At 29.8% G+C, this 141,095-nt stretch overlaps 18 protein-coding genes across 24 annotated transcripts in view; 9 read left to right on the top strand and 9 right to left on the bottom strand.

Annotated features, from left to right (window-relative positions):
* Window positions 1-939, top strand: part of LOC134828660 (annulin) — a 5,017-nt gene extending 4,078 nt beyond the window's left edge. Inside the window, exons 3-4 of the mRNA XM_063841642.1 lie at window positions 1-617; window positions 676-939. The exon at window positions 1-617 is cut by the window's left edge and continues 852 nt beyond it. Coding sequence (XP_063697712.1) covers window positions 1-617; window positions 676-888 — 830 coding nt within the window. The 3' untranslated portion in view covers window positions 889-939. The remainder of the gene's footprint in view (window positions 618-675) is intronic.
* A 16-nt stretch (window positions 940-955) lies between these two features.
* LOC134828659 (uncharacterized) lies at window positions 956-4,236 on the bottom strand. Its single transcript, XM_063841641.1, has 7 exons — window positions 4,185-4,236; window positions 3,888-4,119; window positions 3,639-3,832; window positions 2,979-3,584; window positions 1,883-2,054; window positions 1,626-1,819; window positions 956-1,572 (listed from the first exon to the last, which is right to left on the bottom strand). The coding sequence occupies exons 1-7, from the start codon at window positions 4,234-4,236 to the stop codon at window positions 956-958; spliced, it is 2,067 nt and encodes a 688-aa protein (XP_063697711.1).
* A 1,522-nt stretch (window positions 4,237-5,758) lies between these two features.
* On the bottom strand, window positions 5,759-7,808 carry LOC134828658 (phospholipase A1). Its single transcript, XM_063841640.1, has 4 exons — window positions 7,403-7,808; window positions 7,049-7,341; window positions 6,389-6,470; window positions 5,759-6,327 (listed from the first exon to the last, which is right to left on the bottom strand). Exons 1-4 carry the CDS (start codon window positions 7,806-7,808, stop codon window positions 5,759-5,761), a joined length of 1,350 nt encoding a protein of 449 aa, XP_063697710.1.
* Window positions 7,809-10,295: 2,487 nt separating this feature from the next.
* On the top strand, window positions 10,296-11,525 carry LOC134828657 (inactive pancreatic lipase-related protein 1-like). The gene is made up of 3 exons (XM_063841639.1): window positions 10,296-11,043; window positions 11,098-11,305; window positions 11,369-11,525. Exons 1-3 carry the CDS (start codon window positions 10,296-10,298, stop codon window positions 11,523-11,525), a joined length of 1,113 nt encoding a protein of 370 aa, XP_063697709.1.
* A 245-nt stretch (window positions 11,526-11,770) lies between these two features.
* Window positions 11,771-14,795, bottom strand: LOC134828656 (pancreatic lipase-related protein 2-like). The gene is made up of 4 exons (XM_063841638.1): window positions 14,735-14,795; window positions 14,505-14,677; window positions 12,154-12,706; window positions 11,771-12,093 (listed from the first exon to the last, which is right to left on the bottom strand). Exons 1-4 carry the CDS (start codon window positions 14,793-14,795, stop codon window positions 11,771-11,773), a joined length of 1,110 nt encoding a protein of 369 aa, XP_063697708.1.
* Window positions 14,796-15,305: 510 nt separating this feature from the next.
* LOC134828655 (phospholipase A1 VesT1.02-like) lies at window positions 15,306-18,691 on the bottom strand. The gene is made up of 4 exons (XM_063841637.1): window positions 18,382-18,691; window positions 18,081-18,323; window positions 15,427-15,829; window positions 15,306-15,363 (listed from the first exon to the last, which is right to left on the bottom strand). Exons 1-4 carry the CDS (start codon window positions 18,689-18,691, stop codon window positions 15,306-15,308), a joined length of 1,014 nt encoding a protein of 337 aa, XP_063697707.1.
* A 5,587-nt stretch (window positions 18,692-24,278) lies between these two features.
* Window positions 24,279-24,819, top strand: LOC134831844 (uncharacterized). The gene has a single exon (XM_063845667.1). It carries the CDS (start codon window positions 24,352-24,354, stop codon window positions 24,817-24,819), a length of 468 nt encoding a protein of 155 aa, XP_063701737.1. The 5' UTR covers window positions 24,279-24,351.
* A 305-nt stretch (window positions 24,820-25,124) lies between these two features.
* Window positions 25,125-34,042, bottom strand: LOC134829274 (phospholipase A1). Of its 5 annotated transcripts, none has more exons than XM_063842293.1 (6): window positions 31,580-31,910; window positions 28,365-28,462; window positions 27,846-27,912; window positions 26,461-27,089; window positions 25,881-26,097; window positions 25,125-25,260 (listed from the first exon to the last, which is right to left on the bottom strand). In XM_063842293.1, exons 2-6 carry the CDS (start codon window positions 28,384-28,386, stop codon window positions 25,170-25,172), a joined length of 1,026 nt encoding a protein of 341 aa, XP_063698363.1. In that variant the 5' UTR covers window positions 28,387-28,462; window positions 31,580-31,910; the 3' UTR covers window positions 25,125-25,169. The 5 variants fall into 5 exon arrangements, with proteins under 5 accessions (XP_063698363.1, XP_063698365.1, XP_063698361.1 ...); XM_063842295.1 differs by having other exon boundaries at window positions 28,365-28,470; window positions 31,587-31,910; XM_063842291.1 differs by lacking the exons at window positions 28,365-28,462; window positions 31,580-31,910 and adding an exon at window positions 33,893-34,042.
* A 628-nt stretch (window positions 34,043-34,670) lies between these two features.
* Window positions 34,671-37,649, bottom strand: LOC134829866 (serine/threonine-protein phosphatase PP2A 65 kDa regulatory subunit). Its single transcript, XM_063843154.1, has 4 exons — window positions 37,289-37,649; window positions 36,748-36,901; window positions 35,149-36,678; window positions 34,671-35,091 (listed from the first exon to the last, which is right to left on the bottom strand). Exons 1-4 carry the CDS (start codon window positions 37,373-37,375, stop codon window positions 35,084-35,086), a joined length of 1,779 nt encoding a protein of 592 aa, XP_063699224.1. The 5' UTR covers window positions 37,376-37,649; the 3' UTR covers window positions 34,671-35,083.
* Window positions 37,650-39,073: 1,424 nt separating this feature from the next.
* Window positions 39,074-42,331, top strand: LOC134830259 (mitochondrial basic amino acids transporter). 2 transcript variants are annotated; one of them, XM_063843678.1, is made up of 4 exons: window positions 39,074-39,641; window positions 40,513-40,613; window positions 40,737-41,198; window positions 41,259-42,331. In XM_063843678.1, exons 2-4 carry the CDS (start codon window positions 40,580-40,582, stop codon window positions 41,924-41,926), a joined length of 1,164 nt encoding a protein of 387 aa, XP_063699748.1. In that variant the 5' UTR covers window positions 39,074-39,641; window positions 40,513-40,579; the 3' UTR covers window positions 41,927-42,331. The 2 variants fall into 2 exon arrangements, with proteins under 2 accessions (XP_063699748.1, XP_063699750.1); XM_063843680.1 differs by lacking the exon at window positions 39,074-39,641 and having other exon boundaries at window positions 40,492-40,613.
* An 808-nt stretch (window positions 42,332-43,139) lies between these two features.
* LOC134830747 (CKLF-like MARVEL transmembrane domain-containing protein 4) lies at window positions 43,140-45,383 on the top strand. The gene is made up of 3 exons (XM_063844319.1): window positions 43,140-43,343; window positions 44,438-44,504; window positions 44,568-45,383. The coding sequence occupies exons 2-3, from the start codon at window positions 44,471-44,473 to the stop codon at window positions 45,092-45,094; spliced, it is 561 nt and encodes a 186-aa protein (XP_063700389.1). The 5' UTR covers window positions 43,140-43,343; window positions 44,438-44,470; the 3' UTR covers window positions 45,095-45,383.
* Window positions 45,384-47,219: 1,836 nt separating this feature from the next.
* On the top strand, window positions 47,220-49,008 carry LOC134831737 (collagen alpha-4(IV) chain-like). The gene is made up of 4 exons (XM_063845543.1): window positions 47,220-47,362; window positions 47,524-47,906; window positions 47,964-48,592; window positions 48,646-49,008. The coding sequence occupies exons 1-4, from the start codon at window positions 47,346-47,348 to the stop codon at window positions 48,937-48,939; spliced, it is 1,323 nt and encodes a 440-aa protein (XP_063701613.1). The 5' UTR covers window positions 47,220-47,345; the 3' UTR covers window positions 48,940-49,008.
* Window positions 49,009-49,603: 595 nt separating this feature from the next.
* LOC134829477 (acetylcholinesterase) lies at window positions 49,604-56,979 on the bottom strand. 2 transcript variants are annotated; one of them, XM_063842554.1, is made up of 7 exons: window positions 56,853-56,979; window positions 53,758-54,390; window positions 52,948-53,083; window positions 51,577-52,747; window positions 51,329-51,516; window positions 50,667-51,271; window positions 49,604-50,540 (listed from the first exon to the last, which is right to left on the bottom strand). In XM_063842554.1, the coding sequence occupies exons 2-7, from the start codon at window positions 54,018-54,020 to the stop codon at window positions 50,000-50,002; spliced, it is 2,904 nt and encodes a 967-aa protein (XP_063698624.1). In that variant the 5' UTR covers window positions 54,021-54,390; window positions 56,853-56,979; the 3' UTR covers window positions 49,604-49,999. The 2 variants fall into 2 exon arrangements, with proteins under 2 accessions (XP_063698624.1, XP_063698625.1); XM_063842555.1 differs by lacking the exon at window positions 56,853-56,979 and adding an exon at window positions 56,202-56,238.
* Window positions 56,980-60,391: 3,412 nt separating this feature from the next.
* Window positions 60,392-79,524, top strand: LOC134832028 (neurogenic protein big brain). The gene is made up of 7 exons (XM_063845915.1): window positions 60,392-60,561; window positions 61,083-61,166; window positions 61,231-61,313; window positions 62,006-62,132; window positions 76,022-76,229; window positions 77,694-78,454; window positions 79,113-79,524. Exons 1-7 carry the CDS (start codon window positions 60,392-60,394, stop codon window positions 79,522-79,524), a joined length of 1,845 nt encoding a protein of 614 aa, XP_063701985.1.
* On the bottom strand, window positions 78,961-84,672 carry LOC134832026 (solute carrier organic anion transporter family member 2B1-like). Its single transcript, XM_063845912.1, has 7 exons — window positions 84,514-84,672; window positions 84,271-84,459; window positions 84,056-84,212; window positions 83,243-83,980; window positions 81,247-81,302; window positions 80,694-81,188; window positions 78,961-80,628 (listed from the first exon to the last, which is right to left on the bottom strand). The coding sequence occupies exons 1-7, from the start codon at window positions 84,605-84,607 to the stop codon at window positions 79,835-79,837; spliced, it is 2,523 nt and encodes an 840-aa protein (XP_063701982.1). The 5' UTR covers window positions 84,608-84,672; the 3' UTR covers window positions 78,961-79,834.
* A 4,426-nt stretch (window positions 84,673-89,098) lies between these two features.
* On the top strand, window positions 89,099-91,392 carry LOC134832027 (solute carrier organic anion transporter family member 74D-like). Its single transcript, XM_063845914.1, is given in 5 exon segments — window positions 89,099-89,155; window positions 89,431-90,001; window positions 90,060-90,911; window positions 90,969-91,174; window positions 91,226-91,392. Coding segments are annotated over 5 exon segments (1,812 nt in total). The 5' UTR covers window positions 89,099-89,109; the 3' UTR covers window positions 91,363-91,392.
* LOC134832025 (leucine--tRNA ligase, cytoplasmic) lies at window positions 91,339-96,100 on the bottom strand. Its single transcript, XM_063845911.1, has 6 exons — window positions 95,992-96,100; window positions 95,751-95,837; window positions 92,890-95,688; window positions 92,038-92,262; window positions 91,748-91,979; window positions 91,339-91,689 (listed from the first exon to the last, which is right to left on the bottom strand). Exons 1-6 carry the CDS (start codon window positions 95,992-95,994, stop codon window positions 91,484-91,486), a joined length of 3,552 nt encoding a protein of 1,183 aa, XP_063701981.1. The 5' UTR covers window positions 95,995-96,100; the 3' UTR covers window positions 91,339-91,483.
* Window positions 96,101-96,241: 141 nt separating this feature from the next.
* On the top strand, window positions 96,242-97,417 carry LOC134830419 (KRR1 small subunit processome component homolog). Its single transcript, XM_063843898.1, has 2 exons — window positions 96,242-96,458; window positions 96,520-97,417. Exons 1-2 carry the CDS (start codon window positions 96,331-96,333, stop codon window positions 97,373-97,375), a joined length of 984 nt encoding a protein of 327 aa, XP_063699968.1. The 5' UTR covers window positions 96,242-96,330; the 3' UTR covers window positions 97,376-97,417.
* Window positions 97,418-141,095: the final 43,678 nt, after the last annotated feature.

Here is a 141,095-nt window from a genome sequence, read left to right as displayed (position 1 = left end):
AAGACATCACCAACTCTTACAAATACTCGGAAAAATCAAGTGAGGAGCGAGATGTCTTCCTAAAAGCACTTCGAAAGACTTCCCATCAATTCTCTCGATATTATTTGAACGAAGAATTCAACGAAATATCGTTCGACTTTGAATTACGAGACGATATCAAGATCGGAGAACCATTTTCCGTAATTTTACGCATCAAAAATCGCTCTGATACCGAAACTCACGAAGTTTCCGGCGGGCTTGTGTGCGAAACGGTCACTTATACCGGAAAAATGAACGATCGCGTTAAGGCTCTGAAGTTTTTAGAAGAAATTGAACCGAGATCGACGAAACTTATCAAGCTAGATGTCACTTTTGACGAATATTATCACAAATTACTACCACAATCCGCCTTTGAAATTTCTTGTTTCGCCAAAGTACGAGGCACAGACTTCAATTATGTCGCTACCGATGACTTTAGAGTGCGAAAACCTGATATAAAGATCAGTTTGGAAGGTAATCCGGTGTCGAGAGAGGCTGTTACGGTAGTTGTGAGGTTGCTAAATCCACTTCCGCTGCCTTTGAACAAAGGAGTGTTCGTTATTGAGGCGCCAGGATTCGAAAAACCGCTCGTTTTGAAGGTAAATTTTGCGAAATTTTAAAATTTTTATGAGAAATTAATGAAAAATCGTTCAACAGATGCCAGTTATACCAATTAAAGCAATGGCGGAGGGTAAATTCGATGTAATTCCGCCATGGTCGGGTCGTCACACGATCGTCGCCAAGTTCGATTCAAAGGAATTAGATGACGTTGATGGCTTTTTGAACTTTGAAGCTGCGCCCCAGCCGGAAGATGTGCTAATGAACGATGATACACACGAAATTATCGCACGAGTTGACGTTGTACCATAAAAGAAGCTTTTTAATGTTCAATTTTTTTTTTAAGGAAACACAAATAAATCAAATCACACACTGCCTCTTACATCGCGTAAGGACTTTTCGAGTTCGTTCGAAGGTAATAATTCCCTTTTGCGGTTGTTGGCGTCGGATTTCCCATAAAAGTTGGATTTTCGGTACATTTTCCTCGCAAAAATTCAAAATAATTCGAACACGGATAAGCAACAAATGGTTTCAATTGTGGATTTATCGACTCTGCGTAGTAAATATAAGACCTTTCATGACTACACGACCCAATATTATTGCATCCAGGTTGAATATCTGTGCCGCCATTGGGCCAAAAATCCGCTGTGCCAAGTACCATGTCAGATCCTGCGAGTCCCGCACTCGAATGAATTACATCCACGAATTGCCCGTCGGTTGGATCCAAATGCGTATCGGGATCGGGATTCATAAATAACGGTTTTGCGGGATCTAAGCCAGTTATTCGGCCAACTTTACCGGATTTTGTGTTCATTCCAGCGAAACCAGCGGTTTGGGCACCTAAACTATGACCGATGATATGAATTTTATTGAAGTCCATTTGACGTTCGGTGACCAAATAATCCACTAAAAGAGCCGTGTCGTTACCAACTTTGCGAGTTGCGTATGCCGAGCTAACGTAAAGGGGGTCGAATGACATGCTGGACCAATCGACAACTGAAAAAAATATTTTTTAGTAATTTTTTATGAAAAATTTTAAAGTTTTTTACCAATAACGTTATAATCAAAGAACTCAAGGTAAGCATTTTTGATCATTTGACCCACGGGACTCGTATAATTGTTTCTCCAACCATGAATTACAATTTTTGTGTCTTTCGCGGGATCGAAATTTTCATTATTCTCCAAAATATTTTTATGAGAATCGTCTTTCATGTTGAAAACTTTCGGATTATTTATGGTTTTTCTATGAAAAAAATGAATTTTTAAATAATTTTTTGCTTAAAAACTTTTAAAAGGTAATTTTTACTGTGTGTAGAGATAATAAAGAATCTCTTTGTTTCCCCAAAAAGCTTTTGTGTGCATCTCTTCGTTGTTATTTGGATATACCAAGTACGCTACTTGCATATTGCCGTCTCCATCAGGAAAATAAGTCCATGTTACGCCATAATTGGGATCCGTTTGCAGAAAATTGTAATTTTCTACGGGATTTGAGGAAATTTCAAGAGCAAAAAAGGTGACAAAAATTAGAGAAGTTACGAAAAACTGCATTTTCTAAGCAATTTTCACGCTTGAATGACTTGAAAGTCAAGTTTTCATGCGAAATTTAAATAAAAAAAATAATTAATTCAAATAAAAAAAATTATGAGCCCTAATCAAAAAGAATTTTCTATTAAAAAAAAATATTTTACAAGTTCAAAAATGAATTGTATGGTAATATGTAGTTAGAAATTAATTGCTTTAAAATGGGGACGTTTTTTTATTGCTAAAAATAAATCATTTTTATCAAATTTCTAATAAATTTTATTTTAATTTTTTTAATTAAATAATTTTTAAAAAATTTTAAAAAAAAATAAAATTAATTTATAAATTTAACAATTAAATGAATTTTCAAATTTTAAATTTTTTTTTATTTTAAGTTTTTAAAGTGAATTTTTTCAAATTTTAAAAATTTGAATTTTACTATACATTAATTATTTATTTATTAATTTTAATAAAAATAAAAAAAAACAAAATTTATATAAAATTTTGAAAAAAATAAACATTTTAATTTAATTTTAATGTTTAAAAATTTAAGTTTTTAATTTAATATTGAAAAAATTATAAGACTTACCGTAAATTATTCGAAAAATGTCATAAACTGATGAAAATGTCTATATTCCTTTTTATGCAATTTAGCTTTGATAAGAAAAAATATTTTATATAACAGTCGAGGGCAGTATAAAAATTCATTCTGTGGAAAACTTCAACGAACGAAGACAGTTTTTTGTTGAACGAGCTTTAATAACAAACTTATTTAAATTTAAATCTAAAAAATAAGGAACAAAAATCACACACATCTAATTTTTTTTAAAGAAAATAGCAAATTATCAACTAAAAAAGTCACCAAATAAGTGCAAAAGGACTTTGATCTCTCGTCATCAAATAATAATTCCCCTTTGCCGTTTTTGGAACATTATCTCCCATCGTAACTGGATTCGACAAGCATCGTCCCTTCCGAAACTCCGTAAAATCTGAACATGGATACGCCTGAAAAGGCGCTTTTTTCGGATTAATCGATTCCGCGAAAAATTCATACGATCGCCCATGACTACAAGCACCTGAAAAGTCCATCAAGCATCCCGGTTGACTCATCGATCCGCCATTTGGCCAAAAATCCGCCGTGCCAAGCGAATCTTCGGAGCCCAAAACGCCCGCGCACGAATGCACAACATCCACATATTTCGCATCTGTCGAATCAAGTCGCGTATTTGGATCTTTATCCGTGAATAAGGGCTTTGCGGGATCCAATCCTGTTATTCTTCCAACTTTTCCCGATTTGACATTCATTCCCGTGAATCCAGCAGTTTGTGCTCCCAAACTATGACCGATAATGTGAACGTTGTCGAGTTTCGTACTGCGTTCTGTCACCAAATAATCCACTAAATTAGCAGTTGTGAAGCCAACTTTGCGCGTGGATTGCGCCGAACCAACGTAAAAATTGTCTTCTGCCATGCTGGACCAATCGACCACTGAAAAGGCAAGTTTTAGATGAAAAATCTAGATAAAGAAATTTAATTTCTTACCAATTACGTTATAATCACTTTTCGCAAGATACGAATTTTTTACCATTTGACCCACGTTGCTCTTATAAGTGTTTTTCCAGCCATGAATGACGATTTTTGTGTCTTTTGAAGGATCGTAATTCTTATCATCAGCTAAGACACTTTTGTATGAACCATCATTCATCTTGAACATTTTTGGTTTATTCACGAAATTTCTGTGAAAAAATAATTTTCAATTGAATTTCATGAAAAAATTTAAAAAAAACTCACTTTCGGTAAAGAAAATAATAAATTTCTCCATTTCCACCTTCCGCATCAGATTTCATGCCCATTCCATCTCTGCCCATGTACTTTCCCTTATCACTACTGGTCGTATTGGGATACTTCAGATAAGCAATTTGCGGGTTTCCCTCTCCATCGGGAAAGAACATCCAAGTTTCGCCGTATTCGGGATCCAGTTGCTTCAGTGTTTCCAAGTCTTCGTTGGTTTTTTGAGTTAAAACTGAAATTTTGTTGATTTTTTAAAAAGTAATAAAAATTTTCACATAAAAAAAATATCAAATGAACCTTTATGAGCCACAACACTGAATAATACTAAAATAACTGTCAAATAATGCATTTTATTTCAGTTTTTTTACGATTTTCCTCTTTTTAAAAAATTAATTTGAAGAACCCGGCGTCTCCACACCGTTTTTCTGTCTTTTTAGTTTGAACGCTTAATTAATACTGGAAACTTTTTACGAGCGCACGACAAATTTTATTTGAAAATGACGAAAACACACATAATTTTATGCGTCTTTAGTACTTTAAAGTCAATTCTTATCTAAGCGCTGAGTTGTTTTTGCCGCAATATGTGCACGTTCATAAAAGTCAAACATAATTTGTACATTTCCATAGATACGATGAAAAGTAGGAAGAAAAAAAGTGAAATTTTATCATAAAGAAAATAATTATTATTATATTGTAATGAATGTTTGTATGGTAATTACCTGAGAATCGCCTGAGAACGCTATAAATAATTGCTTTTGTCAGACTTTGTGACGTTAGAAAGAAATAATTGATTTCTATTGTGTGCTTGGAGTGGCGATAGGAGCAACTTATGACGATCGTTTTACGGAAAAAGCTTAGAAATTCCAAGTTAATTGAATTAAAGTAATTTTTCTTACTGAGAATATATTTTAATTTTAATTAAATATGAGAAAAATTTACATTAAATTATGACTTAAAAAAAATCTAATTAAATTAATTTAATTTAAAAAAATAGACAAAATAAAAAAACAAATAATTTAAAAAAAAATAATTAAAAATAAAAATAAATAAAATTCAGATTTTCAAAAAAATTAAAATAAAAAAAAAATAAAATTAATTTATTCTTAATTAAATTAATTTTCATCTTTTTACCGCATTTCGAAGAAAAAATGCGGTATTATGATGGAGATGTCGTACGTCATGTGTGGCCTAATTGGAATGCACCCGGAATGCACCCGGAATGAATATCGGAAAAAATTAGAAAATTTGTGATTTAAAGTCCCTAATTTTTAATTAAAAAATTATTTAAAAATTAATTAAATTAATTTAATTTAAAAAAAAAATGATTGACAAAATAAAAAAACAAATAATTTAAAAAAAAATAATTAAAAATAAAAATTAATTTAATTAAAAAATTAATTAAAAAATTAATTTAATCAAAAAAAAATAATTAAAATTAATTTATTCTTAATTAAATTAATTTTTTTTATCTTTTTTTAAATTTTAATCAATTAAATTTTTGACGAAATATTGAATAAAAAGTTCAAATTTAATTGATTTTTAAGGAAAAATCCTTCATTAAAATGCTTACCTTTTAAAAAAATGTCGAATAAAAATCGAAAGTCAATTACCTTCGAAGAAAACTTGTCAAAATTGACATTGCTCTTCAAAAACGAATTTCGAGTTACACAAAAAAAGCATTGTTCCGATAACACAACTTTTTGTGTAATGCATTTTTGTTCAAATATTTAGAGTTTTATCTAGTTTAGTAGTTTAGATAAACAAAAGTCGACATTGAAAACTAAAAATATTTGACAAAGTAGGGTGTCGCGTCATCTTATCTCTCAAAATAACTTAATTTATTCTTAAAATGATTAAATTTAATGACTTTTTCAGCTGATATGTGGCACTTGAAACACTTGGTGCGGATGAACGCCTCTCGTGATGTTCCTTTTATACTCTTGCATGAAATTTTCTCTCACATTCACAACTTTTTTCGTTGAGTTTTCTTCTTTTCTCATTGTATCTAGCGTAAAATTATGTCCTTTTACGGGTTTTGGTTTGATATATTTGATCCAATTATCCATCAACGGATCTCTCTCGAAATGGCTCGACGGAATGTCATTAAATTCGTACTCGAGTTTGCCCCATTGGTCGATCTCCAAGTCGAACGGGTTGCGATTCCTCAGTGGTTTCGGGATTTCTGGTATTTGTGAGTCTTGAGATAAATCCTGCCACTTTCCAAGAGCGAAGGGGTTGGCAGCGTTTGTTGTTATGAAAAACATTCCTTTGGTATCGGGACGACAATCTTCGCCAGCCATGATGAGGGGATTTTTGGGCGGGCAGTATCCGAGCAAGTAGTAGATGTAACTTTCGCAAGACCATCCCCAAAAACCGGCAAAACTGCGAATGGATTCCATGTAGTAATCGGGAGCGCGATGATGACTGCAAGCAAAGGGATCTAAAAAAAGTTTTTTTTTTGTTGGAATTTTTTTTAATGAATTTAAAAAAGAAGTTTTTACTTGTTCCCATTGCCATGCAACCTGGTTGAATTATTCCTCCGTTCATGTAGAAGTCGACATGACCACAGCGCTCCATTTTTCCCTGTTTTGAATAAATATTTAAGGAATTAATCTTAAATTTTCAATAATTTTCAATCAAAATCTTAATCTTAACTACTTTTATCAAAATTATTTTAATTTTTCATAAAAATTCTTAAAATAAGAAAATATCTTTGACTTTTTTTACTTTTTTTTGTACAAAATTTTACATGATTTCAATGAAAATTAAAATAAAATTCGTTAAATTTTTATACGATTATAGGATTTTCTATAAAATTATAAGATTTCTGGAGAAAAAAAATTATTTGAACTGTTTTAGAAAATTTTCTTTGAGAATTTTTACTCCAAAAAATTAATAAAAATCGATTTGAATGAAAAATAATATAAAAATCAAAAAATTATTAAACGATCATGGAATTTTTCTATAAATTTTCTTAAAAAAAATAAAATTCTTGACAATAAAAACTTTTTTTGTATTTTTCAAAACTTTTTTTTTTCAAATTTTTACTATTTAAAGCCATTAAATTCGATTTGAATGAAAAGTAAATCAAAAATTTTCAATTTTTTCTCATAATTTGCAAAAACTTATCTGTTAAAAATACTAAAACACTAAAAACTCACCTGAACAAGTGCATTTGTGTGAATAACATCCACAAATTCCGCATCCGATGCATCCAACTTCTCATCGGGACTCGAAGTAATGAACAATGGCATCGCAGGATCTAATCCCGTTATCCTCGGAAGTCTATAAGGAGCCACAGCACGCGATGCATAATTCGTAACTTGCGCTCCCAAGCTAAATCCCACGAGATGAATGTTATCTGTGCCTGCATCCAGTATCCGATTCACCAATTGACCAACACAATCCCCAATATGCTTCACATTATGAACGGCAGACGGGTAACAAGGCCCCACTTTTAACGAAAAATCATTAAAAATTGCAATTTTTAATCAGATAAAAGGTAAGTAACTTACTTGCTAAAACACTCCAATCCACGTAAAATAAATTATACTCGCCTCGCAGCAAATATTCCTTCTTCATGTCGATCAACGGAGTGAGAAACATGTCAGCATTGTACCCGTGAATGATAATTTTCACCGGATTAAATGGATCAAAATAGGAATTTGTCAAGTTAGACTCTTCCAAGGTCTTGTCCACGTGAACGTATTGACGATCTTCGGGATTTTCTCGCGTAAACAAGTAAAATTTGACATCAGGATCGGGACATTCGCGATCGAGGACCCACACACATGGCCCGATATCGACACTACCACGAGCTCGATCAGCTTTTGCTGGATGTGACAAACTTCGGTCAATATTTTTTGTGAAAAAGGCAAGTATTAGAATCCAATAACAACAAGAGGAACAGGAAGTAGACATGATTATCGCGTTTTAAGGCACTTTTTTCGCATTTCACTTTATGTTTCTTCCTTTTTTAGGTGTAATTGCTGCGCGACATTTCCTAAAATTCTCGCCGGACCAACAAAAAGCGTCTTGTTTGTCGCCGCCAAAAATTAAACTGCTAAATAATTTCACATCGAATGCATTGAATACCTACTGACCGCAATAAAAATAATATTTGAAGCACATTTTTGCGCTAATCCAACGTCGTTGTGTTGGTGCTGTCGATTCTCACTCCAAATACGTAAAATTCGAAAGAGATCTATGCTTGCTTAACACATTTTTCTGTAACTTTGCTTTACACTTTCTTTCGAATCGTTTATTACTGCTACGAAGAAGTCGTCGATCGATCGTACTTTTGATGCATATTGAATATTGATGAATTTCTGGAACAAATTTAATGCCAAAAATTCCGTTTGATCACTTTGTTGTCCAACGAACGAATGAAGTACGGAACAAAAGAAATGTTTTTCCTTGCAGTCACGAATAAATCATTTTCCGTCGTGCTCTGTGTGACGAAGTGTGTGCAAATGCAGCCGATTTTTTCTCTGTACAACTAAATTTATTGATTTGTTTATTTAAAATATGTGTGCACAACAATCAAGTTCATGGTTATATGTTGAGTCACCTCGATATTCGTGTCTTTTCATGCAAAAGGGTGGCTAAATTTATGAAAATTTTTCAAAATTAATTTTATTTTTTTTGTAAATTTTTAAAAATCACAATTTTATGTAAATTTTTGGGTTTGAATTAGCAAAGAAGCGAATTTCAAATTTTCAACGGTCATTTTTTGAATTGACATTTACGAAATTTTTTATTTTAAAATATTTTTTAAAAGGATTTTGATCAATTTATTTAATGCAAACCACATTTTCATCGTTAAATTCCTGAAAATATGGATCAACTTCAATCTTTTTCTCGTTCAAAATCCTTAGGATACTTTTAGTTTCACTACAGGAAATGTAATTTTCAGCAAAATAAAACGTTTTGAGCTTAGTAGCTTTTGGCAGGATTCGTTTGACATCCAACGTGATTAATTTATTCCCAAACAAATATAATTCTTCCAAATTTTGAAGTCCGTTGAACGTTTCTGGCTTTAATTTTCTTAATTTATTTCTGTCCAAACTTAACTTTGACACTTTTTGACATGATTTGAATGTTTTTGGTTCAATTTCTTCAATTTCACTTGATGATGCGTCGATTTTCTCCAGATTAGGAAAATTTTCACAAATGCCAGGCGATAAAATTTGAATAGAATTTCCAGAAGCAAAGTTAAAAGATGTTACAATGTTCGGTTTTTCTGCATAAAATTTGAATTTGTGATTATTTTTTGTTAATTTCAGTCCTTTAATCTCACAAATTTTATGTGATTTTTCAAAGGAACAATCTTGTGGCGAACAAAAAGCTGTTGAAATCAGGAAAATGCTGATTAAAAATTTAAATTTTGACATTTTTATGCAAAATAATGCAAACTTGTTTCAATGAGAAGAGGTTTTGCACTGAGAAATTACTCAATTGACTCATTTTGACTTTTTCTACAAAGCAATAGTGATGTCGATTAAAAAATAAAACAAAACTCATTTAATTTAATTATTACTTGCATGGCAACTTGCATATCAGCTACTTACTTATTTACGTTAGAATTTCGCCAATGTCATGCCAATATTAAAGAATTTGTATTTTTAACGAAAAAATATTTTAAAAAATCGGAAAAAATTAAATTTTAGCAAAAATTTTATAAATTTAAAAAAAAATTGATTTAGCAAAAACACAAAATTTAAACATTTTTTAAAATATTTTTGAAATAAAATTTACAATTAAAAAAAAATTGAAAAATATATTTTTATAAAATTTAATTTTTTTTTTAAATATTTTTTTTTAATTTTATTTTTAAATAATTTTAATGAAATTTTAGGTACCTAATTTAAATGTTATTTAATTATTTTATTAATTTTTATTTAAATTTAAAAAAAAAGGCCATTTTAAATATTTATATTCCTATCAAAAATATTTTAAAAATTCAAATTTTAGTAAAAAGTTTAAAAATTTAAGTTAATGAATTAAAAAATTTTTAAAAACATAAAAAATTAAAAATAAAATTTTAGGTCACCCTCATAAAAATTGCCCCCATCACATGAGGCTTTCTATAGAAACAATTTTCTAAAGGAGGCATGCAACAAATGAACATAAATTGTGTTTTTGTACAATTTTGAGGTTTTTATCGATATTTCGTAGTTTGTTTGTTTTTTCAAAGTCCAACATAAAATTAAGAACTGACCTAGAATAAAATTTCGTATAATTCTTCTTGAGTTACCTTATTATTATTCCACTCTTCTTCGATTTATCGCAATTATTAATCCAACAATCGCACTCACGATTAAATAATTCCGTTCAGTGTTAATCGCAGTGCCATTCGTCAACATTCTTTTCGTTTTTCTTTCCTCTTCACTCGAAAAAAATATCAAAATGACGACACGTGTTCGTAATATTTTAACGGGTTTTCTTGCATTTCTCTCACTTTCTGCATCAAATTGTCACATTTTGGAGTTTGGACCGTGTTTGTTGCAATATTTGGAGCCCTGCACCAACAACACGATCCAATTTTATCTGTTCACGAGTGACAGACCGCGTGCTGCGCCCGTTTTAATGAGTAACGAAGACCCGGTAATGCCAAAAACGGTAAATGCGACGCATGATTTGAAGTTGATCGTACACGGTTACGCTGGAAATTTGGATTTTAATGCGACAAAAAGCATCAGAAACGCATATTTGGCGAAAAATGCAACAAATATCCTCATTGTCGACTGGGGGAAGCTCGCAAAGTATCCTTGTTATCCCACAGCGGCTTTTAATACACGTCAAGCTGGCGAATGTATCGCAAAATTCCTTACGGGACTCCAAAAGAACAGTCAAGAGTTCAATATTTCGCATGTGCATGCAATTGGATTCAGCTTGGGAGCTCATGTCGTGGCTTTTACGAGCAATGTTTTGAAAAATTCTACAGGAAAAGGCCTTTCACGCATCACGGGACTGGATCCAGCATTGCCTTTCTTTGCAACTACCAATCCCGAATGGAAATTGGATGAAACTGACGCGGATTTTGTGGATGTGATTCATACAAATTCAGGACTTTTCGGAAAAATTGAGAGATGCGGACATGTTGACTTCTATATCAATGGCGGGCAATATCAACCACAATGCAGAAGAGCAAGAAGTAAGTTTTTTTCTTCAATTTTTCATCAAAATTCATGATTTTTTCGCATTTTAGACCGCCCCTTGTGCAGTCACATGCTCGCCACAGAATATTTCGCAGAATCAATTTGGAATTCCGACGGCTTTTGGGGTCTTCAGTGTTCGGGATACTTGCAATACCTGATAGGATGGTGCCAAAACACGAGTTCTGACGAGTATGAGGATGATGATGAAGATCCCAGTCCTGATCCCGTCGCTTTAATGGGAGAAAATACAAGTCTAAAGTAAGATTTTTACAATTTTTTGATGAATTTCTGAAAATTAATTTGAAAATTTACCGTTTTTAGGGCACGAGGCGTTTATTACATCGTCACTAACACAGTTTCCCCATATGCGAAAGGTCAAAAAGGGCTGCGAACGTTACTCAGACCTCTTATCGAGAACATTCCCGTGACTTACAACCAGGTCGACGAAACGCAAGAGCAACAAGAAATCCAAAAATGACGAAACCCGAAGATAAATTAATAAAAAGTACCGTTTTTAAGTGAAATTTCTATTCAAATCTCGTACAATTGTCACTCCATTACTGTTTAACTTACATTTTTCGTCATCTACGGAAGTGAAACGTGATGCAAATGACAATTCCATGACGCACAATCGTTACAAAACAATGCAAATGAGAATTTTTATTGTTTATTTTGATAATTCTATCGTTCCTAAAAGTAACTTAAAGCCAAAATTAGATGAATTTACAGTAACGGATCCCATTCGGGAGCTTCCATGCAACATCGTGAATCACCAATGCCGCCAGGTTTCTTCGGGCAGAATGGCGGTTTGTTGTCGCGGATGCAATACGAGCCACTGGCACCCAACGGAGTACTTTGTCCCATCGGAATTGTGTATCCCATGGCGAAACCTTTGCGAGCACGGGGCGCCCGAGCTTCCCGAATGGCATTCAGAGGCACATTTGTGGGACATTTTCGACTACAGGGCTCTGCGAGATTCGAGTCTGGGTTGAAAATGCTCTCAGCTAGGTAGCAAACGGACCAAATGTGACTGCATAAGTTGATGTCTGAAGGAAAAAAATAAATTTTATTTGAAATTCGTATGAAAACATGAAAATTGGACTTACTTGTGGTATTTGCGCAATACGGTTGTCTCCGTCCTCCATTGACACAAAAGTCAACATGACCAATTCTGCCGCTTTCGCCGTAAAATCCGGCATTTGTGTGCATAACTTGCACCGATTTCGCATCTCCGACATCCAATCTGTTCTTGCTGCCCGGTTTAATGAGTGGTCTAGCGGGATCTAAGGCAATAATTCGTTCGATACGGAAGTTTAGGTAATTTGCCATGATGCCACAGATATGGGCGCCCAACGAATGCCCAACACAAGTCGTCTTTTCGACATTCAAACCAGCGTTTCTCAACTGAATCAAGTGATTTGCCACACAATGAGCTGTTGAATGAAGATTATGAACGGCAGCGATGTAACACGGAGGTCTGGATAATGCCGCCCAATCTATTAAGAACACGTTATAACCGCCATGATTGAGATAAGCATCCCGCAAAACGACAATAGGAAGAGTATCATCACCGCCCGCATATCCATGGATCAAGACAATGTTCTCCTTCGACGCATTCCACTTGCTGTTCAAGAGCCAATCTTGCTCATTCGGGTCGAACTGACAAAGTAACGAAAAAAAACCGTAAGTTATCATTAGTCTGATCAATTACAATTCGTTTTTTTTTTCCTTTTAGACAGTTTCTAGTTCATGTACAACCACATTACGCAACTTTCATCAAACAACCATGATTTTAAAGCGCAAGAACAAGTTTTGCGAGCATTCACATTCAAGCGGCGCGCGAAAAACAGATTAGTTTTTGAAAATCAAGAGCAAATTGTTGCGTGCAACTTATTTTATTACAAAATCGATAAAAGTTCAATTGTTTCAAACCGAAACGGAAATGAAAAATTAAAAACTTTTTTTTTCGTCATTTCGTGAAGAATTTCTTTCGACACATCATCGTTTAACAATTTGCGGTATTTTTTATGTTAAAATTAAATTTATTGCATTTCTTTACGATTATGATCGTACTTTTGTTGCTCACTGATGGATGAAACGAGGTGTGTTTGTTTGAGTTGAGCAAAAATAAGTGATTTATATGCGTTGCTCGAGCATAACGGGGGAGATATAGATGAACAGGTGGATTGGAAATGGGGACAAAGGGAGACGAGTGGTTGTTTTTTAATGATAAAAAATGATTTTTGTGGAAATAGTTGATTTTTGAGTCAAAGTTTAAATAATTAATTTTAATTTAAATAAAATAAATTAATTAATTAATTAAATTAAATAAATTAAATTAATAAAATAAATAAATAATTAAATTAAAATTAAATAATAAATCAATAAATTAAATAAAAAATAAAATTCATAACAAAAATTATTTTTTATTTAACTTATTTATTTATTTTCTAATTTTTATTAATTTATTTTTATTTAATTTATAAAAATCAATAAATAAAAAAAAATTCACTTTAAATTACTTTAACACAAATTTATGAGGGGTAATTTGACTCGCAATCGCTTATAATTTTAACTGAGGATCTAAAACAATTTGAGCATTTTTTCCCAAAATATAAAAAATTATGAAATTTAAACTTTAACATTTAAAATTTAACATAATTTTTAACATCGAAATATTTTTTAAATTAATTTTTTTTTATATTTTATTTTTTTCTGACAAATTATTTAATTTATTAATTTAAGATTTTGTATTTTAATTTTTTTCAATTTGAAATTTTTAATTTTTTTGAATAATTTTTTTATGAAAAACTTTGACTGATTTTATGTCAAAATCTTTAAATAAAAAAATACAAAAATTGCAAAAATCTTAAAAAATAAAAATTATGAAAAATCAGATATTTCTTTTTCATAAAAAATCATAAATATTTTAAAAAATATAATAAAATACTTCAAATAAATTTTTAAAAAATCTTTAATTCCGCATTTTTGACTAAATTATTTAAAAAAATTAAAATTTTGCTCAACAAAAGTCAAGGTTTCTAAAAAATTTCAATTTCATGCAACAATTAATACTGAAAATCATTCAATCCAGTCCAAAAATTGGTCAACTTAAAAAAAATCAAGCAGGTTTTCAATTTTCAACTTGTTCGGACATTACTTCACCACATCTTCAATCATCGCCACTAACATTGAACTCAGTAACGCCATCAAAATTGACCATAAAACCACTTCTTGCTTCAATAAAGACATTTTTAATCCACAAGCACACAACTCTTGCACATGTTAATTACATCTTTAATCGAGACACACTTTTTTCCATGCACTTAATTTATCTTTTTGCACGACAGTCACTGCACTTGTGATAATATTTTTCGCATGAAATTCCTTGTTCGCTTGTCTTGTCATGCCGGTTATTTCGCCATTTAGCACTTAATTACTCTAAATTATCGCTCACCAATGATTTGTAGATGTAATCGTCGCTCGTGTAAAGAACAATGGAGATATTCGGATCGGGACATTCGTCCTTTTCGGGTCCGCGTTTCCAGATGCAATCGTCTTTGGTGGTGTTGAAAACAGCAGGAGCTCCGAGATAAAGAGCATTGTTGATGGCTACTTGTGCATTTGTGTCTGTGAAAAACCGAAATTGTGTCATTTTAAATTCTGTTGGTGAAATTTGACACTTACAAAGTAGAACGCCGCCATATAAAACGACAGTCCCAACAAGGATATTGAGAACAAATGCCATTGTTTAGATTTTCACTGGTTCCGATTTGTTTGAGAAATGAGCAATTTTGATTGATTTTGCGGTTTTATAAGCAACCCAGAATGATGAGGGCTCAAAATTTCACTTTTATGCAATTTATTGGAGAATTTCCCGTTTAGATAAAGTTTTTTTTTCAATTGATGAGCTAACCAGCATAAGTCTGAATCCGATGAGTGCAGTCAATAAACTGACTAGATCGCAGTGAATTTTCAAGTGTAAACCTTAAAAATTATTTTTTTTTGCTGTCGACGGTTTCTATGGTTAACAGCGATGTGCATACGTTCTATCTGGTTCGTGTTGGTCCAAAAAAGCGTAGAAGACTTGTATGGCGAGTTGTGAATAGAATGTTAATGTGCGACGCGGAGGTTTCACTGTCTTAATTATGTTTTTTTTTTTCAATTAAAAGATGATTTATTTTCTAAACATTTTTTTTTTTTTTGAATTAACATAACAAGTGAAATAAATAACTTAAAGATAAAATTTAAGAAATTTTTACTGGAATGGACAGTTTTTGGCATGATCGACTTTGATGCAGTAAATTCCCGTGTGGCTAAAAAATTTTTTAAAACAAATTTTCTTTCGTATTTCAGTAAAATTAAATTTTTTCACTCACTCATCCGGCGTATCTTGTCCTATTTTGTATTCCCTCGTCGGTATCTGCGCCACGCCTCTGTCATCGACGTCGTAGAATTTCGACAAGAAGAACGGAAAACGATTATTTGCGACACATCCTTTAGGACACGGCACTCCTACCCACTTTTTGTGCTTAAACATGGAGTTTGCCAAGAAACACACGCTCAAAAAGTGACTGCAACGCGCCCTTCGCAGCGGCAAGCCATGACAAAAGGGCTGATTTCGACCTCCGTTGATGCAAAAATCGATACTACCGGAGGCAGCTTCCTGTCCCAGCACTCCGGCATTTGTGTGGATAATTTGCACGACACGTGCATCATCTCGCGTGAGACGAAATCGGTGAGACAGGTGACGTTCGACAATCGGCGACGCTGGATCGAGTCCTAAATGACCGAAAAAGGGAAGCTCATTAAAAAAAAAAAAAACAAAAAATGACGAAAAAAATCGTGAGAAATATTTTTTTCTATGTCATGAATGAATATTTCCTCATATAAAAATAGAAAACTTGTGTTGCTTCCGAGACTGTGCTCGTCAAATGAAGCCCTTTAACGTGATCAAGAGAGATAAATCATCAACATCCGCTAATTCAGTTTCTATTTCGTTTTCTTCAGTAACATTTTTTGTGTCGTTGTTATTGTCTGGTAAACACAGTTTTTATAAACAATGTGAACCGCAAATGCAAATTGAAATGAATGAGAAGTCGATGAAAACACTTTATTTGTAAAATATCATGTGTGCAATCTTTTTAAAGGTTAATAAAATGCAAATGAAACGTAGTTTTTCTTGCATGCTGCACATAACATGATGTGAAGTCGTTATGAAATAACGTTTGAAGAATTGGCATGAATGGAGGAAAGAAGAGTTTATGCGACAATTTTAGGGGTTGGCAAGGAGTTTCGTCACGAATTTCGTAAAACTTGATGTCAAAATTCTTTTATGCCTTGAAATTTTTAACATGAAGGCGTTAAAATATGTTTAGAAAATTTTTGAGTAAATTCATAAGTAAAAATAATTTAAAACGTAGGTATACTCAAAATTTTTTTGACATTTTTCATAAATATTCCTCCTACCAAATGATTTTGCGTCTTTAATTTTTTTTTCTAAAATCTTCAGTTAAGCTTTGAAATACACAATGGGCCCATTCAGGAGACGTTTTTCCGCAAAATTTTCGATTGGCGCAAGCGGTTTGAGTCGTTTTGAGCCAACCTAGTTTTTTCATCTATTTTGAGCGGTTTAAGAGAGAAATGTAGTATGAGTGATTTTTATAAAAATTTTTAAGCTTTCGGTTGGCTCAAACTTCTTGCACCAATCGAAACTGAGAAAATTTTATGAATTTTCCTTCATGCATCACTTTTCTCCCAAACTCTTTTAATATGTAAAACTTGATGAAAAAACTTTGTTGGCTCAAAACGACTCAAACCGCTTGCGCCAATTGAAAATTTTATAATACACGAAACCGATCACTTTCTTCGATGCATCTTAATTTGACCATTTTCTTAAATTTTTCAATAGGAAAGTTTACGACCTCTTCTGTCAAATCATTGTACTCCGTTAATACAATGCCGAGGATAATTCGTTCAAGATAGCGTGATTCGGAGTCCTGATTTTTTCTTGTGTTGTAAATGTGTCGTTCTTGAACAAGAGTCAAGTTAATTTTCGTGAGTCTTTTAATCATTTTGTATACAGGTAGTCATTGTTCTTCGTATTTGAACAGTAGATCTAATGAAAGTAAATATTTTTATTTAAAATTTTTATAAATCTTCACTACTTTTGTTTTGCATATGATCCAATTTCAAAGAGAATGTTAAGATGATTACTTTGTATTTTTTAGTGATAGTACTGAGTCATGAAATATCAGCTGAATTTGGTTTCATTTTTTGTTTTTGCAATCTCTTTTTGTTTGTTTTGCTAAAGTTTCGATTTTTTACACTTTTAACTTAGGCTTGATTTTTTTATGCTAAATTAATTTCGTGCTTATTTTGATGGAATTTTTAGTATTTTCTTCTTATCACGAGTTTCTTGACCTTTAAGATCGTTATATAATCTGTTAACGATCCTTCATCCAATTTATCAACTTTTACGATTGAATTGTTGTTGAAAGGCTTGGTGACATTAACCTAACGATTGTTTAGCCATTTTAAAAGCAATTGCATGCTCTGTAAAGATTTTATGTGTATTTCGTGTGGCACATTACTCCATTTAATAACACATGTTTTGAAGGTATGTTGCAAAACGATTCTTTGTAATCACTTTACTTTGTACAACGTAACTGGAGAACGAAAGTGAAAACAAATCTACGATTTTGTTACATTTTTTTCTTCTTCTCCTTCATCGCAATAAAAAAATTGTTATGAGTTATAAATAAATTGAAAGTTTTCAATGTTACTGCTCCGAAGCATTTTAAATGTATGAGCAAATCAAATCAATAGTTATCCATATAATTATGGACATAATATGTTGCAGAAGTTGTTGCATCGCCTCGATATTTTCGAGTTTTATCATTGATCATATTAGCTCGTTGTTGTTATAATTAAGGAGTAATTAAGTTATTGTAGCAAAGCGTAACGAACGGTGCCGCAAATAGATTTTTACTTTCATCTAATCTGAATTTTTGTTTGTTTTCAGGGCACTTACCGATAATTTTGTATTGTTTCTTTGTCAGATGATTGCTGATCATGCCGCAAATGTGTGCACCTAAACTATGGCCAACGCACACAATGTTCTTGGGATTCGTTCCCAAATATGTCACAAAAGAGTAGAGTTGCGCCGAGCACTGTGCCACAAGTCGCGTATTCGAGAGTGACGACAAGTAACACGGGTATGCCGACACCGCTTCCCAGTCTATCGCAATGACGTTGAATTCGCGATGAATGTAAGCTAAAAATAATCATTTACTGTCGTGCCCTCCAGTTATCGCAAAAACCAAATAATTTACCATCAATTAGGTATCTAATGTGTTTACTGCGCTGCGTTCCATTGAAGCCGTGAACTAACAAACAAGTCTCGTGTTGCGGTATGAAGCCAGCTGCACGAAACGTCGAAGGGCGCATAATGTCAACTTCGATGCCATGACGCACTCGTGGCGTGTACAAATGGAATCGGACATCTTCATGCGGGCACTCGTAGGGTTGTCGTCGCCACATGCAACGCAGCGGATTGAGATCGAGTCCTCCCATGCCGAACATCAAGCCGAATGTCTCTGAGATCATGCACGAAACGCAAAACAGGTAATATAGAACATTCATTTTTATTTCTTTTTTGTTTTTTTTCGAGTTCAATACTGTTAAATTTGCTGCAAAATGCACTTTTTAAACACTTGTTTTCAACACCCAATCATCCAACTAACTATTCTTTGGATTTTTCTGTTCTTCGTCTCATTGTCACAATCACATATTTTTTTCGTTTTTATTATCCCTCCATATTTTTAATTATTTTTTGTCATTGTTATCACAAATTCTCACTTGTTAGTTTTGGCCATGAAATGGCAGCCTATTAAGACAAAAGATTAATTATTTTGCTTTATTCACACTTTTCCGCATAATGATTTTTGCTGTTGTCTCAGATTTGATTTCACATAAAAAAAAACTAAAAAGATTGTAATCATTTTATAAAATTCACTTTTCTTTGTAGCAAATATGTTTTTATCTACGCCAGTTCAGTTACATCTAATTTAAAAAGTAATTGCCTTATTTTTTTTCTTGATTTTTAAGACTTTTGTCTCGAGTATCAAACTTTATGTAAATTCACTGCGTTTTATTTTTGCGTAATCGTTTTTCTTTCTCATTTTCTTTGTAATCTTTTAGTTACTATTTAATAACTTTTGTTTTAATCGAGAAATGTTTCTTTTCACTTTTTAAGCAGGGTAATTACTCAATTACTGATGATTATGTTATTTTAATATATGTAATGACTCTTAATTTGAAGCTCATTGAATACATATGAGGTACTTATGATATTTGTTAATGAAATTTGGACAAGTACTTTTTATATAAACTTAGTTGATGATATTTTATTTTTTTCAGATCACACATAATTGCTGAAGAAGAAAAATTTACATCTAAGAGGAAACAAATTTTGTCCAGAGAAAATTATGATCCTTAATTTCTTAATAAGCTGTCATATTACAACCTATACTGCACCATATGAAGAAGGGAACTGTAATTATTTGATGCACAAATGATAAAAATGACTTTAACTTTTCAAACAGTGGATATTATCTTTAAACTATAAAGTACAAATAAGTTCAAAGAGTTTTTTGAAAAAAAATTTCTTGTCAAAACGAAAAAGGAAGGCGAATTGCGTCATTGTTAAAGATCATTGTGCTAAAAGAAGTGTTTGTCTCGATGCAAATGTGTTATTGTGTTTTATTTATGTATTTGTCAGACTAGGACACGAGTATAGGTGGACTGTATCAAGTCCAGAGATACCACAAAATTGTAACCCTCTCTCGACCGTCCTGCACATTATTGTAGGAAAAATTTGCACAAAATTTGAAAAGAATAAATGAAATGATTTGAAAAAAAAAATAACAAATAAAGCACAAAACAAGAAGGCATTATATCGGCTTTATGCCATAACTGAAAATTTAGAACAGAACGCTAAGGATACTGATGCATGATAAAAGGGTAATAATAGCAGCGTGAGTGAAGAGTTACAACAAACTGAATTATTCAAAACGCAAAATTTACTTCAAATGTTTTTGACAACCACCAATGAAAAAGAAGGCGATGTATAATGGAACAATTTAAGAAATACCGAAACCCTTAGATCAAAACAAGACATATCGTACAACGAGCAAAAATCAATGAGATATAAAGTCGTTAAAATATTTAATGAAATGTCAAAACTGTACGAAACTTACTGTGATAATGTATATGAATTCAAGAAACATGCCCTGATATACATGAAAATTGCAGAAAATGAATTCTAAGACTGAGAGTTCTTTGACTCTCAAAATAAATTAATTTGTCTAATTTTCTCTTTTGCGAAATTTAACAGTATTAAATTTTTGTTTGTATCATTGAACAATTACCCTGCCTCCAACATTTATCATGCATTGATTCAAAAATTGCAGCTTTAACTAAAAAAATTTTTGTTTGAATTTTTCCATAAACGATTTAAATCAAGCAATAAGTACTCGTCATTTAATTGACTTCAAGTGTCAATCACTCCGATTCGAATGACAACAATTGCAAAAAAAAATATTTATAAAAACTCGATAAATTTCCCTTTCATTACACTTTATTACAGCTACATTGTGTAATGGAATCATTGCAGTGATAAAACATTGACTAAACATTAAAAAATTTCTCTATTTCACAATAAATTTTCAATTCATTGATGCTTCTCATTTTTCATATTTTATTCATTATTTATCGGTAAACGTTTGCTAAGCAACCCTAACATCGTCTCGACATTACATTGATATTGAAATTAAAACCATGTTTTGTTTTGTTTTTCACATAGAGATGACGATTTTGCAGCAAAAAATGCATGAATGGCGAAAATTCCACAGTAAAAAGTGAGTTTATCACGACTTCGTACTTTGTCTTTAACAGAAAAACCAGTTCTAGTTAGTTACTTGACCTTTTCTACAAACATATATTGCTGTTTATCGGCTAATCTTGTCTCATACGAGCATTGTTTGTAAATTATAACCTTTTAATAAAAAAAAGGTATATGTTAAAGCAGTAAGCTATATGAGACTTTCTCTGAACCATCTAAGAAAGGTCGTAAATAAAACAAACATTAATTTTGTCATAAAACAATTTCAAAACTGCATTTTTGCTTGTTAGTTTAATCTCCGCCAAGTAATTGGGTCACAAATCCGATCCAGTCCAATGTTACATGTGTGCATTTATGTGTGTGTGAAAAAGCGGGTTACTAGAACTAGAATCACGTTATTTTCTTGTTTTTACGCAAGAGTAGAAAGAGGCAACATGCTAGATGATATGTTGCATTATTATTTATCACTTCTGGTTATTTATTTAGTTTTATTCCATAATATAATGATAATAATCATATAATCACTCCCGCGTACACCGATATAATGTAGAATGTTATTAAAGTTACATTTAGAGACAAGAACGATCAAGCGACTTTAAGAAAAGTAAGAAAAATCCGTCAAGATGCGATGCAAGCTGAAAATGAACTGAATTTGAGTTGGATACTTTTTTGCAATGCCAGTCAGTTTTCTTTTCTTTCTTTCTCTCCTCTCGTTACGTTGTTGTTAGATACGTACTTACGCTGCACGATTATGTTATTTATATAGCATTAAACGGTTTTTCATATTTTTTTTCTTTTACGATGATAAACTAACGATTTTGATTGTACCTGTGATGTGATGTGAGTGAACGTATGCGAAAAAAAAATAATTGAAATGTTGTTTATGATAAATGATACATGATTTGAAATAAGTTGTTAAGAATCGTCGTTGAAGTTTTCCTAATCAATTTTTTTTGGGTTAAACTATTAAAAGATATGCAAAAATTTATGAGTTGAACTTAAAAGAATTAAATTATATTTTTTTACAAAATTTATTTTTTTTTTTAATTTTGAATATAATTTTTTGGTTTTGTTTTTGAAAAAATAAATTAAAATTATTTTTAAAAACTTAAAAAAAAAATTAAAACCATAAAAAATTGAAAAAAAAATTTTTTTAACAAGATTCTATGCAAAATGACTGTTTAAACAAAAATTTAAAAAAATATGAATTTTTACTTGTGTTTTTATTTTACATGTGAAGATGACAGGTTTTTAGGTCAAACATGCTTTAAAATATTCATTTAATTATTTTTTAACTTGCCTATTTGTTTAGAAAGTAAAAACTTATGTATTTAACCTTCAAAATAGTCGCTCACATGTATTTTTAATTAGAGTAATGCAAAAAATAGAACCAAATAGAGCAACATTGTAAGTTTAGTAACCTAATAAATTTCCTGTCTAACCAACTAGTTTTTTTCTACTTCATGAATTTTTGATCGAAATTTAAATCTTACAGATAGCTTCTCTTCAAAACGAAAGTTCACTTGTTTTTTTTGCACTAATTCCGTGCTGACAGACATTTTTTCTAAAAAAAAAAAAATGAATTCATTAAAATTTTAATTTTATCTTAAATTCGGGTAAAAGGTTAGATTTTATGCTTTCACAACATTGTTAATTTTTTCAATTATTATTAACACGAATCATTTCTTTCTGTTTTTCTTCAATTATTACAGTCAATTGCAAGTTTTAGCTCAATTAACAAGTAACATGATCGAAAACAACTTCAACAACAAAAAAATAATAACAACATCAAGTTCACGATCATTTACAGACATAAACGTTTTTATGCATTAAATACAAAATTACGGTTACATCACATGGATAGCGAACGAGCAAAGTAGCAAGTAGTGAAAAGTCATGTAATCTGCCGTACGCGAATGGTGACGGCGGCGGCATGAGAAAGAAAGAAGCAAGACAAAAGAGAATATGAGTGGAAAAAGGCAATCAAGTGAAGAAAAATGCAGAAAGTGAAGAATATGAACTTTTATTTGTCTGGGCGGAACGACGTGAAGTACTTGGCACGCGAATTACTTGAGTGAGAAATTTATGCGAAAAGGTGCGTGAGTTTTTTTATGGGTCAAATTTAAATTTTTTAAATCTTATTTATGAATCTTTAAAAAATTAAAGAAGCAAAATAAAAAAAATGAAAAAAAAAAATCAAAAATCTTAATATGAATAATTTTCAACATTTTGATATATTTTAATTTTAAGTCATTTTTAATTCATTTAAATAGTTATTATTTTTAAATAATTTTTATAAAATTTATTTAAAGCAAAAATTTAAAAATTAAAAAAAAATCACAAAATAAAATTTTAAACAAAAGATTAAGAAATAATTTTAACTTTTGTTTTAATTTTTAAAGAAATAAATTTTTAAATAATAAATAAATAAAATAATTAATTAATTTAATTTATTTTTTTAAATTTTAAAATTATTTTTTTATTATTTCATTAAACAAAAAATTCTTTAAGAATTTTATTTATTTTATTTTTTTTTCAAAAATTTTGAATAAAAAAATCAGGTTTGATAAAAAATCTTTAATTTTATTTATTTTCATTCACAGCTAATGTTTTTTTTTCAACCGCATTTCTCCACGCAGCAACTTTTACCCTTAATTTCCATGTTAGGCGAACGGGTTAAGAATCTGAAAACAACATTTCCTCATTTAAAATTCTGAATCGACTTTTATGGCAATGGACTAGTGAATTAACGTGACGACGTGAGTATTTTGTGACCTTTATGATTCATTCAATTATTTTTCTACCTTATGGCATCACACAAAGGGACCGAAAATACCTTGGACTTGACTTTCATCATCATCATTGGAGTTCAAATTTCTCATGGAAAGCGATCGTCTGGTAGAACGAACTTTCTGAGATAAAAAATAAAATCAGGTATTTGTTTATTTTTACGCGCTGGAAGTAATTCAGTCATGATTTTGTCCGTATTTGGCTCGTCAATGTCGTCATATTGTTGTGTCATACAATAGGTCGTTTTTTGTGTCGATAGCTAGCTTGACTGCGGAGTTGAGTTTCTTCAGGGCAGCAGATGGTGACAAATTTTCAAGATTTTTCTTAAATTCTAAGGTAAGTTTTTTCTTTAAAATTAAGTTTTTCTAAAATTTTTTAATGAAAAATAATTTTTTTTAGATTTATTACAGAAATTAACTCCGTCACTGCGTTTAATTCGAATCGAATCATTCGTGTAGGAGTAACTACCGCATACAAAACAACTAAAATGAAACTTTTGCGAGACATTTTTGTGAGGCATTTCGTTACAAACCGCGATCCGATCACAACGCAGGTGAAAAATATCTCGGGAGTGATTAATCAATCATTTAAATTGTGAATTTAAATCAAAATGTCAGCTAACAACAACGAACGTGTCATCTACAAGGGCACCAAGGAGCACGAACTTCATTCCGATGGCGGTGCAATCCACGGATATTCTAATGAAACAACTGTCTTGCCAACAACTTGGGACGGAACTTTCCAAAAAGCGCCCGAACAACCCTTGCCCGAGCTGAAACCCGGTGAACGTTGGGTCAAAAAAGGCACAAAAGATCACGAATTACTCTCAAACTCGTCCAACTTTTACGGACATTGCAGCGAACCAACGAAACTTCCCGTTCAATGGGACGGCACGTTTGCACCGAGTGGCGAAACTTACACGAAACCCTCTCGCAACGCTTCGCAAGCGGATAATTTCCACGAACGCAAGAGCCATACGACAGTTTTGCCAACGCAATGGGACGGAACCTTCGCGAAGGGTGACGAAGTTTACAACAAACCATTGAGAAATCAATCCAATCCGAACAAATACTTCTGAATTGATGGACAATGGATCGATCATGGCGAAAATTAACGCTGAGTGATGAGCGAAATCCGATGCGCAGTTTACCATATAAAGGAATGAAAGCGATTTCTAACACAAAACAACCCACAAAATTTATTATTAAAAAAAAAACAAAAAAATTTCAGATCATTTTTGATGCTTTTATTTATTCACTACTTAATTATTTTTTAATTTACTGTCCATTTTTTCTGTTTATTTTTTCGTTCATATAAAAGATTGTCCTTTTAACGATTTACAATTTTTTTTTTTGTAACAAAACAATGTAATAATTATAATAAATAATGATAATAATTAAGACTAAAAAATAAAAAAATTGAAAAATGCTATTTAAGTTTTTCATATTTATACCCGGATTCGCCGCGAGAGAATGGCGTTTCTCCATTCGTTTGCAGGAAATAGTCACCGCGAGGAACGCTAAAAATAAATAAAATAAAATTAAATTAATTTTTTTTTAAATTAAATTTTTTAATTAGCTTTTTATAATTATTTTCGTTAAATTTAATTTTTTTAATGATCATTTTTTTAAATTAATTTCAAATAATTAATTGCATATTTTTATTCAAATAAATAAATCAATATTTAATTATTTTTAAATAAGTTATTAATTTATTTAATTAAATATTTCATTATTAATTAAAATTTTATTAATTCTGTAATTTTTTTAGTAAAAAATAATTTTAACTGATACAAAAATTAACAAATTTTTGAGAATTAATTTTAAATAATTTATTTAAATAAATTAATATTAATTATTTTTATTTAATTCTTTAAATTTGAATCAAAAGTTAAATTAAAAATTAAAATTAAATTAAATTAAATCAAAAATCGATTAAACAATTAATTGATTTATTTTTTTCCCAAAAATGTGTCATTTTTTTTATTTGTTTATTTTTGTCAAATCAATTTTTATTCATTTTTTTTTTCAAAGAAACATTAATACTATTTTTGGTAATATTTATTTTTTTTTACGAAAAAACTGAGACATTTTTAAAAACTATATTTGGAGCTTTGACAAAAATAAAGGTAAAACTTACTCCATTCGACAGTTAAGTCCCATTTGGACAACGCCAACTTTCTCGTCATAAACTCCCTCCTTGAATTGCTTCCAGGAATCACATTTGACGGAATGGAATGTCGGCTCCTTGTTTTTCACCGATTCTGCCCAGAAGAACCACGATCTCCTGTGACTGCACAAATCTGTTTCAAAAGTACGGTTCAATGACTTGTATAAGAGCTTAAGCATAACTTTGTCTAAAAAATGATGATTTATGTACAAAAAACACACAATTAGATGAGGTTCGAAGCTAAAAAAGATGGACTACCTCAAAAGGTCTAAAATTGCTGCCAAATCTAATATTTTTTTTTTAATTTTGAATTTTCAGGTAGCCGTGATTTTTACAAATGTGTGACCCACCTGATGTGTGGCAATGCAAGGCAATATTTACAAGGGAGATACCAACATGAAAATATTTACAAATAAAAAGGCACAAAAGTATGCAATATGTACAACAAACACATGGATGGTCATGCAAAAATAAAATAATAATCAGAAAAATGTGAGAAATTACGAAAAAAAAAACCTAAAAAAAAGCCAAGAAAATCCAGTTTTCTTACCAATATCTGATAAAAGTTTGTAATTCCGTCGTGGGCATCCCGGTTGCAATGTTTTTCCCGCATTTGGCCAGAAATCGATAGATCCCGTGCTCGTTGGCGTTCCATAAAGCCATGCATCTGTGTGAATAATATCTACAAATTCGGCGTCTTTGTAGCTCAAATGTGTCGCAGCGATGGCAGGATAGAAGCCCGGAAATGCGGGATCGAGAGCACTTATGCGAGGCACCTTCAATTTTCCGTCGGAATGTTGTATCACAGTGCGACCCACATATCCCGTCAGTTGTCCGCCCAACGAATGTCCGACCACGTGCAATTTGTGCAGCGGAAAGCCCTTGTTTAGCGTCATTTCGACGATTTTTTGCCCGATCGTTTTGCCAATTTTCTTCATGTTTGGCACGGCATCGAGTAAGTACGAGCCATCGGCCATTTCCTGCCAATTTACCATGATGAGATTGTGATCGTTGCGCGTTTGATAGGCATCTGCTATCACGTAGATGTGTTCGTCAGTCATTTTTTCCACGAAGCCATGGAAGTAGAGACATGTCGGTTTGGACGGATCGAATTTTACGTGTTCCGGAATTTTGTCGAATTCATCTAAACTGTAGTCGAGATGTTCCTCGAATTTTGTGCTGAAATAAAAAAAAATTAAATTATTTAAAAAAATAATAATAATACATTTATAGATAGCATGTCGAAAATTAAAAATCATATATTAAAAAAAAATCTACAGAATTATTAAAAATTTAAATAATTTTTGAATTTGATTAAAAATAATAGTTAAAAAATTAATTTAGAACTTTTGTAAATTTTTAGAATTTTGACTGATTTTCACAGAAAATATGATATGACTTTTTTAAAATTTTTTCTTTAATTTTAAGAGCAAAAAAAAAAATTGAATCGAAAATTTCTAAAAATTTGTACAAAAATATTAAAAGAAATTAATATTTTTATTTACATAATTGATCAATGTTCATAAAATTTTTGCAAAATTGCAATTTTGATTGATTTAGGATTTATTTTAATTGAAAAATACCGATCTCTGCAAAATTTTTTAAAATTACTTTTAAGCATGAATTTTCAATATTAAAAAATTTCAAAATTTGGCATGCTTAAATTAAAAAAAAATCAGAAATTTACTCAATGAGAATATTTATTGAAATTTTTATATTGAAAAAAATAATTAAATATTAAAATTTTTAATTTATTTTTTAATAATATTTTTTTTTAGAAATTTTTGAAACTGAAATTTTTAAATAAAATCCTATATTAAAAAAAATATTTTTAATTAATTATAAATTTTTTAATTGATTTGTTTTTATTTCAGATTTTCGATAAATCCATCCAAAGAATTTTTTCAAAAATTTTGTCGTTTATACAAAACTTACCCATAGAAGAAAAGAAGACGGACGGTATCGAGTGTAGCTCTGGTTGGTCGTCTTCCAACCCAGACTCCTGGAAGAAAAGCAAGAAAAATTAGAAAAAGAACGAGGAGCATCACTAAAGAAGGCACAATTGCAACTGATGTACAACTGCGGATTTTAATCACTTTATTTACTTGTAACAATGATTTCTTTATTATTCCGATACAAATTGCGATAAAATCGGAAAGAATCACGGAATCGATTGATAATTTGACGAAAGAAACGCAAAACTCTCATCATTTTACGAAAGAAATGTCGATTCTAACTCAAAGAAAAAACCACGGGCGACTAATTCTTGTAATTGAAATCAAATATTAACGACAATAAATCGTAAAAAAGGTCAACTTCATTAACCCGTTGAACAAAACCACATTTATTATTCCATTTTGCATTGAAAACTGACTTTTTTCCCTGCAGCATTGATGAGTAGTTTTAATTGTTAACACGGAAAGAAGTAATTTAGAGATAAAAAGCGATTCTTACTTGGATTACAGGCAGCTTTCATAATACTGTCGGAAGTTTAGTTTTGTGTTTATTTAAAAAATTGTTTCGCTTTCGGCCAAAATTTGTAATCAAATACACTTTTGGGCTGTAATTGGATTTTTTTTGTTGGTTAATTTCATGTTTAAATTTGAAATGAAAGTGAAATTGTGCAACATTGAAAGTTGTTTCTCATTTACATGTGCTTTAGATACAGAAGCTCTTTGATATGGAACGACATTTGCTACTTAATTATTGAAAAATGTGGTCTAGACAAATAATGTGCTTAGTTGATAAGTGATTTCGAAGTGTGATAAGAGCCGAACAATAGTCCATAAACAATTAACGATCGAAAAATGTGACTATCAACCGAAAATATCTTACATTATTAATGGTCAAGGGGTCAATTAACTATCGATTTATGAGTAAAATGTAGTTTTTTGTTGCAAAGTCAACATTTTTTGGTAGTTTTAGTTTCATTTTAACAAAAAAAAAACATTTTTGTGTTGCTAAGATCATCAAAATTGATTGGAATTTCCTCTAAGTGATAAAATTTTTGTAAGATTCTCACATTTTTATCAAGAAATCACGATACAAAGTTGAATAAACTGCATCTTAGTGATTGTAATTGCCCTTCGCGATTCGCACCAGACGTCATTAGTCCGAAGGACGTTCCCTTTCCATTTGTTTACTCTCCCATGGATCGCAATAACGTCATCGGCAATACTTTCCGGTAATTCTTTGCATTCCTCTCAACTGCGTACCTGCTGTATTTACGCATCGCAAACAGAATCTACAACAAAATTACCATTTTTTAACATCAAACACAAACAAAGCCACTTGACAAAACGCCTGTTTACTCAGAGCACATATAAATAACTTTTTTGGATTGAATTTTATCGATTTTACGTGTCAAATCTGTGTCAATAGTGTGTTTGTGAGACATTTTACTATCGGCAAGATATCAGCAACAGACAAGTACATTCAAGGACATCGCAGATAGGAGCGTCATAGAAAAGTCACATCTCTTGCGTAATTTGAATAATCGCGTGCCATCACGAAATTTCCATGCAAAATGACTTAAGCTGTGCACCGGAACGTGCTAATCTAGAAAAATTGCTGGCGATTTGTCTCTCATTTGTTGCTGCTGCTACGATAAGAAATTGCAGGTGTGAATTATTTTTGTATTTAATTTTATTGCAATTCATGTCACAATGACCTTTTGTAAGTGCATTTTTTTACATACGAAAAAATTGTTATTTAGGCGGAAGCAAAGTGACAAAATATTTTTACATGTGAGATAACGCGACAAGTTTAAGTTCAAGTTTATCACGATTTTTTGCCTTTAATGGATTTTGATGAAAAAACTACTTTGAAAATTATTTAAAATTAATTTAATTTTAAATTTAAAAATTATTTAAATTATTTTTTTAATAAATTTTAATTTTCTGTTAATTTAATTTAATTAATTGAAAATAATTCTAATTTATAAAATAATTCATTTTATTTATTAAACAATATGAACCTCTTAGAAATATTAATACTCTAAATATTAATAAAAAAATATAATTTTAATTAAATTAAATTAATTTTAATTAAAAAATTTTAATAAATAAATTAATGTTAGGTTAGGTTAGGTTCGAGGATGCATCACCGCGGTCCGAAGACCTATTGTAATCCTAATAATATTAATTAATTAATGAAAAAAAATATTTAAATTAATATTTATTGTTTAAAAATAACTTTATTTTTAAAATTTATTAAAAAATTTTAAAATTTTTAAATAATTTTATTATTTTATAAGATATTAATTATAAAAATATTAAATAAAAATTAAATTAAATTATATAATTAAAAAAAATAATAAAAATAAATTTTCAGCAGTAATAAATATAAATAAAAATTTGAATATATTTTCGAAAAAAATAATTTTTTTTACAGTTTTAATTTTTTTTAATACGTGACTCTTTCAAAAAATTGTAAAAATATTTTATTGAAAAAAAAATCAATAAATAAATAACTTCGATCAAATTAAATAAAATATAAAAAAATAAATAAATTTAAGAAGTATCTAATAAATTTAAATAAAAGAGAATGATTTTGCAAAAAAAAAGTAATGTAAAAGAATCTTTTAAATTTTATCATATACTTTCTTTAATTCCGCGACTCTCCCAAAAAAATGTTAAAAATATTTTGTTTATTATGTTAAATAATATAAAAAATCAAATTTCAGGAGTAATAAATGTAAATAAAGAAGTTGAATAAATTTATGAAAACAAATTAAAAAAAAAATCAAAAACTCTCCCAAAAAACTGTAAAAAATTTTAATTTATTGCATTTTAATTTATCTGTCAATGAACTAGTGAAACCGGTTTAAATGCATTTTAGTCATTTAAAATCTCACTGCATCGTGCATTAACCTCCAAAGTGACAAAAATTACGATCCTTTATGTAAACAAACAAACAAACAGCAACAAAAACAATTTCATAACTTCCTGTCACATTTTTTTTATAAATGTTCTATAGAAAAAAAATATAGAAGCAACTGGAAAATGATTCACGTCAAGTCCGTTTATGTGTTATTGAATTACAAATTGTCTCAATCCGTTATTGATATGCGCGTTACTTGATAGCGGAAAACACATTGCATTTTTATTTCCGTATCTCCCTTGTTTGAGTGCTGCTTGTCATCTGCATGTGTTTAATTAATTGCATAAAAAATAACATTTTCATTATTTTTTTTGTTTCCTTGCATTTTTTTAATTATTATTGTATTTCATTAAATAATTATGTCAATTTTTTTTTGTAGGTATTCACTTAATTGATGCATCATCAGCGTTATTTGGCGAACGAAAGTCTCGAACGACGACGGAAAGCACGTGAAATGTCATGAATGGACAGTTAACGAGAGATAAGAGTTATCTAGCAGCGATCATCAAATACAAGATATCGGAATAATTTGCAATGCAGCAGTTGAATAACCCCCCGAGAGATGCGAGAAAGTGATAACATCAGTTGGTCATGCTAAATTTAGACCGTTCTATTGTTGATACAATTTATCACTACAACAAAGCATGCCGTAAACATGGGTTTTTGTACACAATTTGCACTCTTCATTCGAAATCTATTAAATAAATTTTTGTTTTTCTAAATTTAGGCACATTGTAAATGCTATCGACAACTTTCATGAATACACAATTTCGAATTTGAGTTGGCACACGTTACATTTTTTTTTTGTTTTGTTTTGAATAATCTCTTTCCTCTTGTCGAGTTGAGCTTATCAGATGATATAAATATTTATTTCCAACTTTATCAACAAACACGACGAGTGAAATTTGATAAACTTCGTTGTTTTGTTATGATTTTGTGCAACACCAAATTTCTATATCAAAATTTTAATATAAAAATTTTTGCTTTAAACACTTTCTGAATTAAATTTTTCTTTTTTTTTTTGTTATTTATTTATCAAAAAGGCGTGCGTGCCACGTAAATTTTGCAGTATTTATTTTAAAATACGTGTTCACACATCAACCGACCGATTAATACTGAATTTTGTTTTATATTTTTACAAGTGTGTGGTGTCTAGGCAGTGCTGTGGAGAGACCATTGCAATGCTTGATGTACATATATTACACTTTATTTGATATGTACGTCTCGTCGTGTGGATTTTTTTTTTGTTCAAATGTTTCGTTTTTTTTTGTTTTTACTGTCTGTGATGATATTAAAAGTGCGTTGCGTTGCGGGAAAGTACGGAGAAAAGTACGCTTTTGTGGTAAGGAAGTGATGTCTTCGTCATCAGAAAATAATGGCAGTTAGGTAAGTACCTTTTTTGAAGGTTAAAAAAATTATTTGTAATTTAATAAAAGATTTTTTTTAAAAAATTTAATTAAAAAATGGGTAAGTAGATCTAAATAATTTTATATAAAATTTTATTTTATATTTATTTTTAAATAGTTTTTTTTTAAATTATTAAATAAAATAATAATAAATTTTAATTAAAATAATTATTAAATTTTATATAAAATTAGATAAATTAGATTAGGTACTTTTGTAAAAATTTTATGCTTTTTTTCTTCGAATTTTTTTATTTTTTTAATTTTAATATTTTATTTTTATTTATTTTTAATTTTTTTTATTTAATAATATTTTTAAAAATATTAAATATCTATACATTTTTTTTAAAAAAATTAATATTTAAAATATAATTATAAATCATTCAACAAATTTTTATAGCAAGTTTATTCAAATTTTGTTTTTTCACAAATTTTCAAATTATAATAGAATCTTTTGCGATGGTAAAATAAGACTTCTTTGCAAAATAATTAATGTCAATGTAAAAAAAAACAAAAGAACGTCTGTCTACAAATCAATCGATTCTCATGTAAATTTGGCTCAAAAATTCTTTTGTCATAAAAAATTCCAATTAAAAAAAATGGCTTAAAAAGTTCTTTTTAATAAAAAAAATTAAAATTCTTAAAACAAAACTTAAATATTTCATATAATTACCCTCGTGAAGAGGAGTTCTCTTGTGAGAGAAATTCATCAATTTTTTAGTAAAAAATTATTTTTTTTTAACTAAAAGTGACCAACGAAACAGGTGTGAACTAAGATAAGATTAATCATGATGACATGACAAAGATCAAATATTCATCGAAGTAGAAGAAATAACAACAAATAGCTATCAAATCGATCAATAACTAACCGACGATGATGAAAAAACTATCAACTGAAATTTCTCTCTGAAAAGTACCTTTTTACGTACAATTTAATCCTAATTAAACAAGAATCTCATGATCTGTCTCGAACTCGCTTAACTTTTATATGATAATTAACTAGATGCGGTTTTTTATAACTTCTATTAAACAAATAACAATAAATATTAATTTAATTAATTTATTGACGTGAGGAAACTTTTTTTTACATAATATTACTCATACACTGTTGCTTTAAAATTCCCCCGTAAATTTTTTTTTTGCTTAGAAAAAAATTTCAATAAAATTATTAAATGCACTTTTACATCTCAATCGACTACGATGACCTTTACTAATCACTTTTTGTTTCATTTTTCGTTACACACTTTCATTTGTACGGTTTAATGTAAAAGTTTTTCTACAACACTTTTACACTGGTTTGTGTGCAGTGAAGATAATTTGTGATTGTTGTTGTTCAAAACAAGAAATAACAAAACATAAAATAGGTGAGAGCTTTTGAATTGGAGATGAGAGAACTTTTTCAAGTGTGAACATTAATTGCACATTTCTCTTTTTATTTTTCTACATGGGCACTCTAGTAATGAATATTTCACAAAATCTTCGTTTCATAAATATTTTATTTGTTAAATATTTAATTTTACCAATATTGTCACTCATTCACTAAAAAAAATATTGATCAGTTGAAAAATTTAGGCCAATTCAATAAAAAAATTTTGCATTCCCGAACCAATTCCAAAGTTTACACTGATCAAAGGTCAATTGATTGAATTCCGCGTTTTTGATTAATTTAAATTACTTTAGCTTTGAAAAAAAACTCACCTATTATCAGTACAACAACTCCACAAAAAATTCCAATCTTTTTCTTCATTTTTCGTTTTTGTTAGTGAATGAACGCCGGTTATTTAAATAAATTATTATCACAACTATTTTCCTCTAATAATAAATTTAAACAGGCGCAAAACACACGACTGTTCGACACCGACTACTTCGTTTTTCGTACGGAGATAATTTTATGCGATATAATGGGCCACTTGTAATCTTCGTCTTCGTCACACGGTGCGACAGAAATACAAATACCGGTAAATTTTATGAGAGAAAGTGAATGAACTGCAAAATTCATTCATGGAAGGAAATGCAATTTTTTAAATAAAAATTAATTTGATTAAATTTAAAATTAATTTAATTTGAATTTAAATTTTTTAAATTACATAATTAAAAAAATTAAAAATAAATTTAAATTAAATTTTTTGATGATATTAAAATTTTAAACTTATTTAAAAAAAATAATAATTATTAAAAACATTTTTAAAAATAAATTAAAAATTTAAATATAAATTAAATTTAATTTAATTAATTAATTAACTTCATTTTATTTTATTTTATTTATTTAAAAAAAATTAAATAAAATTTGATTAAATAAATTAATTTAAAAATTTATTTTAATTAAATCATTTAAAATAATTAATAATTTTAATTAATTTAAATAAATTTTTAAAAAATTAATTCATTAATTAATTAATAAAATTAAATTTAAATATTGAAATTAAATACCTAAATTTTTAAAATAAAAAAAAATAATTTTTTTAGACATTTTTCTGTTTTATTTATCAATTAATATTATTATTACATACCTTAGTAATTTTTTTTTTGTTTATTATATCATTAATTTTATTTATTTTATAGCAAATTACTGATAAAATACAATACGAAATAATAATTGTTGCAACATAAATATAGTAAAGAGGTGTGAATTCCTTCCAATTAACATTAAATGTTCTTCAGAAGGCGCTTTCGGATAAAAAATAAGTAGCGTAACTAACAACTTTCCAGGATTTTCATTTTTTTTTGTGAGAGTAAAAACAAGGAATAAAATCCTTTCTAAAAAAAGAGGGATTTTTGGTTTAATTTCCTAAATGTAATAATTAAAAGTCGTCTAGAAAGATAAAGATAATAATTTGTTGATAATACGCAACTCAACTGCATTTACTTTTGTTTTTTTTTACTGATCATTTAAGCAGCTGCAAGTGAAAGACAAAGTTAGAGTTTGGCAGCATCGATAAGAGGGAATTTCTTACCAGCAATGCCTGCCATGGCTTCATTAGCGAAATGCTTGACATCGACATCCGTGTCTGTGTTCAGCTTCTCGAGAATGGGCTTAATTTCGCCATCGATTGTTGCTTGGTCCAAGAAAGGCGACAACTTTTGCAAGGTCTTCGCAACGTTAAATCTCACATTTGCCACCGGATCTGTGCTCAAAACTTTGATGGTGGGCAAGAACAAACGCTTAATCTGGTCTCCGCCGCAAACGTCAGCCAACGCATTGATGCAGAACAAGCAGGTCATGCGATGCAAGTAGTTGTTGTTTTTGTACATGACCAAAATTTGTGGGATGATATTCGTTTCGGCCCATGTCGTGCCGAACGTTTGAACGATTTTCTTCATGTTGAGGGTAGCGGCTTCGCGGATCGCGTATACGTGATCGTTGAGCCAGTTGAAACAGAGATCGCGCAACTTTTGATTGAAAAACTCCTGTCCCAATTGGCCGGCGAGCAACGGCATGTACTCGATAATGGCTAAACGCACGCGCCACTTGGAATCTTCGGCGAGCTCGACAATGGCGGGCAACAAAGATTGCGACAATTGTTGAATTCCAATGACATCGTTGATGCAATCGAGCGTGGAAATGATGTTGAGACGAACTTCGGGCCATTCATCCTTCAGTTGGATAAGGAAAAGTGGGAGCAAGTGCTCGATCGTGTTCTGACGACCCAAAATGGGACTCAAACCCATGATGACAGAAGCCAATGCGGATTTTACGTGTTGATTCGGATCCGAAACCAGCTCCTTGACACATGGCAAAATGTGCGTCATGATAATTTGTTCTTGACTCGCCTTATCCAAGTTGGCGCAGAACTCCTTGACTTTTGTCGCGGCAGATGTGCGAACTTCGGCTTCCGTGTCTTTCAGCAAAAATTGGAAAGCGGGCACCAAATCCGTCTTTGTGATCTCGGGACCGACAGCCTTTTGCAAATCGGTGAATTTTTCGGCAACCATGTAACGAACGCGCCACGAGGAGTCGCTCGCACATTGACGCAACGTTGGCATCACCAAATGCTCGACGTCGTCTTGTTGCAACAACTGCGCAATGCTGACACACGCTTCGACAGCCAACAAACGAACGGAATCCTGATCGTCTTGGGCGAGTTGAACGAACATCGGGATTAAATCCGATTTTAAATATTCGACTTCGACCACTTTTGCGAATTCGCCGAGTTTTCCGGCGGCAGCACGACGTACCATGGGGGTGTCATCTTGACACAACTGACGGAAGTTGCTTCGGAGATCAGCTTTGACTTCGGCAGAGACGCGTGGATAGCAAACGGAGAAGAGCCCGCATGCGGATGTGCGTGAAGTGAACCAATCGCCATGCACGAGACGTGCCAACATGGGAACAACGTGCAATTCCAAGTCGGCGGCACTGTGTTGGGATGCAACGGTGCGTAAGGATTCGACAGCTTTGTCACGAACGACAGTTTCCTCGATGTTTGCTAACGATTCGAGCGGAGCAATTAAGTACATGGCGAATTCTGGACCACCAACCAAACCTGAAAAATAATTTTTTAAAAAATTTTTAACGAAATTTTCTTAAAAATGATGAAAAAATTCAAACTTACTCGTAAAATTGCCCAATTGTTCAGCCAAAGCGAGTAAAACTTCGTCCTCATCGTAGATGCTTTCCGTCAAAAAGGGGATGAGCTCTGTGCGAGTTCGTTCCTCGCCCAAGGCCAAGGCGATCGTCGACAATTTCTTGATCGAGTTCAGACGGAGCTGCAAAACAATCGGAGGTTTATCAGGATCTGCATTCGCAAACATGCATTTTGACATTTTTCGCGGTGCTCGAAATGTTTGTGGACGGAAAAGAAATTTTCAAATAAAAATAGTTTTCGAACGCGAGACAAACACACAAGACAAAAACAATCACATAACTGAACAATAACGATATCGCAATCAATTGACGACGAAAATAATAATTATTCTCTCGGCATGCTCGCGAATCAATCTCACTCGAGCATTCAAGCAGGCAGCTACAATTTAATGAGATCATTGCTACCCTACAAATGTCAAGGCGAAAGATTCGATTTTTTTTTCGGCACACCTCCGTACGACCGACGTTTAGCGTGTGAATCACTCCACGGGTACAAAAATTCAATTTACCTGGATATCCTCGTTTTTCAGCTCGTCAATGAGCACGGCGATGGGATAAAGCGAGTCATCGGCTGCCCGATCGGTGCTTGCTGCCATTTTCTCGTCCTGCTTTTTGCTTTTTTTACTGTTTTACCGTGTACGAGCGTTGTGTGTAGGTAGAAATGCTGCGACCGAAAATTCACTTTTTCTCGCAGAATTAACACGCTTTTGCGGGGTTTTCGTCGTGAAAAGTACGCGCGGAATGTTCAACTGCAACGATATCGTGTTTTTGAGCAGTAGTTTTGCGGATTTTCTGCCTAAAATTAGCACAGAAAATTGGTAAAAAATGTTCTGAGGCGATTCAGTGGTATTTGCACTTTTTTGAACGCCTCGCAGCTCCAAAGACTCGTCGAATTAGCAAAAGTAATTTTTTAAACGCCATCTGCACAACAAAAATTGGAACTAAATTAATTTGAATTAGCAATGGCGAATTATTTTATCACTTTTATTCGTCTCAAAAAAGTGCGCGGGTTTTTCAAATTAAAGTCACGTGACCAATAACGGTATTTTTTAATTTTTTTATTAAACTTTTTAACAAAAAATTGTTTAAAAAAATAAAAAAATATATTTTTTAATTAAAAATAAATTTAAAATAAATTACGTAATAAATAACATGCGAAAATCCGTTTATAATATTATAACACGTCGTTCAAAAGATAACTTTCTGACCTTTGTGATGGTTTATTGACATCATAAAACTCCAATTTTTTTCTATAATTTTTTTTTTTTAGAAATTCAAAACATTACAATAATAATTTCGACAATAACAAACAATAATAACAAGACGCGAGGGAGAGAAAAAAATCAAAACAAACACGCGCCTTATCTATTCATGAACTAAAACTTGAAAAAATGTCTGATCTAACTCGTGCTGGTCTCGTGAAACGACGCATATTGCATTGATGTTCAAGGAAAACGAAAATATCACGCACTGATTTTTTTTTTTCAGAAAAATTGATAATGTCTGTTTGTGTGAAAGACATGCCCTCTTTTTTACTTTATTTTTATTTCTTTTTAATCGCCAATAAATTTTTATTTATTTATTTTTTTAATTTATAAAAAAAATGTCCTACGCAATATTTTTGCGAGCCTCTTTTTTTACGTGACGCAGAAAGTTGATTGGTTAGGAAATTTTTTATGACTATGACGACACAGAACGTTATCAACGGAAGTGAAGACGACACAAGTTTTTCGGAAGAAGAAATTTTTGTCTCCAATTTCTGGTATGATTTGGATTTTTTATTTACTATTTTTTTTTTGAAAAATCATGTGCGATGTTGGAATTGAGAGAGCGAAAAAATCCCAGTTTTGATTAAATTTTAGTTTAATGTGGATTGGTTTGGCAGATGATGATGAGAAGTACGGACAAAGAGGTCTTTCTTGATAACCTTTCGTCGCTTCGACGTCGAGTGAGACATTTAAGGGTTTGGCAAACTGGATTTCTCGAACTTCGAATGCTGTGAAATTTTTGAAAAAATATGAAAAATTTAAATTTTCAGGTAATTTATTTTTTTTTTAATTTTACCCGAAAACCCGAGATTTTTAAAAATTTCCCTTTTTAGGCCTGACTTGCTCACTAATTCTTATCAGCATTTTTTCTTTAACATTTGTATTAATAGGCAATCGAATCGAAGTCTTATCACTTGGGATGTGAATGAATAAAGGAAGATCCGATCGTGCCTGAAGAGAAGAGTAAAAGTATGCAAATTTTTGAAGATTCAAGTCAGTAACTGTTGATTCGTTTCTCGGAAAGGTTCTCAAAAAATTCTACTACTTGCTGATAACAAAAAATAAAATATTTGAAAATTTCTACATAAATAATAATCATTAACAATAATTAGTAGAAAATAATTATTATAGCTTATAATAAGCTAAGAGGAAACAAAATCAATAAACAAAAAGATTTTGGAGCGGAATCTCGAATTAAATAATCGGAACTTTTCATTAAAAAAAAATAAATAATGGAAAATAACTCGTGCTCTCAATAAATAAATACAAATTCTAAGAAACATAATTCAAAACAAGGTTAAATTGCCAATTTAGAAGAAAAGAAAACTTTTACAATGATAATTTTGTTGATCATCAAACAACAAAGTAAAGCTGAGCTGAAAATTGATACATCATAGTCTAATAATAAATTTTGCTGAATTATCAAAATATTTACAAATAAATACAATCTACTTTCTCGAAAATAATTAATATTTAATTTCATCATCGAACAAGAAGTACAAAACTAAAGATTAAATAAACTGTGGAGAAATTTGAATAGATTTCGATCAATATTTAATATTGAGTGACTTAAAATTTGTTGTGAAAAACAAAGGTGAGTTTTAAATAAATTTATTATTTTTTTTAATTAAATTTTTTTATATACATTTTTATTGAATTTTTAATTCCTTTTTAAAAATATATTAAAATTAAGATTAATTAATGCAAATTTAGAAAAAAGTTTTTGAATATTTTTTTTCAATAATTATTTTTTAATTAATAATATTTTTTTAAAAATTATTTCTTTAATTTTATTTTTTCAAATAATAATTTTTTATTACTTTAATTAATTTTATTATTTATTTGTTTCAAAATTTTTTTTCTACAAAAATTTCATAAAGTAAAAAAAAATATTTTAAATCAGATATCTTAGAAAAAAATGTTAAAAATTAATAAAATTAAAAAAATATATCTTTAGATAAAAGAAAAATTTTAGTTAAAAAAATAAATAATAAAAATAAATATTTTTTTAATAAAAAATTTAAATTCTTCATTAAATTAATTTACTTTAGAAATTTTAATTTTTTAATTTAATAAATAAAAAAAATTCTATAAAAATTAAAAATTTGAAAAAAAAAAAATCATGCCACATCCACTCTTCTTATCGATTAAAAATGCTTCAAATCATCAGGTCATTAATCGTAAAGACAAAATTAAAAATTTTATAACTCGAAATTTAAAACAATAAATTTTTCCTTTAAAAAAATTAACAATAATAAACCAATAAAATAATTTCACTGTTAAATTTTATTATTATTATTTTTTTCGTGATAACAGCATAATTTTTTGCGTTTTTGTTACATCAATTAATTACAACTTTTTTCTAGAATCGCAATTTTTATGATGAAGAATGGTCACTTGATATGATTTAACCTCATTTTAATATTTTTTTTAATTAAAAATCTTTTTTTTTCTTTTATTTTCAGCATTGAACAGTATTGTAAACTTAAACTTAATTTTATACATTAATTTATTATCAAAAACTGCTTAAGAATGGCGCTGGATTTCGTCGCAGGATGCATAGGAGGTAAGAATTTCATGAAAAAAAAAAAAATCAAAAATTAAGGTTAATTACCAAAAAAAAATTCGCGGTTATCTGACGTCTGATGAATTTTATGAGCAAATTTTTATGATTTTTTTTTGTTTTTAGGTTGCGCTGGCGTGCTCGTTGGTCATCCATTTGACACTGTTAAAGTCCATTTACAGACACAAGATCCCCGTAATCCGAGATACCGCGGGACTTTTGATTGTTTGAGGACAATTGTTGCAAAAGAATCGTTACGTGGCTTGTATAAAGGCATTGGGTCGCCGATTGCTGGCGTTGCGTTCGTTAATGGGATCGTTTTTGGCGTTTACGGGAACGTACAAAAGAATTACACAAACCCGGATTCACTAAATGCGCATTTTATGGCGGGATGTGCGGCAGGCGTTGCACAAAGTGTGGTCTGTTCGCCAATGGAACTCGTAAAAACGCGGTTACAGTTGCAGGACAACATCAAAGGCATTGAAAAGACAAAAGGACCGATTGATTGTATGATGCACATTTGGAAAAATAAGGGAACGAGAGGGATTTTCAAGGGTTTAGGCATTACAGCAGCGAGAGATTTGCCCGGTAAGGTTAATTTTTTGCATGAAATTCGTTGAAATTACTTAAATTTTTGTTTAATTTTAGGATTTTCGAGTTATTTTGTCGCTTACGAGCTCATGGTGCAAGAGAAACACGCCTCATCAGCCCATATTTTGATGGCTGGAGGTCTCGCGGGAGTTTTTTCATGGCTCGTGTCCTTCCCCATTGACGTTATCAAGACACGCATGCAAGTTGATGGCTTTAATGCGACAACGCAGTACAAAAGTTATTGGGATTGCTTGCAAAAAAGTTACAAATCTGAGGGATGGCGACTTTTTACGCGCGGTTTAGGCTCAACACTCATTCGGGCCTTCCCCATGAACGCTGTTTGCTTCCTCGTTGTCACCTGGATCATGAAATTGAACGTTAATATGAACACTGCGGTTGAAGTTGAAGCTCGTCATCATGTGCCGAACCACAAAGAAGAGTTAAAAATGACTGCAGGACGCCCTTCGAAGATTTTGCGACTGAAACGCGACGACGATCTCGATTACATCAGTCGGATCAAGTCAAATACGATAAGAGGCTTGACGCTAATGGGCGCTTTTCACGAAGATTCCATTCATAATGCGGAAATTGTGGAGATGGCACATCATTGGGACACGGGAAGCTTCTATGACACCGAAAACGTTTTGGATTTCGGTAAAATCCTCGCAGAGAAAAAAGACCACGACAGAAAATTTGAAGATGCCATTGTGCTACTTAGTGATTAGCGATATTTTTATATTAGAATATATTAAATTTTGTAAGGTGCCAAGCTTTAATTTTATTTTTATGATTTTTTTACTTGGTAAGATAAGACGGAAATAAAAATATCACGATCATCAGGGATGCAAATTCAGGTTTTTTTTCCATAAATTACAGGAAATGTTCCGCAAAGTCATCCTTCAACCCTTAACGTGATCGTTACCGTGCATAACATTCTTCAGAAAAGTCGACTCGCAATTAAAGCGGTCAAAGATCAGTTTGAAACGCGTCGATGATAAGGGAGGAAGAACAAGAAATTTTATGTCGCTTTTTCTATTTTCTCACTTTTTACGACTTGATGACTATCATAGTAGTCTCAAGGGCAGGCAAGTTCAAATTAGGTTGAAATTTTATGAAATTTAAGAAAAAAATTTATTAAAAGGAATTTGGAAATTTTTTTAGGCAAAATAATTTTAAATAATTCTAAATTAAAAAATAATTAATTTAATTTTTAATTTAAAAAATTTTTTAATTAATCAATAAAATTATATTTGATTAATTTTAAATATTTTTTTAAAAAAATAATTAATTAATTTTAATTAATTAAAATTTCAAACAAAAAAAAAAAATAATAAATTTAAAAATTCAAATTTTGAAGAAAAAAATTAATTAACGCTCAAAATTATTCTAATTTGATTAAAAATTTATTTTTTGAATTTACCAAAAATATTATTAAAATTGGCTCATTTTGTACAAAATGTATCAAACATTTTGTCGAAAAAATGTTTTTTTCATACTTTTTTTGTCACAAGGTTCTTGAACTCCATATCCTCATAGAAAATCACTTTATCGATAATTCTTTATTACATTTATTCTATTCAAAGCTTCCTTCTAATCGATTTTTATTGTCTTTTTACCTTTTTTATTGAATAATTTATCATTCAAGAGCCTTGTGAACATTTCCTGAACAAATAATCAATTCCGAAAACTTTCATTTTATCTTTTTTGTGACTTTTACATTCTTCCTTTCAATAAAAAAATCGAAAATTTTTATTAAATCTTTAAAAATCATCAAAAAACTAATAAATTTCTTCTAAATTTTACAAAAATAACGTCTTTTACCGTTACCAAGCTTCAAAATATGCAACAAAAGCGGCTCGCAACGAAATTTCTCCCTAACTAACACACATGCAGCACATATAATTACATACATCTATCACACATCACTTGACACGGCAGTTAAAACATAATTCCATTGAATAACAGCTCGCTCTCTCACATTTTGTACGGTAGTTTTAGTAGTAGTAGTCCGAGTCTCGATTTGTTTACTTGCATTTTGCGTCAATTTCGGAAGAAAATATTTTATATTTTCCGAAAAAGTCATCGAATCAACAAGTTTTCTGTGAAACTTTTCAACTTTTCATACAGCTATCTAGTCCAAAGGTAAGCAACCAGCTGGAGAAAATCACCGAGAACAACTTTTCACGTAGTAGAAAGTGACTTCATTCAAGTGCAATTCTATTTTTAACATAAAAAATAGACCATAGATGAAAATCTGTGACACCATTTTCACTTTTATTTCGGGAAACTACCATTTTTACGACCTGTTGGATTGCTAATCTGTAAAAAAATTTTATCAAAACCCGATAAAATGATGAAATGAGAATTTTTTTGAATTTATTACCTCTTGACCTTCGATAAAGTTGTCAAGCAAGCTCATTAAAAAATCTCACTGAGGCACTTCTCGCATGATTTCTACTCGAAAAGTGCTAATTGCTGGTTTTCGTAGCTGAATTGCAATAACAATACGGTGATTCACACTCATTCATACCTATTTTTGTATTTGATTGCGTTATCGTGTGTTACGAGAACGTCTTACACTTGTCTAGGCAGCCGACTTGATGATTTCAAATTTATTATTACATCGTTCGTGCATTCATGAAAAGAATCGGAAACACATGATTAACAATTTTTTTTTGTGTTTCTTGATTTAATGGTAATGGCATGTTGTCTGATAACTTTTTCATGTTAAATTTGGTCTTGAAAAAGTAGGCGCGAAATTCACAAAAGCGCTTTTTATTGATTTTCATGAAAAATTTTGCACCGAAAGACAAGAAAACCTGAAAAAAAGCAAAAATAAAAATTTTAAATGAATTGTTTTGATAAGAATGGCCAAAAATTATGAAATATCGCGAGTGTGTGGGACGTTTTCACACTTTACAATTTTTAATAAAATTAATATTAAAAAATAATTTAACGAATTTAGAGACATTTAGCTCAATTTCGAACAAAATCTGTCATCGAATAAAAGTGAGAAGTGAATAAACGCCCCTCTTCGACTAAAAAAATAAACAATGTTACGTTAATTAATCCAGAACTGCCACACAAAACGCTTGATTCTAATTAATTAACATCAATTTCTCTCTCCAGCTCTCTTTTTGGTCGTTCAATTGTATTGTCGTTGTCATAAATTTAGTTTAGAATTTATTTTTGTCCCATGATGATTGTTTAAAAATTTTTTTCATTTTTTTTTTCAGTTTTAACCGTTAACAACCTCTTTTTAAGCAAAAATGGCAAATCAAACTGCTCCTGGATTAACAAATGGTGAGTTTTTCTTCGATTTTTCTGTAAAAAAAAAAATTATTAATTTTTTGATTTTTTTTTTAGTCACGACGACACAAACCGCTACCCGAACAGTTGTTTCGCCGCAAATTCGGTTCGACAAGTTGTACATCAAAACGATCCCCGGTATCCTGAAAGCCACTGTCATCGTGCTAAACTTGCTCGGATTCATCTGCATCGAGTGCTCAAAGTACAGTCACCATTCGCGCGGTGAATTTTTCAATTTTGTCGCCATGTGCGGGTTCTGGTTCAGCGGTTTGATGCTCATTTTTTACATTTTTCACGTCGTTGAGAAATTTTTCCGGATTCCATGGCTCAAAATCGAACTCGGGTTTTATGCGGTGTGGACTTTGATGTATTTGATCGCGTCGTGTCTCGCTGTGACCTTTTATCCAACTGCCTATGTGGTTGCCGGCTTCTTCGGATTTCTGGCAATGGTGATTTATGGCTATGAGACCTTCTTGAAGTGGCAATTGGTGCAATCGGGAGCCATTGCGCAGGGAAGTCGAACTGTTGAACAAGTGACGACAGTGCAAAGTGTCCCAACGGTAGCAACTATAACAACGTATTAACCTGTAAAAAAGTGATTTTTGTCGATTTCTTAATGTTCGTGCCTTTTATTAAACATTTTTTTATTCAATATTTTGAAAAATTGCATTTAACAATAACGGAGAAGAGTTTAATTGAACACCGATTTTACAAGTATTAGCGTAGAATTGCATTAAATCACAGAGAATCACAATGACACCGGAACATGAACAATTCATACGCTTCATGGCCAATATTTTGCATATTATTCGTGCACAATAGCATTGTAAGTCATCAAAACACAAAAAATAAAAATGCAACTTAACAAAAAAACTTTGTCCGTACTAAGAAAGAGATGTATTTTTGATATTAAAAGTGAATTTTTAGCAAGATTTTTAACGAGGAGAAAATTTAGATATATTGTATGTTAAAATAAAGCAAAACTTATATTGATGTTTAAAATGTGACAAAATGTTTTATTTTACTTTTTTTTGTGCAAATAAGAGTTTTTTTGTGAAAGATAAGAAGAAAATCCAATTACGAATGGCCACATAACTTTTTTTTTGCATTCGGGAGCAAAAATCTTTGCATTGAGTCATATGGTTCAAGGCTTTTAAGAATTTCTGTGTCTCATTAAGTGATGAAATGAAAGGCGTTCTTTTAGAAAAATTGCTACTTTTTGGTTCAACTGAAATTGAAACATGAACTTGAACCTAAACTGAAAAAATAATTATAAATTTGGAACAATTTAGGCCGCTCCAAATTATTTTCTATGTTTTTGTCCCCTGCCCCATTTCAAAAGCCGAAAATCCGAAGAAAAGTTAAAAATTTCATCAAAATTGATCATTTTTTGGTCATTTTCCTTACTTTTTCAAGGAATTTTCAAAAATTTTTTAAAATATTTTCAATTTTTAAAATTTTTTGTGTTGAAAATCGAAATTTTACATGAATTTTCTTCTCTAAAAATATTTCCTAAAAATTATTTTTCAAAAATTTTTGACGGTTATTTTTATGAAAATTTTTTGTTAAAATTTTCAACTTAAAATACTTTCACTTTCAGATCAATTTTAAATCATCGAATTTCAATGTAGGTACTATAAAAAGATTTAAAATATTCATGAAAGACCAAAATTTGTTAAAATTTTGGCATTTTTTATAAAACAGTATTTCAAAACTTTTTTTTCTATTCTGACCCCCCCCATCATTTTGAAAAAAATGTTTTGGGACAAAAACATCGGAAGAAAATTTGGAATGGCCTTATTACTACAAAAAATAATTTTTATGAAGATGAAATAAATTTTATTACAAAACAAAAAAAAAAAAAAAATACAAAAAAAAAATCGAGTTGGAAAAATTTTCAAAAATAAAAATTTGAGGAATTTTCAAGTCAAATTTCAATCCAAATTTGATCGATTTTAAAGCTAAAAGTAAAGAAATATTAATTCTGAAGTTCATTTCTGTTCAAATCTGCTCGATTTTTGGTGAAATTAAAAAGAAAAAAAAAAATGAAATTCATGATAGCCCAAAATTCAAATGAAAAATATCTAAAAATCCTAATTTGAAAAAAAATGTTCTTTTGAAATTATTTTTTCTAATTTTAACTAAAAAGCGCTCTATTATTTTTTTAAATCTCATCGCAAGGCATTTTTCTGTGTTACGCATATCATATTTTTTTTTATCAATTTCGCATCAAGAACTTGACGCACTAACACATTAAACATTCGAATTCCATCTAAATTCATTTTTTTTCTCGCACGTCATGTCACCCCTTATCACTTAACCAAATATTTTGATAATAAATCCGCCGAATGTGCCTTGCATCTCTCTATCTGTCCATCAAATGCCTCTGTTTCGCTATTTGAACACGTAAAAAAAACTGCAGATTTTTCGCAACAATGTGCTTTATCTTCCAAAACTGCAATGATGCAATGAAAACATGTGGCCGGCAAAATCTGTAAACAAACAAGAAATGCCGAGAAAAAGGCTTTTACGCAAAAAATGGAAAACAAAACTGTCCAATATGAGAAGTACACGACTCCAAATCTGCTGTTATCTTGTTTTCTTCCACTCGTTCGTCAATCGTCGTTCGTTAGTAGTTGGCGAGATAAGATATTTTAATTTGCTCTACACGGCGTCTTTCTTTCCAATACACTGAAAGGCGAGCTGTTAAAAGAAGGGACACTCGGAAGTCACAATATTAGTCTTGATTTGTTCGTTCAGGTGTTAGGAAGTTTTTTTTTTGTAATAATTTTTAATCGAATTTTAATCTACTTGATAACGAAAAAAAAATAAAAGATGAGAATTAAACAAGGGTAAGAAAAAAAAGTGAAAAAAAAAGTTTGAGATAATTTTTTATATGAAAAAAATGCAAAAAAAAAATAAATTTTTATTATGTAATGCAAAAAAATGGATAACTGACGTTCATTTGTGCAAAGTGTTGATAAAAAAGCTAATTAAGATAATTATTTTTCAGTCTTATTTTACTTTTGGTAATTTGTATTGTCGTAGCTGAGGTTTCAGCTGCCAAACAAAAAGGAGGTAAGAATGGAAAAGGCGGCAAAAACGAAAAGAAAGTAAAAGGAGGAAAGCATGAAGGCGGTAAACAAGAAAAAAATCAAAAAAATGAAAAATACAACGCCAAAAACGAAGAAAAAGTCGAAGCTGAAGCTCCTGTCGAAGAAGAAGAGCCCGCAATGGAGGAAAATAAGGAAAACATAAAAGCTGAGAAAGCTTCAAAGAAGGGCGAAAAAATGGCAAAAGAGGGAAAAATGAAAAACGAGAAGAAAGCAAAGAAAAATAAGGAAGAACCTGCTGCTGGAAACTGTGATTGCCCGCCAGGACCTCCAGGACCCCAAGGTAAGACTTTTTAATATTTTTTTAAAAATATTTTTTCACAGCTTCTACTTTAAAAAGGACCTCCCGGACCTCCAGGAGAAGTTATCTATCAACCCATCTGTCCCGAAACCCTCAATGCTCAAGATTCCCTTCTTGGATCATGCGGCGGAGCTGCTTCAGCTGGAGGATGTTCATGCGGAAAGGATTGTCCATGCAAACAAGGAATGGAAAATAAATACTCAGCTGATGCCAATGCCGCCATCGAGCCATCTCAAATCTTCATGACCAAAGCAGCGGGAGTTATTGCCATCCACAGTCAAAATACGATCATCCCGCAATGTCCCATCGGTCAAAACAAGCTTTGGGAAGGTTATTCCTTGATGAAACTCGAAACGAACGGACAAGCTTCGAACTTTGACTTGGGATCATCTGGTTCTTGTGTAAAGAGTTTCATGCCAAGCATCTCAGCTACATGCGACATTGAAGGTCAATGCAAGATTGGACAACGAAACGACCGCTCCTACTGGCTTTTGGCAAACGGAACAATCGGAAGTGAACCAATGACCCAAGAAATTGCTCAAAATATCATTTCTCGGTGTGTTGTTTGCGATGTTCCATCCGCAGTTGTTGCTGTTCACAGTCAATCGACAGAAATTCCCAAATGTCCCGCTGGATGGGATGATATGTGGATCGGATATTCCTATTTGGTAAGTGAAAAAATTAATTAAAATCACAAAAAAATTATTAAATTATTTTTTAGGACTCGTCCCTTGGCGAACAAAATCTCGCCAACGCTGGATCTTGCCTCAAGGAATTCCACAATCCATTATTTATCGAATGCAATCCCTCCAAAAACTCCTGCAACTTGCTTGAAAGTCACAAATCCTCGTGGATGATCGCCGAACAGGCACCCGCAGACCCCGTCGAGGCAGTTGTCAAAGAAACCGTCGAGAAAATCGAAGCTGTCATCAAGCAGGAAACTGGCGCCGAGCCACACACCGAATCCGCCATCGAAATTTCGAGATGCGCCGTTTGCGTTAAAGTTGCCGTTTAAATGTTTTTAGTCTAAAAAGTGTTCAAGGTTGTTAAATAATAAAGTTTTTAATTGTATCAAGACGAAAAATGCGATTTTTTTATATGAAAAATCTTCTCTTTATTTTATTCATTGTATAAAAAAATATTTTTATCTCTCACTAATTTCGTCTCATGATAATGAAAATTTACAAATCAACAAAAAATTATTTGTTATCTCGCCTTAATTGTATTTCTTACTCAAATATTTAAACTTTTGCTTACTTTGTATTTATTTTTTTATCAGAAAAATATGACGTTTTACGTCACAAAAAACAAGATTACCGCTACTTATCTATCTACAAACTACCAACTTTAATACTAAAACGGTAAAAACAAAAAAATATTTATAGGACTTTTGTGATAAAATTACTTTAAACTTAATGGACTTACATCTAATCAATTGTCAATTACGATTTATCAAAATTTTATTTACAAGATTATGAATTAATTGCGTTTCATTCACGTTAGAAGCACTTTACCGAATGAGCAAGTAACTTTTTTAACGGATGTTTTTTTTTTTTGAAATGACAGATGTCAAAAAATTAATTTTTGAAATTTGTCTAAATTTTGAATAATTTTTGAATTTTACGTTATTAAATTAACAAAAAATTCAAAAATAATTAAATTTTCCCAAATTTTTAAATTTTCTGACATCTGTCATTTCAAATTTTTATCCGTTAAAAAATTATTTTGCTACTGACTTATTTAAAAAATTAAATCTAATAAATTTCTTAAAATATTTGCACAATTTGGCCTAAATTTTCTCTTTTCTTACGAACTAATGGAAACGTTAAGTGACGTTACGTCAACTTAACGCGACTTAAGAACTAACAAATGGACGGAGACACTTTTGGAACAATTGAGACAAGACACAATTGGATATTTACAAGTTTTTTCCTTAAAAATAAACTTAAAATCTACTTAAAAGCTCGATTTCTACAAGTAATCTTATCATATTTAGTACGAAAAACATTTTTAAAGCTACGTCATCGTTAAATGCTTAAAACTAACTATTAAGTAATGTGACTTTTTTGCGCGATTTAGACTTCTGTTTGCGGAATGCCGTCTATCAGGTGGGTTTTGCTGCTGTTATTGACACGTCTATTTGCTGCAACGGGTCTCAAGGGGCGTTGTGAGTCTCCATGCGGATTCGTTGAGACAATATTCTCCTTGGATTTCGCAATAAGTCGACTACTGTCGTCGTAACGACCATTACTGCTGTTCGTACGTGAATCCGTGTCGATGCCACGCTCGGAATATTTGCTGCTACCCTTTTCCAGTGTGCCAATGGGAGACATTGTGGACGAGTCTTTGAGAGAAATGGCACTTCGAAGAGATCCTTGACTGCCGAATTTGGTTGTTTGGGTGTTGGAGAGCGAGCTGGGCGATCGCATTGACGCCGTTTCGGCAGTTTTTGTCATTTTTGTTGCTGGCGTGGGTGTGTCGCGGAAATCGTAGACATTTTCGCGTGATTTTAGCGGTTGAGAGGCGATAGTTGTGTTATCGATGCCGTTATCCATGCGTTCAGCATCGGGATTTTCAACCATGTAGAGATCGTTTTCATAGTATTGGTCGGCTTCCCTACAAAGAAAAGTAAAAATCATGAGAAAATTGAATAAAAACTGATGTTAAGTGATAATTTTGCATAAAAAAATTCCGAAAAAATATGGTTTAGGGGCAAAATTTATCCCTCATACCTCACCGTACCTCTTAGCATTCCGCCACAAGATACAACTGATGACAACGATCGCCATCAGGAACAAACACGTGCCCGTCATACTCCAAAAAGCGATTTGCAGGGGTTCTCGTGGCTCCCACCAAAACTCTGTGGATGGCGGATACGTTGGTACAAGCATCCCAACAACCGTCGGCAAATACTGCGTCCAAAAAGCACTCTCAGTTTGACGATAATTCATCATTATCGTCGAGTTGTAAGTCGTATTAAGGTTCAAATACTTCAGCTCTCCATTTCCAGCCTTTTCAAAGTACAACCCAAGCACTTGTTGAGGCGTTGGATTGCCATATCTCGCAAAATCTGTGAACGTTTTCATGAAAAAGTGACTCATATTGCGATCGTTATCGGTCCACATCGTTCGATCGAGTCGCAATTTCTTCGGGAAGAACTCGACATCCATGAAAGGAGCGCCGCTGAGGAAGAAATATTCGTTGTCGTGCGTATATTTGCGCCATTCGGGGTATTTAAGACCTTCAACGGTTGTGTTGAGGACGTAACTGTAACACGGGACACCTTGTTCGACCAGAAGTTTCAACATGTGATCCGCTGGAGCGCGATACAGGAAGTCAGAAAGTAGCTGTGAGTACAAAAAATTTAAATTTTTGCCATTTTTACGGAGAAAAAAAATATTTACGTTGATATACTGCTCTCTGATGTGAGTTTTGTTCTTCGGATCGGGCCAATGAGTGTACATATATTTGATAGCTTCGTAAGTTCCGTTCAAATTCAGTGTATAATTGTACCGCAACACAAGTTCACGCACTTTTTGGTCGAAAAATTTCTCATCTATCTCGAAATATGGTCCCAAAGTCTTGTTTTCGACTAAAAATTTAATAAAAAATAATTATTTTTTTATTTCAGTAAAGAAAAAAAATTACTCACATAACATATAGGCAGCTTCCTGGGTCGTCACGCCACTCATATAATGCAATCCTCTGTTGAACATGCGTTTCTTGATCAAATCCTCGGGACTTTCTTTGATAAAATGCCAATCCCGTTCACGCCAACCCTCGTACCAATCTTCGCCCGGATAGCTAATGTTAAAATCAATCACTGGTGCCCACGGGAAAAATCCAACTTGCGGCGGAAACTCGGCATTTCCGATTTCATAAGCATTCCTTGCGAAACGGAGACATTGCACCAACTTCCATGACGTATCGATCGAACATCCAACTTGTTGTCCAAATACTCGACTCGTGTTTTGAGCGCGCCACATGTCATTAATTAATCCCCAATCAGCCAAAGCAGATCCCGATTGCGCGATGACTTTTGTAACGATATTTCGTGTTGCGGGCGCTACCATTAACAATCCAGCGGATGCTGCCCCACTTCCAGGTCCAAAAAGTGTGATCGAATTCCGATCTCCGTTGAAAAATTCGGCGTTATCATGAACCCACTTAATCGCCATCGCTTGATCCAAAATCCCGTAGTTGCCGGGAGAGTTTTCGTCAGCTGTCGATAAGAATCCCAAAGCACCGAGACGATAATTGATGGTAACGATGACAACATCATAGAATGCCGCCATGATATGCCCGGGAAATGTATTGGAAGCACCTTTTTGGAAATGTCCGCCGTGAATGTAGATCATCACGGGATACTTTTGAGGCACGCCGGATTTCGTGTTGGGCGAATAGACGTTCAAATAGAGACAATCCTCGTCCATGTCGCGAATTCCCTTTGTAGCGCCCGTATAAATGACGGGTTGAGGGCACGCAGGACCAAAATCAACTGCTTGAAGGAGTTGCCAACCCCTATGAGGGCGAGGAGGCTTGAAACGCCCTTCATGCGTCGGCGGCAAAGCATACGGAATACCAAGAAAAACATGAACTTCCTTCGTAACTTTCTCAATTTGATGATGCCATGGTCGATAAAGTGACTTTGGGTCGGGATCGTCATACAAATACACTTTAAATCCCTGAACTTGCCCGTAATTTGTCGTCACAAAAATATCACGTTCGAGATATAACGAGCCCTCGCGTTGTTTTCCTTGCAAATCTTCGCGCCAACCTCCAAGAACGCCGGGAAAGGGAGTTTGAATGTTGTTCGGATTGTTCTGCGAATGAACGGAAATAAAAAATTAACATTAGTTTTCGTAGAAAATGTAATTTTTTCTCATCATTCAAAGTGAAATTAAAAACCATTGCACGGCATCTTGCATTGTTGCAATAATTTCCACGCTTTGTGGCTTCACTTGATCGACGAGCGGAGAAATGGGTTACTTTTACTCTCAAAACGTGCTTGTAAGTCACTTACCGGATCAAATTTGAAGCGATCATCTCCAAGTGGATTGTTTGGGTTGTATTGTCCGGGTTGCGATTGACCGGGATATTGAGTGCCATACCCATTTGGTTGGTAGTAACCATATCGTCGATTGTTAAATTCGTAAGTTCTGTAAAGAAAAATTATTTTTTTGTTAATTTTTGACAAGTTTTTCATTTTTTATGACTTTAGAAGATCAAAGGCATTAAGTGAAGTTTTGGTAAGAAAATTAATCAAAATAGTAAATTTTTTATTGTTATTTTGAAAAATTTTACTAAACTTAACGAAAATCTAATGATTTTAATCGTAATTTTTAAATTTTTTACTGGAAATTTTAGGATTTTTTGATATTTTCTGAGAATTTTCAATAAGTTTAAAGAAAATTAAATCAATTTTTAAATTTTTCACTTAAAATTTTTAGTTTTTCACTTAAAATTCAGATTTTATATAAAATTTTTAATTTTTTTTGTATAACAAGCTTTTAAAAGCTTAAAATTTTAATCAAAATAAATTTTTTATGAGAAATTCTCAACAAAAATTTTAAAATTAACATCTCTAATTGCATGAAAATACTAAATTCCATCAAATTTTATCTAAATGTAAATTACAATTGTCCATTTTTGTCCAATTATTGTCTTTACATAGTCTTCCATGCACGCTCATTACCGAAAAAGCACGAAAAAAAGTTTCACCTTTCTCCATTCATTAATTTATCTCCCCAAAATTAACCAAAAAACGGTAAACACCTTCCGTTTCATCTTTAAAATTCCACAAATGAGGTCATTCAACCTATTAAGTTCTTACCTGTAATTTGGATCTCCTGGATCTGGCGGCTTGTAATCCACCCCTTCTCTGGAATAGAATCTCGGATCTCTGTCACGCAGCCAATTTTGATGGTTATGATACGATTGCTGCCCATTCACGAGACTGATGTTCAGCCCAAGTATGAAAACGAGCAAAATATTCGTTTGTCTCCGATATTTGTTCATTTTCGGACTAAAATTACACCTATTATCACTGTTTTTTGCATTTTTTCTGAGATATTTGTGCGGCGACGAGTTCGCCATATTTTTTTTGCTTTTAATTTTTATTATTTTTCGTGATTTTTAAGAGTTTTGTGTCGCTTGCACTCCACATCGCACCACAAACTACTCTTTTTCTTGCAGTTTAATGGTATTGGTGTGTGGCTTTTTAACTTCTTTTTCAACACTAACACACGCGAACGATCCGTTACCGCGAAAACAGGTTTTAGTTTTATGGTTTTGTTACTTTTGTGTCGACAACGACGAACGACATGTGAATATCTCTTTAAACTTTTGTGCTGGTTGTGTGTGAGCGGTTGTTTATTTACATGATTAACGCTTCAATGATTGTCCAAGTCCCTTATAACGGCCAGAATCTCCGATTACGACGTCATTCGATACCTTCAGGTCATTCCTGTGGAAGAAAAAAAATTAAATTATGAGTCAACGAGTCTCAATTTACAATGAAATTAAAAAATTGTAACAGGTTTATTATTTTTTTTCTTGCGAAAGGTTCAAGTTTTATCTTATCAGCAGCATGTTGATAAGAAATTCGATCGATATTGTTTACATGTGCATGACGAATCATCCGTTCGATGAATAACTCGCACTGGAAATGTTTTAAAATCACGCAGTAATATCCTTCCTCTTTGTTTCTCGCACCACGCTTCACGCATAATTTTCATTAATTTCGTCAATTAAGTATCACGATGTTTGATGACCGTTTGTAACCTCTTGCGTGACTCAAAAAACAACGACGACGACGTTCATTCATAAGTCTCGCTCTCTCCCGATGATACAAAAAATAAATTTAATTGGATGAATGAATTTTTTTTTGTCTTTTCAGATACACTTTTGTGACGGTCTTCAATAAATCATGCAATAAAAGCAATTTTTCTAGGGCAAGAAGGGAATTCGAAGTAATTAAGTTTGTTATATTTTTATTGCCACACCTTTGTTGATGGAAGTTACATAAGGAATCGTTCCTTTATTGTACGGACATGAAAGTCAATCAATCAATCAATACAAAGGTGAATAACTTTTATAAGCAATTTTGCGGTTTTTGGCCGAAAAATCGATTTAGGATTCGAAAAGTCATTAAACTCGTGCAATACTTTGAGTAATTACTCATTAAATTGATTTAAAAACGAAAGTTCAACACTTTTGCTGGTTTTATTCTTTTTTGAGTGACGAACGAGTGACTTTCCGTTATATTCCAAAGTTCTTCGATTTCAAGTGCTGAAGTTGCACAAATATTTGTGGTATGATGAAAAAAACATTTTTATTTTTGTAATTTGATCACGTTGTTTGATCAGTTAATTCTCACTAATTCTCGTATACGTGAGTTGAAGCTTTGGATTTTAAGTTTTATGCTTAAAGATGACATCAAAATTATTTTTTTTGTTTTTAAAATGTACAAAAGTATTGAAATTTTGACATGAAACAATGAAGTTTTGTACAAAATCTAATTAATTTTATGAAAAGGTATCTCGTCAAAATAAAATTTTAGAATTTTTTTCTCTAATATTGAGATAAAAATTTTTTGATTTTAAGAAATTTTGACAAAAAAAGAACTTTTTGTTGTAATTTTATTACTTTTTATAAACATTAAACAAAGTATCTTTGTTCAAATAAAATTTTCTTAAAAATTAAAAAAAAAAAATCAATTTTAAAAAAAAATAAAAAATTAAAAAAATAAATTCAATTTTTAAGATAAACATCGAATGAGTTTAGGATAATTTTGACAAAAATATGTTTATAAAAAAATTTATATTTTTTTTTTTTTTGTTAGAATTCATTAATTTGTAAAGCTTTTTTTTCTTGCTCAAAAATTGATTTAAAGTTACAAAAAATCTCAAAATTCGGATTTTATCACATAACTTGTTTTTCTGAAGAAAATTTTGTTGAAAATTTTTTTGAGAAGTTAATTTAAAAAAATATAATGAATTTTTTAATCCAAAAATTAATTTCAAAAATTATTCAATGAGAACTTTTTCATCAACTATGCCATCAATTACTACATTTTTGTACCACTTAACTGCCTGACTAATACAGTAATTAAGATAATTTTTTTCTAAAGTTGCACATTTCTTGAACATAAACAACTTTTGCATTGTTTTCAATTATTCACACATTTATTAATGCCCTGATTACTACTTTTTTACTTCATTTGCATCTTATTTTGCTTCTTGAAATTTAGAACACGTTACACAAAGCAATTTTTACCACGTTTTTCTCAATAACTCAATAAATTCTTAAAAATGTCACTTGATCATTTTATTATTTTTCATATTTTTTTACGTTTTTACAAGGAATTCCAGTCAATTATTAAAAAAATAGACGAGACATGAATCAGATCGTCGTCTGTAAGTATCTAGATAACTATTTTACGATGACTAACGAATTATTATTTTTTTTATCTATTTCATAATAAAACGTTGCAGGTAGAAATATTTAACGATAACAACACACTGATGAAATTCACTTGTTTGTCGTTCTGTTCCATGGTTACACAAAGCTGTAGTTGTTTGTAATATAAAATTAGTTACATATGTTCTCTCTAACACAATGAAGTTCGTCACTTGATGTCACGACGTTTTTTTTTGGAAATTTATTTTAAAGTGAAATCGAAAGTCGTTCAATTTTTGTTGATTTTTTAAAAATAATTTTCTCAAATTTTAAGAATTTTATTATTTTTAATTTTTTTATTTATAAAAATGTCACTCGATTGACTGCACTTGACCGTTAATGAGAATTTTGCCACCTGTTTGATAATTTTTTCACTCATTCTCGTTAATTTTTTGATTTTTTTTTATTTTAAAAATTATTTTTAAAAATTTTTTATTTTTTTAATTAATTTTTTCATCAAAAAATCACCTTTTTCATATATTTTTTTAGCTTTTTTTGGACAATCAAGCAGTAACCAACGCCCTATATTTGTTTCAATGTTTCACGTACGCGAGCACGACAGGTAAAATAATAATGAAATAAGTAAAAACACGTCTATATCCAACGAGCAACTCAACACAAGTGTTCGATTTTAAGTCAACAAGAGTTTCTTTGCCGTACCTCCGTCGTACTAATGATATTTTAACGAACTTGATGTTATTGTTGTCTGCGTGCGTAGCGATATTTTTATGAATCGTGCATGCATTCGTTATAAAAATAATGTTTTAACGTGAATGAAACAATGAGTCGTTGGTGGTTGTAACTCGTTACTGGTTTGTGTGTTAAAAAAATGCAGCGCGATGCATTTTTACAATGTTTATGTTTATATTTTTTTTTTGTATCGAATGATAAATGTGGAAATAATTACTCCGTAATTCGATATGTTTGAACTGATTAAGAGATTTCTTGAAGACTTTGGATGAATTGCTTCCATTGTCAGTAGTTGTCGTCCTAAAGAACGTAAAAAAGTGCAAAAAACGAACATGAAATGAAATCAAAAGCAACCTTGACCGAAATCTAAGCGATTATTGACGTTTGAATGCATCTGAGTCACATTCGAAGTTGAATAATTTTTCAATAAAAGTCGCGCGATCGACTGAACTCGTTGAGCAGATGAGCTTTAATTAAAAACATTAATTCAATAAAAATTTTATCTAATCAGATTTTATCATTTTTTATGTTTTTTTCTTTCTCGAAATGTGTGAATCAAGTAATAAAGTCTAATTATTGTTCTAACTCCCTTCTTTTCTATATTAGCTCGTTAAAGTGTGTGATCTGATCAAGTGTCACTTAATTCTGTTTGTCATGATGGGTACATCTTATGCAGAGAATGGATGTTTAGTTTGACCCAAGAGTTCAATTATGTATAATTGGTCGTCCTACGTTCAAAGTGATATTTTTGTTGTTTCATTAATTTGTCTTATTCGTGAATATGAATGATAAAAAGTGTGATTCATATCGAAGTTTTAATTCAGGAAATGAGTAAATTTTAGCAGAATTTGAATATTACAATTTTTTGTATTTTTTTTTCAAAAATTCTTATTCTTAATTTTCCAATACATTTTTCACATATTTTTTGTTCAAATAGTAAATTGAAAAGTAATAATATAATATATATTTTATATTGATAAATAAAAATAGTAAAGATACAAATATTTACTAATAATTTTTTGATAATTTTGAAATTTTGTTCTTGAAAGAAAAAATTGAATTGTTTTGAATATATGTAAGTTTATTTTAAAAAAATCTTAAAAATCATAATTTACAAATTTAGGCAAGTACAATTTCAAAAAATGTTTCACATTATTTTGGACCTCAAAAATTAAGGAGGCGGGAATAATAAATAATGTTATTGTATTATTGATATTATTGATTTTTTCATCTTTTTTTACTATTTTTAAAGAGCCCTCAGAGGACCAAGAAAACAGCACGGAGTTCAGAATTATGTCGAAGAAATTCAAAGCTGTCGGCGATAGGTTCGGAATAGCTGAATCGCACAAAGGATGGATGAAATTCAAGCTGCTTTCCATCTGGAATTTTTGGCATTGTGGGCCCGATTGACGAATGCCACATCAGAAATATATGTCCTGCCAACAATTCGACCTACTTCTAAAACAGAAAGAAATTTCATTCTGTAGTACTGCAAGGTAAAAAATTATGACTTTCTGGGTCTCTGTTACATGATCTTTACCTTCTTCTAAGCCGTTTGTGACCACGAAAGGCGATTCGTTAACGCATATATCGGAAGAGTTGGAAGAAATGAATGAAGAAAATGCATTTGTCGAGTGGTCGTCCAACGATTGAGCGCAGAAATTTTTGAAAAAAAATTTTTTGACGTTGATGGACCGGAAATGGCAACCGATGTGATTAGTGCGTGTGTTACTTTACACAATTTCCTCATACGTTCAAACGAAATTGAAGACACTGAGCTCAATCATGATATTGGCGAAGCAGACGACAAAGAGATAGAACCAGCGAAACCGTAGACAAGCGAAAACAATTTTTAAATTTATGTTAATTTTATAAAATTATTACTAATATTTTTTGGCTCAAATTATTATTTTTTTATTTTTTTTCGAAAATGAAGTTTTAAATATTTTACACATTTTTTTTAGTCATTTAATTTGAAAAACTATTTCAAAATCTATGTAAAATTTCTATATTCCCCATAGTCATTTTTGATAAAAATGAGGGGGGAGGAAACGCGAAACAAAATAAGTTTTTGGAACACCCTTAACAGACAAATATATTTTAAATAGTAAAAAAATCTTTTTGATCTAGTTTTTTTTTGAAAAGTAAATCAAGAGCAATACTTGATATCGTTTTTTTTTTATCAAAACCGTGTCAAAGCCATTTTATGTCTAATTTCGCCTTTTTTTAGCTTAAAACTACAAAAACTTGATTTTGAAAAAAAAAATTTTTTTTTGACTTGAAATTCTCCTCTTTTTCAACCCTTTTGACCTTTTAATGTTAGAACAAACTTTGCTTAAATCGAAGTTAATTAAACCATATTGCACACAACATTAATCAAATTTATCCTCCCATTCAATTCAAGTGTGCAACAAGCAAATAAAAGATTTCACCCTCATCTAAAATCATATCTTTTACCTCTGATAGTAAAAAAAATAATTTTACTGTGATTCTTCTACCGAAAGTTAGATGGAGCTACCATCGAAATTTTAATTTTTTAATTTCAATCTTTTTCTAGTTTTTATATTTTTAAATAATTAAAAATTGAATTAAATAAAATAAAAAAATTAATTATTTTTTAATTAAAAATAACAATTTTTAATTCAATTTAATTAAAATCTTTTTCTATTTTAACTAAAATCAACAGATGGTCCAACATTGAGAACAGATTTTTGTTTCCCCTACTTTTTTTCTCTCTCTCAATTTATTTGACCGGCTTTTTCTGCTCTCTTCAATAAATTGCATTCAATTTTCATCCAAGTCCAATTAAAATGCACTATCTAACTTGTACGCGACGCTTGTATGGAACTCTTTATGTCTCCATATCGTATGATAAAAAGTTGTATGAAACACTTGCACGAAATGCATACAAAATAAAACAAGAGGGAACATCAGTGCAATCATTCAGCAGTGAATCGTTGGTGCGGGTGGACGTGTTTTTAACCTGGAAAGTTGTAGGAGGAACATTATTACAAATAATTTAAATATTAAATTTTTAATAAATTTTATATCAACAAAAATTTTATAAATTAAAAAATATTATTAAATATTTAAAAAAAAATAAATAAAAATTTATCAGTGTTAAAAAAATAAAAAAATCGTGCCAAAAAATTAAAAAAGTGCAAAACTTATCAATTCAATAAATAAAAAAAAAATAAGTAGAAACAGCAATGACCATATTGTGTTAAAAAAATATTGAAAAGTTTTATTAGCAAAGTTAGATTAGAATTCAAGAAATTTTTGATTTAAAAAAAATTTAAATAAAATAAAAAGTTAGAATGGCAGATGAAAGTTTACATACCACACTTGCAAATGTGCAAAATATTGACTATCACATCGTAACGCTGTTGGAAAAATTGGAATCCATGCGTAAGGAGGCCCCAATTCCGAAGAAAGGCATGAAAAAGTTCAACATGCATCAGGAATTGCGGACACTCGAGTTCTGGAGGTTTGTAAAAATCCATAAATTTTGTCTCTTTGTAACGTAAATTTAATTTATCTCTGCTCAACTCCCTTTTACGAGCATTTGTGGCACCGAAGGATGACAATTTGTTATTATTTTATTTGAAACAGCCACGCCGAGTGTTATTATTTTATCGTAATTCTTCCTGCATTTTATGTGCTGCTCGGCTTGTATGCAACTGAAAGGCATATTAATAGCTTTTTGCTTCTCTTATTTACTTTTTATCTCGCTTATTGTCTGAAACTGACATCGAAATAGGTCATTTCGGGTTACAAGAGGACTCGTTGAGTAAATAATTTCATCTACTTAAATTTTTTTTTAGAATTTCCGCTTTCACTTTAAAAAAAAATTTAAATTGAAATTATTATTGATCATTGACCTCTTCTCAGAAGAATTATTTTTGAATTAATATTTTAACGAAAAAATCTCAACATTTCCATTAAAAATTCAACGTTTGATCGATTGAATGTACGAATTTCCATTTAACTCATTTAATTTTTTTTCAGATCCATAATTTCCGAGTGTTTATCATCATTCTTTTACGTTTTTATCGTTTGTGGAGCAGCAGCGGGCGCTGGAATCGGAGCAAGGTTCGTAAATTCTCACAAAAAACGCTTCAATTATTGATAAAAATTCCAATAATTCATTTTTTAGCATCTCTTCTGTTTTGCTGGCAACTGCTTTGGCTTCGGGTTTTGCCATTGCTGCCCTCACACAATGCTTCTTTCATGTCTCAGGTAAGAAAAAGTTTTTAATATTCCCAAATATTTTATGAGATGACAATTTAATTATTTAAAGTTAGGAATTTCCCATTAGTTTTTTTGCCGACAAAATCAGATCAAAGCTGGATTTTATGACTTTTTTCCAATATTTTTGTTTGGAATTTCCTCAAAAAGTGTCCAAAAGTGTGAATCGTGACGAAACAAAAGCCGATTAATATTAAAAGAACAAAAAAATGTTTTATGTGACACTTCAAACCACCACTAATAGCAGAAGCATGCAAGAAATTAAGTCATTTTACACGTTTTTTCCGGTTGGAAGGTTAGAATTGTCCACGAAACGAGACTTTAGAACGTTTAAAGAATAAAAAGTCCAAAATGGAACAATAAAAGGCACGAATAATGACTTTGAGCGCGTGCCTCTAATACCAAAAAGAACTTTTTTCATGTAAATTTGATGATAAATGGTCTTTTGTGTCGCCAAATCCAGAGTTTTAATGACAAAAAGTTCATTAAACTAAATTTTTCTTGTGTCTCTTACAAATAATTATGTGCTTGCAACTTTCATGCAACTCAAAATTCCATTCAGTAATTATTTCTTTTAATAATTTGTCTTTGTTAAAGTTTTTTTCAGTCACTTTTAGCCCTTTAAGCGACTTTTTTTGATTGATGGACCACCAAGACTCATTAAAACTCGTTTTTTTTTACAGGCGCCAACATTAATCCCGCTATCACTTTGGCCTTGGCAGTCACTCGGAACATTTCCCCGATCCGTGCTGCGTTGTACATCACGGCGCAATGTGGCGGAGGCATCGCAGGAGCTGCTTTGCTATACAGGTGAGTAAAAATTTAAAAATTTATTTTACGACATGAACGACAATCAATAAAAAAATTGAATAAACTCCGTGATAAAGCGTGAAATATTCGTTGCGCGTATAAGTAACAAGAGGCAGGTGCGTTTTTTGAGTCATTTACCTTGTTATTAAACATTTTTTTCTTCTTACTTTCGAAGAATGCATGTTTTTTGGAAAGATAATAACTTTCGATAAACGTTTTTTACGAAGAAAAAATGAAGGAACGTGTTATTTGACTAATAATAATTGATATAATGATGATAATTGTCCCGAATTTTGTTAGAAAGGACACGTGCATAACGAAAAAACATTAAAAAAGGGTCAATTTGATTAAAATATCGTCTTTAAAACGAATTTCTTACAGAGCACTTTGCTGTTCAAGTCATTTCTCAAGTAGTTTTTGTGTAAACATCACACTCGAATGACTTTGTTTTGATTGCATTTGCATCCATCTCGTCTCCTTGTACCAACATCGCATGCAAAAACCCCATTTTGATCCAATTTCTGCTTGAAATTCATTAAAATCGAGAGTCATCGTTGTAATTTCATCTTTTTAATAAACAAAATACGAGAGGCAGTCGTGGGTATCGTCGAATTTGATCGTTTTAAAAGAAGAAATTTGATGCCACGCTTGCTTCATCTTCGAAGTGTATCATAAAAATTGTTGGTTGGTGGTTGCAACTATTCAAATAGCAATCAAAAAGAGTGTTAATTAAATACTTGAATAGTTCCGAGGAAAATTTTTCGTTTTCAAAAGTGATTGTTAATTGGAGCATCGCATTCGGGCGGTTGAGATGAGGTCAATTAGCATCTTTTCAAGGATTCTAATTATCCCGTTTCTCGTTTTTTCATCATTTTAGGTCGACTTTAAATATTTTTTAACGTGCGCCGCATGTTGATCACCTGAGTTTTATCAACATATGGCGAGATTGTGAACCGGTTGTTGCAGTTACAATGTTACACAAAGTTCTCTCTGGGCATCCTGTCTAACTCACAAAGCACACTCCTTTTGGTCGATCACGAAATCTGTTAACTTCTGTTGCATTTTAATGCCGTATCTCCAAAAAAAAAATGTGCGTGTAAAGGAAAAAAAATAAATCTATAAAAATGCAAACAAAGAAAACAAAATCATCGACCACCTGCCCTCTTGCTGTCTCTTTTTTACACATTTTAAAGCAGTTTCTCGTACAAAATGCTTCGTTTGGATACAAAAATGCTTTGAAATAAAAGGATCTGTACTTACCTACACCCTCAGATTCTTTTCATATGTGATTTTGTACGAGACGAGATGATCTTCTTTTCTTGTTTGCTTGTCGTCGTCGTCATTTTCTCTCCGTTCGTCTTGTTTCGCAAGCTAGCAGCAAACAAAAAACGTATTCATCAACTTCCTTTAACATTTTTTGCTCCGTACTTTTGTTTGTTTTGCTTTAAAACTTTTTTACACACAAGGAGACGAGACGACATCTCATCTCGCAAACAAGGATGATTTAATAATTATATTAAAAAGTGCTTATGTGTGGTTTAACAACAAATAAAACGAAGTTTTTGTGTTTTTTTAGAACAAACTTAAGAGGCTTCTTTGCTTAAAAATGTTAGACTTGTTCAGTAATTTTATAAAAAAAAATATTTTGATAATAATTTGTTACGAAAATTAATAAAAAAAAATCATTTTTTTTAATTTCTAAAGAAAATACCAAATTGGAAGAATTTTTTAAATAATTAAATACTCTAAAAATTATAAAAATATTAAGTTGAAAACTTCATAAAATACATTTTTTTATATTATTTTTTTATTTTTTTTTTAACTATAAGAACAAAAATATTTTATTTTTTAAATAAAATTACATATATATTAATTTATGATATAAATAAATTATTTATTGAATTTTATTTAGGCCATTAATTTATTTTGAAAAATTCAGAGGGAAAAATAAAAAAATATTTTTTAAACAATTTTTTTTATTTTAAAATTTAAAATTATATAAATTGACCTTAAAATTTAAAAACGCCAATTATCGAAAATTTGATGAAAAAATTTTTGAGTCACGTGACCAAATTTTTTTATTTTTTCTTAAATTTTTTTTTTGTGAAATTTTATTAAAGTTTTGACTTAAAAACTTAAAATAATGAAAGTAAAAATTATTTTAATGTGTTCAATCAACGATTAACGTTCAAAAACGCCAAAAAAGTAGTAAAAAAATTAATTTAATTTTTTTACAGAAATTTAATTTAATTTATTTATTTTATTTTTTTAAATTTATAAAAAAAATAATTTTATTTTATATTAAAATTTTTTTTACCAAAATGGGCAAACATTAAAAAATTTTAAAATTAAATTGAATTAAAAAATTATTTTTAATTTTTACTTTGATTTGCCCTAAAATTTTTTCAGCCATATTTAAAACTTTTTTTTAATTTTTTTTTTATAAAAATTTCGACGAGATATTCGAATAAATTTTTTAAAAATCTTATTTGTTGGTAAAAAAAAATTCAAATCTTGACATTAGAGATGAAAAAAGTTCAACATGCAACGATCAATCATCATCCAACTGATGTACAATTACAATTCAATTCACGATTTCTCGTACTTGCGTTTCATCCATTCGTTATTAAAATGCATTTAGCCGATGCTGCTTCAAGTACAATAATGATGATGATGATGTTTTTCGAGTGTAAGTGAATTAAAACGATGGGAAAAACTGTTTTGGCGCATTTTAAGCGATTTACAAGACATGAAGAACGACTAAAAAATCATCATAAAAAATATTTTTCTCATGTTTTGTCGCTCAAAATGCACAAAAGAACAAAAAAGCGATTATTTTAACATGTTTATGTCTAATAATATTGCATTTCATAATCGCAAAGTTCTTCATTTTTCATGTTTTTATTTTTTTCTTGCATGTGATCATGTGATGTAAATGCGATAATGATCATTAATTTATGGTATTTATTAAATTTTATATTTTTTTTTGTACTAAAATAAAAGAGAAAAAAAAGAGTTTAAAGGATTATGTTGGTCACAAACATTGTTTTAAGCTGCAGTAAAGCACAGATTAAATCCAGTCGCCCTAAAAATATTTACTCCTTGCAAGAGTAAATAAATAAAGGCGCTTAAACAGATTTTTTGTTGTCCTTCTTCTACTTTTACGTTCCTTGTTGCACACACAAAAAAAAGTAATTTTTTCGATAAACATTACAAATGCAACTCATGTGTCATGAATTATTACCCAGAATCGACTCATTATTAGAATGCAACTCATGTGTAGATTTTTTTTGTATTTTTTTATGTATCCTCTTGAAGGTTTTTTTTACGTACGTGTTGCGATCAAAAAGGATGCAGGTCAATTTTTGTGTATAGCACGTACATGGACCCACATAAAAACATCCTGAAGGTTAAAAATTCTGTATCCAGAGAAAAAAAAGGACAGAAAATGGTGTCTCAGGCAGATTTTTAAAGCAGTGGCACAGAATATTTTTTTTTTGTATGAAGATTCAAAAGTGATATGGAGAAGTGTGCATATGTTTTTCTACGAAATTTTTTTATATTAAAATGTTTTCATCTTTTTTAATATATTAATAATATCCTTTTGTTGTTCCGTTTGATGGTGAACTTTAAACGTTGGCGACCAGATTCTTATTTTTTTCTTTATCTGCAAAGGAGAAAGGTTTTTATTATATTTCTACTTTATTTTTTGTTTGTGTCTTGTCGCCGAGATATCGATTTTTTATTTTATTTTGTGATAAAAAAAATAATAAAAAAATTTAAAAAAAAGTAAAATTTAAAACATTTTTTTAATTTTTTAATTAATTTATTTTAATTTAATTTAATTTAATTAATTTTTTATTTTATTTATTTTTTTTATTATTTTTTCAATTTTAAAATTCAATGAATAAAAATAAAATAATGAATTTAATTTAAAAAATTAAAAAAAAATATTTTTTAATTTTTTTAACACCAAAAAATAATTTAATGTATTTTTGTAAATGTAATAAAAAAAATAAATAAATTTCAGTAAAAAAAATTGAACTGAGACGACCAAAAATGATGTGCAAACAACAAAAAATCAACATAGAACTCCAAAATTATCAACATAAGCAAACATTTTTCGATAAATATCATTTCACGCTTGATTATCAGAAAACATTTCAAAACTACATACCGAGCATTAGCAGTCAATTCAACAAAAATAAAAAAAAACTTGTAGATACGCTGACAAAACACACAACATTCAACAGATTGCCATCTGCTTCTTCTATCCATTCCATAAAATTTTTATTTAATTTTGTGTCGAGCTCCATGTATTTACTAGTTTGATTTCATATTCATAGTGATTATGACGATTCAACGATACAGTTCTTTAATTTTTTAAAAAAATAATAATATGAATTCAACAAAAACATGTGCATGTGTTTAAGTTTTTATATTTTTTGGGACCAAAAGGCAGATGCGATCAGATGTTTTGTGTTCTTTTTCTCTCGTTCGATCGCCGTCTGTATTTTTTTATACAAAGATCGAGCTTTTAGGACTTAATTTTTGTTTTTTTAAGAGATGAAGAGAATGAATTAGATGATAAATGTTGATATGAGGGGCATTCAAGAGAAATTGATCCCATTGATGGTGAAAATTGGCTCGATGGGAGACAAGATTGATATCTGAATGTCATTTTGAATTAAATTTTTAAATTAATTTAAAATTAAAAAAAAAATAATAATTTTTAATGCTAAAAGAATATTATTTTTATAAATTTTAATTTTTATTTAAATACCTAATAAAAAAATAATTTTTTAATAATTTATTTTTAATTTAACATTTTTTTAAAATTTTGTAAAAATAAAAAAAAATCATAAAATTAATTAAAGTTATAAATAGAAAATATTTTTGATATTCAAAAAATTAAATTTTTTTAATGTTGTTTTTTAAAAATTTTATTTTAGGCAAGTTAAAGCAAAAATTATTTAAAATTTATTAAACAACTTCAAATTTAAAAATTTTAAAATAAAATAAAATTTAATTTAAAAAAAAAATCATTAAAAAAGCAATATTTTTTTATTTATTTTAAATAAAAATTTATTATAAATTTATTTTAAATAAAAATCCTTCCTTACAAACTTTCTTCTTTTCATATAATTTCATCTGAAAACTATAAATACCAAATAAAAGTTCATGACACAAAGAAAACAGGAAGCCAAGACATAAAAAATCGAATTCAAATAGCTCACACACGTCTTTTTCGACGACAGACGACCAAATCTATAAAAAAAATCCTTAAAATAATCTTTTTTTTAAACTAATAATAGTACGGCAGATGGTCGTAACTCCATTAATATTCAAAGGTATCATCAATTTTTTTACTGTCACTCGTTCAATACGAGATTTTTAAGGAGAAAACATGTCAATCTCAACCATTTACGCATGCCGTAATTATTTTTTCTTCAAAAACGACAAAATTGTGGTCGAAACAAAAGCAGTTCGGAAGTCGATGTTTCACAGGAAACCGCAAACGCCTCCGTTGTCTCCCTTTTTTTGCCCAATTCTGAGGAGAAACTTCCTTAAAATCATAATTTATCATCAAATTTACCACAAAACCCTTAAAATTTGTAATTTTTCGTGCATTAGAAGGGGATCACAAGCGTGCAAGTAATTACAACAACAACAACAACAACGACGGCAAAGGGTAGCAAAAAGTGTCTGGAGTGTTGCAAAAGAGATATGCTTTTAATTGTTGTGTAATTTATTGTCTGAACATGTAACGAAATACTTGTTCGTGCACTTTTTTTCCATATTTTTCATACATTTTTTTCGTTTTTTATTGAAGAAAGAGCCTCTTACGATGTTCCTTGATGCGCAATTGAGTGCATGGCAACTCTTTCATTTTCAAAGTAAGATAAATAGAGATAGGAAACTTTTTTTTTCGAGTGGTTTCTCGACTAGAAGCAATACGAAAAGCAGAAAAAAATAAAGTTTTGATAATAAAAGCAAACATTGAACGGAAATAAAAATGTTCTGCAAGCAATAAAGACGGCATGCTGTCACTTTTGATGAATTTTAAGGTAAATATCAATTTATCATGTATGGATTATCGTCTCTAGTCTCAAGACGACAGTCACTAAGTAGTAAAGTAGAGTTTAGAGAACGTCCATCTGGAGAAGAACGAACGAAAAATGAGGTTAAACAAATATTTTCTTCGTTTTTTTTTTAAATTTTTAATAAAAAAAATTTAAAGATGAAGAAAATTTTTAATAAAAAATTCAGAATTTTGGCAAAAATAAGGAAATTTCTGCTCGACTTATCTCTCAGTCGTTAAAAAAAAACAATTTCATGTAACTTGAATTTTTTTTTTGGCAAATTGGCGATAAAAAGGGTCAAAAGTGCAGACACGATAAACACGCAAAAAAAAGTTATCGATCGTTATTTGAGACTAGAATCGATCTAAATTGCAATAAATTCCGAGTAAATTGTAATAAAAAGAGGAAATGATGCAAAAACATCACGATTTTATTTCATTTTATTCCCTAAAAAAAGAGTTAATTCCCCTTTTTGTTGCAGACTCGAAGATGTACGACCAAAAAAAGGTCAAAACAATCATGCTGTAATTATTGCGATGTATCTTAACTGCACATTTTTTTGTATTTATTTACGAAAGAGGCAGTCATAAATAACAAGAACTCGCATTGTTATGATTATTATTTATTTTTTATGTTTAAGTAATAATAATTTTCGGCTGGTTATGCGCACGATGCAACAAAAAAATGCACATGTTTCCGAAAATTATTGTTATTATTTATTATTCATCTCATTTTTTGTGCACCTCTTTTTATTATTATTACGATTGTGCCTATTGTTTGTGTAGTTGGAATGTTATGGCGTTAGGGTGGTATGAAGTTGTAATGTTACTGTTTATCGGATTCGGCAGCATTACCACAAAAATCGAGGAGGAAGAGATTATATGCAAATAAAAAATACACAAAAATAAATTGAAATGAAAAAAATATTAATAAAAAATTGACGCAACCAGCAAACAAGGCAAGTGCATTTGTGGTTAAATTTTTTATGTTGCAATATGGAATAATTCTTGATTTTTTGTGGTTTTTTCTTTGACGATGTCAGATGACGAAGTGAAGTTAAGAGGTTTTGAATTTCATCTCATTAATTTTTATTTATTTATTTTTAGTTTTTTTTTTTATTTTTTTTAAATAAATTAAAGCAAATTTTTTAAAAATATTTTTCATTTTATTATTTTTTTTATTAAAAAAATTAATGTTTAGCTGAGTACATTTTTTATAAATTAATTTTTATTATTTATTTTTATTAAAATTAATTTAAATTGAATTTTAAGTTTATATTTTTAAAATTATATTAATTAAAAAACCTAAATAAATTAATGAATTTTTATTGAAATAATTTAATTTAAAATAATTTAAATTTAAAAAAAAAATTAAAAAAATTAAATAATAATTTAAATAAAATTTAATTAAATTTAAAAAAAAAAATTATTTTTTTTTTTTAATTTTATTTAATATTTTTTTTTAAATAATGACTCTCCTTGTTTTATTTTTAGTTTATTTTTATTCCAAAATTTGTCAAAAAAAACTAATTACGATGAAATTACGACAAAAAACATTTAAATGTCTGCAGCTGCATCCATGAGACATGCAACAAAAAACAACGCCTGAGAACAAATTTATTAATATTTCAATCAACACTTTCTTTTGTGCCTGTCTTCTGTTTCAAAAAAAAAAAAGACGAACGATGTTTCATCAGAAATTAGAGTTATTAATAAACGCGCACAAGAAGCATTCCAAACTAACAAAGATTGTTTTTGTTTTTCTGTCACACGAGAGATTTACAAAAAATTAATGAGTTTATGTCATCCACTGCACTACTTCTTCGCAACTCAAAATGAATCTGTAACAACATGTTTATTTATTTATTTAATTTTCTAAGAATTTTAAAATTTTTATTTCATTTCGTGCCTTAATGTTCATAAAAAATGCATAAAATGCAATAAAACATGAATAAAGCACCTAATTAACCACTTTTATGACCACTTTTTGTTGCGACATGATGAGTTGGCAAATCATTGCGGTCAACATTTACAACGCCCTGGTCTGTAATGGTCTTGTAACGAACGTTGATTAGTAAAAAAAGGTCCCCTTTGCATAAAAAAAGGAAATCTTCGGATTATTTTTCGAACAAACAATGCATTAAATGATTGTTTAGGGACATTATTGACCCTTGAATGACCATTGAATGCACTTTTTTACTGATTATCGGTCAGAAATTACGTAAAAAAGGGAGAAATGATGCAAATTTATGCATGTCATTTATCCGTCATTTGCGAAACAAGTGCTTTTTAATGAAGTTTCGGGATTTTTATTCAGCTTTTATGATGAAATTTGAATTTTTTCTCTAATTATGACCTGAAGTGTAATTAAAAACTTTTAAATTCAAGCATTTAGCACAAAAGACAGGAAACCAGGTGTCAGAGATCTTCATTTCATCTCGTTTCCCTTTCACTAAATAGGCAATTCTAATATGAATTTAATAAAAAAATAATCTTTTCCTCTCAATTATTGAGACACGTGTTTAAAAAATTACCTGAAAGCTGAAATTCTAAACTTTTTTTTAAAGGATTACGGACTTTGTCCATTTTTCTCTAAATAAAAAAGCAAAAAAAAAATATTTCAAAGCGAAATTTGAATAAAAATGTCAAAACATCCAAGCATCAGACAGTCTGAAGTGAGAATTTTATTAAAAATAAAGGAACAAACAGCTGCAAAACATGCGTTCAAAGCAATTTTTCCTAGCAAGGACTTAAAAAATGTAATAAAAAAATTTTAATGTCATCATCAACTTTCAACGCCGTCATCGTGAAAGAGTTAATTTTACAAATTTTTCACAAAGTCACGATGATACTTCAGTTTTTTTACGTTTATTGTCTGTTTAATGTTGAAAAATGATGAAAAATTGGTACGTTTGATGCCAAAAAAATAATGCGCGGCAATAAAAACTTAATTAACGACAATCAAGTGTTGCGTGAAGAGAGTTGTTGTGGAGTGATAACCCTTTAAAGATGTTTTTTATATGTTTTTGTGTGTGAGAAGTGCAGCGGATGACGCGTTTTTTGACTTGATTCGAGATGACAGACGATTTTTTTTCATGAGAAAGGGTTTAAGCGATTTTTTTCGATAAAAATTGGATAAAATTTATTTTTTTACATAGAAAAAATTAAATTTGAACAGTTGTTTGGCACCCACAAAACTTCCTGATCTCCTTAATTTCAATAAAAATTGTCACAAACAGCAGTTAATCATATTCCGATTAAACACAAAAGTACTGTTCTGACAAAAAATGCATAAATTTCAATCAAATTTTCTCGTAAAAATATGTTTAAATAATAAACTTCCCTCATTTCCCTCCTTTTATTCAATTATCTGCTCATGATCTCGACAAAAAAGGAAAAAAAAAATTTTTTTATTAACTTGTGATGATGCGATGATGATCTGAGCACTTGAAATCTGTATCATTTTCTCCCTTTTTATTCTAATCATCGTCCCTTGTTCACCGAAATTCTACCAAAAAAAAATAATAAATAATTGTTAGCGACCTTTTAAATGTTATTTTTTTACGAAGGGGGTGAGAGACCGCAAATAAAAAGGTCAAATCCTGTTAATTTTTCGTGTTATATGCAAATAACGCGTGCATATGGGCACAATAAATGTTCGCGCAAACTTAAACGTTTGTTGCAACAATCAGGTCATAAAAAAATCGTGAACGCGTGCAATTGTTTTTCTTTTCTCGACAAACGCAGGGGAAATTGAAATGCAAATAGAGAAAAAACCGCAGTTTGTGTGTCGTCGCATATGGCTCTGGAAGTAGAGCAAACATGTGCGTTTTATGACAATAAATAACAACTTGTTCGTCGTTTTGTAAGGTGTGCGCTTGTTATTGAGATAAGTGTCCGTCTCGGTGTTGTTTTTGTGTGCAATGATGAATTATTGCGATAAAAGGATAAAGCGTGTGAGAAATGGGAATGTGCGTGATGGGATAATGTTCGTGACTATCTTAGATAAATCTCGTGTGATGCGGTTGTAGATTGTTGCGGAAGAGCAAAAAAAAAAGGAATTGAGATAGGTCAGGGAACTGTCAAAAAGTAGACAGAAAAGAAGTCTTTGGGTGTTCTAAATAAATTTTATTTACGAAAAATGGCTAAATTTGGCATTTTTAGTTAAAAAAATTTTTTTTAAACATTTTTTTAATAAAAAATTAAATTTCGTTAATTCTTGGAAAAATATGTTAATAAATAATTTTTCAATTTACTTTTAGAGATATTTTTTAAAATTAAAAAAAAAATAAATTTATCAATAATTCTTGGAAAAAATGTTCTTCGCCGTGATCAAGAAATTTTATAAATTAATTAATTAATTTTTATTTTGTTTTTTATATATTTTATAATTTTTTAAAAAATTTTATTTTATTTTTTATTTATTTTTCATAAAAAAAAAATTAACTAAATTTTATTTTTTTATTTTTATTTTTTTTTTTTTTTTTAAAATTTTTTTTTATTTTTTTTTTGTTAATTTTTTGAATTAAAAAATAATAAAACATGAAATTTCGTTTTTATTTGGTTTTATAATTTTTTTTTCCTTGATATTCAAAGATTGTAAAATTATTATTTTTTGTAATTCTTTATTTATTTAATTCAAAAAAATATTTTTATAATAAATTTTTAACAAATTAAATTAATTTTAATAATAAATTTCATTAATATTAATATTTAATTATTTTAAAAATTTATTTTAATTATTTTTAGATTTTTCTTATTTTAAATAACTTTGCTTAAAATTTTAATTTAATTTTTTTTTAATTTTTAATTTTTAAAATTTTTTTTTTAATTTTTTTCTAATTAATGAAACAAAAATCACACTTATATCTTACTCAAATGTCAAAAGTTATTTTTACAAAAAAATAAAATATAGATTAAATATGCCTTTTTTCCTCATCTTTCGTCACCTTTGATCATTTTCCTCCCTCAAAAATGATTTAAAATCCAAAAAACCAACAAAAAACATCCTTAAACTCCGTAATCTCTTAAAATCTTTTAATAAAAATATCATTGCTCGACATTTCATTTCACTAAGTAACAATCATCCGATGCAACTTGCAACTCGAAAATAGAAAAAAAAATTCCCACAAGAAAATTTATTAGAGAGATAAACGATGTAAACATAAAATTTTATTATGTTATTATTTATAAAGGAGAAAAAAAATAAATAAACAATAACTGTAAAAGACTATCTTTGGAAGAAGACAAATGCACAGAACAGAAGTTGAAGGAAGAGAAAAAATCTCCCCTAATATGCTCCGAAATTTGTACACCAAATAAATAACAAACAAAGAATTTCTTGTTAAGTTATTTGCTTTTCACTGAATTTTTTTAAAAGTTTCCTTAATCCCATGGATTTTTTTTCTTTCGGTAAATGAATAGATGAAACAATAATTAGTTTCACACGCATTTTAATTTATTTTTTTTTTCATTTTCCTTTGAAGATTTATTTATTTAAAAATAACAAAAACGTCCTTTGTTGATTTTTCGAACATTAAACAATAAATTTTCGTCACAGATCTCATAAAAATTTTCACGCTTTAAATTTTTTCCAGTCCATCCCTTGATTGAAAAGTAAAAATTTATTGCAAAAATCGCATCAAGTGGCAAAAATGGTCACAGATTGAAAAATTGCAGTAATAACAATTATTGTTTATTATCGCCACAATCGCTCTATTTTCGCCGCAAAAGTGTCACGTGAACAAATTGGCATGAAAAATAAAAATTTATTGATACTTTTGAGTTAAAAATGTTTAAAATATCAAACAATCGAGAAGGGTACTTGCCACATAATTGTTGTTTACATCGATTACGCACTAAAAAATTTCAAACATAATTTTTCAAGTGTGGACCGCTGTCAGTCAATAAAAAAAATAAAAAAATTATCTTCCACCTTCTCGAGAACAACTGTTTCAATTTTTCATTTTTTTAAAACGGAACAATTGCAACTAATTGAGATCGAGTCCAGTGCAGTTTAAAAGTCACAAATTTTTTCGAGTGCAATTTATTTTACCTCTCTGACTGTGGTTTGACTTGTTTTTTTACCCTCTCGCATGTACAAAGGGGACTCGATCTCGGTGGTTTGTACCTTTTCTCCGTACAATTGCACAAAAAATATCAATTACAAAACATTTAAACAGACATTTAAACAACTTTTTGTCGAACAATGGACCGAATTTATTCCCTGTTGAGTTAAGTTGAAAAAAAAAGTTGTAAATATTGGCACTTGTCTCATCGTTCTTTGTTTGCATTTTTAAAAAGTTAAAAAAAATTGATGAAATTGTCGTTCCATATGCCAATCTATGTCAGTATCTTGTTACATCATCGCCAATTGTAGCTAATTTTCCGATTTTCAGTCGATTTGGTTCGTTCTCCGATGTGCTAAAAGCTAAAAAAGCTAAAAAAGAGGAAAAACATTGAATTAATGCAACATTCCACGATGAAAAAGCAAATAAATTCACTTTTTATAACAAAAAAATAGTTCAAGAATGAATAAATTCTCATTCAACCTGTCGGTTGTTCAAGAAAAAGTAAGAAAAGTTGGGAAAATAACAGAATTGAGGTAATTTATTTACATTACCACCTTGCGTCATCGTACTTTAATGCAAAAAACTACCTGTTTTACGTAGATTCGAATCGATGAACTCAAAAATATCGAAGTTAATAATTTTTTTCTGCAATTCCACTCAATTAAACAACATTCAACAACGTATCACGAAAAATTTGCATATCCATCGAGTTTACAAACAGTAAATAACACGATTTTTAACAACTTGCGACAATTGAATTATAAAAGGGGTTAAAATTCGATGGACAAAAGATCAACCCCTTCAATTTATCATTCGTTAGATTACAATTTCCTCGTGTCTAGATACAAAATTAGATAAATTTTACACATGTTTCCAATTTTTTTGTTGTCTGCGATGCTTTTCATGTCACACGGCACTTGTAACTTGCTCGACGGGTTTAATCCATCATTGAGTTATGATACGAGGGAGTCCCAACTACGAGAAAAACGCAAAAAATTTGATGGATTATGGGAAAAGTGAAGCTGGATCCATTTTTTTCTTACTTACCGCTTTTAAATGCGACTTTTGACCTTTTTTATAAACAAATTTCGAGCAGAAAAAGTTTATCGCACTCATTAACTTTAATTACTTCGCCTTTTTTTCGAGAAAAACTTTTCATTAAAATCCCTTCATGGAGTTCCATTCAGAAAAAAATATGAAAATAATGAAATAATGCGAAGGAAGGTACATGAAAAAGTTTTCAACGGAGACAATTAGTGTGTAACTCCGAGAGAGAATGTTAATTTTTAATGCAAACTTTGATAAATCACTCCTTCCCCTGCAACATTTCCTGTTGGGTTTTAAAATTTTTGTATTGAAAAACAATTAAATATCAATTTCTCTCGATTTGTAATGCAAATATCGGGGGTTTAATGCATGTAAGTGATGTTTCAATGCAAATTATCCGATACGGTTCATGATTTTTATGCAAATTCTAAAGTTCGGTCGATTAGAATTAAAGGGGCGATAATGGTTTCGATTGAAAACCGCAGCAATCGCCGATTAAATATTTAAATCAACAGAAATTAAGAGGTCACAAGTGCATCTGTTGCTGTTTGACACGGAAGATTAATGTCATTTCTGTCATCGACGCACTTCGCATCGACATTAATCAATGAAATCGCATCAATTATTCATTACCTTCCGATTTTTTCCCTTAAAATTTGATTTAAAAACAATTTTCTCTTCTTTTTCAGTGTCACTGTGCCCGGTTACCAGGGAAATTTACAAGCTGCTGTCACGCATACCGCATCTCTTGCCGCCTGGGAGCGATTTGGCGTCGAACTGATCCTCACCTTTATAATCGTATTAACGTATTTTGTCTCGACCACGCCGAAAAACAAGCTTTTTGGATACCCGTCGTTGGTTATTGGAGCCGCTTACAGTGCATGCAGCTTCGTATCGGTAAGTTATCAAAAATTTATGACCTAAAAAAGGAGTCGAGACTTTAAAGTTCAATCGCCTTTAATGCCGAAACCGCAATTTTTTGGCAAACGCACACCTTGCACAATGGAATTTCGCTTTTTTGTCTGCCGTTCGCGCAACAACAAATTTCAATTTCAAGATTTTTATCATTTTTTGACCAACATCATTAATTTTTTTGCTCCTGCCGATGGAATTGTTACCACAATGTTAATGATGATGTTCTTCCATTACATGCGTTTGTCCGTTTATTCGTTTATTTGACATCAACTCTTCTTCTTCTTCATTCATTCAACAAACTAAAAGCAAAAAGTAAAAAAATTGCTAATAAAAATTCAAAAAAGCGAATATCGTTATTACTTCCTTTTATTATCATCGCTACTCGAACGACAATTCTCTCTCTTTTCGTCATTTGTTGCAAAATTCTTGTTGAAGAATGAAAAAAAAGTTAATTACTACTTTTGTGTTCAACTTTTTTTCTCGCTATCATCTTTTTGATGGCTTGCCTGCCACACTTCGTCGTCTTCGTCGGTAAAAAAAAAGTTATATTGGGCATTCGTCTTCGAAAATCGATCGAACATCATTAACATTTGCGCCTCAAAAGAAATTCCAAAACGGCAGGTGTGCAAGAATCAGATTTCACTTTGGACTTGTACGACTGTCGATGCAGCAAATAGCGTCATGTGTGTCTTGGATGTTACGTTTTGAATGGTCCTTCGTTACTTTAAGAGATTTGTTCTTTGTCAAATTCGATTTTTTTCGAATTTTTATAAGAGATGAATTTTTTCGTTGAAATTTCTCATAAATTTTGAGCTTCAAGTCTGAAAATAAATGAAAATGGTAAAAAAAATCGAAGAAAATAATCGTAAAAATAAATGATTATTGAACTTTCTACCGTTTTTCGTCCATTTCCATTACGAAATTGTTCGGTTTGATTCTCTCGACGGTAGTTGTTGTGTTAAATCTTTGCCATTTTTGATGTAATTGTGTGTTTAGGAAGAAAAATATCCTTGTTTGTCCATTTTAGCGTGACAATCTACCACAATTCGTCCTGCAAACAAAGTAAATAACGTTAAAAAGTTGCACAGTAAATGCAAACAAACGATAAATTGCATGCTTTTGTATTTCCTTTTAATTTTTGGTCCTTGTGAGTCCTTTATGTGCACAAAAAAATTAATGTTCTCTCGAGAAATAACACAATGCTGCTCATCTGACATAATAGATGTGCGTTTCTTTCCTTTTTTGTGTCCCTCTGACTATCTATGCAACAAAAACGTACCAATTTGAACAAAAGATTTCCTTTTAATCGTGTATCTCTGTGTAAAAAATGCATTTAATGCACCCCCAAAAATAAATCTCGAACAAAAACACGAAGACAAGACGAGATTTCTTTTGAATTTGTGATTTTGCGCCATTTTAACGAACTTTTTTTTCCCTTATTTTTAGATGCCCTACTTGAATCCTGCTCGTAGCTTGGGTCCCAGCTTCGTCCTGAACAAATGGGAGAATCATTGGGTCTACTGGGTAGGTCCCATGCTCGGTGGTGTCATCTCCGGCGTGCTTTATGAATACGTTTTCAACCCAAATCGACACAACAAGAAGGGTCGTGATGCGGATCAAGAGTCCTCCAGCATGTCTGACGACGACATGAACTACGATTTGGAACTCGAAAAGCCCAAATATCACGCCGGAAGTCAATACAACACATATCGGTCGACAACTGCCACGACATTGGCGCCTCAACCATTTTGCGAGCCAATTTACGGCGGAACTCGTTCAATGTATTGCCGATCACCGCCATTGACGCGCGCAAATCTTCATCGTTCGCAGTCCGTTTATGCCAAGAGTAATGGAGCGATTAATCGGGAGTCGGCTCGTTCGGGACAATTGGTGCCGGCGCAAAGTTTGTACCCGTTGCGTTTAAGTACGACACAGCAACCGCCCCAAAGTGCGCACGCACAGAACCAAAATGTGCAAAATCAGTTGCAACATCGGTCGGAGAGCATCTACGGGATTAGAAGCTCGTTCAGACAACAATCGACGACGCAACACGGGCAACAGCAACAACATATCGAGGTGCGTCAGGAGCAACGGGGCATGGAACGGACCCAAATTCAGCATCATCAGGATGGCGGACATGCTTTTCAGCCCATTTATGGAAGTCGCTCGAATCCAACGCCCACGGAACAGTTGAAATATGAGCCACGGTAAGTTGATTTTAGCAAATAAATTTAATTTTTTTTTCTTTTTGTCACAACTATTCTAATTTTTTTCAAAAAACTCAATCAACGTTATAGCAAAAAAATATTTTTTGTTACATTTTTCGATTAAAAACCCATGAAAAACGTAAAAATTACACCAAACTTAACTGAATTTGCACTAAAAAAATATTTTTTTATTGAAATTTTAAGTTAAATGTTTTAATTTTAATTTAAAACAAAATTTACAAAATTTTTTGGGCAAGTAAAACATTAAATATTTAAAAATATTTTTTTTAAATTTAAATATTTTTAAACATTATTGTAAAAATATTTTTTAAATATATTTTTTTATTTATTTTTTAAATATTTTTTAAAATAATTTTTTTAAAGATATTTTTTAAGTTTTTATTTTAATATTTAATTTTAAATTATTTTTTAATACCTATTTATTTTTTTTATTTTTCAAAATATTTTTTTTATGTAAAATATTTTTTTTTACTATTTCACTGAATTATTTAATTAAAAATAAACTTTAAATAAAATATAAATATTTTTTGTAAAAAATCTTAAATTCAAAATCCTAATGTGACAAAAAGTAAAAATCAACCAATTTTTTTATAAAAAAATCACAAAACTAACAATTTTCTCTTTATTTCTCCAACAGTGACGACTCCAAATACCGCCAACAGCAACAACGCCCCGATTCAGTGTACGGCACTTCATCCCAACGTCGCGTACAATCAGCCCAAAGTGACGACAGTTCCTACGGATCGTACCAAGGATCATCTTTAACGCCCCCGAATCGCAGCACAAGCATCTCCAACTATGCGCCTCAACCATTGCCCACATACGGAGCGGCGCCTTCGATGCAACAACAGATGTCAAGCAGTTGCAGCGATCGCCCATCGAGCAAAAACAGCGCCAACGGACCGCCACAACAACGAATCGATCAATACGCCACAAGCACAAAGCAATCACAGATCAGCACAAACCCCAATGGAGGCACCCAGCAAATGCATCAGCAACAAATGCAGCAACACAGTGTCTATGGCATGCATCCCGTGCGACAAAATTAGACCGATTCACGTGAAAAAACAATCAAGCAATCATTTTTTGTCTGTCTGTCTGTACTTTTGAATTGAAATTGTCGCGTTTAGAGATATTTTACAAAGACCTAACTTTTAAGTATACTATAAAAAAAAACCAAAAATGATGTAAATATTTATACAAAAATCAACTTAAGTTAATTTTAGCATTAAGATTTTTTGTATTTTTTCACAATTGTCACTAAAATATCGACTTATTTTATTATTAGACGTTAATTTATCGTATAAAATTTATATAAAAAATATTTTAAAAATGATTAATAAAGAAATTTAAGCGAAACTAGAAATCTGTTTCGGGACTCAGTGGTCTCTGGTTCGTCAAATCGTATCTCACGTGCGTCACAGGCGTTAACGGAGCCAAATTCGACTGACTTTTGTTGATATTTGAATCTTCCAGTACTAGATTTGGCGGTCTCTGGAGCGGTTCTGTCTGAAATCTGTCACTGAAGGACTTTTTCGGTTCAGAATTCTCTTGAATTTTGACCGGAGAAGTTTTTTGAAGGATTTGTGGCTCAAAATTAAGTTGTTCTATTTCATCGGAAGTCTGTGGCGGAAGCGTTCTTGAGAGACGTTCATCGCGTTGTGCCTTCATAATGGGTGCAGTTCGTAAAATGTCAGCTAAATTCTGTTCATATCCCTTTTTCGGTTGAATTGAGGCCCGATTTGGTAAATTTCTCATGGTTTCTAGCTGATTTGAGTTCAGGGAGCCTGATAATAAGCTGCTTGGCACGGGAGATGTTGCTTCAGGAAGCGGTTGTTCCGTTATTAATGGCGCAGTTGATGATGGTTCTTCTTCTTTTGTTGATTCAATGACTTTTGGTTGAGCTGTAAGTTGTGCCGGAGGCTGTGATGGGTTGATAAGATGCATTTCAGTTGAACTATCGTTGATGTAATAATCTTCTTCGCCATAAATTGGTAAGTAATCGACGTAATAATAGACGAGAGCTTCAAAAAGTGTCGCTAGAAGGATCAAAGAGGCTGTTAAAATGTTGATAATATTCCCATAGGTCGGATTATCTTGGAGTCGACACACTCTTGTGCCTCCCGTTGATGACCAAAGTGCACAAGTACTTCCTAAAAATTAAAAAAATTAAATTTTTAAACGAAAATTTTGATAAAATTCAATTAAAAATACTCACGAGCTACCGCGTCATACGAAACTTTGCCCGGAATATACGCAAAAAGTCCCACAGCACTCAATTGGAATGCCAAAGCGAGCGATTTATCTTGCGGCAACACACTTCTGATGGTAATTAACAAATTTCCAATCAAACTAGAAGCTAATAACGCAGCTCCAATGGCATTCAAAGCTTGAAATGTGATCCAAAACTTTTGACATCCGCCATTATTGCAAGCTCCATCGGTCGCAATTCGATTCAAAGCAGTAAAATCCAATCGTGTTTGGGTATCAGCGCCACAACTGCAATTCGTAAAGACTTTTATCCCGTTAAGTTGATCTTCATTCGTGCATCCCGCATGACAAGGACTAAAATACGTTTGAAAACTATCCTTGGGGCAAACAGGATAAAATTGTGTATTTTTGCACAAACAATTTGAACTGCAAGGCGGTTGCATGAGATTTCCATTGCGGATGCCAGCGATTTGCCCGTTGTGACATTTCAGGAAAATGTAAGCTGTAAATTTAAAAATATTGAGAAAAAAGGTCAATTTTTTGAAAAAATGGAGTCTTACCGATGAATAAAAGCGCGACAATACTTGACGTTATCAAGTTCCATCCAGCCAATTTTCTGTAAAGAAAGAATTTTTATGAGACTGAATTGAAGAGAATTTAAAGCGATGCGAGCGAAATGATTTGCGTTACAAAAAAAGGTAAATTAAGTAAATGCGCGGTAATCTTATTGTGCTAATCAATCGTAAGAGAAGTACGTCGTCGTTAATTTACACGCATGTGAATTGTTTGAAAGATGAGACTTGATGATGAACTACGTTTTAGTAAAAATGTAAGTGTATTTTAAAATTTTAAGAGAACATTTTTTATAAATTATTTTTTTTTTATTTCTCAAATTTTTATCATTTTTTCAGACTACTTTAGGTCATTTCAAATGAAACTCAAAACTATTATCCAAAATAAAAAAAAAAAATTAAACAAAAATTTTAACAATCGATTAAAAAAGATTGTTTGTTTTTTTTTTAAATGTTTACATTTAATTTTGTGAATTTAAAATAGATCTGACCCTTAAGGTTAAAATTGAAAAATTATAATTTCATAAAAATTAATAAAAAATTAAAAAAAAATTATTAGAATTTGAAAAATAATTTCAATAATTTTATGAAAATTTTCAATACAAAAATTACAAAAAAGTTTAATTTTTAAAAAAATTAAGGAAACAAAAGAATTTAATAAATTCTTAAAAAATAAATATTTAAATGTTTTTTTCTTAACTATTTTTTTTTATTATTTTAAATTCATTTTTTTAACAAATTAAATAAATTTTATTTAATATTTTAATATTTATTTTCTTCTTCAAATGTTTTTAGTAATTAATTAAAAATCTTTAAAAAGTCGAAAGTCTAAAAAAATTTCAACAAAAATTGGCTTGCGGTTTTTGATGAAAAAAATATAAATTTAAAAAAAAAATTAAATAAAAATTAATTAAATAAAATAAAAAAATTAAATATTTAAAAAAAATTGGAATTTTAATTTTTTTTTTTTATTTTTTAAGGAATTTTTTTTTGAAAAATTTTTCATGTAATTTTTTGAAACTTTTATGAAAATTTTCAAAAATTTATAGAACCAAATTAAAATAATTTTTTTTTCTCTAAAAGTGATTTTTTAAGTCGGGCGAATTTTAGGATAAATCGCACAAAAAAACATTTTTGACAAAATAAATGAGAAAATATGTCCTTAAGACGAGTAATTTAAAATTTTTTTTTCAAAAATTTTTTTTAATAATTTTTTTCAAAGAAATAATCGAATTATCTTAAAAATAATTTTTACAAATTATAATTTTATCAAAAATATTTCCAAATGAGAAATTTAATTTAATTTTAACTCTTAGTACTTTAAAAATGGAAAATCCAAAAAATGAAAAAAATATAAATTAAAAAAAATAAAAATTAATTAAATAAAATAAAAAAATTAAATATTTAAAAAAATTTTGAATTTTAATTTTTTTTTCGTACCAAATATTGAAATAAAAATTTTAAGGAATTTTTTTCTGAAAAAATTTTTATGCAAAAATTCGAAACGTTATGAAAATTTTCAAACAATTTATAAATAGACTCAAAGCCTTTTTTATCTTTAAAAGTTATTTTTAACATGATATGATGTCACCTGAGCATAGGTACAGACAGAACGTCATCCAACCATAAAAAACGCACTTCATGTCAAAAGGTTGTCCAATTACGATTATGCAATATAATTCGCTCATGATTTTGTCTGCGATAAAAAGCAAGAGAGTAACAAAACGTTAATACGTACAGAGATTAGGCTTTGCCGTTTGCCTTCATTGTGTCGAGTCTCATCACTTGATTTACCGTTACGATTCGCGCTCTCTCTAATAATTGCACGTCGCGTTCAACAAAGCTTCATGAATGAATAGAAACGAAAAAAAAATCGCTCACAAAACAGGTTTCACAAATAAACAAACAAATTCGCAGCTCAGTTATTCAAATATCGTTCCACATTAAAGTCTTGCATTTTTTTTTAGTTCTGGGTCAAACTCACCTCGGTGACGGATTTATTTTGGCAATAATTAATCCCGCGACCAGACATGATAATCCAACTAAAGGAGGTGTTAACAGGTAAGTGATCAATCGTGAGGTCCATTCGTCGCTCAATCCATCAGCTTCGGATGTCGGAAGGAAAAACCTCGATTGCAGATATTTTTCTTCTTGCGCTTGGAAGTTTATGATCGCCGTTTGCAGCAGCATGAACCCAACGACGTTGAACATCAAAAGTTTATTCGCGATCATTCGTCGTATGGAAGGCCAAAATGCAATATCTGCAAGATATCGCATCGGTGACAAACTTTGAGCTGTTGACATCGTCTCAAGAATTCGATTGGCAGCAAGTTGAATGGCAGTTTTCAGCAAGCGACGTGGAAAAAGTGCAATTAAAAGTCCACTTGTGAAGACTAAAGGCGTTAAAATGGTCCATCCCATCCACCAACCAGCTTTCAGACCTTCTACGAGAAAGGCAACTGCCGATCCGAACTGCGATCCCCATAAATAAGCAGCCAAAGCTCCCGCGATATAAGCTGGACTCTCATGCTCCTTCAAATTGTCGTCCAAATACGAGATTCCGAGACAATAAAAAGCCACATTTCCCATTCCGATGCCGAATTGCACGATAAAAAGCATTATTTGCGTCGTTATGGCATGCGAACGCGCACTGCCGAGTCTTCCTGCGACATATTCGAAACACAAATCGGTGACCTTGGCTGTTTCAATGGGGCCTGTGTCTCTAAAAAATGATAAAATACATGACAAAAGAGATTATTCAATTAGAAAATTCTTCAATTAAAGCACGTGCGCTCACTTCTTAACGAGTGTCGGTATAATTCCCATGACAATTAGGCACGCTTGTAACATCAGAATGCCTCCGAGCCAGGAAATTCGGTGAATCCGATGTCCCCAATACGCAACCAATATCGCAAACACTCCTTGAGTCAATCCGCTGACAACCAGCAACCAATCTACGGAGAGAAATTATGCGGTTAATGACTCATCCAAGAGATAACGCTATCGCCTTACCTATCAAATTCGGATCGAAGTCATATTGGAGTGCCACCTGTTTCGCCGATATCCGAAAATAGCTCGTTACGGCGCCCTGTAAGAGTCCAGCGACACAAAAAACTGCCAAAAACGTATTAGAGTTGCCCAGACGTTGGCATGCGAGTGAATTGCACCATCCCAGCGACACAATTCCACAATCGAGATCCCCTAAAATTTGAAAATGACTCATTTTTTAATGAAAAATATCGGAAAATTTCTTACCTTTTGGAATATTATTTGATCGCGCTTCGAAACGTGAGTCTTGGATAACGTCAGCGTCGCTGTTGCTCCGGAAGAGAGTCGCTAAACGTGACATTTTTGCATTAAATTTGTAAAAATTCCAATTAAAAAGTGATTAATTTTCGATGACTTGTCGTTGCAAGAATTTTCGTCGACTGAATGAAAAAAGCTTCGTGAGTGCTTATCATGAGTAAAGATAAGATGTTGCCGTATCTTATCTTTTTTCCGATAGATATGTTCTCGGCTACTTACGTATGGGACGAGCAGAAGTTGTTTTGGTTTGCGTTTCAATGGAATGGATTTTGTTTATATTTCGTAATTATTGTACGTTTACGGAACACACGTTGAACGATGATTAATCAATATTAGGTCACAGGTGTTAGAGAGGAATGTGGAGATTTTTTCTGGATTTTTTTCAGAAATTTAGCTAAAAATTGTCAAAATGAGATTTTAAGGTATACAAATCGACATTAAAAGTCAAAATTTGAAGTCAAATCAGTAAAAGTCTTAACACGAATTTTAAACCACGTGAATTAGTCGAAAATTTTGCAAAATTTGAAGTTTTTGATTAAAAAAATTACAAAACTCAGCAAAAATCGTAAAACAAATTTCAAACCACGTGACCATTTGTGCTACTTATCTTTGAATTTTTCATAAATTTTGCATAAAATCTTCAAAATAAGCTCAAATAGATTGAACATCTTTAAAGTCAAAAGTTACAGTTTTTGAATAAAAAAAAAATGTTTAAAATCAGGAGAATTTGTAAAACAAATTTCAAACCACGTGACCATTATTACTGCTTTTCTTCAAAATTTTCTATAAATTTAGCAAAAAAAAAGTCCTCGAATAAGCTTTTAGAAATCAATAGCCACTTATAACCAGAATTAAGTTCTTTAACTTCCAAAAAAAGATCAATTCCTTAGAAATTTTTGAAATTTTAACCACGTGACCATATAAATCGCCTAAAATTGATCTTTCTCACAGGATTTCTCTCGAAATTTCTTCTCTACATTCGAACAAAGTTTCAAAAAGATTAAAATCCGATAGTTAATCAGTTTCAACTACACCAAAACATTGTTCAAAATAATAATTACCCGACAATGAATCGAACAAAAATTATCAGTAAATTTATTGAAAAGAGCAAAAATATTGATCAGTTCTTGTCGAATCCTCCTGGAGTACAGACCTCAAAAAATTAAGAAAAACCGAATAAATTTCAATTAAATATTGAATAATATTGAAAGATAAACATTCAATAAAAAAGCTCATAATAAAATTAAGATAAGCGTAACCTTAAGATGATCTAACTTCTTTTCAAGCGGAAAATTACATAAAAATTAAAAAAAAAATCAAAAGTAAGTGAAAAATCCCTTCGAAAGGAAAATTTTCAATCATTCACACGACGAGTGTCTATCGAACTTTGTTCCAAGTGATTATTATTCAAAAGAGGAAAAAATAACACGAGATAAGATTCAAGAGTTCGCCATTCGAGGCGAAAGATAAAAAAAAGTTCTTCAATGAAGTGTTTGAGTCTCGAGTACGAGTGACCTTGAAACTACAAAATTTTCTCGAAAAATCTCCTTATGCATTAAAAATCAATTTTAAATACATCAAGGCGCTCGATAGAAAACCTGACGTGACACAGAAACGCTTGATTGATAGTTTTATCAACGATTCATTATCAATCGTCGCGGGAATTTGTTTAGAAAAACAATTGATGTAATAAATAAAATTGAAAATAAAACATCTGTATGATAAAGTGTACAGGCTAGACGGCGAATTAAAGTTAATTTTTGTGAATAACGTCTTATCAGCTGTGATAATTTTGTTTATGAATTACTCAAAAAAATCTTCTAAGTCGAAAATCATCAAAGGTGATTCATGTTTAGGTCTTAAATCATCAAAAAATTATTTTTTTTTGTAAAATTGATACAAAGTAAGGACGTCATAACATAAAATATAATAAATAATTACAATAACAGATAAGGAGATGTCCGGTGTGAAGTTATTGAATGTTGATGTCTCGCTTATCGACATAAGTAATTTTTGTGTATTACGGAAGAAAATAACAAAAAAAGGTCAAAAAAGCGAATGACTTTCGATATTTATTTAATTGTTCATTGATCCAGCGATCAGGCGATGTAAAGTTTGAATCAATTATTTAGATAAGGATGAGGAAATGTTTCTATCAAACGGTAGATAAAAAAATGAAGTTGTAAAAGAATAAATAAAATTCAAAAGTTGATTAAATAGATACGAAAGCCAAATAATTGTTGACAACACAGTTTAATTCAGGGACAAAAAAAAAATAATAGTTATATTTCTTTAATATTTATTAATTTTTAAAAATAATTTAAAATATTTAAATAAATTTTTAATTTAAATAATGTTCTTAAACAAATTTTTTAACGAAATTTTATATTTTTTATATTTTTGTATTATTAATTATTTAAATAATAAATTAATTATTAAAATAAATATTTTTTTAATTTATTATTTTTTTTTAATTATTTAATTGAATATTAAATTTTTAATTGTGATTGAAACAAATTTTAATTTTTTAAGCTAAAAAAAAAAAAAAATAAAATAAAATAATAATTTTAAATTTTATTCAAAAAATTTTTTAACAAAATGAAAAATTTTCGCAAAATTTTATAAAAATTAAGTTTTAAATTTGAATCTTTTAGAAGTGATTAAAATTTGAGTTATTAAAATATTTTTAAAATTTTGTCATTTTTTCTAATTTTTATTTTAGGGTGAAATTCATTAAATTTTTCAATAATTTCAATTTATTTTTTAATTAATTAATTAAAATTTATTTCTTACATTTTTGGCACAAAATTTATAAAATTTGTAGAGATATTTTATTAAATATTTTTTTCTTACCTGATAAATGCAAATTTTGATTAATTTGTTTTGTTTTAGGAATGAATCCTGACAACGCTTGCGGCTTAAGCATCTGGCATCCAGGCTTTCTCCAGCGATTTGCTACGAAAAAAAACGTTCATCATCATCTATGGATTGCTCGGATGTGTTCAAGCGATGTCCTTCGTGTATTTCGTCGTTAGTTTAACAACTTTGGAAAAGCGTTTCCAAATCCCCAGCTCGACAACGGGCATCGTTCTGTCCAAATCGAAATTGGATGCAATTTTGCATATCTTGTCGTTGGATATCGTGGGGCGTGATGTTTTGTGCTTTTTCGTGTTTCATCCTGGCATCTCCGCACTTTTTCTACGGCGCTGGTGAAGATGCCTTGAAACTCACAAAGGAATATATGGAGTCAACGGACCATTTGCAAAGTGTGCTGAATGTATCGGCAGAAGCTTTGTACAAAAGTCAGAACCGATTGTGCATGAAAAGCCAGTTTTTAAATTAATTTTGATTTGGAGCATCATGTATCGGAAATTTATATAAGTAATTCAAATTTTTAATAAAAATTGACAAATCAATCACTCAAGGAATGATTTTGATGATGATAAGCTTGTTTGCGCTAATTCCTGGACCAATTATCTACTCGAGAGTCATCGATAGCACTTGTTTGGTATTTACGGAGGAATGCGGCAAGAAAGGAACGTGTCACATTTATGATCAAAAGACGTTTAGATATTACGTGAACATTATGACGATGTGTAAGTTTCATTTTTTTTACTCAAATTTACATTTTTAATTGAAATTTTTAATAATTTTTTAGTTTTCACATTCATCGGCGTCATATTCGACGGTCTCGTTTGGTGGTATGGCAGAAATATCGAGCTCTACGAAGAAAATGAAGGTCAAACGGAAGCAGAAAAGCCACGAAAGCCTACCACAGTATTGAGATAGTTCAAAGTTTTTAAGTCATTTAATAATTTTTGTGTTGAAATTTCTTTGAGTATTAAATTTTTTAGTTAAATCTTAAATCAGATTGTCTCTGTAGCCAATTGATCTGCTCCTAATCTGCATCTTTTTAATTGTTTCTTAATTAAAACGCCGTCCGACGCCAACTTTGATCATAGAAAAGGCACAACAATTCACTTTTTATCGTTAGTTGATGTAAAGCTGTTGGTCGAATCAGATCGAAACGCGTTGAAATATCAAATTTCACGAGACTCGGAATGGAATTTAATAACAATTTGTGTGGTTTATTGAGTTGGCATCCATCGTGGTTGCAGAGATTTGCGAATTCTAAGAGTTATTTGATTATTTATGGATTGCTTGGGACCACACAATCGATGTCGACGATATATTTTACAAGGTTTTAATTAATTTTTGCTTTTTTCGGTACTATTTTGGAATTTAAAAAAATATATTTAAAAAAAAAATTAAATTAAATTATAAAAAAAAATAAATTAAATTATAAAAAAAAATAAATTAAAATCTTAAAACTCATTAAAAATTTAAAATTCATTAGAAAAAAATTTTTTTTGAAAAAAAAGCCTAAAAAATTTATTTTAAAATCTTAAACAAAAATTCCTTAGAAAAAGAAAATTTACTTAAAATTTTCAAAAAATTAAATTTTTTTTTTTTATTTTTAACATTTTTATTTAATTCTATATTTTAATTAAAAAAATAATTTTTTAATTATTATTTACGAGTGTAATGACAACAATTGAGAAGAGATTTCAAATTCCGGGATATTTGATGGGTGAGTTCATAAAATTTTGACTTTTTTGAGGGCAAATTTAAAATAATTTCCTGTTATAAATTTTTACGAGATTTAACATTATTGAGTATAAAGTTACGATTTTATGTTTAAAATTGACAAAAATTTAGCAAAATGTCTCAAAAATTAAATTTTATCAAAAATAATGACAGCTGTCAAATTTTCTAAATGTTAAAATTATTTTTTGTGCATGCCCAAATACGATTTTTACTTAATTTTGGTAAAAATTAAATAATTTTAACGAAATTTTCCTTCAGGCTTAATTCTTTGTGGCAACGAATTATCTCAAATCCTGCTCTCGTTAATTCTCTCCTACATGGGAGGACAACGAAATCGGCCACGTTGGATCTCGATCGGAGTTTTCTTTTGTGCATTATCCTGTTTTGTCCTCGCATTACCTCATGCCTTATACGGCGGCGGAGAAGAAGCCTTAAAATACACGAAAGAATACGGAAGGGAACTCGACCTTAATGACACTGAATTAATTCTACTGAACAAACGTCACAACGGATTATGCCTGAAAAGTGACGAAGGTGATTTTTGTGACGAATTGAACAAAGAACCGTATGTCACGCCCTTGCTTCTGATCTTTTTGTCGCAATTTGTGCTCGGAATTGGGAACAGTTTGTACTACAGTTTGGGTCAAACTTACTTGGATGACAACGTTAAGAAGACTAAAACCCCAATGTTGCTCGGTTATGCACTTTTTTTGAAAACTCTTGGACCGGGATTTGGATTTGTGCTTGGATATTCGTCATTGCGAGTGTATATTGATCCAACAAAGACCCCAACGATCAATTACAAGGACAAACGATGGCTTGGCGCGTGGTAAGAAATAATTTTTTAAAAAAATTTTGACATTTTTTAATCAAAAATCGATCAAAAGGTGGCTTGGATGGGTAATTTTGGGCATCATAATGACAATTTTTGCCATTCTCGTGGGAATGTTTCCCAAAGAACTTCCAGAAACAGCAAATAAGGCTAAAAAAGAAGATGATACAAATGTACAAAGTCTTACTGAACAACTGAGAGGTATGTAAAAAACTTACTTTTATCAATTTTTAACGTTTAAAAATTTTTTAGAATCGATTCCCGCCTTCAAACGCCTCATCAAGAACAAAATTCTCGTTTGTAACACTCTTTCATCGTTTTTTGCGATTCTCGGATCAAACTCGTATCTCATATTTTTGGCCAAATACATCGAAACTCAATTCCACAAGAGCCGTTCTGAGTCATCGATCGTTACGGGACCCGTTTCCTTACTTGGCTTAGCTCTTGGATTCCTTCTTTCGGGTCTCGTGATTTCCCGTTATCGACCACGTGCGAAATATGTGCTTTTGTACAACGTAATTGTCGGCGGAATTTACATTTTTGGTCACATTTGGAATTTATTTTTGTTCTGTTCGACTTCGGAAGATCGGATTTTAGCGAATTCCGAGATGATGAATTTTACTCGTGACTGTAATTCGGCGTGTAATTGCCAATCGAGCACTTTTAATCCGATTTGCAATGAAAATGAGGCATTTTTCTCGCCGTGTCATGCGGGATGTGAGAGTTACGACGAAAAATTGAAGGAATTTTACGATTGTTCGTGTTTAAAAGGCGATTCCATTGGAGCTCGATTAGGCGTTTGCTTGAAAGGATGCGGATATGGCTTTTTAATTTTCACAACAGTGGCTGCTATCAACAATTTTTTGTCTGCTTCGGGACGAATTGGCAATACTTTGGTGAATTATCGGTAATTTTTTGAAATTATTTGATAAAAAAATAATTTTTTAATAAATTTTTACTGCAGTTGCATCTCAAAACGGGACAAATCTTCAGCTCAAGGCTTCATTTTGATGATTGTGAGTCTCGCATCGTTACTCAGTCCAATTATTTTTGCCAATATCATGGATAGTACTTGCCTAGTGTGGACAAATGAGGCTTGCGGGCAACGAGGGTCATGCCAAATTTATGATCAGAGAATGTTTCGGTACAAATTTAATGGAGTTGCTGTTGGTAAGTTGCTCATTAGGCATAAAAACACCTAAAAATTAATTATTTTTTAAGTTTTTTCAACAATTGCTGTTATTTTGGACTATTTTGTGTGGCATTATGGCAAAGAAATGAAAATTTACGGTACCGAGGAGGCTGAAATCGATGAAAAAACTGAAAATTTATCAAAAACTACAGAAACCGTGATTTGATTTGACTTCAGAATTAACTTCAAATAAATATTTATTCAATTTTCAATTGATTTTAGTACGAAATGAATTGAAATTAAAAAAAAAATTAAACTTAAAGACAGCCTCTAACGTTCTACGAATGTCAATCAACGACATAAACGAAGCTCTTGCCAAGTGGCACCTTTTTTCCCTTTTCGACCATGTAAAGTTCGGATTTTTCCGCATCAATGGTGAGTTCACCGATTTTCGGCAATAAAGTCTTTCCTTCTTTGTAATCTCCGAACGTTGGCATTTTACGAGGACCCAATGCGGGGTCATTAAAGCGATAAATGTTCAATGGAGCGACGTCTAAAAAAATAATTTTCGATTAAAAAATAATTTTTAAGAGCTCAAAATGCTTTTTTACCTTTCATGCCAATGGCTTTGCCCGCTTTGTCATGAAGACTCTTGAGCGAATCACCTTCTGACACGTTTAACTGGATGGAAAAAAGTCCCGATCGTGGCAATGGGTTCTCGATGGCGACACGAACGAAGGGTTTTACGCTGAATGAAATGTGCGGGCATCCGGGACGAACTTCTTCTTTCGTTTTTTCCGTTGCTGTTGGGTCGTCTGTGAATTTGATGGTGAGGGTTTCCAACTAAAAGCGAAAATTTTAATTAAAAAAATTATAAAAAAGGGTTAAAATTGAAACTTACATCTAAAGTATTTTTTAAATACTCGAGAGTGGATTCAAGAACGACTCTTTCGTCGAAATCAAGCTCTGTGGCGAGAGCTTTTTTGCCAGGACCGTTGGGTGCTTCCACTCTTTCGCGGATCATAGCGGCAAAAGGCATCACTTTCTTCATGAATTTTTTGAGTTCTTCCTTTTTGGACAATTCCACGGAGATGATTTTGTTGTCAGGTAAGGCGTTGTTGTTTTTCTGCAAAAAAAAAAAAAATTATATATCAAAAATCAACAAAAATTGTTAAAATTTTTCTTTTTTATCATTTTAAATTCGAAAATCCGATGGGGCAAAAAAAAAAAATTAAAAATTTCAAAAATTAAAATTTATATTTTCAAAAAATTTTTTTCAAAAAATAAAAATAAAAATAATTGATAAATTACAGTTATTTTTTTAAAATTCAAAATTTTTACTTCAAATATAATTCAATAATTTTTAAGTAAGTTTACAATTTTTAAATTTCAAAAAGAAATCTGGAGCGGCCAAAATTTAAAAAATCTAAATTTCAAATTAAAAATTCACTCTTTTGACTTTACATTTTGAGCAAATTTCGATGATTAAAAATTTATTTTTAATAAAAATTTTGTATTAAAATTCAAAAATTCAGTAACTTCAAAGTGAATTTTTTGTCAATATTTGAAAAAAATTACTCAAAATCAGAAATTTAATGAATTTTTAGAAGATTTTGAGCGAAATTTAATTATTTTAAGCTAAAAATCTTTAAAAATTGACAAATTTTGAATGAAAATCAACAAATTAGGTACTTCTAAGTTATTTTTTTACTAAATTTTGTCAATTTTCAGTCGATAAATCATCAAATCTCACCTCATAAAGTTCCTTCATCGTATTTAACACGCAACACTGCCATGGCGGATACGTTTTTGCCACCCATGCGACTCCATCAGTTGGTTTTGGAGCATTCACCGGCGCCTTATCCTTTCCTTTACCCTTCGGTTGCATCGCTGCCTTCAATTGCAAACGGAAAGAATGTGCCGTTTCCATTACATATTCCGAACACTTGATCTCGTATTCATTAACTGCTCCCACAACGGGCCATTTTGCATGCCAAATGCTCTCTTTGTTGCCCAACAACTCCCAAACATGCTCCGCCGCATGAGGACAAATTGGCGCAATCAACAATGCCTGCCGCTGAATAAATTCAAACACCAAATCGACATGCATGCCTTGCGATCCACACAATTCACGATATTTGTCGCGACACGATTGCAACTCGAAGAAGCCCGTACGAAGCGCCTCCTTGAAAAGCATCTTGTTGTAATAATCATCCGTGAGTTTTGTCTTCAAATTCATCTCAGACACGAAAACTTTGTCGTTAAAGGTGTCTTTCGGACCCGTACGGAGCAATAATTTGGAAGCGAGCATTTCTTTTACCCATTCAATGAAGGAGAAAAGACGCAAGATACCAGCTTCAGCAGTAGCTTCGACAAAATTTGCATCTTCAACACTGTCTCCGGAATCAGCAAGGCACAAACGAGTGCCATCAGCGCTATATTTGACAATCGCCTCAGACAAAGTCATGAAATTTCCATCAGATTTTGACATTTTTGCAGAATTAAGCAGTAAATGTCCGTTCGCACGAATGCCACGAGGCCATTTGCTCGGATCATTGGGCCACATGGCGACATGATTGTACAGGAAGAACGTCAAATGGTTCTGAATGAGATCCTTGCCCGAAACTCTCAAATCCACGGGATACCAATAGTTGAATTCGCGCTTCAATAAATCCAGGTGAGCTTTTGCGATCTTTGAACTGACCGGGGGTTTGGCGTCGTTGAAGAAAATGTAATCCCAAACATCAGAAGTCATCTGATCGGGAGTGATGCCCAAGGGACTTGCTTTTTCTCCCTTGAATGAGCCATTTTGGAGCAGATGAACTATTGTGTAGTACGCCATATAGATGGTAGAATCGGAAAGTGACTCGATAAGCCATTGTTCGTCCCACGGGAGTTTCGTTCCCAAGCCGTAGGTGCGAGAACAGGCATATTCGTGCAACCATTCGAGACACCGTTCAAAGTTGGAACGCACTTCGGGATGATATAACTCCATGTCTTTGAGCAATTTGGTTGTCGTTTCACGCCATTTTTCCTCGCCGTAGTTCAAATACCACTGATTACAAAGCGCAACGACACAAACATCGCCCGAACGTGACATAATTGTCTTTTCGGGCTCGTAATAAGTCGTTGCTTCGTTACGATCGATAAGTTCCTTCTTGATAATGGGCTTGACATCTTGCACTTTTTTCCCTTTATGAGGTCCAACGATCAACACGCCATCATAAAAGCCCTTGAGATAGACCAGTTCCTTGGCTTCTTGCAATTTATCGCGATCATTTTGACTTTGGACCTTGAATTGCTCACAAACTGTCACCGCAGCGAGATTTCCCAAGCCAGGCACGTCAATTATGGGCACGGGACTAAAAGGCATCACCATTTCGTCTTTTATTCCGTATTTTTCACGTAACGGTTGTTTCTTCTGCAAGTCCGTTAATGCCGCAAAGTCATCCGGGGAGTCCGATGGCACGCACGTGACAACTCCCGTACCTTTATCCTCCTTAATTGTCATCATCGGAAGCGCATAAATGAGTTTGTGTGCTGTTAAAGGCGCAGAAAGCCCGACGCCCATCAATTCCGAGCCCAAAATTTCCGCAACAACGTCGACTTGCCCCTCAGTCTTTGTAAATCCTTGATATGCCATGTTTCGGGCAGCGCGTTGGGTGCAAATCCAAGTTTCATCGCCTTTCGCCACAGTAAAGGCAATATATTTGATATCCGGATGTAGCCAACAATTCGTTTGACCGTACATCGTTTCAGGTCTTAAGGTTGCAGCAACGAGATGAATGGGGGTTTTGATTTTTTTCAACTTTTCGGGCACATTTGAGACAATTTTCATCTTTACCAATGTATATTCTTGCGGTCCGACGCCTTCGCCACTTGCACGATCATGATCCATGCACGGTTGACCATCTTTCGGACTGAAAATCGTGTGACGACGCCCGTACATGATCTTTCCCCGCGCTCGTAAATGCTCAAATTGCCATCTAATGAACGAATCGTAGAACGGATTCACATCTGTCGTCACAAAAGTTCTTCTCCAATCGACACTCATCCCAATTTGCTTCAAATCTTGCACCGCGCGCGGCGGAAAATAATCTATCCAGTATGCGGGATCGGCGAATTTTTTGATTTCCTCATCTTTTAATCCCAAACTCTGCATAATTTGCCACTGGTATTTAGCGGTGCCTGTTTTAGCCATTGCCTTGCTCTTCTTTCCCTTGCTTTTGTCCTTTGGAATGTCGGATTTCTCCTCGACAACGGGCGACGGGATGTCGTCTCGTGGGAATTTCGGTGGATATCCGAAGGTTTCCATTTCGCGTTTTAATTTGTCGGCACAAGCCTTGATGGGCATACCGGTGCAATGGAAGCCAAAGGGAAACAAGACACGTTTTCCCTTCAAACGGTGATAGCGCGCACTGAATTCCGCCTTGGAAATGCAAAAAGTGTGTCCGAGATGCAAGCGCCCGTTCATGTAGGGGTACGGAAAGGTCACCAAATATTTCTCATCTTCGCGCGAACGAGGCTTTTGGGGCGCATCTAGCTCGTAAATCTAAAAAAAGGGAGGATTTTTGTGAGAAACCGGCATGAGTTGGAAGTTGGGAAGTGACTCACCTTCTCCTTTTCCCATTTTTCTTGCACTTGTTTCTCGATGTTTTGCAAGTACTCGACTTTGAAGGTTCCTTTGCGATCGGGTGCAGCCTAAAAAGACAGGGGGATTTTAATGAAATTTACAGAATTCCCGGAAAAATCATGCCACATGCCATGAAAGTCTGAGGGGAAGTTGCATCAGAATTTTCGAGATTTCCAAAAAGACTCGCGAAGGGTTTTCATCGAAAAAAGGTTCGGGACTTACCATTTTACTGTTTTAACGTGATTTTATGTCGGATTTCGGTCTATTTTCCTCTAAATTTCCAAAAAATCGGGAAATTCGACATGAATTTCGCGATCGGAATCAACTCAAATGAACAATCGGAATGGATGAACGATCGGAATGAAAATAAAAATTGAGTCGTATGAAATTGATAAACCGGAAGATGGCGCTGCAGGCACCAGGTCCACATCCTGTTTGGAGCCACCAAAGCGGAAGTGCGGCGAACAGTTGAAACAAAATTGAAAACAAACCAGCGTGAGTTTCTAGATTTTTCGCTATTTTTGAGGGTTTTTTAGAGATTTCACGGATAAAAACCACAAAATGGCTGATCCAGAAGCCATTGACGATGCATGGAGCATGGAGATACCGAAATTCACGCCCGAAGACAATCCACATGGGATGTTGGAGGAATCCTCGTTTTCGGTTTTGTTCCCTAAATATCGAGAAAAGTGAGTTTTCTCTTGAATTTCAATAATTTTCAAGCATTTCATGTCAGTTTTTCCGTTATAGATACCTCAAAGAATGCTGGCCCCTTGTTCAAAAGTCGCTCGGCGATCATCACATCAAGTGCGACTTGGATCTCATCGAAGGCAGTATGACGGTAAAGACAACCCGCAAGACCTGGGACCCTTTTATCATCGTCAAAGCACGTGACATGATCAAACTTTTGTCACGTAGTGTCCCTTACGAGCAGGCAGTTCGCGTGTTACAGGACGAAATCGGTTGTGACATCATCAAAATCAAAAATCTCGTGCGAAACATGGAAAAATTCATCAAACGTCGCAATCGTCTTATCGGTCCGAACGGATGCACATTGAAATCCATCGAGTTGCTGACGAATTGTTACATTTTGGTGCAAGGAGCGACAGTTTCCGCCATCGGACCGTACAAGGGACTTCAAGCAGCGCGACAAATTGTCGAGGAAACCATGAAAAACGTGCATCCGATTTACAATATCAAGGCGCTGATGATCAAAAAGGAGCTCATGAAGGATCCAAATTTGAAAAATGAGGATTGGAGTCGATTTTTGCCGAAATTCGAGTCGAAGAATGTTAACAAGAAGAAGAGTAAGAAAGTAAAGAAACCCAAGAAGGAATATACGCCATTCCCGCCTCCAATGCCGGAGAGTAAAATTGACAAGCAATTGGCTTCCGGAGAGTACTTCAAATTACAAAAGGAACGGAAAAAGGATCAAAAGTTGGAGAAATTGGTCAAAAATGAGCAAAACAAGAAGAAGAGGAATGAGCATTTCGAGCCGCCAAAGGAGGAAAAACCGAAAAAAGTGAAGAAAGAGGCTGGAGAGGGAGAATTTGATGTCGAAGCGTTGAAGAAAAAGTTACAAAAGAAGAATAAAGTTAAAGCTTGAGATAATTTTCATTAGAATTTAAATAAATTTTTATTAATTAAATGTGTTTTAGTATCATTCGTAGCAAAATTTCGTCAAAAATTGGAGTTTTGAGTTGAGATTATAGAAGATTTTGAGCAATTTTTTTTTAATTAAAATTATGTTCTTGAAAATTTCATCAAAAATTAGAATTTTAAGTTGATTTTTAAAATTTTTTTTTTGCAATTTTTAGAATTTTTTAACAATTTTAGATATTTTACTAAAAAAAAATTTTAACATAATACGTGAAATGCAAATTTTTAAGAAAAATTGACAATTTTATGCCAAAAACTTGAAAAATGTCATCAAAAATTTAAATTTTTTTAAGAATTGTAACAATTTTAGATATTTTTACTTAAATTTTTTTCCAAAATTATCTGCAAAATGCATAAAAAATTTAATTTTGAGGAATTTTATAATTTTATGACAAAAAATTTAAAATTTCAATGAAAATTTATAAAAAAATCTTAAGTTAATGACTTAAAAGGCCCTTTTTGCCTTCAACACTGACCTTTCAATGCATCAATGTCGAGTCGTGTGTAACGAAACGTAACTTCGTGTAACCAGTTGCTTTGTTTCTGTTCCTTATCAAGACCATTTAAGTTCATTTTCAAAATTTTTTCTTTAAAAAATTTCCCAATTGTCTTTTTCATCAACTACTTTCTTAAAAAAATCTCTAAAAACTGCTCAAATTACTCTAAAAAAATTTAAAAATGCACTTTTATCATAATTTTACCTTTTATTCCTTCATTTTTACGAAATTTCACCTGCATAAACTATTCAGGTGTGAGCTTCAGACATGCGCATTCACCCGAACGAAGCAACAGATAGTGAGAGCTCGTCTCTGATCCGTCTTTCAAAACTTCCCATTGAGGTATAATGTCGAAAAATGATAAGTATCTGACGAAACAACCACGACGATCGAAGGAAATGTGACGAAAATGATGAAGGGACATGTAGTTTTTTTTTTATCAATCATATGATAATGTCCCAACTACTTCTTCTTAACATGATTATTTTTTTATGTGTTCCTTGTTCTTCGATAAATGAAACGTTTTTTGCGTTTGATAGAGCAACAACAACGTGTCGACAGGTAAATTTCGAGACGAACAAGCACGAAAGAATTGAAGGAGGGAGAGGAACAATAATAATCTGCAATAATACAAAATGAGAAAAAAAAACGTTCATACGAGAAAAGTTGAATAAAAGGGATAATGATGAGTATTTTAAAGGTTTTTGTCCTTCATTCACGCATGAAAGGTGTATGAGAGGGAAGATTTTAACCGAGAAGAGGGCAATCAATGATCCTATTCAAACTTTATTGCCTCGTCGTCGAAAAATGTGCTCGATGAAGGCACCTGGTACTTTTTGTTGGTTCGTTAAAAATTCATCAACTGTCATAAAATACATGTGTCAATATCAACGCACAGGCACAAAAATGAATGTTAATTATCTGGATAAAATAAACACAAAATTTATTAAACTTGCATAATTTTGACCCAATTCAATGATACTTCTCGACTCCGCCACACACACACACACACTCTCAGTTCGACTAAACATCGAAGGCAGCAGCGGCAGGCAAGTGGATCGCCACTCATTTTCATCGGAGTCACTCATTTTCCCAGGCACTCACTACGGAATTCAAAAAACAGGTACTTGCTTGTTATACAGATGCGAATCTACTTCTCAGTCAGTTCCAAATTTTTGTATGGATCACATCTAACAATCATTGTCATTATATACCTAAAAGAACAAAAAAAAATACAATTACTGTAATATGTACACAAAAATATATATAAATGCATGGATTCTGTGTGTGCAAAGAAAAATAAATAAATAAATTATTAAAACTCTCTCCCAACAACGTTTATGTTATGTACACTGACATTGGATATCCAAAATAATAAAATATAAATAAACAGACAAAATAAACGTGTGGCAGGTGAAAAATGTAAAAAAAAAATTATTAAAATATTAATTCTTACAACAATTAAATATTTAAATTAAATTCCGTTTCGCCAAAAAAAGGAAAATTTTTGCCGAATTCACTTAAATCTTGTTCGTATTAAAGTCGCATGGGAGTCAATTTTTCGTGAAATTATTTTTGAATTTTTAATTTTTAACTGAAAGTCTAAGTAACGGAACAGACGAATTAAAAAGCAATAATTTTTCTGTTCGTCGGTGTCTTGAGACATCAGAGCAAAGAATAAATAAATAAATCTGGGTAACGAAAAAAAAGATGAAAAATTATTACCATCATAATTGTGAATGATGAGAAAATAATTGCCGTTGATGGGCAAATGCTTATTTTAATAATGCTCAAGTACCGAATTATTTACGGGATTTTTTTATGTGATTTTTTTTAAAGATTTTTCTTTAAAAGAAAACTTTTTAAAAAAATCTTATTCGTAAATTGATTATTTTTGGACGATTTTTTTTTAAATGTTAAAAAAATTCTAAAAATTTATTAATTTTTTTTATTATAAATTATTATAAAAAAAGAAAATTAATAAATAAATAAAAAAATTAAAATAAAATTGAACAATAATAAAGAATTTCTAAAATAATTAAAATTTAAATTAAATTAAATTTTATTTGTTATAAATTTTAAAATTATTTAATAAAATTAATTAAATATTTTTAAATTAAAATATTCAATATTTTATAAAATATATTTCAAAATTTAAAATAAATTATAAATTTATTTTTTAAATTTTTTTTTAAATTCAATTTTTATCTAATTTAATTCTTTTTTATTTTAATTAAAATATAATTTTTTAACAATTTTTCTTATTCAATTTTTTTCTCTCCCAAAAGTCCAATTACGAACAACTGATCAAATTTTCATCAATCACAAAAATTTAGACGTACAAGAAACGAAAATTAATAAAACAAAATAAAAACGAAATTAAGTGAGCGAAAAATCCCAAAGTATCAATTAATTGACCCAAAAAACGAAAAAAAATATAAAAATTTTTTTTATTAAAAACTTCGTTAAAAAGTGCAATCAAGTGAAAGAAAAATAATATTTGCCATATTTTTCCATTCTTTCTTTTTTTTCAGTTTCTCCTCAATTACCTCCAACAAAAATTATTTTTTACCGTTTTTATTCTTGATTATTATGTTTGGTGCGCAATTCAAAAGAATTTTTCTTACCGCACTTTTATTGTCAATTTGCTTCGTTTTTCTCAAGCTAATTAAGCGCGTACTATTGGATTTTGTCCTGTTGCAAACGACATCTCTTTCATCATCATCTGCAGCCAACAAGCGACCATCAACGTTTTTATTGGAATAAATTCATCATTTATTGAGTTAATTAAGGAGAGAAAAAAAGTTTTATTTTCTGAAAACAAAAAAAAAATATAGTGAAACGATAAACGAGTTGATTAAAAAAATTTCTGTGAAAAATAAACAAAAAAAGGAAATTTAACTAGAAAAAGTTCAACACACAATATTTGCATAAAATATTAAATTATCAAAAAAAAAAAAAAATCAATCAATGACCATTTATTATAAATTAATTGCAAACGGAAAATAAAAATAATTTGAAAAAAAAAACAGAATTGTTGAATTTGTGTCTATTAAATTAAAATTTATCGTAGTTGATAACTGAATGTGTGTGTAAAAGTTTAAAAATTAATTGAAACATTATAAAAAAAAATATTATCATTGATAAAATTGCTAAAAGCCATGTTAATTGCTTCATCGCCAAAATTATAAATTAAAAGAGAGATTATATCAAAACGGGATCATTTTATGGTGAAAATTATAAAAAGTATCAAATTTCAACGCGGATATTGAATAGAAAAAAAAATAACGAACGGATACAAAAAATAGAGCGAGAAAACATTAAATTAAAAAGGATTTCAATCAATAAAGGTAGGTCTCGTCATCGTGATTGATTTGAGATTTTTCTTTACAGAAAAAATAATTTATTTAATTTTATATCGCTTTCAATCGAATCAAAGACGATCCATCAGATAAATTACGCAGATGTTCCTATTGATAGATTTTTTCATTCAATTTGAGTTCAATATATTTTTTTATTTAAACAAAAAAAAAAATAATAATTACACGCCATGCCATGTAATCATTAGCGGCGTGCGATGTGTGTGTGAAAATTAATTTGTACAATTTATATTAAAATGTTTCTTCTCTCACTCTTGCATTATATGAACTGTACTTAACTATAAATATCGACTACTGATTTTTTTCCTTGCTTTTATTTTCGTCGAAACAATGCATAAATATTTAGAAATTCGAAATCAAAACATCTGAACAACATTATGTGTCGTACGAGGCACCAGGCGTACGGGCAAGAAGTCAAGATCAGTGTTCTGGCAATATTTATTTCAGATTTCGATTCAGTCAATAATTTAATTTTCCGAGCACATAAAGACAGAAATAAATAAAAGTTTCTTGCAAAGTGTGTGTAATCCTTCTTCGAGAAAATATGTTATGAGCGGGAATGGAATTCAATTCACGATATGATTTAATTACCTTTTAAAATAACACACATATATGAAAATATATTCACGAGCACCCTTTGAGTCGGAAATGGTTGAAATTTAGTTTCCAATCCTATTTAATAGTTTATTATGGTAACGAAAAAAAAATTAAAAAAAAATTAAGTTAATAAGAATTTTAAAAAATATTAAAATTTTAGAATTTAATAAAAATTTATTTTGGCTTATGGGTTTAAATTAAAATATTTTTTGTAATTACAAAATATTTTTAGTTTTATATTTTTTGATTAAATTTTACTTATTTTATTTTTTGAAATCCAAGATTTTATCCAAAATCAAAATTTTTACAAATAAAAAATAATTAATTTTGATCTTCACATTTTTAATGAAATTTTAAAAATACGATAAAAATTCATAAATATAAAATTATTTTTTTCAAAAAAAAAAAAAAAAAAAAAAAATTAGACACATAGATAAAATATTTTTCTCAAAAGTCAACCTTTAGAAATATTTTTTAAAAATTATTTTTTTTTTAAATTTAAAAAAAAAAATAAATATAAAAATATTTTGAAGACTTTTTTTTTATGAATTTTCGTCGTATATTTTTTAATTCTATCAAAAATGTGAAGATCAAAATTATTTTTTTTAAATTGTACAACTTTGATTTTGAATAAAATTATGGATTTCAAAAAAAGAAGTTTCAATTAGAAAATATAAAAAAAATATTTTGTAATGACAAAACAATTTTTATGTGATGCGGCATTTCAATTAAAAATATTTTAATTTTATTCCATAAACAAAAAAAAAATTAAATTAAAATTTTAATAATTTTTGAATTTAATTTAGTAATTGATTATTTTTTACAAATTAAATTTAATTTTTTAAATGCGTTTAAAATTATTTCCAATTTTTTATATTTTTTTAATTTTTATTTATTTTTTTAGATCTTTATTTAAAATATTTATCCTTCTCATATTTAAATTAATTCAATTTATTTTTTTTTATTTAATAAAATTATTTTAAAGTTGACAAAAAATCAAAAAAATCTCGATTAAATCCATATAACTTTTTAAAATTTTACTTTTAAATTGTAATTTTCATCCCTTTTCAATTCATCGGACAATTATAGAACATTCCGATCCCCGGAAACAGCTTGTGTGTGTGTATGTTCGAGACACAACTAAAATTTATTGTTTTATATGCCAAGTTTACGTACATATTCAACAAGTCTCAACATTTTTATTACCTTTTTGGTTTTTTGGCATAGTTTCGTGTTGTTGCTGGGATGCTGCACGACGAGAAAAAAAAACACACATGGTCTAATCAAAAATTCTATGCATGTCTTGATGGCTTGGCAGCACACACGATGACACCACTACTTTACGGAAAAACGTACAAAAGCATGACCTATTCGCTGTTTTATTATTATTATGTCATGTGAACTGCGCTCGTGTGTGAACAAAACTTTTCCCTTTTTGATGGTGTTAGAAACCCGCACAGAACAAAAAAAGCAAACAAACAGGTAAAATATGAGAAAAGTGACATAATAAAAATTGTCACACACAAACACAACGAAATTCAAGTTGACATGAGACACACACCTACCAGGAAAAAAAAAACAAATAAAACCCCCGAAAAAATAGCAAAGAGGTGAGAGATAACACAAACATTAAAAGCTTTTATTGTTATTGCAATTCATATCATCTTCCGACTTTTTTTGTTGCTTTTACTCGATGTCATCTTTTGACTTACTCGGCTTTTATTATAATAATCATGAACGTAATGTGATCTCGTACTTTATGATTTTTCCGGGGAATAAAGTCGTCGTCGTTGTTGTGCGTGTTCAACAAATATGACTTCCGATGAATTTTTCTCTCGCTCCTTCTCTCATTTAGTCGCAAATATGTCGAGTAGACGTTAATTCGGGATTTTCTCGAGATTTTCTGGGAAAAAAACAAGTGAGCTTTATTTAAATTTTGTTTGTGTGTCGTGTGACGAATAACAGAAAAGATTAATGAGGTGAACAACTTTATTGTTATTTTTGGGAAATTTGTATGTAAATTTATATTTAAGAGGATTGTAAAAATTTAAGGAGAAGAAAAATATTTAATTAGGATAACGATTAATAAAAATTAGGCACATGAGTAGCTCTTTAATTGTGGTGAAAATTTAAAGATGATTTAAAATTTCAAAGAATTTTAAAAAGGTCTAAGGTTTTTATTTATATTTATTTTTTATTATTTTTATTTAAATTTATTCTAAATTTTCGTCGAAAAAAATTAAATAATTAAATTTTAATAAATTAAAAATTAATTTTAAAACATTCAATATAAATTTAATAATAAATAGTTAAAAAATGATATTTTTTAATTATCCCAATTAATAATTAATTTAATTTTAAGAAATAAAGGATAAAAATTATAGGGTAAAATATTCGTTTTGGTAGAAAAAACTCTTAATTGCAAAAAGTAAAAAAAAAATAATTTAATTTTTTTTCTTTTTTTTTGTATTGCTGGAAATGGTTAGAAAATTTATTTGAAAATTTGACACTCAAAATTTTTTGACAATTTTTTTAATTTCTCTTTTTATTAATTAAAATTTATTATTATTAATTTTATTTTTTTAGTTTAATTTTATTAAAATTTATTTTATTTTTTAAGATATAAAATTATTTAAAAAAATTCTCAAAATTTTTTCTTTAAATGGAACTTTAAATACTTACTTTACATACAATTTAATGTCACGCTCCTGCCCTTCAATTACTCGACCTTGACTATACATGACGCTCCATAAACTTGAATGTCACCCGTGAATTTTTGCTCCAGTTCTTCCGACAACTTGACATGTTTTCCTTTTTTTTATTTTTTAAAAAAACATTTTGCACATGTTCACGCTTTTCAAATATTTACATTAGGCTTATTATGATGCCTTTTTTATGATTGCCATTGTTATTAAAAATAAAACAAAAATTTATTTGTCATTTGAGAGATTCCTTTTCACAAAAATTTCCTCCATTGTGTCACTTTTTTATTTATTCGTTGTTCAACTATTTACTCAACCCCTTCCTTAATTTTCTACTAATTTAATAAAATAATCGGAAAATCCGCTAATGTTGAACCATATGCGAAAATTATCCTGGAGCAATTTTTTGTTGTTTTCACTGAAATAAAATTCCTGTGAAAATTTCCATCTGATATCACGGGATGTTTACAGTTTTTTTTTATTATCATCGTCGTTGTCATTATTTTTATTATCATTTTTAAAATTAAAACGAGTGAAAAAAAAAGTTGAATAAAAATTGTTGCAATTTATAAATGAAACCACATAGGCTGCTTCGAGCGACATGTCGTGTCAGGAGCATGTGTATGTGTTAAAATATATAATGAAAAATTTATGAAATTTTTTTTTTGTTAGATAAGCATTCTTTATCATCTTCGTTGGTCAGTCAGAGCAAATATTTATTTTTTTTTTCGCGAAAATTGTTATAATTTTTTTTAATGAAAAAGAGAGAAAAAATTTAAAGCTCTAATTTTTTTTAGGAAAATTATTTAAATTTTATTTTTATAAAAAGTAAGAAAAAATTTAATTTTTTTCATGAATAATAATTATTTTATGAAAAGTGAAAAAAATTAAAACTTTTTTTTAGGAAAAAAATTTTTTTTTTTTATGAAAATTATTTACCTAATTTTTTTTTTTTTATGAAAATAATTTAAATTTCATTTTTTTATATCAAAGAGACAAAAAGTTTTTCTTTTCTTTATTTAAATCCTTATTATTTAATTTAAATTAAGTACACATTAATTTTTTTTCATGAAAAATATTTTAAATTTTGTTTTTATTTTTTTTATGAAAAAGCGATAAAAAAATTTTTGGTCCCTGACTGACGAAATCAATTCCACACAAAAAATATTTTATTGTTATTTTTATTAGTTGCAATTTATAGTATTCGTCGGCGTCGACAACAATAGCAGTCGATTCAATGTTCGACAAGAAGAAAGACTTATCCCTTTTCATATTTATTTATTAGAGTGTGTGTGTGGTATTATTGTCAAAGTTTGTCGTTACTCTTTGTTCCGACAAACTTTACAAAACGACACAATAAATGTGTACACAAAATCATTGGAATTGCACAAGCAAACGATGTCACTTGAAGCAAAGTTTCGAGCAAACAACAGCAACAAACCTGATTGAAGCACCATTATTGCACTGCAGCGTTTTCTATAAATTGGAAGCAATTGAAAAATGTTTTTGAAGAAATTTATTTATTTTTATTCCAAAAGTTTTCCTTTTATTATCATTATTACTTGGGGCCACTTTTATTGAAAATGCAAATTTAATTTACCCCAAAGAGAGAGGAATTTTTCGTATCTCATTAAATTCATTGTTTTTTTCCTATCAGGTGATTTCGAACACTTATCTCTCGTGTTTCGCTCAGAAAGTACAAAAACAAATACAAGACATAAATTTATGATAATTTAAATACTTTTTCTTGTTCTTTTCACTCTGCTTTTTGTTTTTTTTCTCCTTTCTTGTGTGTGATTTATTCATATTTCATGAGATTTGAGATGTTCATTGTTTATGATAAAATAATCGACTTCAAAATACGTTTTTTTGTGCTTTTCAAGAGGAAACCTAAAAAAAACAAAATAAGAGGAATAAATCAAAAAATCGATCTTTTCAAATTTTCATGAAAACAAAACAGGATTGAACTCTGGCTTTTGAATAAAATTTATCGATTCAGGAATGAAGGAAGAATGACTGAGAGCGAAACAATAGTTTATCAAAATTCCATGATTTTGTGCAAGAAATTCAGACAATGACTTGTGAAATATTGATTAACGAAGCAAAGTTACAGAGTTGATTATTTTAAATGGACAAGTTTTTTGGGGAAGAAAAGTTGATTAGTGGATTGGATGTCGACATGCAAATAGTAGGTCATTGCATAACAAATGAAGAGATCGATTTATCAAGCGATGACTTGTGGAAATTTCGAAATTAATGGTAAATCTGTCATCGTTATTTTAAGGGAGACTAAGTAGACTGGATTTATTAAAAAAAAATATATAAAAAAGTAAAAAAAAGGAAAAGTAATTTTGTGAACGATTAAAATAAATTTTTAAAAAATTATTCAAAATTTCAAAGAAAAAATATTTTAAAATTTTAATATTTTGTTTTCAAATAAACAATTATCGACAAAATTTAGTTGAAAATCATTTAAAAATAAATCCCAAGGCAAATTTTGGAGTTAGGCCGCTCCAAATGAAAATCAAAAATAAAGTCCAAAATTTTTGAAAATAAAATGCGGGGGGCAAAATAAAAAAAAAATTGAAATACTAATTTTCATATAAAATGACAAAATTTTAGCAATTTTTGATCGCTGATCAACTTTTTTGTTGTTTTTTAATAATCTTCTTTGAAACTTTTAAATTAAAAATTGATTTAAGATCATTTTAAGTTAAAAATTGAAAAATTAAAATTTAAAAAAATAACTGTAAAAAAATTTTGAAATAAAAATTCAGTAATTTTATGAAAAATATATTTTTAGAAAATTCAAGTTAAAATATGATTTTCAAAACAAAAATTAAAATAATTAAAAATTTTTTATAAATTTTTTTGAAAATGTTTTGAAAAATTATGAAAATACAACAAAAAACGATCAATTTTGATGAAATTTTTAACTTTTTTTTTATTTTGACCCATTGGATTTTTGACTTTTAAAATGGGGCATCGGACTTTATTTTTCATTTTCATTTGGAGTGGCCTAACTCTTCAAAGACTTGAAAGGTCAAGGTAAATTCTAAAAGTCATAATTTAATTGGCCCCATTTGACCACGTGACAAATTTGCCCCAATGCAAAATTTAAATTTTTGACCCAATGCACATTTTATAATTTTTTAAAATTTCAAAATACGCTACAAATCATATTTTTATTAATTTTTACCTTTTTAATGTTCTATGTTGAATCAATAAACCATAAAATTCGATGGAAACAAAATAATTTTTGCCATAAACTTGCTCTAAATTTTAAATTTCTTAACATAACCATTCACATAGCTCATGAGTAACATGTTTTTACGACATTTTCCGCACCGTTCTTGAAAACTTGTCATCAACAAACAGCCAAGTTGTAATAAATAGTTAATGTTGCGATAGCAAAACTTTCTCTCAAAAGCGCCTAAGGTATCAATAACATCATAACTTGAATAATTTTCCAATACCGCATCGTCGTCACCACTTTTACTTCATCAATATTTCTATCATTCAAGCTTTAATAATTAATATGATGTTGATAAAGTGTATCGACGACGTGCAACTTACTAAGATTATATAAAAAAAAATTAAATAAAAAATAGTTTAAAGTTTTTTTTTTCACAAAATTCAAGAGCTCTTCAACTCAAGAGTTCATGAAAGAATGAAGTTGTGTTAAAAGTGCTTAAAAAAACTTTTTTTAGTCTAATTCCGCTTTCAGCTATATTACCACAAAATACCGTGCTGTGTGTAATGAAATTTTTAGTGTGCCTCCTCCGTCACATCATCATTTGTTATTTCTCATTATTGTTGCAGAAAATGGTTGACATGAGACTGAGGCACGTTCGAGCTGAGGTGAATGAGAGGAGGAAAAAAAAGTTTGTCTCTCAATACTGTCTCTTGATATATGTGAATAATTAATTTACGGTGTGCGTATGGCGAATATTGTCGTAATAATAAAAAAGCGTGTTGTGTCAAGTACTTTGATTAAAATTAGCTTCAGGACGCGCTAAAGCACTGACATATTTTAAACGTCGTACTATTTTCGGCTCGCATTACCATAAATCCATCCCTTTATTATGATTATTTTTGCATGTGTGCCACGAAAAATCTCTCTCGAAACTAAACTCATAATCGTTTCATACGCAAAATAATCAGAAACATGAGGCATCGAGGTAAAAATATTAATTAGAAAATATGTTACGTTACACGAGTTGTGGCAAAGTTGAAAGTTTTTGCCGCGTTCTCGTGTGTTTCGCAAACAATGGAGGCGTCTGGTTAATCTTTTTTAAGTAGAAATCGTTCAAAAGCGTGACGAGGGATGACAAGGAGACAGAAAAGAACAAAAAAAAAATAACAAAGTGCAGATTAATTAAAAAGCAAGGAGAAAACAAGGAAAAATACAAGATGCTTGAAATGTGATTAAGATTTACTTTGCTTTTCTCGGCTTCAACATTAGCTTTTAGTAACAGGTTGTCGTCGTCGCATCGTCATCTCTCATCATCTTGGATGGATAAAAATTAACTAAAAGTCATTATGGCTCATTATGCTTTCCTTCGTTATTTTTACAGCAAAAAACGCTAATAACATTGTTAAAAAATTTCTGTGCACGTAGCGTTAAATAAATCTTGTGCGGAGCAACAAGCAAAGAAAACTCCAACCGACTAAGTAGCTATAAGGGGGGAACATTAAATTGCAAAAGTGCCTCTCGAATTAACAAGATTTTCCTTGTAGACTTATTTTTTGCCGCCAACTCGGTCCCTAGTTCAGTTCTGTGTGTGAATCACGAAACCATGAAAGAAAAAAAAAGATAAAAACGTTCGATAAGAAGAAAAGGAACAAAAAAAGCTAATAGCGTTATAAACAAGTGGAATACAGGTGTTTTTGTCTGTCTTCTTTCGTCATTTATCCTAATCTGCTGCTGGGTAATTGAGAATAAATATTACGAAAAAAATGATTCATTTTTTTTTTGCTTTTGACTAGACGCTATCTAAGAAAAAAAAAAAGAAATCTTGAAGAGGGAACAAAAAGTGATAAAATATATTAAAAAATTTGTCCGTTTGTTAATGAAAAAAATAACGAACAAAATTGCATTAAAAATTTTGAACAAAGTTATGATAAACAAGACAATAAAAAGAGAGCAATTTGTGAGTTATGATAATAAGATTTTACTTCTTGGAAGCACGAGGAGATAACAAGCATTCTAGATAGCAATCTGAAAAGAAAGAAAAATAACAACGCGTGGGTGAGAAAAAAGGTATTTAGAGCAGCTTTATCCAATTTCCTTTAAATTAACTATAAATTACTTTTTGATACCTTCTTGGAGTTTTTTGAAAGTTTGAGGAAATTTTTCAGGTGTGAAGCATATTAAGACATAATTTGGTACAAATGTTTGTTTCTTTGTAAAAAATATTTTTTTAAAGTCAAAACTAATTTTTTTCAGTTTCATTTTTTTACTTAGGTTCATTTATTTTTTTTTAATTTTTAAAAATTAAATAAATAAAAAATATTTTTAATTTTTGCAAAAATTTTTATTTCGCATTTTCAAAAATATCTTTTTAAGGTAAATTTTTAATGAAAATCAAAAATATAGTCCAAATTTTAAAATAAAATAAAATAAATAATAATTTTGCAATTTTATTTTAATTTTCTAAATTAAAATTTTCTTTATTTTTTTTTTAATTTTAAAATTTTCTAAATTAAAATAAAATTGCAAAAAAAAGTTTTGAAATACTATTTTCATACAAGATAACAAAATTTTAACAGTTTTTGAGCGTTAAATATTATTTTTGATGTTTTTATTGATGTTATATTAAAAAATAAAAAAAATCATAAAAAATAACTGTCAAAAAATTTTGAAAATAAATTCAGTAATTTTATGAAAAACATTTATAGAGAAGAAAATTTTTGATAAAATATGATTTTCAAAACAAAAATTAGTAAAAATTAAAAAATTAAGAACTTTTTTGAAAAATTATGAGAATACACAAAAAAAACAGTAATTTTTGATGAAATTTTTATTTTTTTTTTTATTTTGCTCCATTGAAATTTCGACTTGTAACATGGGGCATCGGACTTTATTATTGATTTTCATTTGGAGCGAACTTAATCAAAATTTTTGTTTAATTATTTAATAATTTTTCATAAATTTCATCAATTTCCAAAATATTACTTTAATTTAAGCAGACATGGAAAAAGTTTTTTTTTTCCCGGGAACCAAACTCATTTCCCAAAACTATATTTACCCCAAAACAATGAAAAAAAATCCTAAATTAAGTCAATTTTATACATTTTTTAAGTAGTTCTACGAATTTTAATTTTTAAATTATAAAATTTCCCCATTTTTCTCTTAAAATTTCTATATGAGATTTTTAAAAATTTCCCGGGAACGAGGTTTGAAGGATTATCCCGAGGATTGAATTTAAGAGACTATAATTCAAAGCTTCAATATTAAAGAGTTAAAATTTTAATATTTCCTTTCATTTAGCTTCCTTTTGTTCAGATTTTGTCTAATTTTGAATTAAATTAGTTCCTATCTCAATTCTATTATGTTTTACAAAATAATTTCTCATTCAATTCAAGAAACGTCACTAATTGTTGCCTCCGAGAAAACCGAGCTCAACTTTTACAAATCATTTAAAATGTAAGAGAGTCGTGCAATATTTATCAATTTAATGAAGTGGGTAACGTTCGTACAACATTTCAAAAATAAACAAACACACATCACATCATCTTCTTGTTGTAAAACAATTTTCTCCGAGTACATTTTAATTGCTTATTTATTCATTCCGCACTAAATAGCTTGTCGTTTTTCACTCACACACTCGACTGTCACGTCTTCCTCTTGAATCATATTCTGGCACTTCAAAGCAAAAATCACTGAAAATCAACTTTGAATTTGTATCGATCGCTTTCAGGCATTTTACATCGCATTGACACCCAAGTTGGAACACACGCTGATCATTTATTTATACGGAAAAGACAAATATTATGAAATGGGAAAATTAAATAAATCAAATTCATTAAATGAAATTATTATTATTGAATTATAAATCACAACGCAGATAAGTAACGGGAGGGAAAGAGATAGAAAATCAATTAGAGCAACATTTTAAACATTATAGCCCATTTACGTCAAATTATGACTTGATTAGCGCGATAAATGATACACTAATGATTGAAAATACTTATTAACACTTGTAACGATCAGACTGCAGATGAACTTTATTAGCGTAGATAAATTCTTTGCACAACCAACATTTCCGTGTTAAAAACAAATATTTGTCTTCAAAACATGGGAAGATGGATGAGTAGCTATCAAGTGCTTTTATTAATCAAACTCGTTAAAAACTCTTTATATTTTTCTTTTTGATGGGATATTTTAAGGATATTTAAAAAAGGTCGAAACTTTTGCACTTTTGGGAATAATTTTTCGATCTAATAGTTTTCCAGATCACATACTCTACTTCACACACACACACAAACACATATGTCGAAAGTGAAGTGAGTCGTAAATCACCCTTCATCTTATTCTGCTTCCGAAAAACCGCCTACTACTGCCATTTTTGTCAGACACATTTTACAAGTCCTTTTTCGGTCGACATCAGTGCGGTAGTCCCATTAGTGTTCGAGTTTGTGCAGGCTGCCAGTCAAGTCAGATGTAGATTGAGTTTATTTTGTTTCGCATTTTTTTTTCTTCTTTTTTTATTTCCACTCCAGATGATACAGAAATACAAAATAATACACGAGAAAGTGTCTGTGGAAATTTTTTTTTCAGCTAGACAGACGTCGTAAAATACAATAAAAAGGGAAAAAACAAATGCTTTGAAAGGTAAAAGGTCTCTGTCATAAATTAATAATCAAAGAAGGGTTTTATGTACGGACGTTCTGCTTCCGTGCGCTGCGACTCAATTTTGATGCCTGTAGCATCTTTTGTTGCTAAAAGTTGCTAATTTGTTTTCAAACTTTCGGAAGAGAAGTGAAGTGAATTGATGAAAAGCGAGCTTTTGATGAGAATTCATCAAAAATCTTTAGAGATATGATAGAATTCGTTGCAGGTAGGAAGTAGGAATTTAATTTTAGATTTCTCTATCAGTTGTTGGAATTTCGTCATGTTCAAATTCGTATTATTAAAACTCGTCAAGATTCTCGAGAACAAACTGTCTGCTGATGGAAAAAATAAATTTTGTCATCAATGAAATGGATTTTTCAAATTGTATTAATTTATATCCCATAAAAAGTAATTTAATTTGAAAAGCCTCCCTACAAAAAAATACCCGATCTCACTAAAAATGCATAGAAACACTTTGGTTCATTAATTAAAAATTTTTTTGGATTTTTAATACAAAACTATTGCATGCCATTTATTTTTCGATGAAATGCTATAAGTTAGGCCTAATAATAGACCAAAAAACCTAAAAAAAATTCCTGGAAGTAATTTAATTTGAAAAATTTTCAAAAAGCTTCATGATACCATATTTATTTTAGATGCATTTGGGTTTATGCATTTAGACATTCAAGGGTACGGGAATTTAATGGATCGGGACGGGAGGGATCAAATTGAAAAATGCATAGTTTTTCGATTTCAAAAACGCCATAGCAGTTTTGGATAGCAACAAATTCAAAAAAAGGGATATTTTTTCTTTTTGGTTTTTACCCACTCTAAATTTAAAATTTAAATAAATTTAGGTTTTTTGGACTTCTTTAGCCCTCTCAGTTTTAAGAAACCACTTTGAACTTACAAAATTAGCTCAAATTTATATGGTCAAAAAAATACCATCTTATTTTTTGAAATTTAATATTCGGGTAATGTGATATTAAAAATTATTACTCTGTCTTGTAATGCGAAGTCCTTCATCTTCATTCGTTTTAATAACGTTGCTACTCTTAACCAAATTATTATTCAATATTCACAAGTATATCCCATAATCTAAAGTAATTTAATTTGAAAAACCTCAATTCATCAAAAAGCTTCATGATACCAGTCAATTTCGAATGCTTGTAGTAGTAGACTGTGCATATGATGTTTTCAGATACCTCAGGCAAGGGACTTTATGCTGCACTCCAGTATTTGACTCGGTCCAAAATGTCTTCAAAGTCATCGATTATCATCTAATTGAACATCGTTACAGCTTTTTTCCAAAGAATTTCTCTTGTCAGTCATGTTTCTTGACCAAATCAATCTCCCAAGTTGCCTAAAAAGATATAAAAAAAAACTTTTTTCTTTAAATTGTAATTCAAGATTTCCTTACCATATCTGTCAATATCCATCAGATCCAATTTTACAGTGACCATCAATTACTAATCTGGCTTAACGTTTACACCTCCCAATCAATCAATAAGCATCAGCTTTGAAACCCAATGGACTGTAACGACTAGTAGTGTGACTCTCTCAGTTGGTCTCAAAAGACATGAACAAGCCAAAAACCACAAAAACATTGCTTCACTGGCATTTATTCCTTCCTTTCAATTAAATGGCATAGAACAGAAGTGCCTTGTTAACTAACTCGGGCAATCCTTTTCTCTACATTCCATAGTCGCTGAGCACCGTAGTGTGTTCACAATTCACAAAAGGATGGTATTTTGTGGTGCACCAAACAATATAATGGTACGTTCCATTTTGCAATAAATATTGCCTTTGAAGTGCAGCGATGATGCATGATGATGTTATGATAAGTTTTATGGGGAATTTCTACTTTTTATTGTATTCAAACGACCCCTCATACAAAAATGTATCTGAAAGAAGGATAAAGAATTTTTTTCAAATTAAAACCGCAATCACTGTTGCTTTACGTACGATCCCATTTTGTTTAATTGCTTAAATAAATGTGATTGCAAACACACAGAATTTAATTAAATTTTTTTTTTTGAAACATTTGACACAAAAACGTGGCTCATCTCGATTCGTTGAATGTGTCCCAAATGTTCTGATTGCCTTTTTTCGTCAGTTGTCACAGACACGGCAACAAAAGAAGCAAAAAAAAAAACACAAACTAATTAAAATTCAATTTCGCTGTGATCCGATCTGATCCTTTTTCTGTATATGTGGCGGTAGCCTTTTGTGTGTTTATCAGTTTGTTCCATCAAAATAGGCGTTTAACACCAATTAATAAAAAACCATTTTAAACAACAAAGTGGTTGTCAGTACATTTAACGATAATGAGCGGAAACGCGAACATCATGATAAATGCGAAATGATTTAAATTTCGTGTCAGTTGATTTATTTTCGCGAAGTCGTTTGTCGATGTCATCAATATTGTTGCGCATTTTCGTCGTCGTCGTTTACGAGTTGATCAATTTCGCATTTGTTATCGGGAACATCTGTTCGACATAAGCTAATTTTCGCCGAATTACGTTGAAGAGGGTCCAAATAATTGACAAGAAAAACAAAAGATTTCCCTTTCTTATCATCCGTTTCGGTATCCCTTTAAACATAATCTTATTTATTTATGCTTTGTGCCGGGCAGAAAGCGAAGCCCGAGAAAACAAAGACATTTATTGAAAAAGGATAAGAATAAATTTTTGTGAACACTTTAAGACATGAAAGAAAAATAAATTCCAAAATAATGAATCAATAAAAAATATTAAAGAAATTGGATATTTATGAAATGTTTGTCTTCTTCTTCTCAATTTCACTTCAGTTTTAGTCCCTTTTTTGTGACAGTTAATCGATCATAGATAATTCTATAGACGAATTTTCTCGTTTTGTCTCGTGCCGCCGTCGGATTCCATAAAAAATGCACATTTTATTAGATTTTGTCGAGACAAGTTGTAAAAATAATATTTTGATGCTGATGATGGCATTCTTTTTGTGCGCCAAATGAAGAGATAAAGGGTAAAAGAAAGGAAATTGGCGACAAAAGCAAAAAGACGTAAAACTTCATTTTATAGTTTTCGTCTAAAATATTCATGGTTTTTATTGAAAATTTTATGATGATAACTTTATCGAGATTTTTATTGAATTTGCGAAAAAATTTTATGTGATTTAATTTTTTTAATTAAAAAATGTGAACTAAGCGGAATTATGATGTTGGTGTTATGACGAGGAATGACGAGAAATTGATCATAAATTTAATGTTCAAGTCTTAGAAGACGACTCATTATTTTCGATCGGCTAATAATTTTATGTCAACATCTGGTTTAGTTTTTAAAAGCGTTTTTAATGAAAATTTTACTCATGTCTGTCGGTTAAAGTGAAGCAAAGAATTATTTTTTAAAATTCTAATTTGCGGATGATAGTTTTTTGAATTTTAAGGTCTTCTTAATATTTTTTTTATCACAAAATCTTTTGCTTTTACTCTAAATTGTGTCAAAGTCATTGCACTTGTATCACAGATTTTGTTCATTAAACTGCTCATTTGTAAAAAAACGAATTAAATTAATTAAAAAAAATAATAAAATAATTAATTTAAGAATAATTTTTAAATATTAAATAATATTTATTAATTTTAAAATTAAGTTAATTAAAATTTAAAAAAAATCATTGTTTTTTAATTTTTTATTAAAATTTTAATTAATTGATTTTTAAAATTTTATTTAAAATTAAAATTAATTTAAATTAATTTAAAATTAATTTTAATATTAAAAAATAAAAATTTAATTTAATTTTTTTATCAAAATTTCTATTATTTAATTTTAAAATTTATTTAATTAATTAATTATTTTTTTTAGCCATAAGAAGCTTTAAAATTATTTTTTTAATATTTAATAATATAAAATTAATTTTAAAATATTTTAATTAAAAACCCATGAAAATACGCTTAAGTCCCTTTTAAAAATTTTATATCTGCAAGACTAAAATTCATCGCAATTTTTTTATTACACACCACCGCATCTCATAGTAACGAGAGTAAACATGTTGCATTTTCCATTTTATTACACTAACCATCATCATCATCTGGAGCCGTCTGTTATTTTTTTTGTACTTTGTAATTTAGACTCTTGGTAATTTATGGGTCAATTCATCGCCAAAAACTGTTCTTGAATTTTTCAACGAGTTGACGACCTACAAATAAATCCAAAATAAAATTCAAAAAAATTAAACAAATAAACCTCATTGATTAAATTTTTCCCTTTTTCCAAAAGAAAAAAGAAAAAAAATCCGATGGAAACAGAAAAGAACTCAATCAAATAAGAGAGATACTTACACACACAATTTGATTGAATTTATGCGGAATTTGCTTATTTATAGTAAATCAATTGTAAATATTTTTACGAATATTAAGAAGAAAAGTCTATATTTAATTTAAACAGTCGTATTCACTCCACGTGCCTTCGTATATTTAAATTTTGCCGATACTTATTGAATAGATACGAGAAATAAAATGAGGGTTTCAAATTAAGTTTCGTCGTTCTTTTGTTTATGTTTCGCCCTTTTCTTCGTCGTCGTCGTCTTCACTTTTTCACTCTTCTTTGCTTTTACTTTTTTTTTTATTTATTATGCATTAAAGTATTATTTTTGTATCAATATTTTATGTGAAGTGATGGCGAAGCGGATGATGCTAGCCTTAGGTGTGAATAAAAAACAAAAAGATGTTTTTTTTTTCGGAAAAACTTTTTAAAATGGTTTTTATGTTTCTGTTTTTCTTCTTCGTCTCTCCTTTTTTTGTTTGATTTGAGGAAATGGAACACTCCAATTTAAGCCAATTTATCGACCTTCTTAAGGGAAGACTTAGTTCTCATCATGTGTGAAGAGAAGTGGAAGGATTTCCTGCTTATAAATTATTTCATTTCCGTTCCTTTTCTACTTTTCATTCGTTCAAGTATCAATATCGGAATCGTTGAAGAGGAATAAACTTGTAAGGAAATAAAATAAAATTAAACTAATTTGGAATGTTTCTCTCTTTTTTTATTTCCTTCTATTGTTTTTCCTACTTTATGTGCATCATTACGACTTTATTTTTATCTGTTTTTTTTTTAAATCTGGCTACAAAAAAAAATCATGGGAGTTTACTCACCTTTGGTCCTTTTTTTCCTCGTAGCGACGTCAAATTCAGGCTTCAAAAAAAGAATTTTCATCATAAGACAACTTTACACCCCTTTTTTTTCGTGCGTTCAAGTGAAATCCCACATTAAAGGATCCCTTTATCATCATGTCGACTCGTAGTCGTCTTAAAAATAAACCAAAAAAAGTTCGTATCTTATCTCATCCTATCGCTATCCAAGTGCTGGAATGGAACGCTTATCATTTTCTTTTGATATACAAAAGAATGTGTGTGTGTGGTTAAGTCTGGAGAAAAACGAGAAAAGATGATAGATTGGTTCCATTTTAACAATGAAAAAGAGATAAAAAATATAAAAAAGAGGGAATGATCATCATGGATGATGATGAACGGAACAAAAATGAGAAAGGAAGCTAATAACGGAGGTATGACGACACAAAACTCATGAAGTTTATCGACTGTAACATTACAAGATAGTTACAGATTGTGTGTAAAAGGCGAAAAATTCAACAGGTTGTAACAGAAATTTTGGTGAGTAAATGGTCAGGAACAATATTTAATTTTGACTTTTAAAAATGTACGAAAAATTACGAAAAATGACCGTTGAAAATTTGAAATTCGCCTTTTGCTAATTCAACACTAATAAGGAAAAACAACTTATTTAGCTTAAATTTCTCTGAACACGAAGAAAAAAAATTTTTAAAAAATGTCAATTTAAAAAATGGCCGTTGAAAATTTGAGAATCGTCTCTTGCTAATTCAAATAAAATTTTTGAAAATAACTTATTCAGCTTAAATTTCTCAGGACAATCAGAAAATATGAGAAAAAAAATTAAAGTTACAAAAAATAATGTAAATGTCAATTCAAAAAATGGCCGTTGAAAATTTGAGAATCGCCTTTTCGCTAATTCAACACAAATTAGTGAAAATAACTTATTCAGCTTAAATTTCTCAGATATCAGAAAAAAGTTTTCGACATAGACATCTGTTAATTAAAACTTTAAAAAGTTATTGAAAATTCAGTTTAAATTCTACTTTTGTGGCAAGATTTATTTTTATGTGCTATAGAATTAAGTACTAAAAGTACTTTAGTTAACCTAAAAACCAGACAAATCTTACCCCAAAAGTAGGATTTAAACTGAAGGTAATAGTATTGAGTTAACGAAATTTTCATTCTTAAGCTCGAATTTTGCATCAAAAGGTTGCTTTTTGACCTTTTTTCCGAAAAGATTATTCAAAAATCTTGATTTTTGTTCCTCAAATGCCTTTTATTTATTTAAATTTGGCTTTTAACTTTTTTTCAAGCGACATGAATTTCACCTCTTTCTTTCTCATGCATTAAAAGATGAAAACCAAACATCGCAAACGTGCAAACAAACAAAAAACTCGCAAAATTTATTCAATCAAGACCCATTCATGACGATATTTTATTGTTATTGTAATACATTTGAGTGTTGATTAGGGACATGACACATAAAACTTTATGGATAAATTACATACCTTTGCTCCGTTCCTACCTCAGCTTTACGAAATCATCCAAACAGGTCATAACATAATAAAAACTGACAATCGACAATAAAAGAATCTCACGAAAAAAAAAATCGAAAGTATGAGGCAAATTGAATTTCGAGATGGTTTCGAAGTTATGAAGTCCGTAATATGGAAATGCAAAAAAAAAAATTGTTTTATTACGGATTTGATCTCATGTCATCTCGTATCATGTCATAAAATCGTATCTTCTTGGATTTCAGTCGATTAGCATCGTTTTGCGACATCAAAAGATGTCCTTGGCACCATTGTGTCCCTTCTGTTCCGAGGAATTGCGGTTAATTTGTTATAATTGTCATTTCGACCGAGACATCGACCGTCTGTCTTCTAGATTACTAATTTCTTTGAAATTCGACCTTATTTGCCACTTGAACTTAATTCATTTCGCAAAACAAACACAACAACTACAAACCAAGTTTGTCATCGAAGAGAGAGAAAAAAAAATGAAGACAAGACAAAGAAAGATCAAGATACGACTTTTACGAGCAAATGTTTTTACGACAACTTCTCATCCCGCAATAAAAAGATGTTTTTATTCAAGATTATCCTTCGTGTCGTCTTTAACTTCTCTCGAAGCATATTCAGTTCATCGCTTTCGATGATTTATATACCAAAAAAATGTTTCTCATCGAGTACAAAGTCGAACAAACCACATCACAGACAAATCTGTTAAATTAAACAAACAGCGATCGATATGAGAGAAAAAGTACGTCTGTGCTGCCATGATGTTGAAAAAAATAAAACAGTGAATTTTTAACGTGAATGTCGATGAAACGTTAACTTTTAGGCACGAGAAAAAATACCAACAACGAATTTATAAACAAAATTCCTTCAGTTCGTTATGTTTACGTTTGTATACACTTTCAATATTTAACAAACTTTGCAGAATAAAACCGCAGGGTTGGAAAAAAATTTTACTTTTGCTTAATGATATTGTTTTAAATGAACTTAAGCAAACTTAAGTTGTGACTTAAACAAATAAATTAAGTTAAGTCATACTAAAATAAAAAAAAAGTCCAAAATTTAGTTTATTACCGCATTTTTTCTTCGAAATGCGGTAAAAAGGTTAAAGTGACTTTTCAACTTAAAGGAATTTTTTTTTTTTTAGAAAAATTAAGCTTTTAGTTGTGATTTCAGATTTTAACTTAAGAATAAGTCTAATAAGTTAAAGAAGTTTTTATTTTTGACTTTAAGCCCAAATTCAACGATTTGTGACTGATCCTAAAGCAAAAGGGGTCAGATTGATCCCTTAAGGGGTCAACTTGATCCCCTTTCGAGTAGGTCATCTGCAGACCCAAAAATTTGAATCATTCAAGAGATCATTTTGATCCCCTAAGAGATCAACATGAACCCTTATGAGGTCAACTTGATCCCTTCAAGTGGTCAATTTCATCCCTTCAAGTGATCAATTTAACCCCTTTAGGAGATCAATTTGATCTCTTAAGGGATCACATTGACCTCTTAAGGGATCAAAATAATCTATTGAATGATTCAAATTTTTGGGTCTGCAGGTGACCTACTCGAAAGGGGATCCGGTTGATCCCTTAAGGAATCAGATTGAACCCTTAAGGGAGCAAATTGATACAATACAATAATGTTTTATTTTTTCGACTTAATTCACATGAGTTGACTATACTTAAGTTACATATTTACATAATTTTATAAACTTTTAAAGGAACTCTACAATGGCACAGATTTTAACAGTAAGGGATATCACAATAAATAGAATACTTAACACTAATTAAAACTAATATGAGCAAATTGATCCCTTAAGGGATCAATCTAACCCCTTTTTCGCCCATAGGGCGGCTTAGAGTCAAAAGTAATAATTTCTTTGAATTATTTTTACGTTGAAATCTTAAGTCACAACTGAAAACTTAATCAGAAAAAAAACTAACGGTCTTTAAGTTGAAAAGTCATTACTACCTTTTTACCACATTTCGTAGAAAAAATGCGGTAATAAACTAAATTTTTGACTTTGGTCAAATCAAAGTAAAATAATTTTTTTAAATTTTTTCTTAAGTTGGATTCTTAAGTCAACTCATCTGAAACTGAAAGCTTAATTTTTCAAAAAAAAAAAAATAATTTTCGTCAATTTGCTTTTGAATTTTAATTCGAATGTTTTTCTTAGCCCTGAATAAAAAAAAAATAGAAAACTTTTTTTCGCCAGTAGTTTTGATGATTGATTCATTTACTAACACCACACAACAAAATAAAACAAGTTTCCCGAAAAAATAAAGAGATATGTGGTTGCTGACAATGGAACGGGAAAAATCGAGTAAAAGTGGTAGGAGGAGGAAAGTACACAAAAAAGATGAATGGAACATTATTTATTTGTTTGTCGTTTGAGGTTTTTGTTGTCTCATTCTTGTTTTCTCGCATGTGATAACAAAAAAATGCGAAAATGGGATGAGTGAACAAGAAAAATATTTGTCGATTACTTTTTCTCATCGGAATTCATTGCCATTCATCATGTTCATCACCAAAATGCGTGACATTTTTCATGTTTTCATGTTCTTCTCTAAGATAGATCTCTCCATCTCTCGCTCTGTGTGGCGAAAAGCCCAAGCAACAAGTTAAATACTTGCACATTCTGTCACGCTAGGCGCTAAAATAACTCGATGACAATATAAAACTGCAGACGACATGCCAACTAGGACTAAATGATTACATTAATACACATCCTTTTTACGAGCGAGTGAACGCGCGCACACGCCAGACAGAATAATTCAACAAAACTAAATAGTTTTCTCGTTCCATTAAATTGTGATGCGCTGCTACATTGCAATGTAAAAAAAACGCCTTGCTGTTGTGCGGATGATAGTGATATAGCAGCAACAAAATGATGGTGTAATAAAAATATCTTGCCAAGGTAGAATGATTCCGCTGTGACTTATGATGCAGTTCCTTTTCCGAACAAGGACTCTTATATTAATATTAAGCTGGCACTTTTCTCGTTTTTTGTACGTATGAGAATTGTGTCGGGAATGTAGATGGAAAAGGATATTACGAACGACAAGATGGCAACATTACAATGTAGTTACAACAAAAACAGGTAAAGAAATATGATTGAAATATATGAAAAGATGGTAGGAGAGAGATAAGATTAAGGGATTGTTGGGAGCGTATTTTTCGACAAAAATCGAAAAAATAGGTAAAAGTAATAATTTTTCGATGTGAAAAGTAATTTTTGTGTTTTAGTACAGATAGAGAAAAATTTTCTATTTTTAGTACTAAAACTTGTAAATATTCAAATTTACAACTTAAAGCAGAAAAATTTAAATAAACTAAAAAAAAAAATATTTTATTTAAAGAAAATATTGTTTGACAAAAAATTAAAATAAAATAAAGCCTCACAAATTGAGTGTTAAAATTTTTAGTACTAAAATTTGTACTAAATTTAATTTCAGATATTTTTTAAAATTTAGTTAAGATTTTAACTTATTTAAAAATATGTAAAAAAAAATAAAATAAATATATTTTTTTTTTCGTTTGACAATAAAAAAATTAATCAAATTTGTTATTAATTGAGAGCTTGTTCTAAAAAAATTGTACTAAATATTAAAAAAATTAAAAGTTAAAAAAATATTAGAAATTATAAAATCATTCATTTAATTATAAAAAGTTTTCTGCCCACTTCTAAATTAAATTTTTATGTATAAATGATATTAATGAATACTTTGTACTAAACTTTATTCTAAATTGAAAAAATTATTTTTTTTTGCAAATTTTTGTACTAAAATTTAAAAATTAAAACTCAGTAAAAAAAAAAATTAAAAATTGAAAAATAATTCATTTAATAAATTTTTTCTGCAACTAAATTTGCTCTACCTAAATTAAAAAAAATTCTCAAATTTTTGTACTAAAATTTAAAATTCAGTAAAAAATGTTTTAGAAATTAAAATATTATTTATTTAATTAAAAAAAAAAAACAAAATAAAATTTGTTCTAAATAAAAAAAAAAATCGCAAATTTTAGTACTAAAAATTAATAATTCATTAGAGACATAAAAAAAATTATCCGAAAGCCGATCCAAAAAAAAATCTCTTTTCGTGACAATAAAAGCAAAACACACACATAACAAAACGAAAAACACCATATCCCATATTTAGGTACATCACAATCCACAGCAACAAGCAACCAACACAACAAGAATAGTTTCACGCAAGGTTTAATTTGATTTCCTCAGGGAAACAAGTCTTTTTCATCATCGGCAAATTGGTACCTCTTAACATAATGGAATTCATATTACGACAAAAAAAGCCACAGACAAGAAAAGTACTTCACGACTGAACTTGATGATTAATCAAAATCTAATAAATGAGGAAAAAGGTTCGCTTCTTGGGAAATTTTACGTGATCCAAAGGGACTTTTCTGTGCCTAATGTCTTTTTTTAATGGAGCTACGAATGTGTCATTGTCCGGTTTAGCTTGTTTTCTGCTTGTCAAGCCTTCGGGGGTTTCGAGAATGAGGAGAAAAAAGTAGAAAATTTCTTTGTTCGAAAAATAATAATAAAAACAAGTGAACACAATACCAGCCAGAGCGGAACAAAACCATTCTCTATTCAGCACAAAACATCATCAGATGCAAATAAACTTCGTTTGTGTATCTTTTCGGTGCCTCGCAGGCAATCAAATACAACATTGAAAAACATTATTTTATGAAAATTGTTCATATATTGCATTTCTCTTTCGCTTTTCTTCCTCCTCTTTTTCGAAATATTTTCAAGTCTTGGGCGCAAAAATTTCCATTTCCCTCCTTTTCTCGCATGAACTTGGCAATATTTATGATTAGATTATGCATACGTACGATAAATCATAACAACAATTTTTTTTTCTGCTGCCATACAAATTGAGTGTTAAACGGAGTTCAGAGTTCGAGTCAAGTCAGAAAGAGATGCCAAGTTATTTAAATAATTTTGTTCCGCTTGATTTGCTCCAATTTGAATTTTTTATTTGTGGAGTCTGCATTTGATTGGATGTCTTTTTTTTAGGTTGCTGGTCACGTTTTTTTGCCTTGCGTTGATTGATTCCGTTACATAAAAGCCATTCAGTGTCGTCTTATCTCCTGCTCGAATCTTTTTGTGCCTCGCCATCGAGATATGATAGTTCAAGGACGACGAGGGAAAAAACATGCAAATCAAAGGAAAGAGATAAAATTGACGATAATAAATGTGAGAGAGAGAGATTCTAAGCAACAAATTCCTCTAAGGCACCTTGACAAGGCTCAACAATTTTGTTACTCTCACACACACACGTGCTCGATGCGGCAAGTAGCAACCATAAGTATGTCGGCTTTACTTCTTTTTTTTTGTTAAGGGGATTCACTTTTTGTTTTTTTGAGCTTGTTTGTTGTTTTTGTGCCGTTTTTTGAGGCAATGGCAGTCCGGAAAGGGGAAAAAGTTTTAACATTTTTAAAGGAGTTTGAAGGCAAAAAATGTAAATCTTATTATTTACCTGCATTAAATGGATTTTTTTTTGTCGGGAGACAGGCGATGGCATTAAGTGCGTCATTTAAGTCAAATCGAATCGAAAGTGATTCGAATTGTGAAATCCTGTGACAAAATGAATTATTTTAATTTCAGCAAATTTTTAAAAATAGTTACAAATAAATAAATCCGCTGAAAGTTTTTTGACTTAAACTTTTGAAAAATTAAGAGTAGACTAAAGAAAATTGATAAAAAAATCAATTTTTTTGACTTTAGGTTAAATCAATTAGTTGTTGACTTTAAGAAAATTTTTTGGAAAAATTTTTTTTTTTTTAAATTGATGAAAAAATTGTGTGAAATAATTTGTTTTTTAATTTTTTGTCTTAATTTAATTTTTATTATTAAAAAATGTTTTCTTCAAGGAATTTAATTAAATTTTTTTACTCAATATTTTCATATAAATTTAAAAAAATATAACTTTGACTATTTTTATTCTTTTACAATCATTTTTTAATTTTAAGTTAATTTTCTTCCTTTTAAATTTTTTTCACCCCAAAAAATTTTATTTACATTCTAAAATTTTAAATAACTAAATTTTTAATCACAAAATATATTTTTTGATTTATATTCGTTTTTTGATAAAAAATCCAAGTCTCGTCAAAATATTCTCAAAAAAAAAAAAAATAATAAATATATTTAAATAAATTAAAATAAAAAATAAATAAAAAACTGAATATATATTTCTCGACCAAAATCTAAAAAATTACCAAAAAATAATTTTTGATTTTTTAGAATTTAATATTTTTCCAAATCAACTCAAAAAATTATCTGACCTCTTAAAACTCTTTAATTAATTTAAAAAATTTTTAAGTATCCTCCCTTTTTTCGTTGTAATTTATCATAATAATTGTTCGTTTTTCTCATAAACGGCAACGGACAAACGAGTCGAGATTTATTTACATTTCATTAACCCTAAAACATTAAAATTACAACACACGGAGAAAATTAATAATATTTTGATAACATCTCATTCAAAGGTTCACTCACACATCCGCACATCGCTTCACACAATGGACATTTCATGAGGGAATTTTTGACTAAAACTACCAACGAAACGGAAAATTTTGAAATAATTCATGTGTGACTCATGTGAATTTTCTAGGTTGTATGGCAATAATTACGGCTATTAAAATATCTAGTTGATGAGTTATAATTAAGAGACGAGCAAAGACGACGTCGTAAATTCCGTGAGAGAAAATTTGTCTTTTTTTTTTCCTTGCGTTGAAAATGTGGGAAAAATATAAAATAAAGTGAAAGGATTACGAAAAATTGACAACCTGTTGAGCGGGAATTCTTACGACTTTGTGGAAAAATTATGTGATGACATTCGTTCTTTTGAATTTTCTTAAAGCAGTAATGATGGAATTTTCTCGCATTTTTACCCTGAAGTTTAATTAAATTGATTTTCAGTCCATTTCAAGCACTTGTCAAGTCATCACAAAAAAAAATCACAACAAAGTAACAAAAATTCATTGTTCCTTTTCCGTATATTTTTTTTTAATGATTCACGATTTTTCTTGCCATTTCCGGCAAAATCGCTATGAAATCATTATTTACTTTATTTTTTTCTGCTGTGCTTGCTCTTCCCTCAATTTATTATTCTATTTATATAAATTCTTGACTTCCTACTTTTTGCCCCCCCCCCCTTGTGTGCTTTTCTACCATTATTTTTTTTGTATCAAAAGCGAGCGAGTTATTTACAAACATCCTCATTCTATTTTACATTTTTTTCTTTTTTACGAAAACGAGCGAAAAAATTAATGAGCCCAGATAAAAATTCTCGTTTTTTTTCTCGTAACGGCATCAAATCTCGTTGAAAATGAAGAGAAAGCACCGATTTTCGTCATGATGAATATTTAATGAAATATCGCGGAATCTCAGATATTTCATGTTTTTTTTTTCGGAAGAAGATGCTTTTGCACCGGAAGGTCCTAAGACAACATTTTGAATCAATAATGAGGTGTTACAAACGTCAGCCAACAAATTTTTCGCTTCACAGATTTCCCGATGCCGAATAAATAAATGAACATCCGCAAAAATCATCTCTCAATAAATAATGTTCGCGTCAGTTCACATGAGTACCAAACGCATGTCATCGCACATTAACATGACTCTCCGCTAGGTGAATCGGATAGATAACGATCCTTATCTAGTTCAATGGGCACATCATCATCATCACTGCCGGCACATATGATTCCGATTATCGATACCGGTAGATTTTTTTTTTATCTCGATTAAATTGATAAAAAAAAAAGTTGTCAAGTGGGTCCAATGCCATCAATGAGGATCAAACGAGAAAATCCAATAATGTAAAAGGAAATTCATGGATTAGCCTTTTTTTCGTCTTCTGCTGTCGGTTACGTGTGCCATCAAATGACGACGACGACGACGGTGATTAGACACATAAAAGACGGCAAATAAATAGCCTGAAACCTGTTACGCGTGAACTGAACATATGCACATGGTTTTGTCGGTAAAAGAATGTGTCAAAGGTACTTTTTGTGTTTTTTTCGTCGGCTTTTATCGATGAAAGGTATGATATTGTCAGAAAGTGCCCCTGGATGTCGAAAACAGAGAAAAGTTAAGTAAGGACAACCAACTGTCTTAACCGTCATGAGACAAAGGAACATCTTCTTTTTCTTTATTTTAGTTATTCGGTTAGTTAAACGAATCATTTGGTAGTTCAGTTAATATGAAGTTTGTATAGAGAAAATTATATAATTGGCGGAAAATCGAATAAAAAACTTTTTTGCTTCTAACCATGAAAAATTATGATGAAAAAGTTTTCGTTTGTGATTTAAAAAAATAATTTAGCGTATTTTTAATAATTATTTGAAAATAATTTTCTTTCCGATTTTTTTATTAATTTTAATTAAATTTTTATTTAATTTTAATTTAATCTTAATTTATTTTTAATTTATTTTAAATTAATTTTATATTAATTTTGTTTTTTTTTTAATTTAAGAAATTTTAAGAAATTTTATTTGTACCTGATTTATTTTTATTTTTTTTAATCAATCTATTTTTTACCAATTTTTTTTTATACTAGTTCAATATTCTATCGAATTTAATTTTTTGGTTTAACATTTTTAATATTTTTTCAAACTCTTTATATTTATATTTGGAAAAATTAAAATTTTGTTTTTTCAGTATTTTTATTTTCAGTTTTATAAATTTTTTTTAAAGATTAAATAAAAAAAAATATTTTAAGATTTTTTATAAAAAAAAGTAAATTTTTTCCGTTTTTTTTAATTTATTTTCGTGCACTAAAAATAATCTTTAAACTTTTTATAAAATTTTAATTTTTTTTCAGTATTTTTTTTTTCAATTTTAGAATTTCATAAAAGCTCAAATATAAAAATACTTCAACGATTTTTCATAAAAAAAAATTATAGATGGCAATAAAGCATTTTTCTTCGCAAAATGCGTTTCAAATAAAAAGTTAAAGTGCGCAATTTTTGAGCCACAAAAATGAAAACAAAACAAAACAATGTTCGGTTAGAGTAAAAAGTAATAAAATTACATTAAAACAATCTATTATGAGCTCCATTATTGAATTTATTATCTCGTTTATCGTTGAAATGATGATAAAATGTTATTTTAAGAGCCAAGCCATTCAATGTGAGAGATATAATTCAATTTCATAAATAATGTGAAAGTGAACGCAGCATGATAAAACACTTGCTTGCTTTAGAAATAAAAAAGAAAAAAACGGAGAGAAGCAAAACTGTATGATATTGCAAATAATTTAATTGAATTGCGAAAAAGTTTTTCATTTCAATCTGTTTGTTTTGCTTCTTTTCCATTATTTTTTGCTCCAAAAAAAAAATTATTTAATGGGCAAAGTAAAGAAAAGTTTCTTCGTTCCTTGTGAAATACTGAGATAATGGAGACGCCTTGTTATTTAATCCTAAAATTGTTGTCAGTTCGAGTAATCTTAATTGTTTACGAAACAAATTACAGCTCATCGGGTATTTACATTTAAAATCTGTCTCTTGCTCAAATTGCTGCCTTCTGCCATTTATTATATTATTATTTTATATCAACATTGCCCCTATAAAGGCATTTTACTAACGAAATGGGCACAAAATGATAAAACAATTATACGTCTCTTTCTCGTCGTCTGTGAGTCTCTGGATAAAAGCACATGCGACTAAAATCTCCACTTTACATCGAGGATTATTGCCATTACTTATCTCTCTGCCGTTCGTACGGTCACTCTGTCTGTGAAATTGAAATAACAGATTAACAATATTGCAGTCGGCGTTGCATGTCGAAAAACTTTTGTGTAAATTCTCTAAAATAAAATTAATATAGTTCTACATGGGAATGGCGTGTGTCTGTGTCTCGTTTGTTTGTTTTAAATATTATTCAATATTTACTCTCCTTTTGGTTTCTCCATGCATGCTTTCGAAACCCCTGAATTATATGTGATTGGATTGCGAATAAACACAAAATTTTGGGCAACATTCAATGTTTGTTTTAAAATATATTTGTTACATTTTGCAATTCTATTGAATTATGTTGGAAAATGAGTAAAGTGCTCTTGGCAGCAATAATATTGAATTGAATGCGATTTAATTAACTGACAAAATAAATGTGCAAACGTACGGAAAAAATATTTAAGAGGAAAATGTAATATGGTTTTTATTTTTGTGCAACAAGTTGGAATAATTGGTGAATTTTGTTTGAAAGTTCACAGAATTACTCAAAGTACGTTTAAGAGGTTAAGCGTAGCTTATCAAATTTTTTCTTTCATAATTTAATATTTATTTTTGAATAAAAAAATAAGTTACAAAATCCATTTTAGAATGTTACCAGCAAGCCTTTAATTGTAAAAAATAAAAATTAATTAATTAAAAAAATAAAATTAATTATAATAAAAAAATATTTAATTTAGAATTTTAAGCAAAAATATTAAAACCTCTTTAAAAATTAGAATTTTTTTCTGTTTAAAAATTTTACGTTTCTAAAGGTTTTAATTTCAAAAAAAAATAATTTAAAAAATTTTTCAGTTTAATAAATTTTAGTTTAAAAAAACATTTTAAAAACACAAACATTTAAAAATAATTTGATTCTTTAAAAAAATTTGTAATTGCAACTATCGAGCATTTTAATAACAGATTTTGTAAAAATTTAAAATTTTTAAAGTTAATTTTTTACAAAAATTTATTTTTTTTTCTTTCGATCAATTTAGTAAAAATTAATTTATGAAAATATCTACTTTGTCTTCTTTTTATAAAATATTTTTTTTTTATTATTATTTTTAATTTTTTAAATTCTTCCATTTTATTTTATTTTTGATTGAATTTTTATTCAAGGTTTTTTTATATTCTATTTTTTTTAATTTCCATTTTTACATTTAATTTAAATAAATTAATTTTTTTAAAATAAGAAATAATTAAAAAAATAAAAAAAATGTATTTAAATTATTTTTTAAAATTATTTTTTTTTTATAATTTTTTTGTAAATTTTCTACTGATTTTTAATAACTTTTCACTCGCGGACAATTTTAAAATCCTTAATTAATACAAAGTCTATAAAATCTGATCCTATCTTGAGTCAAGTAACTGTAAACTATAAAAGAACGTAAACCGCCTCTATCTAAACTGCAAACACTTATTTTATTTTATTTCAAAAACTCTTCACATCTCACTACTTTTTCCACTTGTTCGTTTTGCTTTTACTATCCATCAAAAACTTCTCACTTTCACATTTTTCACTGACTAAAAACTTTATTTTCTTCACTGCATAAATTTTTGGATCCATGAAAAGGTTCATATTCCATTATTATTTTTTTTTTGGTCTGAAACGTTTTTTTTTCTATCTCAAAACCTTTACTTTTATTCGAGAGAATATTTTCACATAATTTTTTTTTTATCTTGAAACGTTTTTGAAAAGTTTTATCCCGCACTACCACATCACACACTCTACATTATATTTATTTAGCATTTAGCAGCGCATCGATTGCTTTTATCACACTTTCGTACGAAAAATACAAAAAATATGCAAATCACGTTTCACTCGGTACATATTTTCAATGAACGCCGCATTTTTCATTCAATTTTTATCGTAGCGAATACTAATAGTGGGTTCGTTAGAGGTGTGAATGGAGCACAAAATAAAAGGAATGAACCATCATCATTGCAAAACTTTTTTTTATCAACTATTGAAAAAAAGGAGAGATAGCGAACGAGAGAGTTGAAAAATTCACAAGTCATTGATTATGAAAATTTAGTCGGTTTGTGCAAATATTTGTCGACTTTTTCACATCCAGTTGAGTTTTCGGGATGAACTTCACTTGAAAAAAAAAAGTTTTTTCGTGCCAACAACAAAAAAAGTTTCAAAACTTGTTGCCTCATCTTGTAAATTACGATGCAACAACCACAAAACGTGAAAGCAAACCGAGCAACAGTTCAAAAAACGCAACTAGTGGAATGTGCAAAAGTTTCTTCTGGCAGGTGTTGCTCACGAACTGGGTCAGAAAGATGCAATTTCTTTTGTTTATTTTGTAATTTTAATTAGAAATTTCAAATTTTTGTCTGCGTGAAACGGAAAAAAGGAGTTTCGATCGCAACAAAAACCACTAAAAACACAACATTAAACTTGCATAAAACAATTTCTTGTTAATTTAAAACAAACACAAAAATGATGATAAAAAACTATCTGCAACAAAGCAGAAACTGAGGTGCAGTAGAACATTGTATTCTCTCGTTGTAACAGCAATAATTAGCCCATTTTGTGTTTATTTCTGCAACAACCACTGAGAGAAAGTAAGTGAATGTTGTTCAAGTAAATAAATGAAAAATTACAACAACAACAACGACAATCACTTGCTTGCTTGCAGCAATAATTATAAAAGCATATTATGTTGTTGCTAATGCATGACGCTCTGCAAGCAGTTTGTTGTCTCTTTTGTGTTACCCGCAAATGCAATTGAAAATGTAAATTTACAATTTTTTGGAGTTGCATAGAAAATTTGTTTTGCCAGATGCGGAATTATTAATTAAACAAAGTGGTTTGACAAGACTTTTACAAAATTCAAAAGCTCGCACAGTTATCAAGGATTTACTGAGACTTTATCTAGAGCAATATAATTTATTTACAGCCCATTAAACATTTCGTGCGATGGAAGTTGAGTTGAATACACAAATTTTCGGTAAATGTGGAAAATTTGTGTTTCTCAATGAATGTTAATAAAGGCTTTAAAATAATTTTATTTTACTTTTAAATTAAAATTGACTTAAATTTGACTTAAAATTAAACTTAAATATTTTTTAGACTTATACTTGAGTAAAAATATTAAAAAAAAAAACTTTTGACTTGAAAGGCTTTTTATTCAAGTAAAACGAAAAAAAACTAAATGGATTAACTTTTACACTATTTTTGAGAATTTAAAAAATAAAAGTAATAAAAAATGAATCTAATCTTTTATCTTTTTATATTTAATTTTTTTAATTTTAATTATCTTTTAATAAATCAAAATGTCACAACTAATCTGTATGTTATTTTTTTTTTAATCTTAAAAAATTAAAAAATAATTCAAAATAAATTATTATTTCAATTAAAAAATTTATATTAAAACTAATTTAAATTCATACACAATAGGATCTTGAGATCCGCGGTGGACCCATCCATATCTAATTTAAATTAAAAAAATTAATTATTAAAATAAATAGATCACAATGCATTCTCAAACCTAACCTAAATAAATTAATAATATAAATTAATTATTAATTTTAATTAACAAAAAAAAAAATAAAATATTAAAAAAAATTAATCAAATTAAAAAATTTTTTTTCAAAATAATTCGTAATTTTTTCAAATATTAGTTTAAATATAAAATTGATAAAACTGAGACTTAATTAAATTAATTTGAAACAAATTATTTAAAAATCGACCAAAATCGTTTATTCTCGAAAAAAATGTTTTATCTAAATTTTATCTAATTTATTCGCATCGTTGTAATAATTTCCGTAATACGAGGCAACTGTAAGAAAAACGAACAAGAATCAACCATCATGTTGAATATATAATTATTTTGTGCTTGACTTGAGTTTAAACTATAGATAGAACAATTGAAAAAAATAGCATATAAAATAGTTTTATAACTTTGATATTCTAAAAATAAATTATTTCATGCAAAAATCATCATTATGAAGAAATTCTGATTTTTCTGCAAAGAAAATTCTATCATAGGGCACCCAAAATTCAAATAAGTGTACCAATAAGAGAATATTTATTCTCTAATAGGGCATATCAATATTCAGAAATCTATACATTTTTCAAAGAAAATTTGTAAAAAATTATGGATTTATAAATATTTTTGATCATTAAGCTAAATTTTTACTGTTTTGATCAAAAATTATTCAAAAATTTGGAAATTTATTGAGAAAATTCAAAATGATGAATTTCTTTGAATTTTTTTTTTTTTAAATTTTTAACTTTTTGAAGTTTTTCTTCCTTAATTATCATATTTTAGACAATTTGAAACTTTTCTATTGAAAATAGTTAAAATAAACCCGAAATTTGAGATTTTGATTGAAATTCTTTAGAAAATCGATGTGCCCTATTAGAAAATATGCCCTATGATAGAATTTTCACTGTATTTTTATTCATTAGAGTAAAATCAGTTAATATTTTATTAAATTTTTGTATATTTCTACAAATAAAAAAATAAAATGACTTTTTTATCTAAAATTTTTTTAGAATTTTATTTTTTTTTCTAAGACTTAAATTCCTCACAGTGACAATATTCACAGGACATTAAAATACAATTACAACCTACAACGACATATATTGACAGCCATGCTGAATGACAGTTTATTTTGGGGCACAATGGCTGAAAATCATCATGATGAACAATTTACAGTGAAATAAATACGTGTACCGTAAGCAGAGGAATTAGAAATGCACACACACAAATTCTCATAAATATTACAAGTCCGAATCCATTATCACAAATGTTTTGATTACATTATTTGTTCGCTCCGCATGATGCATTCATGCACAGGACACATTGCTGGAAAATGCATTTGTCGTTGCATCATTCATTAATGCAATTTCCACATAATTTGAGACAGACATTTGCTCATGTACACGTGAATAAATAATTAATTAGAGAGAGGACGAATATTTGCTCGGCATTGGTGTCATTGTGGTTGCTGCTAATGGTCAAGAAGGTGATTCGTCACGTGGTTTGTTGTTTAATTATTATTTTTCTAGATGAATTCGTGTCAAATGAGGGATGAATTTCTTTAAGATTAAAGATAAAATTTGAGCCCATTCAAGCACAAAAAGTCCTTCAAAAGGATTACTTTTCGCTTTTCAGACGTTTTTCGCACAACAAATGCGCGTTAAATTTCAAGTGACTCCTCGTCGTATCGTCTTTCAACCATTTTTCATCCGTACTTATGGTAGCGAAGAACGAATGCAAATAAAGCGAACTCGACTACAAAATTATCTTCATTGAAAAACCACTTGAACATGCCACGATTTGCCACTCAACATATTCAGCCTTCGCTACTTAGACATTCAAAATAGACATCAGAGGGAAATTTACAACGAAACGAGATAGAGAAAAATTTGTTTGAACAGCATTTTCGCCCTGTTGCATCCAACAATTCAATTTTCGTATCAGCACAGCTTCAAAAGAGAAAAAAAATTTGTAAAACCGTTTTTATTGCGTTATTTTATGAGTGCGCTCGAAAATGGGTGCAAAGACATTTTATAAACGATTTTTTTCTCGTCTTTATTTTATCTTTACTCGTGTTCCAACCACTCTTGTAAATTTAACTGTTGCACAAAACTTGCTCTGTGGAGATTTATAATAATAATTTTCCTTCGTTCTTTTATGCTCTTTAAAGCAGATAAGATCGTCTTGGAGAGATGTGCTCTCTTTAATATCAATTGCTTTTTAATAATGCATTTACGGGTTTGTTGAATGAAGAACACATGTTTTGTCCTGTTGTTACAAATTATTATCGACTCGACAACCTTTTTTCTTTCTTGCTCTCTTGTTCACTGAATGTATTCATAATAATGGAGTCTTGACAATTTATGGATTAGGATGTGGGATAAGAAAAAACAGAGTGCGAGAAGGGACATCGGATAAGTTTAAGTAAGGATGATGATAAGAAGTTTTTTTTAAGATTTTATCGTTTTTGTTGAAGAAAAAAGTGGTCTGTCTGTGACTTTATTAGTTTTTTGACCATATTTTGACGTTTTTTTATGTTTTTAAATATTTCATTTTAATTTTTGTAAAATTTTTAAATTTTTCATCAATTTTTTTTTTATTTTTTTAAGTAAAATTATTTTAAATTAATTACGTTAATAATTAAATAGTTGAATAAATAATATAATATTAATTAAAATTAAATTAATCAATTAAATTAAATTAAAATACCTAATTTTTTAAAATTAAATTTATAAAATTTCAAAATTAATAAAATATCAAATTTCAATATTTTTTAAGTCAAATTATTTTAAATCAATTTTAAAAAATAAATAATTTATAATAAAATATAATTTTTAAAATTTAATTAATTAATAAATTTAATTATTTATTTATATTTAATTTTATTATTATTTTTTTTAAATTAATTTTTATTAATTTTATTTAAAATAAAATTTACAATTAAAAATAAAATTAATGTAAAAAAAAAATTGATTTAAAATGATATCAATAAAAATTTTAATTTATTAAAAATCAACTTAGGTTCAGGTTATTAAATTGACAAAAAATGAAAAATTGCTCAATTTAACAATTAAATTAAAAAATAATCTGAAAAAAAACGCGCTCTTAGCAACAAAAATCCGTACAAAAGCTCTTTTTCCAAGTACATACCCCAAAAATATTAATCATACAATATTCCCTCATCGTCATCATCGAAAGCCTTACACACAAAAAAAAGTAAAAATAAACTCAGACACACAAAAAGCCTCATTGATTGAATTGAACGAACGAGAATATAATAATTCTTTTTCCAATAATTTCGATAGATCCCCTTTTTATGGCTTGAAATGTACTCCAATATTGCTCCAAATGACTAAATTCATTTTTCGAAAAAGGTACTCATGTCCATTTATAGATTTTTCTGTTCGTGCTCAAAAATAATTTACTTCCATATCGGTCTCTTGAGACTTTTTCTCGTGAAAGGAAATCGATTGCACGAATGAATGAAGGAGCATCTTGAACAACAAATTCCCTCCTAATATCAGACGAACTGGCAGACAAATAAAAGGTCGTCATATCATAATATGGTTAATATGATGAAATATGTGGTTTCCAACTCGGTTGGTTGGACTCGGTGTTCATAGTTGTCACCATTTATGGGCAAAAAGTGAGTTACGGTCAAGCATAAATGGAGTAGATTATCATTTTCGAGACATTTGAGGCATTAAATGAAATTGTAACACGTCTTCAGGCAGGTTTTTTGGTAAACCACGTCAATAAATAGGAAATGGAGACGCCTGGTTTCGTAATTTCGTAAGTTTTTCAGAAAAAAAGTTTTTGTTTGAGTTGCTAAACATAAGCCAATAGAAACTTTGTCTCTCCAGAGAAGTGAAAGTCTCATCAGTAATCGACACGAATTATCTTCCTCCAGCCAGCAACAGTTTATTTACATACCATTTACTTAGAAAAGTTAAACACGATAAAGGTAAATATTTGAAAAGGGGTTGAAACAACGACGACGACGATGACAACGACATTCATATTCGGAGCAAAAGTTTAGATAATAAAATGGAAATGACTTGAAAACGGTCGTCATTCAATTAGATTTTCGAGAGAATCCGAAAAAGAAATATAAAGGAATTAGTTGGGTGTGATCGGTTTTAATTAAGTTTCGGAAAAGTTTAACAAGTTTTCGATGGGAAATCGACACCTTTCCAATTCTACTTTTGTGTTCTATTTATTCATGACTTCTATAAAATTTACTGAAAGGAATTAAGTGTCGGAATGAATTGAGTTTAACCGCCTTTCAAATTAAAAAGACATACAAAAAACATAAGAATTTTTAGTACATTAAATTAAATTTTTAATTAATTAATTTTTATTAGTGTTAATAAATTTTTAATTAATTTTTTAAAATTTTTATTAATATTAAATTAAATTTTTAATTAATTAATTTTAATTTATTAATTTAATTAAATTTAATCAATTAATTAATTTAATAAATTTTAAAATTTGTAATTTTCTAGTTTTTAAATTTTTTTAACTATATTGATTTTTCACAGATTTCAAAAATTTTGAGAGCAAGAAAATCTTGGAAAATAGAAGAAAATTTAAAAAATTTGAGAAATACTGAAAACTAAAAAAATAGAAATGTTAAAAAATTGAAAATATATCAGGGTCTCAAATGATTTGGGTCAAAAGAAAATTCAGTGCTTTTGCTCAAGAATAATTCAAAATATTAATTTTAGTTACTTTCAAAGTTTTAAGTTAATTAAGTCAAAATAGAAAAAAATATTTTTCGAAAATGTAAATTTTTTTAATAAAAAAATAAAAAAAAACGAGCAAAACAATTTTTCATGAAAAAAAAATATTTTAATTTTGAAAAATTAAGCTTTTATGAGACCAGAACAGATTTTTAATTTTTATAAAATTTTTGATTAATTTTGGATTTTTTTGAAAGTTTTTTCTGAATATCCATAATTTTTAAAATTTTCAAAAATAGAAAATTTTCTTTAATTTTTTCTAAAATTTTCTTTAAAATTTTCGTAATGTTTCACAAAACAAATTTTTCCATAATTTTTCAAAATTTTTTTATCAAATTGAATTTTTTTACAATTTTTCATTTAAAAAACTAAAATTTTTTAATAATTTTAAATATTTTCCAACATTTTCCGAATTTTCCAGAAATTTTTTGACGAAAATCTTATCTTTTCTTCAAAATGCGGGAAAAAATTGGATCAAAACATATTTTATGTACAAATAATACGACACGTTTCCCATTATCTAGACGAGTAGCAAACAAAATATGTGCCGAACATTAATTACTTTGGTTAAATCAACCATTAAAAAAGTTTGTGATTATCGTTGGTTTGTGGCTTTTTATTTTTCTTGCTTGCTGTTCATGACGTTAAGATGAGAGGTCTCCACAATTATAATTATAATGAGAAAATAACCACTTGAAACTTTCACTTTTACCAAAGAAAGACGTTGATGAGGACCAAACCATCAGTTTATGGCACAAGTTTGATGATTCGATTAATTCGAACGAATATTGAACGCCGATAAAAATTGAGCTGAAACACGTTTCTTTCATAAATCTGCTTAAAGTTGCTCGAAAAAAAAAATCTTCCAACTCTTACTCCACAAAAAAAAATATGGAAGTTAAGCAACAGGAAAATCGTTTTGTTGTTACCTACAATCCTATTTAAGCGAGAACGACGACACACACGGAGATTTTTATTGTTGTAAAAATAGACAATAGTCGTCCTCTATAAATAATAGATACAAAAATGTGAATGAAAATAAAAATGTGTCTCACGAGGACGATTTTCCCACAGTTGTTTATGCTGTCTTCGGGTACACAATCCGCACGTAGAGCGAAAGTAAACAAAGATATTCAAACAGAAGGAAGACATAAATGACCATTCTATGGGTTTCCCATGTGACTTTTATTGTGTCAGTGAGTGTGTTTAGTTCTCTGATTATGTCATTTAAATAGAGTCGGAACATGCAACAATGTGTGGGCAAAGTGACTGGGACTCGTATAATTCAAATCAAAGTGAATATTTTAATATTAAAAGTAAATTTATGTGAATATTAAAGTGAGGTGGGATGGAAAATGGGTCATAAAAGGGAAAATTGAGTGTGAATTTTGATCGGCTAAAAGGGTTTATATTATTAGATTAGGGGGTCAAGGTTGCTAATTAAGGCCCGAAATTCCTGTTAAATGCTCAAAATGGTGTTGTTAAAAGGCTCGTGAAAGAATGAAAAAGGTTATTAAACCCCTTTGTTTTCTGAGAAAATTTGATCTTTTATTTTATCGAAAAGGAGGTTAGGTTCGGTTTTCAATGGAAATGAAGAATTTTTGGAATTCTTTATATAAATTTCTTATGCTACAGTAATATGGTTCAAATAAAGTGAAATTTGAATAAAATTTGGAATTTACAAAAAAATAATTTTTTAACGAACCAAAATCTTTGTAAAATATCTTTAGATGATATTTTGAAGATATTTTTTGATAATTTGATATAAATATTCTATTAAAAATATAAATGAATAAAAAAATAAAATAAAATAATAAAATTCAAAATAATATTAGAATTTTTTTTTGAATTTAAGAATTCAAGTTTTAAGAAATTGATTTTAATTTATAATAAATTTAGAATTTTTAACTAATTAATGAATATTTTTTAAATTTTTTATAAATTAAAATTAATGAATTTAATTATTTAAATTTAGGTAAATTATTTATGAATTTATTTTATGTAGGTATTTGCTTAAATTTTAATTTAAATTTTTTTAGATGAATTTTAAATAAAAAAAATTAACAAAAAGTGATACAAAATATTTAGAATACAAAAAAAATGTCATTTATATTTATTTCGATTTACGTACTATTTTTTACCGCATTTCGAAGAAATATATTTTTTAAAAATCATTGAAATATATTAATAAAACAGAAAAGAAAATAATTTTTTCAAGATATTTTTTCTGATTTTTTTAAATAAAATTTTAATTTAAATAAAATAAAATTAAATAAAATTTTATTTTTTTTATTTTAAAATTTTTTAATTTAATTTTTTGATTTTAAATTATTTTAAAAATAATTTATTACTCAATTTTTTGTCACTTGGTCAATAATTTTTTCTTGTAGACCAATTTTTATTCGTACATTTAAACAAAAATTTCTTAAATAATCTTCAAATTCACTCACTTACCAATTAAATCTCTGCTGAAACACAAATTTACATCATTTAACTATTAAATCCTTTCATCTCTTGTTTAATTCTACAAAAAAAAACTTATAAATTATCTCAAATTATCCTCATTTTCATTAACATTTCCGCTAAATATTTGTCGAATTAAGTTGCTGCCCTTGTTCTATTTGAAAAATTACACAAAAAATAATCGTAAAAATAATTGAGACAACAACAAAAAAAATAATCTCCATGTTATTTTCTATCATCCTTTACCTTCTCTACCGCGCTTGGATTCCATAGTAAAATAGCAAAATCAGAGTCTTCTCATAATTTCATCATTTTTCTCATTTTCCTACTTTTTACACACAATGTGCCATTATTCTCTCGTTTGTTGTTGTTACAAGTTGGCTGGCTGCTGATGCTGCAAAACATAATGGATTGAGGACTTATTTTCTTCTTATTCCCCTTTTTTGTTGTTGTCTTGTTCTGTGTGTTTTCTCTTGTTGTGTGCCTCGTTGTTGTAAAAGTAGTAAAAATATTTCTCGTTCTTTTAATACTTTTTCGTGTAACTTTCCATGCAGGCAAAAAAAAAGAAACGTTTTTAATGGTTTATCCGATTATCTCTCTGTGTTTATGTGCATCGTTTTCATTCATTCTCGCTCATTCTGCGATGCCATCCGGCATCATCGCTGATCGTAAGCTGGCAACAAGAGCAACAGTTTGTAACGTTTTCAAGCAAAATTACATTATATTTTGCATGAAAATAGAGAAAGTTGCTATTATGGGCAAAAAATGATAATAACGTGCTTGAATTAAAGTCGCTGCTGGACACAGATGAGAACAACAAACAAGAATTAGGTTAAATCGGTCGTGAAATGGCATAAAATGTGGCTTTTCCGCAAATTTTACCAAGACTCGTAAATTAAAAGAGCTTTCCGATACGAAACTTGTTGCGTTGCATGTTAAACGAAAATTAAGAACTATCTCGTGGAAGTCTTAAAAATTTCTTAAGAACTAATAATTTTCAGTATTTTTTTTCGTGTCAATGGAAGCCACAAAATATAATGAAATAAAAGTCGTTCCCTCCCTCGCTCAATGTCGCTGTCATTATGTTATGAAAATTATAATAAAAACAGTCTGTTGATGTATTAAAATATACGTTTAAAAAAATTATTATTTTGTTACGAATTGAACAACACAAAAAATATAAAATTATGATGTTCCCTTGCTTGGAGTAGACGTGAAAAGTACGGGAAAAGAAGAAAAATGGAGCAAAATAAAATTAAAGTGGAAAGGAAAATAAGCATTTTAATATTAAATTTTTCTTTGAAGAACATTTTTCTCTTTTTGTGAGACAGAAATGACATGATGAGCTCCCGTTTTACTATTATAAAGTGATATTTGAATGACATTTTACAGTCGAAAAAAATTAAAATTTGTGATTTAAAGTCCTTGGGGAATTTTTAAATTAAAAAAAAATTAAATGAAAAATTTCAAATAATTCAAAAAATAATTTAATTTTAAATGTCAAAGGTGACATTAATGATCATGAATTAATGATTTATTGAAAAAATTAAATTTCATGAAATTTTTGGCGATTTTTTAAATTGAAAAATTTTTTAATTGAATTTAAAT

Source organism: Culicoides brevitarsis, chromosome 2 (assembly GCF_036172545.1).
Source record: "Culicoides brevitarsis isolate CSIRO-B50_1 chromosome 2, AGI_CSIRO_Cbre_v1, whole genome shotgun sequence".
NCBI lineage: Eukaryota > Metazoa > Arthropoda > Insecta > Diptera > Ceratopogonidae > Culicoides > Culicoides brevitarsis.
The sequence above is the reverse complement of the archived record's forward strand: the minus strand, read 5'-3'. Positions and strand labels throughout refer to the sequence as shown.

Excerpts from the sequence above, each read along its gene's own strand:
- LOC134830747 (XM_063844319.1), top strand. The coding sequence starts at position 44,471 with ATGGCAAATCAAACTGCTCCTGGATTAACAAATG. Across the intron at positions 44,505-44,567 it reads TGCTCCTGGATTAACAAATG|TCACGACGACACAAACCGCT; the intron begins GTGAGTTTTTCT and ends TTTTTTTTTTAG.
- LOC134830419 (XM_063843898.1), top strand. The coding sequence starts at position 96,331 with ATGGCTGATCCAGAAGCCATTGACGATGCATGGAGCATGGAGATACCG. Across the intron at positions 96,459-96,519 it reads TTCCCTAAATATCGAGAAAA|ATACCTCAAAGAATGCTGGC; the intron begins GTGAGTTTTCTC and ends TTTCCGTTATAG.
- LOC134828656 (XM_063841638.1), bottom strand. The coding sequence starts at position 14,795 with ATGGCATTTGTTCTCAATATCCTTGTTGGGACTGTCGTTTTATATGGC. Across the intron at positions 14,678-14,734 it reads ATATGGCGGCGTTCTACTTT|ACACAAATGCACAAGTAGCC; the intron begins GTAAGTGTCAAA and ends GGTTTTTCACAG. Across the intron at positions 12,707-14,504 it reads ATTACATCTACAAATCATTG|TTCGACCCGAATGAGCAAGA; the intron begins GTGAGCGATAAT and ends TTACTTTGTCAG.
- LOC134828655 (XM_063841637.1), bottom strand. The coding sequence starts at position 18,691 with ATGAATGTTCTATATTACCTGTTTTGCGTTTCGTGCATGATCTCAGAG. Across the intron at positions 15,830-18,080 it reads GAAACAATACAAAATTATCG|GACTCGATCCAGCGTCGCCG; the intron begins GTAAGTGCCCTG and ends TCGGTCATTTAG. Across the intron at positions 15,364-15,426 it reads GGACAAGATACGCCGGATGA|CCACACGGGAATTTACTGCA; the intron begins GTGAGTGAAAAA and ends AAAATTTTTTAG.
- LOC134829274 (XM_063842291.1), bottom strand. The coding sequence starts at position 33,941 with ATGAAGAAAAAGATTGGAATTTTTTGTGGAGTTGTTGTACTGATAATA. Across the intron at positions 27,090-27,845 it reads CGTCTTCTTTTCTTCTATGG|CACAAAATTCGAGGAACATC; the intron begins GTAAGTTTTGTA and ends TTTTTATTTCAG. Across the intron at positions 26,098-26,460 it reads CAAACTTTTATCAGATATTG|ACAAAGTTATGCTTAAGCTC; the intron begins GTAAGAAAACTG and ends ATCATTTTTTAG.
- LOC134828657 (XM_063841639.1), top strand. The coding sequence starts at position 10,296 with ATGACGACACGTGTTCGTAATATTTTAACGGGTTTTCTTGCATTTCTC. Across the intron at positions 11,044-11,097 it reads ACAATGCAGAAGAGCAAGAA|ACCGCCCCTTGTGCAGTCAC; the intron begins GTAAGTTTTTTT and ends TTCGCATTTTAG. Across the intron at positions 11,306-11,368 it reads GGAGAAAATACAAGTCTAAA|GGCACGAGGCGTTTATTACA; the intron begins GTAAGATTTTTA and ends TACCGTTTTTAG.
- LOC134830259 (XM_063843678.1), top strand. The coding sequence starts at position 40,580 with ATGGCGCTGGATTTCGTCGCAGGATGCATAGGAG. Across the intron at positions 40,614-40,736 it reads CGTCGCAGGATGCATAGGAG|GTTGCGCTGGCGTGCTCGTT; the intron begins GTAAGAATTTCA and ends TTTTGTTTTTAG. Across the intron at positions 41,199-41,258 it reads AGCAGCGAGAGATTTGCCCG|GATTTTCGAGTTATTTTGTC; the intron begins GTAAGGTTAATT and ends GTTTAATTTTAG.
- LOC134832028 (XM_063845915.1), top strand. The coding sequence starts at position 60,392 with ATGGCAGATGAAAGTTTACATACCACACTTGCAAATGTGCAAAATATT. Across the intron at positions 61,167-61,230 it reads GGCGCTGGAATCGGAGCAAG|CATCTCTTCTGTTTTGCTGG; the intron begins GTTCGTAAATTC and ends TTCATTTTTTAG. Across the intron at positions 62,133-76,021 it reads GGAGCTGCTTTGCTATACAG|TGTCACTGTGCCCGGTTACC; the intron begins GTGAGTAAAAAT and ends CTTCTTTTTCAG.
- LOC134831844 (XM_063845667.1), top strand. The coding sequence starts at position 24,352 with ATGTCAGCTAACAACAACGAACGTGTCATCTACAAGGGCACCAAGGAG.
- LOC134831737 (XM_063845543.1), top strand. Across the intron at positions 47,907-47,963 it reads AGGACCTCCAGGACCCCAAG|GACCTCCCGGACCTCCAGGA; the intron begins GTAAGACTTTTT and ends TACTTTAAAAAG. Across the intron at positions 48,593-48,645 it reads GGATCGGATATTCCTATTTG|GACTCGTCCCTTGGCGAACA; the intron begins GTAAGTGAAAAA and ends ATTATTTTTTAG.
- LOC134832026 (XM_063845912.1), bottom strand. The coding sequence starts at position 84,607 with ATGTCACGTTTAGCGACTCTCTTCCGGAGCAACAGCGACGCTGACGTT. Across the intron at positions 84,460-84,513 it reads ATCAAATAATATTCCAAAAG|GGGATCTCGATTGTGGAATT; the intron begins GTAAGAAATTTT and ends TTCAAATTTTAG. Across the intron at positions 81,189-81,246 it reads TGTCGCGCTTTTATTCATCG|CTTACATTTTCCTGAAATGT; the intron begins GTAAGACTCCAT and ends TTAAATTTACAG.
- LOC134829477 (XM_063842554.1), bottom strand. The coding sequence starts at position 54,020 with ATGGCGAACTCGTCGCCGCACAAATATCTCAGAAAAAATGCAAAAAAC. Across the intron at positions 52,748-52,947 it reads ATCGCTTCAAATTTGATCCG|AACAATCCGAACAACATTCA; the intron begins GTAAGTGACTTA and ends GTTCATTCGCAG. Across the intron at positions 51,517-51,576 it reads GGAAGCTGCCTATATGTTAT|TCGAAAACAAGACTTTGGGA; the intron begins GTGAGTAATTTT and ends TTAAATTTTTAG.
- LOC134832025 (XM_063845911.1), bottom strand. Across the intron at positions 92,263-92,889 it reads CGATGAAGGAACTTTATGAG|AAAAACAACAACGCCTTACC; the intron begins GTGAGATTTGAT and ends TTTTTTTTGCAG. Across the intron at positions 91,980-92,037 it reads ATTTAAAAAATACTTTAGAT|TTGGAAACCCTCACCATCAA; the intron begins GTAAGTTTCAAT and ends TTTCGCTTTTAG.
- LOC134828658 (XM_063841640.1), bottom strand. The coding sequence starts at position 7,808 with ATGTCTACTTCCTGTTCCTCTTGTTGTTATTGGATTCTAATACTTGCC. Across the intron at positions 7,342-7,402 it reads GGATTGGAGTGTTTTAGCAA|TGGGGCCTTGTTACCCGTCT; the intron begins GTAAGTTACTTA and ends TTTCGTTAAAAG. Across the intron at positions 6,328-6,388 it reads TTGCATGGCAATGGGAACAA|ATCCCTTTGCTTGCAGTCAT; the intron begins GTAAAAACTTCT and ends AACTTTTTTTAG.
- LOC134829866 (XM_063843154.1), bottom strand. The coding sequence starts at position 37,375 with ATGGCAGCAAGCACCGATCGGGCAGCCGATGACTCGCTTTATCCCATC. Across the intron at positions 36,902-37,288 it reads TGAAAAACGAGGATATCCAG|CTCCGTCTGAACTCGATCAA; the intron begins GTAAATTGAATT and ends ATTGTTTTGCAG. Across the intron at positions 36,679-36,747 it reads ACAATTGGGCAATTTTACGA|GTTTGGTTGGTGGTCCAGAA; the intron begins GTAAGTTTGAAT and ends ATTATTTTTCAG.
- LOC134828659 (XM_063841641.1), bottom strand. The coding sequence starts at position 4,236 with ATGCATTATTTGACAGTTATTTTAGTATTATTCAGTGTTGTGGCTCAT. Across the intron at positions 3,833-3,887 it reads TATTATTTTCTTTACCGAAA|AAATTTCGTGAATAAACCAA; the intron begins GTGAGTTTTTTT and ends ATTTTTTCACAG. Across the intron at positions 3,585-3,638 it reads AAGTGATTATAACGTAATTG|TGGTCGATTGGTCCAGCATG; the intron begins GTAAGAAATTAA and ends TTGCCTTTTCAG.